The following is a 121896-nucleotide window of genomic DNA, read 5'->3' as shown; positions in this document are numbered from 1 at the left end:
TTCTTAGTATCTTATGAAGATACTCTTTTTGCCTCTTGGTCCTAATTTTCCATATTTATATGAGGACTCATGAGTATAGGCAAGACAACCCCAAGGTTTGGGAAAGCTTAAATCAGGTTTTCGACCTGTCCACAATTCATATGGGGTAGAAGTGACTGATTTGGAAGGCACTCGGTTAAGTACATAGGCAGCAGTTAATAAAGCATCGCCCCAAAAGGCAATTGGTAAATTAGCTTGTGCCATCATGGACCTAACCATTTCAAGTAGGGTTCTGTTTCGTCTTTCGGCAACACCATTTTGTTGCGGAGTGTATGGAATAGATAACTGTCTATCTATTCCCTTTTCATCACATAGATTTCTGAACTCATTAGATAAATATTCTCGACCTCGATCGGATCTCAAAGCTTTTATTTTCTTATCTAACTGATTTTCCACTAAGGTCATAAATTTCTTGAAGCAACTAAATGCTTCTGATTTATGAGATATCAGATAGACATATCCATATCGAGTATAATCATCAATAAATGTGATGAAATAAACAGCACCGTGCCTTGCCCTAACATTCATCGGGCCACGGATGTCAGTATGGATTAATTGCAATGGGAATTCAGCTCTTGTCCCTTTTCCAAATGGCTTTCTAGTTGTTTTTCCCATTAGACAATGCTCACAGGTAGGCAATTCAACTTTCTCAATATTGCCTAATAAGCCATCTTTGGCTAATCTATTCATTCTTTGTTGGCCAATATGACCAAGTCTAGCATGCCATGTATTCACATCATTCTCATTGGAACTAGAAGATGCAAACAGGGAATAACACACATTCACACTAGTATGTTCAATATCTAATACAATAAAGCCATCCGTGAAATAACCAGAACCATAAAAAGTTGTTCCTAACAACAAATCTACACCATTATTGTGAAAATTCATACTAAAACCAAGTTTGACTAATACCAACACAGAGACAAGATTTTGACGAATCTCCGGAGCGTATGTAACATCATGTAGAAATAAAGTGCGTCCACCATGCATGATAAGTTGGCAAGTGCCAATTCCTTTCACTTCTGCTCTGGAATTGTTTCCTACATAAATCCATCTCGCTCCACTTGGAATTCGTCGAAATTCCACAAACGTATTTCGATCTCCGGCTACATGGTCTGTGGCTCCCGAGTCTATAGTCCACAAAGGATGGGATTCAGTTAAAAATACAGAACTTGATACATAACAAACACTTTTAAGTGTATTAAGGATTTCTACCTTCTTCGGCTCGCCACGATCGCGAGGGAAGTGACCCTTCTTGCCACGCTTGTAACATTTCATCCTCGAAATGTTCTTCTTCACGGGACGTTTCCCTTTTCCATGCTTCTCAAACTTTGGTTTCTTGCCAGATGGTTCAACTCTTTTGCCTGTCCACTTCTTGAACTTTCCAGGATGCTTGCGCTTGAAGCCCGAAGCTCCATGTGAGCTAGATCCAAGAACATATACATCGGATTGTATCTTAGCCGCCAGAAGGCGGTCCTCCTCTAGCTCTAAATGGCGCACAACATCCTCGAAGGTTGTAACGTTCACATTGTGGGTTAGGTTCACTTTCATGTGTTCCCAATTGTGAGGCAAAGAGCGAATTACAGCCTGCACTTGTTGTTCATCAGACAAAACATGTCCAGCATCCTTTAGCTCACTAATCATGTTCGACATCTTCCTCAAATGTTGCTTTATATTCTGCCCATGTGGCATCTTATAAGTGTCGAACCCGATTGTAAGCTGCCTCGCCTTGGTGACAGAAGTCCGACCAAATCTAGCCTTCAATGCATCCCACATGTCTTTAGCATTTTCATGCTGCTTGAACTCCCGCATGATGTCATTATCCATACTACTCAACAACGTAATGCGAGCAGTTGAGTTCTTTTTCTTCCAGGCGGTGAAGGCTTCTTTGTCTCTTCTGGGCCGCGCAAGATACCATCCTCTAGCTCGGTCATGGTCAGGTTAAGAGCTTCCAATGCCTCTAGTTCTTCAAGCACATACTGGATTTTCATGCTCCAGATTTCATAATTTTCGCCATTCAATTTCTCACCCTTGTTGAGCTCAAGAACAATATTCTTAGATGCCGTTGCCATAATATCTGAGTATAACATTTAGCACGTGTTTAAAGTCTATTTGTATGCAACAAATGCAATCATATTCATGCACCTTGATTATACCGGTATGTAGTTTAAAAAAAAAAGAAATTCTAAAATCAACAGTTCACTAAGTTCCCCATCATCATCCAGATTTTTTTTATCTCGAAACCAATACCAATACAATCATCACTTTGTGTTCATCATACGATTACTAAAACTTGTGAACACTCCCACTCGAAATATATGCACATAACATAATGCATATACATAAATCATCAATACAACAATCACAAGTCCCTTAAAAGTCTCCTAAGACATACATGAAAGGAACTAGCTAATAATTAAAGTCTAAATATAATAACGTGTGATCCTCCTAGCTCCGGTTACAACATGAGCATATGTAATTTCCTTGGTACAAGGAAAAGAATAATTAAGGTCTCGAGGAGGATTATGAATCAAATCGAGGGCCAAAATCAGCTCCTTTGGACAAAACCTTTGAGGACCCTTGCCTTTACGCCATGGCGCATTCTGTCCGCGCCAAGACACATTCATTGCAAGCGATGACGTCTTCATCGCTCCGATCCTTATAAAATCGTGTAAGAAAGTAGCACGGATTTCTTATATGTGGCAGCATCATTCCACCATGCGCTATTCATCAAACCATGCCATTCTACAGGTATAGTGTTCTGTAGTGCATAAAATACATCTACTGGGGTCATTTCTTGTCCAGCCCATACGATTTCTTGGATCATTTCGTTGACCTTAATAACATGGGTTATAATGTCAGAAGCATTATCCCATTTATAAAGACCCAATATTGTAATCTTTTCCCTTAGAGCTTGCTAAGCTTCAGCTCTCCTTGGCCTTTGAGGTGTTCTCGCATTTCGTCTTACCCATTGCATTGTTCCCGCAACGAATGCAGAACACAAATGGATTACGAAAAATCCAATTATTTTGTAACTATTATGAACATATCATATTAAATAAAATAATAGGTAAAACAAGATCCCTTAGTATTGACCAACAAGACCTTTTTTTTTTTCTTTTTTGGTCAATGGTCAACGGGTCAATAGTCAACGGGTCAATAGTCAACGGGTCAACGGTCGCGGGTCAAAGGTCAGACCGGGTCGGGTCAGTAACGGGTTACGGGCCGGATAAAAAAAAATAAATAAAATGGGCCGGCCCAATTTCCTCTCCCTTTTGTTTTTATTAAAAGGCTTGGGTTTATAATCAAATGGGCTGGACTGGGCCTTTTTCGCTTCTGGCCTGTTTATATAAAACAAAAGGATTTTAGTATTGGGCCCGTTATGGCCCAATGCGCCGCAGGCCTCCTCCATGTGCGCGGCCCGGCCTCCCCACGTGCGGCGCGTGGCTCGCCGCGCGCAGCGGCTTTGCTGGCGCGTGCTGGCGCGTGGCCGGCCGTCCGGCCTCCTCCGGCGACCAAATTTTCGCCAAAATTTTCGTATTTTCGAGACGAACACGATGGTATATTCATAACTCAAAAATGACGAACAAAAATGGCATAAAAAGGGACGAAACGCCACGGCCCCACGGGACTCCGCCCCGTCGCGGCGCGTGGCGCGCGTGCGGCGGCGTCCGGCGGACCCTCGGGGCCGGCGACCACTCAAAACGATCGTCTCGATGAGCCCGTTCTATTGTATGTTCAATTTACTATTTTGACGAACAAATTATAATCAAAAGGCTATGAACAATAACTTCGCGATTAGGGTTAAAAATCTTTAAAACGCGCCATATCAACACAAAACGATCAAGAATCAAGTAACACACGCTCTAATACCAATGAAGGATACATAATCCGATCTAATACATACTCAACAAACAGCGGAAACATGCCCAATAGATCACCGGATTCACCGATCGACGAAGATACATCACGAGAACGTACCTTATTGATCACCGATTAGATGCCCTTTGCGATCTCGGAGTTTTTCTCTGTCAAACGACAATTGACGATGGGAGGAGCGTTCTGCGTTTTCTATTTTCTTGAAGTGACAGAATGAAGTAACAGGGGGGAGAACGAAGGAGAGTGCGCCGATTATTGACGTAAAGCCAACCAATGTGATTCTTCACGTTTGAGCAAATAATCGCTCACCGAGGTGTGGTTGCCCGCATGGGCGCACACCGTATCTCTTGTAGACCCCACTTTAATAATTTAATCTAATATATATCTCGAAACACGAGGCGGTTTTTTGATATAAAGAGGAAAATTTTTGGAAATGATTACTGTAGAATTCTATTTTATATTTGCTAAAGTCAAGTTTCGATAAGTGCGGAAGCGGGGACCTAATTGGAGGTCCTACACAAGTACGAGGTTCGGACTCGAAGATTTTGACTCACTTGGTTTCGATAATCGCAAGCCTCTTTTTCGCATCACTTGGTAAATCAATTATGAAAAATGTAAAGATTTAGCTGAACTTCTTATTTGGGCCGTATAAACTATTTTTGTTTTTTTTGGGGGGTTGGGTAACGAGAAGAACAAGAATGCACTACCTTAAGGAAGCCCATACAAGAGACTATGTCCATTGTCCATAGACAGAGGCCGAGGACTTGGTTTGAAGTCAGGCACGGGCCGGACACACCGCATAAAGAAAGTCAAAAGAGAGGTGGCGGTTTCATCTAGGGGTGAGCATGGTTCCAGGGTAGAACCGAGAACCTGGAACCGGAACCCGTAGGATCCGGTATGGTTCCAGGTTCCAAGGTATGCAAGGTAGGTTCCAGGTTCCAAAAATTGAGGAACCTGTTCCAACGGGTAGGTTCCAGGTTCCACTATCTAGAACCCGGAACCCGGAACCCGGAACCTGGACCCTAGATTCCGAAATAAATTTTTATGTTTTTCTTAGTATATGTTTTTGCACAATCATATAATATTCTGTGGCATCCGATGATGAGTGTATAATTTGGAGCCAAACAAATTTTTAGGTTTCAAGTTCCAAAAAATGATAAACGTGTTCCAATGGATTGGTTTCAAGTTCTAAATGTAACCTGTACAGAGTCTAAAATTACTCGCCTCTACTTTCTCTTAGATGTTGTAGCATTCATTGTCATTTTGCTTAATTAAAAATGAAAAAAATAAAAGAAAATAACAGAAATTGATACGTTCTCGGGTACCCTGGAACCGACCTTAGAACCCGTGATAGGGTAGGTTCCAGGTTTCAAGGTATGACGGGTAGGTTCCAGGTTCCAAAAAATGAGGAACCTGTTCCGATGAGTAGGTTCCAGGTTCCAGGTGGAACTTGTAAGGAACCCGGAACCGCTCACCGCTAATTTCATCTGTAAATGCTCCGTCATGTCGCATTGTACAATCCCACCACCTTCGCTCCTCGAAGTAATTTAATCCTGATGTTCGTCGATCAATAATAGTTGAGCACGACATTTTCGGACCGGGATCAAGAAAACCTCGCGAATAAAATCGAAAAAATTACCAAGAAAAAAAAAACCCCGCCAAGGCCGGGCAAGACTCGGCCTCGCAAGCCTAGATTTGAGCAGGCGAGGCCGAGCCTCGCCATGGCCGCTTGAGGCTCGACCTCGCCGGCTCGGATCTAGGCTTGTGAGGCCGAGCCTTTTCCTGCTTCGGCGGGGCTCGATCTCGTCGTCATTATTATTAAATTAATGTCTCGAGTTTGAGCCGTTTATGAAATACATCGAATTTGTTAACTGACAGGAAATAAATCCAAGAATTCTAATTGGATTAGCATTGGACGTCTGTTTGCTGATGTGATTGGGGTCGCTCAACAAAGGAATTAATCCTTTGACTTCTTAAAGCCCACTAAGGTAATAAAAGAAGGGCAGCGGTATAAAGGAATTAATCCTTTGACTTCTTAAAGCCCACAAGAAAAGGCCGGATGCGAAGGAAAGATACAGAGGACGTTCTTGCTTGAGCCGTGCACGGAGCAAACAACAAAATATCAATTTCTCTCCGTGAGTTTTCTTAGCGAGATTTCTGTGAGAAATTGTAAGATTTTACTTGTGGGTTTGCATTGGGCTTAATTTAGGTGCGGAAAGCACTCGAGTGCATGAGGAATTGTAAATCTAATTCTCTAATTATAGTGGATTATATTGCCGGCTCTCCCCGTGGACGTAGGTATCGACATTCGGATCGAGTCATGTAAATATCTGGTATCCTTTATTGTTCTACGTAATCTCTCTAGCGATTTCTTATTGACTTATTTACAAGATATGTTAGCATTTTTTGCGTTATTATCTAAACATCTATCTCGCCTGGCCCAATCTCCATGCCCCGGACTTGCCATTTCGTCAAACTAGCGCATTGTTGCCGCCTCTTGATTGTCCACCACGGCGCGAAGCTCGGCAACACCTTACTAGACCGGTGCGCCGACCCGAAAGCTCATCGATTTCGGGTCGACGATCCGGGCTTGATCGCGAGTTGTCGTTATTCAGAATCAAATAGCATACTTCATCAAACGTCATGCTTCTAGACCCAAAGTAATCACTAATAGAAGTAACGATAGTATTTTAATTATCGAGCAGTGAGGAGAATAGAGTCCAAGCATATACATTATCATCAAAAGTCGTTTTCAATTGGGCTCAAGGTGACTAATGACGACATTGATTTAATTAATGTGTTCAATGACAGTCACGCATTCGCTTATGTTGAAATGAAACTGACATCACATCTAGACATTTTTAATGATAGAGGGGACTTCTCGTACCTATTCGACAGAGTATTCATCAATCCCGCAATGGTATTTAGCAATTAGGGCGCTTCCCTAATTGTTTGAACTGGTCAGAAATTTCACATTCTGCCCCATTTTGTCATACAGCATGTTTTCATAGTTTTTTTTGGTCCAAATAAAATCTCATTTGCCTTGGAAACCCATTAATTTATCTTGCACAGTGAAATCCATCCTCAATGATGAAGACTTCACAACTTAAGCATCTTTGTTTATGGTTTGGAAGATCATGTTATTGTGGTCCCATAATCATAATTTACTGGGAAAATTTCACAAGCATTCTTTATACTTTAGTCCCACTTAGAGATGTTAAATGGATAGGTCAAATCGAATTTAGATCAAATCGAATTTGATTCGACTCATATTGGCCCCTTTAACCCGTTTTGATGTATTTTCATGCAATACATATTTAACGACCCAACTCATACTCGACCCAATTCATATTACTTAAACACTTTTATATGTAATCAAATCATGGAATATTCTTTTCTTATACTTAGTTAAGAAAAATGATATTGGTAAAACACTCTCATGCAATATAAATCTAATTAATTTTTTTTAAAATTATTTTTTACAAGAACTTATCCAAAAACCAAACAGAATACCTTCTCCCGCGCCGTTGGCCCCTCCCCGTGTCCCCACGGTCTCGCCCCGTCCTATCGCTGCCTAAGCTTCCTGTTGCTGTTGCCTTGCGCGAAATGGCCGAACCTCTCGTGTTTTCTCTCTCGATTTATGTCCCGGCTCAACGATCCTAGCCACCCTAGCATCGCACGCAGCCTTAGGCAAGGCCGGGCTAGATGTCGCAACCCCCTGGCGGCCCGCCAAGCCTCAAGCGACGCCGTTGTGCCGGGGCTTGGCGATGTCGGATCTGTTGTCGCGAGCACCGATCGACTAGCGACAAAGAGGGGGAGCGCAGGGAAAGAGATAGTGCGGGGTGGATTCTCGGGGACAGGCCGGGCGTGAGGGATGCTTCGTCACCCGGCGAGGGTGTGGCTGTCGCCTGTCAGGTCCTCAAGATCCACAATTGCTAACAAATTATGTAATCAAAGTGCAAAAATGAAATTCGACAAAAAAAAAAAAAAAGTGCAAAATGAAATAGCATGGAAAGTAAAATATAGTTTCATTTATTTGTGCGAACTCTTCTTGAGTAGCTGTGAACTCAACCATTTAGTGACGTTTAACGACCCCGTGGCTAAGTGTGCCATTGGTTAACCGTCGGTCGCCGGCAGCAGACGGCGGTGGTCAAATTTGTGGAATAAAAATAAAATAAAAAGAAAAAATAAAAAAATATAAATTAATAAAATTTTGCAAGTTAAGTGAATTGTAAATGGTTTGAGTTTGTCTAGCCGTTTTAAATAGGTTCAAAGACAAATCCATTTATAACCCGCGTATAATTAGACTTAAAATTCATATCCATTGATAATCCATTTATCAAAAAAATTTATCGAACATTTATCAAAATTTTACTAACTCGTACTTCATCAATTTTTATTATATACGAGTTAAAATATCGATTTTTAGTCACACTCGACCAAACACCCAAATTTTTCGAAGCCACCTCTTCACCCTCCAGAAGTGGGAGGAGGGTTCTTCTTGTTTTTTAAAGAAATTTGACCCCATTTACATTAGGAATTTCAGATGGAGTCCTCAATTAAGCCTTTTCTAATTTCGAGAAATAGGGGAAATATGTTGGCGCCTATATTGAAAGACGTACAAAATTATGAAACGATCTTTTTCGAATCAATTGAAAGCGTGATTCAATTAGATTATTTGTATATTAAATTAATGGCCCCACAAAATTTTAGATGGATGAGAATAGAAAATCCCGAGTTTTAATCTTTTCAGATCCCTATAAATCTTTCTTATTATATATTTTCATGTTTTTGTCTCAGAGAAAAGTGTCGAATTTACGTAACAATCAAGTGCATTTCGATAGAAATCTTGCTTATTAATCTAATGTGTGTCGAATTGTTGTTTGTACATAAGTCAAAAGAGATGTGAAACCCACATGGTATGAATGACGGGCCTTGACGGGCTTGAGCCGGGTCCATGCTGGCCCACACAGTTGCATTGTCGTGCGGAAGCCCAAATTTGCTGGCCCAGTTGAGAGTCTAGGCCCGCCATATGGTCCGCTTTCTTAATCGTCAACCTTAGAAAGTCAGGCAAATAGGACCATTAACCTGGAAAAGCCAAGATAACCATACACAAATCTAAAGATAGATAAGCGACTTTTATTTAATCTTTACTTATTTTCAATCGTTTCAAGAGAAAGATGGAATCATGATCTCCCCTCCTGGACACAACCCAAGAACTGGCGGTTCGATCGACAAGTGGCATGCGGAGAACATAGTAGGTCGACCGGACAGGCTCCTTGAGCGGGACACCTTCGATCGAATCCCGATCAGACGGGTCGATGTTTCCACTCTAATCGAAAGGCCTGCAAACTAATCGGCACGATGGATGGCCGTCGTCTTACTCGGCCGAAGGACATGATTATAGGTGAAACTAGAGCTTAGGAGAATTTCAAGCTCGCGTGAAGAACATGGGAGGTTGAGAGCAGAGAGAGAAATCAGAAAATCTAGAATGGAGATTGATTTGGACATGGTAGTCAAGGAGTAGCACATGCACCGTGAGGCCTTATCAATACTAGCATTATTGTTTTCTGGTGGAAGTTCGATGGGAAGATGAAGGACCACAACCGTAGTACCGAATCAGCAACAACATTGAAGACCAAAGTAGGTGAAAGGTAATGCAAAGTACAATAGAAGTTGAAAACCTAGGGTAAAGCATAATTCAACGGATCCTTATGCGTAGACATAATCAAGATCCGACGAAGGCGACGTATACCTAATAGAAGATACTGTGTAGCGTGCTCCTCTCGATGTCGTGAAAACACCGGCTCGACGGAATGAAAACCTCGGTTTCGCATAAATACCACGGAGCTCTCCTTACACAAGCGACCAGAAAGCTTCGCACTTGCAGCCGGCATTGGTGCACACCGGCGGCCTTCCACCGTCACAACTATGCAGGGTCCATGACGAAGAGGCGTTTCCATTGTTGTTGCATCAATCGCAGCACCTCGAGTAAAGAGGTCTCTGGCATCAGCACTCGTGGGCCAGCCACCCACAACCATCACGGCACATCGGTGGCCTCCCACATCCACCGCCGCACATTGGCGGCCTCCTGCAGTGGCAGTTGCATGGACAGAACCAACAGCAACCTCGATTGTGACATGGGGGACAAACGTACACCAGCCCCATCACATACATCGGTGGGTAACCTAGTATCGGTGGAGGAGGACACTGGTTTCCGGGTGGTCCGTCCGGCGGAGGAGTTGTTTCTGGAGTTTGAGTGGATACATCCTTTGTACTGGTTCCTTAGTTTGGGTGGATTGATCCTTTGTAACTACTGGCTTGGGCAGTATAATGTCGATGCCTAAAATGATGTCTCTTCCCTTGCAACAAATCTTTTGCCGAACCTGCTTCCTTGCACAGGTTCGCCTGCTCTAAATAGCGAAACGTGAAGGGTTCCTACGTTAATTAGTTCTACTGTCATTTTCGTGTCGAATACGAGGAAGAGCATGCGTTGAGCTCATGACGTCCATAGCATTACATCACTAGGTCACTCGCATTATTGGGCTTTCACTTGGCGGCATCGGTGGATTTATGAGTGTTAGGGTGTGGTTCACACTACCCATTCGATAGAAAAGTACGGGATCCCGCTCCTCGGTGAGTGGGTGGGGTTTCGGAAGAGTCGCCCTTCAGGTCTTAAGAGAGCAATGCCTTCTTTCATGCTAGAGGTTTTTATAGATTGAGCATATATTTTATTAGTAATTTGAACTTTGTCTCATGAATAGCTACTATTTTTATATAACATACTTCGTTTATAAATTGAAAGTTGTAACAAAGAGATGAAATATGCTAATCATAGTAAAATCATCTTCTAAATGTAGCCCCGATTTAAGGATGAACCATGATAAATATTATATCTCGATTTCTCTTTCTCGCATTCACGCTCTGTTTCGCTATGGTTGTGTGCCGAATTTTTACAATAAATAGATGATCATGCACGGGTTTTGCCTTCCATCATCAAAAGAAATTACACCGGCTCATTGTCCGAACTACAAAGGGAACATGATATTACACTGCCTGTTTCCTTCAATTAACCAATATGGCAATTGGCTTTGAGATATCAACCAGCATTACTTCGGCAATTTTCTATATTTGTTTTCCAATCTCCCGAAATTGACTAACATGGCAATTCGCCTTGAGATATCGACCAGGATTTTAATTCAATAAATTGGCGGACGTCACCGATCGATATATTTGGCAATTTGCAGCGACATGCAAAACTTCTTTAGATGGTAACTACAATTATGAACTTTCTTATTGATTGTTGACTATTGCAACAGAGATAAGGATAATCATAAGCCTAAGATCTAAAGCAGAAACGCCATTGGAAACGCGTCCCCAATTGTCTTTAACAGTAGTTGGAGTCTTGAAGAGAGAGAGAGACATGAACAACCGGAACAGGATTTAACGCGGTTCGCTTGACCGAGAAGAGAATCCTAAGAGAAACCCTCGATTCATCGTATCACCTTGGGAGTTTTTTTTTATTATCCTTAAATAAGATGGAATGCATTTCCGGATATAAACATGAATATATATGTGGAAAAGGAAAACACGGTTGTTGTTTCCTTCTTTACTGAGTCGAGCCGGACTTCCAGTTTAATTTGGACTCTGCTGACTAGTTTTCCTTATCTTTTCAATACTTACAACGAGGATGAGCTGTGCCGTGACTTTGTATACCCAATATCTATAGAGTTATATGGTGATTCGTCATCGAATCATAAGAGTCAAAGCCAGCAGTGATGCGGAATTGGGGGAATAATGCTTTGCGAGCAAGGATGAGGGGTCACGTAACGATGTTGGTTTCGCGTTCATGCTTAGTCGTAAATTAAGCTGACATAACTAAATTGATCTCTCTCTACCTCTATGCAACCAACATATATTGGTAAGAGTTCATGTTGTGGTGTTGGGTCGAAATTTCCTTGCTCGCGAAGCCGACGAAACCTACTCCAATGAGATAAATTTGGCATTGAAAGGGGGTTGTACGCCACCTTTACAGAGCAATACTCATTCGTAAGTGCAAAGTTTTATCTTCACTCGAATGCGCACTCTAAATAGTCATGGAATCTAATTCCCCGTCCTAGTAGTCCACATCGACCGAAGGTTGTTGTCACTTAAAATTTGGTTCTAAGGACGAAAAAATGTTCTTTCTAACATGCGACCCGTGCACTTTGTGCGAGCATCTCGATCCCGACCTTTAGCTGGAGTCCGAAATACATCCGACGAATATCATGATCGCGAAGGTAGCCGAAGCCCGGGGTCCACCCGCACCAAAACAAAGGACGCCTTGTTGTAGCAACTACTAAAACAAAATGACCACATCAAGCGACCTTGAAGGATGATGTTAAATGCGGTTAGGAGCAATTTTAGTTAAAGTTTGACCTACAAAACCTAAGCGTTGCAACTAGATGAGTTACTATCACTTAATGAAAGTTGCACTTTCCATCACATGTGAAGAATCCTTTGCTATGAGGATGAGGTGTGCTATGACTTTACATACCAAGGGCGACTTCATCGGGAAGTTATTGAAGATAGCACCGCCTGCTCTAGAATCTTCAATAGCGTGACTCTTCGTACTCTTATGGTTGTCGATAGACTTTTCGATTTTTGATAGTCGTCTATCCGACGCGCGTGTTTAGTGTCATTATTGCTTTGTAGTTTTTTAAGAGTCATTATTTGTCGTATGTCTTGAGAGTTTTTTAGTATTCCGATGTGTAATTATTGCTATGTATCTAGACGTGTCTTTTCATGTACCTAGGGTATGTCAGGAGTCATGTTTCTAAGCCTATATAAAGGCAAGTCTTGTAATCGTTTTAGTAAGGTGAAAGTAACGTGAATATAGTAAATTATAGAGTCCATCCATCTCCTCCCTTGAAAACTTCTCTTGTGTGAAGAAAATCTTTTACCTTCGATTGTCTTCGATCATCTTGAGGATCGAGACGTGCTTCGCGACTTTGAGTTTCAACATTCGGTATCAGAGCACGGTTATCGGGGACCGTGAATCAAGTCTTCTGGAGCGTGGTTCGTGAAGACGGTGGCCAGCGACCATTATTCGTGTGCAAGCGGTCGAGGACCGGAGTACGTCAAAGTTCTGCCAAAGTACGGTCAAGGATCGTGATCAATTGATCGGGACCAAGCCAGGCATTTTTCTCCAATCGGATGGCAGATGTACCAAGTTCGACGAATGGTATTGAGAAGCTCAACAATTCCAATTATAATAATTGGAGTATCCGCATGCAGCTTTATTTGTAGGGTCAAGATTTGTGGGATATTGTTGGCGGCAAGAACACCATGGCACCTACAAACGATAGTGAGCCGAGGAGATGGAACATCAAAGCGGGTAAGGCTCTTTATGCTCTTGCTGTGACTGTTGAAGATGACTTGTTGCAGCATATAAAGAGTGCGCAGACTCCCAAGGAGGCATGGAATAACTTGGCAGTGTTGTTCGCGAGGTCGAATGATGCCAAGTTGCAAATGTTGGAGAACGAGCTGTTGTCGATGTCACAACAAAATATGACGGTGAGTCAGTATTTCTCCAAAGTTAAGTCTATTTGTGACGAAATTTTGAAACTAGATCCGAATAATGCCATCTCCCAAACGAGAATGAGAAGGATTATTATTCACGGGTTAAAGCCGGAGTATAATGGTATTGTTACGGCTACTCGTGGATGGGCAACTCAACCGACGTTGACCGAACTGGAAAATATTTTGGCCAACCAAGAAACTTTAGATAATCAAATGTCTAAGCTTTCGATTAAGGGAGACGAGAAAGCCCTTTTCAATGATAAAAGAGGGTTCAATGGCCAAAGGAGAATCGGTGTTGACAATAGAGATGACAAGTCGAAAAAAAGTCATGTCAAAAGGTAAAAGCAACCAGCTCGTGGAGAATGGAAAAAGCGTCCAGGAGAGATGAACTTTCGATCAGGGGGAGCTTGGCGGAATTGCTACGGCAATGACAAAAGACGATGTTACGCCCGTGGCAAAGAAGGGCATTTCGCCAAAGATTGTCGAGCAAAGAGAGTTGAAGGAAATGTCGCACCATCATCAAAGAGGAGTAATTTCGACGACAATGTGGAATGGGATTTTCATGCGTCTGTTGCAACGGAGGTGCAAGATGAGTTCGTTGCCTCGTCCATTGCCGAGTTGAACCATTCGATGGCTTTAATCACTATAAGTGATAAGTCGTTTAATTATGATGTTGACTGGATTGTTGATTCAAGGTGTTCGAATCATATGACCGGAGATCAAAGCAAGCTGTTGAATATACTTGATTATACGAGTGGACGTGTAGTTATTACTGCAGACGGCTCGAGGTTGCCAATTTCTCATATTGGTGAGACGGTGATAACTCCTCGATTCAATTCACAAAGGGTTGAATTGAAAAATGTGTATCACGTGCCGGGGATGAAGAAAAATTTATTGTCTGTGTCCCAGCTCACGGACTCGGGTAATTATGTTATATTCGGTCCATGAGATGTTAAGGTGTACCGAAGTGTGAAGCCCACTAGTCGACCAATCATGGAGGGACGTCGACCGGAGTCCGTTTACGTGATGTCCGCTCAAACGGCATACGTAAACAAAACCTGGAGGAATGATACACCTGATTTGTGGAATGCAAGGCTTGGGCATGTACGTTATCACAAGTTGAAAGTGATAATGCAGAAGAATATGCTGAAAGGCCTCCCCGAGTTAGAAGTTCAAGAAGATGTGGTTTGTGCCGGATGCCGGTATGGAAAGGCACATCAACTTCCTTACTAAGAATCATCATTCAAAGCTCGTACGCCTCTCGAGCTCATTCACTCGGATGTGTTTGGTCCAAGAAAGTAATCGTCTATTGGTGGATCAAAGTACATGATCACATTTATCGATGACTTCTCCAGGTATGTTTGGGTTGATTTTATGAAAGATAAATTTGAGGCATTTATCAAATTTAAGGAGTTTAAGGAGAAGGTAGAAAGTGAAGTGGGCAAGAAGATTCTTTGCCTTCGTGCTGATAGCGGAGGAGAATATACTTCTAATGAATTCACGAAGTATTTGCGAAAATACAAGATACGTCGACAGTTTACTTGTTCGTATACGCCACAGCAAAATGGAGTTGCCGAAAGGAAGAATCGGCATCTAGCAGAGATATGCAGGAGCATGCTACATGCGAAGAATGTTCCACCTAAATTTTGGGCTGAGTGTATGAAGACATCGGCGCATGTGATTAACGGACTACCTCAAGCAAGGCTTGGCTTCATTTCACCATACGAAAGATTATGGAATTGCAAGCCTGTGGTAAGTCATTTAAGAGTTTTTGGATGTGTATGCTATGCATTTGTGCCGAACACCTTCACAAAGAAATTCGATAAGAAGGCGGTTCGATGTATTTTCGTGGGCTATGATGATCAACGTAAAGGGTGGAAGTGCTGTGATCCTACAACAGGGAGGTGCTATATTTTGAGGAATGTGGTGTTCGACGAATTGTCGTCATGATGGTCATCTCAAGCTGTCGAATTGCCGGATTCACAGCATATCGAAGAAGAAGAGTTTCCGGAAAGGCTGAAAGAATTCGATGAGGATCAGCCTATCAAAAAAGATGTCGAAAAGGATGTTGAAGCACGGTTACAAGGTTCAACAAGTTCATCCGGTGAGCATCGAATAATAACAGAAGAATTTCGACCAAGTCGGGTAGAGGAACTCGAAGAAAAGGAGCCTTGACTTCGGAGATCACGGAGGCAGAGGAGGCCAAACCCCAAGTATGCCAATGCAGCTATTGATCAAGATGTTGGCGTAATGGAGCCGTCAACATATGAGGAAGCATCAAAGGATGCAGAGTGGAGGAAGGCCATGGAGGAAGAGATCCTCGCACTAAAGAAGAATGAGACGTGGGACTTGATGCCGAAACCCGAAGAGGTACATCCTATATCTTGCAAATGGGTTTATAAATTGAAAACTCGACCGGATGGGTCGATAGAGAGGTATAAAGCATGTATAGTCGCTCGAGGTTTGTCACAAAAGTATGGCATTGATTATGAAGAAACCTTTAGGCCGGTTGCCAAAGTTACTACTGTTCGAGTTCTATAGCACTTGCAACAAGCAAGTCGTGGAATCCGTGGCAAATGGATGTGAAGAATGCCTTTTTGCATGGAGAGCTTGATCGAGAAATATACATGGAGCAGCCGGATGGTTTCAAGAGTAAAAATCATTCAGAATATGTCCGTAAGCTAAAGAAAGCATTGTATGGCTTGAAGTAAGCCCCGAGAGCATGATATGGGAAGATCGTGGAATTCTTATTGAAAAGCGGTTATTCTGTAGTCCCAGCAGAGTCGAGCTTGTTCGTGAAGGCAAAAGATGGAAAGATAGCAGTTGTGCTAGTTTATGTGGATGATCTCATCATTACTGGAGATGATGAAGATGAGATATGTCGAATTAGAGCCAACCTCTCTGTCCATTTTCAGATGAAGGAGTTTGGAGAGCTAAAACACTTTTTGGGACTCGAGATTGATCGGACAAAGGAAGGGTTATTCCTATGTCAATAGAAGTATGCACAAGATCTCTTGGAGAAGTTCAGGATGCTTGATCGCAAGCCCATATCTACTCCGTTAGATGGGAATGCAAAGCTATGTGCTAATGAAGGTCGAGAGTTAGAAGATTCGACCATGTACAGGCAACCGGTAGGTAGTCTAATTTACTTTACCATAACTCGACCTGATATCGCTTTTGCGGTGGGAGTAGTAAGTCGATTTATGGAGAAGCCACAGTAGCCTCACTTGGATGCAGCCAAGAGTATCCCGAGGTATGTAAAGAAGACATTTGATTTTGGCCTTTTGTACAAGAAAGTCTCATCGGGTGAGTTGGTCGGTTATTGCGATGCCGACTTTGCTGGAGATCAATACACAAGGCACTTGACTACTGGATACTCGTTTAATCTTGGATCGGCAATAGTATCCTGGTGCAGAAAAAGACAGCCGATCGTGTCTCTATCGACGACGTAAGCTGAATATAGAGCAAGAGCAATGGCAGCTCGGGAGAGTACGTGGCTAGTACAGATATTGGATGATCTCCATCAATCGATAGATTATTCGACAACATGTTTTGGCAGAAAATCCAGTTTTTCATGCTAGAACAAAGCATGTGGAAGTACACTATCATTTTCTACGAGAGAAGGTCTTGCAAGGTGAGATCAAAATGGAATACACCAAAATAGGTGATCAAATTGCTGATATCTACACCAAAGGTCTTGGAGCAGCAAAGTTCGATGAGTTTAGAACTCAGCTTGGTATGGTCTCGAGATCCGTCCTAAGAGAGAGTAGTCGGTGAGGGGGAGTATTGAAGATATCACCGCCTACTCTAGAATCTTTAATAGTGTGACCCTTCGTATTCTTATGGTTGTTGATAGACTTTTCGATTTTCGATAGTTGTTTATTCAACGCGCGTGTTTAGTGTCATTATTGCTTTGTAGTTTTTTAAGAGTCATTATTTATCGTGTGTCTCGAGAGTCTTTTAGTATTCCGATGTGTAATTATTGCTATGTATCTAGACGTGTCTTTTCATGTACCTAGGGTATGTCGAGAGTCATGTTTCTAAGCCTATATAAAGGCAAGTCTTGTAATCGTTTTAGTAAGGTGAAAGTAAGGTGAATATAGTAAATTATAGAGTTCATCCATCTCCTCCCTTGAAAACTTCTCTTGTGTGAAGAGAATCTTTCACCTTCGATAGTCTTCGATCATCTTGAGGATCGCGACGTGCTTCGCGACTACGAGTTTCAACAGAAGTTACCTTCTTTAAGAAGAAAGTCACAAAAAGCATCTTCAAACTTTACTTCCCACTGTAAATATTCACTTGAGAGGCTTGCTCGGTCCCATGCACCCCACCACCATGTCTCCCCTCTCCACCGGACACACCGCCGTTGTTCCTTCGGAGGCCATCCCCAACCTCATATCCGTGGCAGGCGATGGTCACTACGCCGGCTCAAGGTCAGGTCGAGATCGTGGCCACCATGGTTGAGCTTTATGAAAGCGCTTGTCGGCGTCAACATCGACCAGTGATGTCGGCCCCGAGGTGGGTCCCAATAGTTGGTGGCAATAATTACCAAAAAAAAAAATCCTAAACCCATTTTATAAATGACAATTCAATCCTAAACCTTTTAATTTGCACAATTTAGTCCTAAATCTTTTTACGATTTGTTAATATAACCGTTCCGATCAATTTTAATCAAAAATTACTGATGTGGATGTCGATCGTTCTACATGGCACGGTCACACTAACGTGCATAATATTTGCAATTTTTTATTTTATTTTTCTAGGCTTTATTGCAATTTTCTCATTTTCCCTTTCCTTTTTTCTTGTTTTCTTCATTATGTCCCTACACCGGTCAACGAGCTCAGTGGTGATCACATAGGACGATCTTTCATCCATGCCAATTATTTCTAGCCTAAAGTGATCGGAATGGCTAACTGGGCAAATGGCTAAAATGTTAAGGACTATATAAACCAAATTGAAATGTCTAGAACTGAATTGACATCCCTAAAATAAGTTTAGGACTTTTTTTAGGTAATTTTCTCATCGTTGATGTGTTGTGCTGTTATTTGTGAGGAACAAGCAGAGAGCAGATGTAGAATATATGGCTATAACGGGGTACCAATAACCTCAGGCAATATGATAAAGTCACGATCATCTTTCTTTCATTTCACTTTGAGAAGGTCATTCAGTAGTGAATGAATCATCATGGAGGCGAGCAAGAGGCACGAATATGTGCTCAACGGGAGGATGAGAGGAGACACGAAAAGGACTAAGGTTTTTATTGAAATGATGAAATCAACAAGCAATTGACTGACGTTTCTTTCACCAAGTTACTAGATTGGCGATTGACACGAGAAATTTCAAAACTGCGATCACATGACGGTGCACGCGTTCGCATTTTCTTCACTGAAGTAATCACATCGGCACACGTAGTAGCCTCTATTCCCACAATAACATGGTCCCCCGCCATACCGTCCATAAAATGGCGGACAACAACACACCGGCACCATCGGATACACCGGCACCATCAGAAATGCTGGCACTGGAGGGGGCGGGGGCGGCTGCGGCTCGGGCGTCACCGGCTTCTCGGGTAGGATCTCGACGCTCTGCACTGTCTTGCCGCCCTTGCAGATGATGTTCTGCCGGATCTTCTCTGGGCTGCAGCACACAACGGTGATCAACACCTCGTTCTTCTTCTCATCGTATGTCTGGTCTCGGATTTCTCTCATTCACAAGTTAATTCATAAGCAAACTTAGTCGAATTAAACCAACACCAATGCAATAGTAATTACAAATCAAGAAATGACAACAATTTGAAATGAGAGAGAGAGAGAGAGAGACTCACGGGGAAATTCACAGAGAATTTTCTTGATCTTCTTGTAGCAGCGACAGCAATGCAGATCCACCTTTATCAACATTCTGGTCACCTGCAACAAACAAGAACAACGCAAAAATCAATAAAGCCAATGTGTATCAAATGAATGCGGAGAAGAAAAACGGAGGCAGCGGGTAGCGAGAGAGATGAGTTAGAGGAAAGAGGAGGAGGATCCACCTTCTTCACCATGGCTGTGGGAGAGACAAGGTCTGGAGAGCTCCAAGAAAATGAGTGAATGGGGAGAGCGGTGAAGAAAGGAACGAGAGATGATGGGGTGGATGAGAACAGGCTGGTTTGAGAAATAGAAAGCTTCCTCCCTATTCAATACCTTCATCTGCTTCCCTAAGTAATTTGAGAAAAGTTTCTGTATTTGACCTAGAGTCGCATGATGAGCAGGAGTCAACCAAAGAAGGGTAGGGCCACCCCGTAGTTTGGTGGAGACAAAGGAACATGGAACTTGCCCGTACGTATGGTAGTTCCATTGTCACTGTCACGTTGAATACTAGCAGAAGCAAGGCGTGGAACTCGTGACGTCCACGGGGATTACATCACCTCTGCGGCAATAATGGGGTTATGAGCAGAGATCGGTCAAGTGTTTTCACCTTTCCATCGTCGAAAGAATAAGGAGGGTAATGACACAAATTATCTCTAAACTTTGACATAATATGTAATATGATCTATGAGCTTTCAATTTCTTCAATGTGGTCCTTGAGTTTTAGCCCAAAGGCAATGTGGTCTCTAAATTTTTAATTTATTCAATATAGTCCTCGGACTTTTTGTACATGTTCAACGTAGTCCCCGAGTTATGTGAAATAGTCAATGTTTTCCTTCCATTAATTCATATTCGGGGCCGACAGTGAATATTTTCATATAATTTAGGGACCACGAAAAGCATGCACCAGAAGTCTAGAGACTACATCAAACAAATTAAAAAGTCCAAAGGCCACATAACACATTAGGCTAAAGTTATAGGGCCACATTGAATAAAAAGTGCAAGGACCACATATCAGTTTAGGGACCACATTACACATTAAACCAAAGTTCAAGAACCGCTCGCATCATTTTCTTAAAGCTGAAGAACAGGAACAGCACTTAGGTGATGGCTAGAGCAGTCCGCGTTGAGGTTTTTGTTCCTTAAAGCTGTCGTTTTGCTCATGTGATCTCGGTGCTCTGATTGTTCTTCTTGCATTGAATTTGGTTTCAACAATTCACTGCACATGTAGTTGGATTCCGAGGGAATTCAATAGGTGACTATGTCTGGGTGAACTGTATCGTTTTATGCGCAGTAATGCTTAGCTCAGTACATGGAGCTAAAATTGTATTGAATGATCGTCGACCATGTCGAGTGATCGAGTGCGATAACAAATAAAACAATGAAATAAATGAGACACCAGATTTATGTGGCTCGATCAATGCAATCTGCCTATTCTAGGAGTGAAGCACAAGATTCCACTAAAGATCGAATGATGCGTCGGAGAATACTAATTTTGAACTTTGGAAAGAAAAAAAAATTCTTATTTAGTTGTCTCCAACATTGGTTAAGTAATCGTCCGTGTTCTCTAAGCCCGTGGCATGATTTAATCACAGTACTACAAACTCCAAAAAAAAAAAAAAATCACGTTAGACCTTCCTTATATGATAAATCAATCACCGCAAAGAGTATATCATGAAATTAAAGAATTGTGGAAAGAAACAAAGAATGATTCTCCATGGACAATAAAACCAAATTATACGTACGCAAATTGGTTGGCAATGTGCATTAGATTTGTAAAATGACTGGGGACCCCGAATGTAGTAATGGAATGCCTATGTGTAAAAAGCAAGAAGCCATTGATTAGAAACAACAAGAAGCTTTGTTTATCAAGTCACTGTCCAGATAGTTAGGAAGTTGCCATTCACAGCGCAAGGTAAGATAGATTAATTCCGTGGACAAATTAAAAATCTAGACCTATGTCTCCCTCTTCGATAGGTGTGGACCACGGATTATTGCTAATTAGGTTATATTCAGCTTATAAATTAGGTTAGAACGAAGTTGAGAGCTTGAGAGAACCATGGATTTGATTAGGCAATTGTTTCTCCTTCTAATTTAGGATATTAAGCTTATAGTATGTCACCTATAGATGTAATTTGTGGTCGGCCTTTCAACTTGCAATTGTGTCGATGCTGATTATATCTAACTGCCGTGAAAGTATCGGGAAAGTTCGTGCATGTGGGAAAGTTCCCTCTAATTAAATATTAGTAGTGCTGAGCACGCGTTAAACGGGGAAAATAAAAATGAGAATTACCCAAAAAAAAGGGGTCGTTACTTTTAAAGTTGCGTAAAATGAGTGAGGATACTTGTTTTTTGAGTGGAGCAAGTGAAGCTTAGTGGGTGGATGAAAGTTGATGTTAATTTTCTTAAGAGTAATTTTGTAATGAATAAAAAGTTACTCGAATTGCTGTTTTGTTTTAAACATATAGCATTCTATTCGTTGTTGGGAAACATAACAAAAATATAATTTTGGCACTGTAGGCATCCACATCGGTGATTTCCGGCCAAAATTGATCGAATGATTAAATGGTACCAATGCAAAAAGATTTAGGACTAAGTTTGTCCAATGGAAAGGTTTATTACTAAATTGGTACCAACACAATAGGTTTATGACTTTTTTTATACTTTTCTCATTCTTTGTTTGCCCTAGGTAATATGCCTTAGTAGCCAAAATTTGTGGGCTCATGTCAGCACGAAAAAGTATATTATGTGACTGATATTAGACATATCAATGTGTTTATCTCTAAATCAATAAGCATGCACGTTTTAGGGCTGGTACATCGTTATTCTATTTTCTATAAATGGAGATGCTCGAATTTTTTGCTTATATATTGATTAGCCATTGATACCACATAAGTATCACGATATAAGTAGGTACATATTGGAGGTTTTATAATTTGAACCCATATTTTTTCATGGTAGTTTGAGCTTGGACTCATAAATAATCATTACTATATATACTTTTTTTCACATGTAATTGAGTGATGTAACGAGAGATGCATGTGTTAATTATAGTGAAATCCTCTTCTAGATGTAGGCTTAGTTTAAGAGTGAACCAAACTAAAACCTCGTGTCTTGATTTCTCTTTCTTGATTTCATGTTTTACTTTGTTGCGATTGTGCGCCGAATCCAAACAGTACATATCTAAAGCCTTTTAATAGAGATTAGATTTGAAAACGAAAACAAGAGAGAAGTTCATAAGATTTAATTTATTAGTCATGCAACAAGCTTTTTTAATCTTACAGGTAAATTTAAATAATTAATTAGGAATAATGGTCTCAAGTTTAATTTGGTCATTCAAAAGACTGAAACAAAATTACTCTTGAAGAACATTAAACGATAAGCAAATCCAGATGCAATTTTAGAAAAAACACTAAATTTTCGAAGGGAAAAAACTAAGAAGTCTTCTTTACAATAATAAATAAATAAATTGTTATAGGTGTATTCACTTGAACTTTGACTTTAAAATTTGGTATTTCCATACTCAAAAATGGAAAACAACCCTAAATAATACATAGGCAAATATCACCAACGCTAATAACAAGAAGAAACTAAGTACATGGGAAAATATCAGTGCAAGGCTCTTTTGCTTATGAGAATTGAGCGCAGCTTCCGCAAGAGCTCCTACGGCTTGTCACTCAAAAGCTAGCCACGGAAGACTTGATAGCCTTCCATGGAGTCCGGACTACATGGCGGTCCGCTGCCGCCGGGAGGCGAGCACGACGTGAGGAACAAGGCCGCTTTGGCTCATGACTCCTGGGGGCGACATACCCCAACGTGGGGAAAAGTACACTAGAAGTGCTATAACTTGTGTACGGCGTTCACTTAAGTGCCATAACTTTCAAAATGTTCACTTAAGTGCCATAACTTTTAAAAATCGTTCACTTGAGTGCTACATCGGAGCAAAATCGTTCACTTGAGTGCTACAGTAACTTTTCCGGCGTGTCACGTCATCTTTCCGGCATCTACAAGAACTTTTCCTGCGTCTACAGTAACTTTTCCGGTTGCTACGTCAACATGGCACTCCAATGAACGATTTTTAAAATTTATGGCACTTAAGTGAATGTTTTGAAAGTTATGGCACTCAAGTGAACGCCGTACAAAAGTTATGGCACTTCTAGTGTACTTTTCCCCCCCAACGTGAGTTCCGAGCCGGAGTCCGAGGTGATTTACACTCGATGCCCACCCTCCGGCATCAAACTCCCCATGTTGTAGTGGTCCCACGAATTGTAGTAAATCATTAGGAAATCATCCATATTACTCTTAAAGCATACTTCTCATTACTCTTAAAACATACTTCTCGCCATTAGCGAGATGAGCGTTTATATGTCGAGTGCAGCCTGTTTCTTTAATCTTTTTAATATAATTTATCTACTATGTGAGACATCATTAAAAAAAGTTCGAGGTATCACTTATTTGAATTGATAAAGAATGAATCTGATAAAGCTAGTTGAAAACCTATTTTTTATGAAAAGTGTTCATTCTTTTTCACGTTATAAGGTTAGAAGCATACATATGACTTGAAAGATGTGGGATTAAATAGAGGAAATTGTCTTGTTAAATCTATTGTACGTCTGTCAATTCAATCATAAACTCCTCAAATACAGTTCCAAAATTTTTAATGATTTTCCAAAGTAGTCCATTTGGTATTTTAGCCGGAAATCGCTGATGTGGTGGTCTATCGGCTATCCAACCAACGGTCACATGGACAATTTTTGTAAAATTTTAAAAAATATGTGAATCTTTGCCCTTATTCATTTCCGTTGCTTTTTTCCCTTTTTTCTTGTTTTTCCTATTCATCTTCCTCCCTATCGCCGAGGCCCAAGGAACTAGTGGAGGGAAATCAAATATAAATAAAAAGATGAAGTTAAGAAAAGAAAAAAGAAAGAAAAAATGTAGAAAATGCAAGAAATTTCTAAAAATGGGAAAAATACCAAAAATTCATATATCTATTGTATTGATACTAATTCAGTTATAACCCTTTCAATTGGACTAATTTAATCCTAAACTTTTTTGTACTTGTACCATTTTAGTCCACCCGTTCAATTTTAGCCGAAAATCGTTAACGTGGATGCCAACCATTCGACGTGGTGCGACCGGTAAGGCTAAGGTGGCCCCGGGAGAGGCCATCGCGGCGTCAAAGGCCCTCACCTAGGGAATTTGCGGCCGCGAACGAGACGGTCCTCACTATCGACCGTAGAGGGCCAGCCAACTCTCACCAGCAACCTTCGAGGTTTGGCTGGTCTTGCCTAGTGGCTAGCTAGGGTTGTCGACGATCCTCGTCGGCCACTATGAAAGAAAACATGAAAAAAAAATAACATTATTATTCATTGTTAATGTTAATAAACTCAATAAACGAAAATTGTTTTTAATCATTTTTGGTACTTCTTTTCCCCATAGAGATATTGAATGGTATTTAAAAATATTTTTTAAGAAAATAATGTTTCTTTTAGAAAAAATATCCACTCTAGCGCAAGCCACGCCATGTAACACGGCCGGCGTCCACATTAGCGAATTTCGGCCAAAATTGGTTGGATGGACTAAATTGGTCTAATTGAAAAGTTTATGACTAAATTGGTACCAATGCAACATATGCATGACTTTTTTGGTACTTTTCACTTGTAAAAATAGTCCATGTCAAAGCCGGTCATGCCACGTAGGATGATTGGCTATGACTAGACCGCTACATCAGCAATTTCTGGCTAAAATTAGCAAGAATGACTACATTGGCATATTGTCAAAAGGTTTAAAATTAAATTGGTCTAATTGAAAAGTTTAGGACTTTTCTAGTAATTATCCTCAATCTTGCGTTACCATCTTGTTTCTAGCATCATAATTGTTATTATTAAAAATATGTAGCATTTTCCAGATTCATGTCTTCTTCCAATTTCCATAAAAATCGACAACCATAGCAATTGATTTGGAGATATCAACCATAACTTTAGTGAAATGAATTGGTGGACGTTATTGATAATACATTTGGCAATTTGAGGTGCCGTGATAAGTTCTTCAGATGGCAATATGGATCGACGCCCTCCTTTCATTTTCACATAGTTAAATTCTATCTCTTTCTTACTAAATTGTGGTCGACCTGACTCACTTGCTCAAACAAGAGTTTAAGTTTCGGAACTAGTGCCTGCCCATGGTGCTTTTGATTACAAAGCATGCACTTAGGATAAACTTTCTTTGACAATTTCCACACATCTACCATTGTATAACTTGATGGATTGATAATCTTTATGTTAACAAAGCATGCACATAGGATGAAAATTACAATTAAGGTGGAAATAGGGCGTGGGACAAGGTGGGAGTAGCATTGGAAGCTGCTCTCCCCTGTGTTTTAGTCAACAAATACTCGACCCGCACGTTCTAATGTATTATAGGATTATAGGTTAGACGGAAGACATCCCGTCGAAGAACCTAATTACAATCAACTCCACCAAAATTTCGGGCATTCTCAAGGTGCTAGTAGAGAGGACCACGGACAAAGAATCTCGTGTTCCTATAATTACAATCAACTCTCTTCGGATCAAGGAAGGACAAATCTTAGGGTTTCCAAGAGAGCTGTGGTTCCGCTTGAGACGCCGAGATGACCCCCACGGATCGAGCAACTCCCTCCTTTATCTTTCGAGAGGAGTTACATGCAAGTATTTTGTCCTTTTTGTTCAATTAAATCATGTAAACCATTTTATTGGATCACTAGTGTGCAGAGATAGATTACCGACAGCTAAAATCGTCGCACAATGGCTACCTACAATTGATATCTAGTGTGATTTCTGCAGTGCTAGTATAAAGGACAGATCATATTTGTACAAGTAGCATATGGTGCTGTACCCTAACACTAGGGGTGAGCAACTTCCCGTCCGATTCGGTTCTCGAGGAGAACCGAGAATAGAACTAGTGGTCTTAGTTCCCAATTTTTGAAACCGTGGACCAGACCGATGATTCCGGGAACCGGATCAATAACTCGACCAACCGGTCCGGTTCGATCTCCGAGGGTGCAATGGGACCGGTAACCCATCACAGGAGAGATTTAAAGAAGAAAAAAAATAGGAGGAGACCGTGGAATAAGGAATTGTACAAGTCATAGGGATCTATGTATTTGAGAGATATTTTCCAGCATTACTCTCTCTCTCTCTCTCTCTCTCTCCTGTTGATGTATGTTTCGTCTATTTGTGACGGAAGAAGGAAAGAAGTCTCTGTCTCTCTCTCTTTGTTGTTTTTTTTTTTTTTTTGGTAAGGTCTCTCTCTCTTTGTTGTTGATGTATGTTTCGTCTATTTATGAAGGAGGAAAGAAAGGAGTGACATGGGAATGGGGTCATTGGCCTTTTACTTTTTGTAGAGGAGGAAAAATTTATTAACTCCATTCTGATATCATATTAATTCATCACTCCACGCATGCTTTGCAAAATTTAAAATCCGTGAATAAAATGAGTGAACCCAACAAATCAGAACATCCCCACGAATTTTTCACGACCTTGGTCCACCATTTTCTTTCTAGCTTCACAAATGTAATTATTAAGAGGATTTAGCATCTTTCGGATTTATGTCTCTTCCAATTTCCTTAAATTGACGAACATGGCAATGTGGTTTGAGATATCCACCATGATTATCGGGAAATAAATTGGTAGCCATAATTGATCAATATATGGGGCTATTTGTGGTGCCCCGAAAACTTCTTTATCTCTCTTCCAATTTCCTGAAATTGACCAACATGGCAATATGCTCTAAGATATTAACCAGATCTTTACTTAAATGAATTTGTGGACTTGATTGATCAGTACATTTGGCAATTTGCAAGGCCAAACTTGTTTAGATGGCATAAGTCGAAATTGAAAGCAGAAAAACTAGGAAAATTACCAAAAAAAGTCCCGAACCCGTTGTAATTGTGCCAATTTAGTCCTAAACCTTTTAATTGTGCCAATTTAGTCCTAAACATTTTGATAACTTGCTAATTTAGTCCTAAACCTTTCAATTATGCCAATTTAGTCGTAAACCTTTTGAAATTTTGTAAATTTAATCCTAAATCTTTTAAAGTTTTGCAATTTTAGTTATACACCTCTTATTTGAGTAATTTGCCGGAAGGATTAAATTGGTAATTCATGAAAAAGTTTAGGACTAGTTTGGCAAATCATTAAAAGGTTTAGGATCAAATCCACATAACTGAAAGATTTTGAACTGAATTGGCAAGTTGTCAAAAGGTTTAGGACCGAATTGGCATAAGTGCAATAGGTTTAAGACTTTTTGGACAATTTTCCCCCGAACAACCCAATGGAAAGTCATGACCAATGTCAATGTCTTTATAATCCTCATATCTGCCATTGTATAATTAGACAGCTTGATCATGTTTATGTTCCTAGCAAATTACAACTTTGGCCATATCATATAGTCGACAACAAACAAAAGTAAGAGAGCTCGTCATCCAAAAAATAATTCCACAAGGTCGGGTCATCTATTTTTAGTTTTTTAATTTTTTTCTTTTGCTCCATTTCCTTTTTTTATTTTTCTGCTTTCATCTTCCTCCTACCCTTCTTCATCCTTCCATTGCCGATGTGGTGACCAGGGCGAGACTAGGCCGGCGAGGTCAACCTTGCTAGCATTGGGTGAGGCTGGTCATGGCGAGGCGCCACCTCTCCTAAAACTTGCCCGGGCATGGCGATTGACATGAGCTTCGATTGCTCAAATTCGTGTTCGGTTGAGGGTGTGAGGATTTGGGAGAATGTGGTTTGGATTGAATCTTCATGGGGTTGTGTAATTTTGAGCAGGCTTCCCTTCATGGACGAGAGCGATGGAGACCGGAGGCTCCTTTACCATCACAGTCCCCTAGAGTTCGTCTCTTTGGAGTTTGAACGCATGCCCTCTCTCTCTCTCTCTCTCTCTCTCTCTCTCTCTCTCTCTCTCTCTCTCTCTCTCGCCCGAATCACCCAATCTCGAGGACGAAGCCATGAACTCAAATATTTGGGGGCACCCAATCCCTACTGTTTCCCTTGGCAAGCGCGAGCCTCGCCGTCCATGCCAAGGCTGCCATGGCTGGCCGACCTTGCCAGGCACCGGTGAGGTTGACCTCACCGTCCTAGCCTCTAGCCGGTCGCCACATCGATGATGAGAAGGATGAAGAAGAAAGGGCGGGAGGAAGATGAAAGCAGAAAAACAAAAAAGGAAATAGAAGAAAAGAAAAAAATTAAAATAAATAATTTTGAATATTAAAATATTAATAAAAATTATCCATGTCGGCGTCAGTGCCGGCCGTCATACACGGCACCGCCGGCCAGCGAAAATCATCGGATGGACCAAATTGGCACAAATGCAAAAGGTTTGTGACTGAATTGTCACAAAAAAAGTTTTAGGATTGAATTGGTAAAATTAAAAGGTTTAAGACTAAATTGATAAAAGTACAATAGCTTTAGGACTTTTTTGACAATTTTTACAGAGGTTCTAGGTGAAGGACGCTCGAAAAAGAGAAGAAAAGAAACAATATGGAAAAAGGGAAAATTAAAAAAGTAATTTGAAAAAAATATTATAATATTATTAAAAATTATCCATGTTAGCGCCCACATCCACGTCATCACCGGTCATCATCCATGTCGGCGTTGATAGGCCAAAGTTAGTCAGATAGACCGAATTGGAACAAATGCAAAAAGTTTAGATTAGGTCCGGTTGGGTGGTTCCCACATGAAATTGAGAACCTAACTGGTACCCATTGGTTCTAGCAAATTAGAACCGGGAATCGGACCGGTACCATGTGGGAAGCATCCAAAATCAACTGACTGGATACGGACCGGTCCAATTTGGGTGGATTCTGATTTTTTGCTCACCGCTGCTCTGGACAACCATAACCATATAGGCCCCTATTTCTCCGTCTTGATCTGGAACAAGGCATATCTATTGCTGGGTCAATTTATTTTGCAAGTTTCTTAAAATTAAAGTAATATAGATATGCATTGACAAGAGCTGTATACCATCTTTATAAAAAGCAAAATCCAATCGGAAGTGTAACTGTTCGTCACTGGAATACACACGTTCCAGAAAGCCCTGACCAAATGCGTGCTATTTCTTTCATGCAAGGGGTAGAATCTTCAATTGGACCTACCAATGGCCCATAAGAGCCATCGGAATTCACCTACGGACCAAAAAAAAAAAGAACGGCAGGCTAACGGTGGATTGGTGCCGAACTCCCGCAAGAGCTCCCACAACTCGTCACTTGACGGCTAACCATTGGAGACTTCATGGCCTTTGGTGGAGCGGGCACCTCATGGCAGTCCGCCGCGTCCAAGGAGGAGCATGGCATGACGAGCTCCGTGGCCAGTGATTGTTGAGCATTCTTGAGCCCAAGTTACCACAACCGGAGTTCTTCAGCTTATCTAGAGGAACAACCATACTTGCATGGGATAATGACACAATTAGTCTTTGAAAATTGGCCCAATGTGCAATGTGATCTCCGAACGATTAATCTTATTTAATGTAATCCTTGAACTTTAGTTTAATGTTCAATGTGGTCCCCGAGCTTTTAATTTGTTCAATGTGCTCCCCGAACTTTTGCTACATATGCAAGTAGTCCTTAAGCTATATGCAAATATTAAATGTTATTAATATGGACAATATTGAACGTCATAATATAGTCAATTGTCTATATTGAACATGTACCAAAAGTTCAAGTGCTGAACAAATTAAAAGTTGGAAAAAAATAGATGAATTAAAAGTTCAAGCACCACATTGCCCGATCATATTGCATATAGGGCTAAAGTTCAGGGATCGTATCGATCAAATTAAAAATTTAGAGATTATATTACATATTGAGCCTAAGTTTAAGTATCATTTGTGTCATTTTCTTTACTTTTATCATGCTAACTGTTGGTGTTGCTCTTGTATCAAGAGCTGGACATACTTCCACTTATGCTAGTTTTGGGAACCTCATCAAAGGCATAAAAACACCTCAAGTACTAATATTTATTTACGGCACTCATTTTGATGTCAATATATATATATATATATATATTTGGATCACTTAAGTATCTTTGATTAGAAACAACAAAAAGCTTAGTTTATCAAGTCATTGTCCAGATAATTAGGGAGTCGCCATCCACGACACAAGGTAAGATAGATTAATTCCATGGCCAAATTAAAAATTTAGACCTTCCCTCTATGATAGGTGTGGACCACGGATTGTCGCTAAGTAGGTTATTTTCAGCTTATAAATTAGGTTAGATCGAAGTCGAGAGCTTGAGAGAACCATGGATTTGATTAGGCAATTGTTTTTCTTCCTAATTTAAGATATTGAGCTAATAGTATGTGATCTCTAGGTGTAATTTGTGGTCGGCCTTTCAACTTGCAAGTGCGTGGATGCTGATTATATCTAGATGCCGTGAAAGTATCGGGAAAGTTCGTGCATATGGGAAAGTTCCCTCTAATTAAATATTTGTGGTGTTGAGCACGCATTAAAAGGGGAAAAATAAAAATGAGAATTACCTAAACAAAAAAAAAAAAAAAACACGGGTAGTAATTTTTAAAGTTGCGTAAATGAGTAGGGTACTTGTTTTCTGAGTGGAGCAAGTGAAACTGAGTGGGTGGATGAAAGTTGATGTTAATTTTCTTAAGGGTAATTTTGGAATGAATAAAAAGTTACTCGAATTGGTGTTTTGTTTTAAATATGTGGTATTCTATTCGTTGTTGGGAAACAAAACAAAAATATAATTTTGGCACCACTGGCTTCCACATCGGCGATTTTCTAGCAAAATTGATCAAATGGTCTGAAATGGTACAAGTACAAAAAGATTTAGGACTAACACAATAGGTTTAGTACTTTTTGGTACTTTTCTCATTCTTTATTTGCCCTAGGTAATATGCCTTAGTAGCCAAAATTGGTAGGCTCATATAAGCACGAAAAAGTATATTATGTGACTGTGATATTAGACATATCAACATGTTTATCTCTAAATCAATAAGCGTGCACATTTTAGGGCTTGTACATCGTTATTCTATTTTCTATAAATGGAAATGCTCGATTTTTCGCTTATATATTGATTAGCCAAACATACCACATAAGTGTCAAGATATAAGTAGGTACATAGTAGAGTTTTTATAATTTAAACCCATATTTTTTCATTGGTAGTTTGGGCTTGGATTCATGAATAACGACGACTATATATACTCTTTTTCACATGTAATTGAGTGATGTTACGAGAGATGCATTTGTTAATTATAGTGAAATCCCCTTTTAGATGTAGGCTTACTTTAAGAGTGAGCCAAAATAAAATCTCGTGTCTTGATTTCTCTTTCTCGCTTTCATGCTTTACTTTGTTGAGATTGTGTGCCAAATCCAAACAGTACATATCTAAAGTCTTTTAATAGATATTAGATTTGAAAAAGAAAACAAGAGAGAAGTTCATAAGATTTAATTTATTAATCATTCAACAAGCTTTTTTAATCTTACAGGTAAATTTAAATAATTAATTAGGAATAATGGTCTCAAGTTCAATTAGGTCATTCAAAAGACTGAAACAAAATGGCACTTGAAGAACATTTAATGGTAGGCAAATCCAGATACAATAAAAAAAACTAAATTTTCAAAGGGAAAAAACTGAAAAGTCTTCATCACAAAAAAAAAAAAGAAAAATTGTTATTGGTGTGTTCACTTAAACTTTGACTTTAAAATTTGGTATTTCCATACTCAAAAATGGAAAACAACCCTAAGTAATCCATAGGCAAATATCACCAACGCCAATAACAAGAAGAAACTAAGTACATGGGAAAGTATCGGTGCAAGGCACTTTTGCTTGCGAGAATTGAACGCAGCTCCCGCAAGAGCTCCAACGGCTCGTCGCTCAACAGCTAGCCATGGAAGTCTTGATAGCCTTCCATGGAGTTTGCACTTCATGGAGGTCCGCCACCGCCGGGAGGCGAGCACGACGTGAAGAAGAAGGCCCCTTTGGCAACATGAGTTACGAGCCGGATTACGGCGTGTTTTACGCTCGGTGCTCACCCTCTGGCGTCAAACTCCCCATGTTGTCACGGTTCCACGAACCGTAGTAAACCATTAGGAAATCATCCATATCACTCTTAAAACATATTTTTTGCCATTCACATATGAGTGTTTATATATCGAGTATAGCCTGTTCCTTAATCTTTTTAACGACATTTATCAACTATGTGAGACATCATTAAAAAAAGTTCGAGATACTACTTATCTAAATTGATAAAGAATGAATAGGATAAAGCTAGTTAAAAACCTAATTGTTATGAATAGTGTTCATGCTTTTTCACGTTATAAGGTTAGAAGTATACATCCGACTTGAAAGATGTGGGATCAAAATAGGGGAAATTGTCTTCTTAAATCTATTGTATAGCTGCTAATTCAGTCCTAAATTCCTCAATTTGGTTAATGCAGTCCTAAATTTTTAACGATTTTCCAATATAGTCCATGTGGTATTTTAGCTGGAAATCGCCGACGTTGCGGTCTATAGGCTGTTCAACCAACGATCACAATAGATGATTTTTGTAAATTTTTAAAAAGTTTCTCAATCTTTGCCCTTATTCATTTCCTTTTTTCCCCCTTTTTTTCTTTTTTTTACTATTCATCTTATTCCCTATGGCCGAGGCCCAAGAACTAGTGGAGGGAAATTATATATAAATAAAAAGAAGAAGTTAAGAAAAGAAAAAAGAAAGAAAAAAATGTGAAAAATGCAAGAGATTTATAAATATGGGAAAAATATAAAAAAAATTATATATCTATTGCATTGGTGCCAATTCAATCATAAACCTTTCAATTGGTCGAATTTAATCCTAAACCTTTTTGTACTAGTACCATTTTAGTCCTCCAACCAATTTTGACTGAAATTCACTAACGTCGACACCAGCTGTCCGACGTGGTACAACCGGTGAGGCTAGGGTGGCCCCGGGCAAGGCCATCGCGGCCTCAAAGGCCCTTACCTAGGGACTTCGCAACCACGGATGAGGCAGCCCTCACCATCGCCCATAGAGGGCCGGCCAACTCTTTCCAGCAGCCTTCCCAGTTTGGCTGGCCCTTGCCCAATAGCGGGTTGCCTACGATCCTCGTTGGCTACCGTGAAAGAAAACAGGAAAAAATAATTTTTAAGAAAATAATGTTTCTTTAAAAAAATATTGAAAAATATCCACGTTAGTGCAAGCCGCACCACGTAAGGCCGCCGGCATCCGCATCGCTGATTTTTGGTCAGAATTGTCCCGATAGACTAAATTGGTCCAATTGAAAGGTTTATGACTGAATTAGCACTAATGCAATAGATTTATGACTTTTTAAGTACTTGTCACTTGTGAAAACAGTCCATGTCCAAGCTGGTCATGCCAGGTAGGATGGATGGCTATGATTGGACCGTCATATCGGTGATTTCCAGCCAAAATTAGCCGGATGACTACATTGGCATATTGTCAAAAGGTTAAAAATTAAATTAGTCAAATTGAAAAGTTTAGGGCTGTAATTATCCTCAATCTTGGGTTACCATCTTTTTTTCTAGCATCATAATTGTTATTATTAAGAATATGTAGCATTTTCCAGGTTTATGTCATCTTCCAATTTCCATAAAAATCGACAGCTATATCAATTGGTTTGGAGATATCAACCATAACTTTAGTGAAATGAATTGGTGGACGCAATTGATAATACGTTCGGCAATTTGAGGTGCCGTGATAAGTTCTTCGGATGGCAACATGGATTGACGCCCTCCTTTAAATTCCACTTAGTTAATTTCTATCTCTTTCTTACGAAATTGTGGTCGACTCGACTCACTTGCTCAAACGAGAGATTAAGTTCCGGAACTAGTGCCTGCCCGCAGTGCTTTTGATTACAAAGCATGCACTTAGAATGAACTTTCTTTGACAATTTCCACACATCTACCATTGTATAACTTGATGGATTGATCATCTTTATGTTAACAAAGCAAGCACATAGGATGAATATTACAATTAAGGTGGAAAGAGGGATTAGGACAAGGTAGGAGTAGCATTGGAAGCTGCTCTCCCTTGTGTTTTAGTTAACAAATACTCAACCCACACATTCTAATGTATTATAAGATTATAGGTTGGCGGGAAGACATCCCGTCGAAGAACCTAATTACAATCAACTCCACCAAAATTTCGAGCATTCCCAAGGTGCGGGTAGAGAGGACCACAGAGAAAGATCTCGTTGTTCCTACAATTACAATCAACTCTCTTCAGATCGAGAAAGAACAAATCTTAGGGTTTCCAAGAGAGCTAGGGTTTCTGTTTTGGATGCTAAGATGGGCCCCACGAGTCGAGCAACTCCCTCCTTTATCTTTCGAGAGGAGTTACATGCAAGTATTTTTTCCTTTTTGTTCAATTAAATCATGTAAACTGGATGACTAGTTTACAAGGATAGATTACCGACAGCTGAAATCGTCATACAATGGCTACCTACGGTTGATATCCAGTGTAATTTCTACAATGCTAGTATGAAAGGCGGATCATATTTGTTCTTTAGTGTGAATGGACAAGTAGCATTTGGTGTCGTACCCTAACACTAGGGGTGAGTGACTCTCGGTTCGATTTGGTTCTCGAGGAAAATCGAGAATAGAACCAGTGGACTTAGTTCCCAATTTTCGAAACCGTGAACCGGACCAATGATCCCGAGAACCGAGCCAGGAACCCAACCAACTGGTCCGATCCGGTCTGGTTTACGAGGGTCCAATGGGACCAGTAATCTATCGCAGGAGAGATTTAAAGAAGAAGAAAATAGGAGGAGGCTGTGGAATAAGGAATTGTACATGTCATAGGGATCTATGATTAGAATTTTAAACGAATTATTATAATTTGAGAGATATTTTCCAGTATTACTTTTGAACAACATTCACAATCATGTAGTGATCCACTTCATCTCTCTCTCTCTCTCTCTCTCTCTCTCTCTCTCTCTCTCTCTCTCGTTGATGTATCTTTCGTCTATCTATGAAGTAAGAAAGAAAAAAGTAGCATGGGAATGGGGTCATTGGTCTTTTCCTTTTTGCAGAGGAGGAAGAGGTTAAGGCCATCACAATTCAAAATTAAAAAAAGATAAAAATCGATCGATCCAGTCTAGGCGGTCCAATCCGATTCTGTACCCCTGGAACTAGGAACCGAACCGAACCGAACCGAACCGCCTAGCCATTGGTTCCAATTTTAAGGAATGAAAACCAAACCACCACCTTTTGTTGAGGCGTCATCGTCTCACGTCGGTCTACTTCGTCCCGTTCGATGTTCTTCTGATCTGATATCATGGCCGACAAACAGCCAATTGTTCCAACCGACCAAGCGAATGCTAGTGCCCCTGCTACTGCCATTACGGCAGACCCGACTGTTGCGATGAAGCGGCTCTTGACCGACCAGGCTGCGCCGCCGCTCGTTGAACCTCCCGCTACACCGATTGCTATCAAGCTTGATGGCAAAAACTATGGCGTATAGTCCCAGGTTGTTGAGATGTATGTCTCGGGCAAAGACAAATTGGGCTATTTGAATGGTGGTTCTCCTAAGCCCCCTTCTACTCGATCCTTTTTTCGACAATGGAAGACCGATGATTCTACGGTAAAAGGTTGGCTTATCAATTCTATGGATCCAGCCTTGATACCAAACTTTATTCGGTTTCCTACTGCCAAAGCCGTATGGGATTCCGTGGCAACGACCTTTTTTTATGGATCCGACACCTCCCAAATCTATGATCTTAAGAGGCAAATTTCTCAATTGAAGCAAGGCGATGGACCCATCGAGAAATATTACAATGATCTTCAAGGGCTCTGGCGTGAGATTGATTTTCGACGTCCTAATCCTATGCAATTCTCGGCCGATATTCTAATGTACAATGCCATTGTCAATGAAGATCGAGTTTATACTTTTTTGGATGGTCTCGATGATCGCTTGGAAAATGTTTGTGCTGATGTTCTGAAGATGGATCCATTCCCCACTATTGAGCAAGCTTATGCCCGGGTCGGGTGAGAGGATATGCTCCATTCCGTCATGCTCTCCACTCTCGTCGGGGTCACCTCCGGTTCCGCCATGGTGTCACAGCAGGGCAAGGGTAATCCGCATCTCCAGTTAGTGCCTTCTACCCCGGGAGCTCGCCCTAGACCCGGTAAGCCAATTCAATCCGAGGGGTGCTCTCACCGTGGGAATCCTAAACATACAGCATCGTCTTGTTTTAAATTGCAACGTTATCCGGACTGGTGGGATGATTTTCAGACCAAGAAGAAGAAACAAGGCTCACAGAAGGGGCGAAATGGAGGATAAACCTCTTTAGTGACTAGCGGCTTGTCATTAATTCCCATGGAACCCGAATTTGCTAATGCCAAATCTCCCGAAGGTAAATATGGGTTTGTCTTTGCTAACGGACGTGGTGATGATCATCATGGGTGGATAATTGATTCTAGTGCCACTAATCACATGACTCCGGAATCGGGTGATCTTATTACATCTACTACACCACGTCGAGATCATATTTACAATGCCAATGGGCATAGCTTTCCAGTGACGGCTGGCGGGCGTGTGTGCATCACACCTTCTCTCCCTCTATCTCATACCTTACTTGTTTCTACATTGTCTAATCGTCTATTATCAATTGGACAGCTTACTAGTGAGTTAAACCGTGTTGTGCTTATGTATCCCGATTTTTGCCTGTTTCGGGACATTCTCACGAAGGAGATTATTGGGCATGGTACTAAGAGGGAGGGGCTGTATTTCATGGATGAAATTACTTTTGGAAGGACCTATCATTCTCGTGGACAGTTAGCTTAAGAGAAGGAACTTTGGTTATGGCATCGTCATTTAGGTCACCCATCCTTTGGGTATTTACGGCATTTATTTCCCAAGTTATTTCATGGTCTATCAAACTCTAGTTTTCAGTGTAATACATGTATTTTGGCAAAAAGCCATCGTACTTGCTTTCCTCCCGGTTCGAATATCGGTTCCACTCCTTTTTCCTTAATTCATTCCGATGTATGGGGTGCGTCTCCTATTATTACTGTATTTCGATGGTTTATTATCTTTATTGACGATTGCATACGTATGACTTGGCTATATTTGATGAAACATAAGAATGAGGCTGAAGCTATCTTTCGGACTTTTCACCGTATGATTCGGACTCGGTTTGGGGCCAAACTTCACGTTCTTTGATCAGATAATGGTGGCGAATACTTAAGTAAACCTCTTGCAGCTTATTTTCGGGAACATGGTTTGATACATGAAACTTCTTGCCCTCAGACTCCTCAGCAGAATGGTTTTGCTAAGCGTAAGAATCGCCATCTTCTTGAAACCACTCGAGCACTGTTGGAGGGTGGCCATGTTCCCCATCGTTTCTGTGATTCTGCCGTAGTCACACCTGCTTATTTATTGAATTGTATGCCTTCCCGCATTTTGAACTGTCGCATGCCAATGCAATCGCTTGCTGCCCATGTGTCTCTCCCTTCGATTCTTACATTGCCTCCTAAGGTGTTTGGGTGTGTCGCTTATGTCCATCTTCATAAAATTTAGTGGACCAAACTTGACCCTTGTGCGATTAAATGTGTGTTTCTTGGCTATGGCCCTTCTCCGAAAGGGTACCGGTGCTATGATCTTGCCGGGAAGTGCACATATGTCACCATAGATGTAACATTTATTGAGACGGAGTCCTTTTTCCTTCCCCCCCGGTGTCCTGTTCAGGGGGAGACTAGATGTAGAACCATACATTGGTGGGAGGTTAGGACCGCGGGAGTGACGGATGGGTGCGCGCGGCCGCACAATTCTAAGGCTGAAAATTTTGAACTACTACCTTACGATAGTGAGACAAGCGCACAGCCTAGGCGGCACGAAGCGGTGGTGTCGCAACCTAAAATTCAGGTTGAATTCCGGGTTAATGGATTACCAAATTAATTAAATGAATTAATTAACCTAGCCCGAGCTCTCCCAAGCTCTACCAATTCGCAACTTAAGTTCACATGACTTCAATCAAAAGATTTTCGAGTTTTGGAGCCGCCACTAATCTTTTTCGGAAGGTAGATTAGATACCTAAATAAAGTATGGGAGAATACTTTATTTTCTCGCTAACCGAGTTTTAGGTTCGGAGACTTGATTATGTTAATTTTTCAATTAACACCCTTTTTTTTTTTTTTTTGGTAAGGTAAGAATGTATTGAACTTTCCAAAAGGACTAGGTACAAGAAGAGAACCAGACACACAAAAACCATGAACCATAAATGGCGCCATCGGTGCCGGAGATGGTTCAACGGTGATCCGGTTGCAAGATACATGCGAATGTATTGGACGCAATACCCGTCAACAAGCGGACCGCAAGGGAGAGGGCAGCGGAATACAAGATTACAAAAAGGCGACACAAATAAAGAGAAAAGAACAGCAACAAAAGGCGTGGAAATACCGAAAGCGAGGAAAAACCAAACGCCCCAATACACCCGAACTAGCAAGATCCTGGAACCGAGGATGAGTAGCTCCAAAACCAAACTCCAAAAACTTGCAGTAGCTGCAGCAAGACAGCAGTGGACCAGCTGTACCGAGGCATTCAGCACCGATGGTACGTGGAGGAAGGGCTGTGAGTTGACACGGCATAAAGGCAATGATCCACAGCACCCATAAGCTTCATTTGGAACAAACCTCTGAGAAGACCATCCCTAGCGGGAGGGATATGCGCATTCCGTATCGTATACCCACGGATATATGAGTCGGTGGGAAGAAAATGCAACAAACGAGCTAGAGAATGCAGCCTAGCCTTGGTCCATGGAGGTGTAAATGCAAGCTCAGCTTTCTGCGAAAATGGTGGGAGAAAGGGTCCAATTCCTCTGTATGCTTCTATTTCGAGGGTTGTCACAGATGGGGGCCATAGACACGCCTTTGTCCTTCACCATTTTAGTGAGGTGCAACATCATGGCCGGTATAAAGAGGCCTTTGTTTCGGAAAATAATGTTATTTCTCTCAGTCTAAATGATATGGCATAACGCTCCAAAGGAGAATCTAGCAATGCGGTGCCAAAAAGATCGGGTACTGTCTGTTTGTTTGATCCACCGTATATGGCCCATCCATGATCGATTGCACCAGGTGAGGTTGCATTTAAGTGCCCACTCCTCTGCAAGGCCGCGAGTGATGGGACACCGAAAGTACAAGTGGTTGACTGAGTTTGGTGTGTTCCGGCAAAAAGCACATACCCCATCATCAATCCCGCGATCTTGGAGTAGTAGTACCTGCGTGGGAAGTCGGTTGTGGCAAGCAAGCCACATAAGGAATGCATGCCGCGGCACCAATGTTTTGTCCCATATCAGCGAGTGCCGGTGGGCACGTTGCCCTTGAATTCGGACGAAGTCCCAAGCCGAAGAGACCGTAAAAGTTCCCGAGGTGTGAGGTATCCACGAAAATTTATCTTCCTTATGATCTACAAGAGTAGGTGATGGGCCCAACCACCGTAGTAAGCCATCAAGTGTGGTGGATGGAGTCCAATCCGAATGGTAGAACTCCCGAACCGTGACCTCACGAGGAATTCTCGAACAATAAATGTCGCCAGCCGTAAACTGTTTGAAGAGTGGGCCCCAGTAGTGCCAATGATCAAACCAGAAAGATGTGGAGTGGCCATTGCCTATTTTCCATTTGAATTGCAAGTAGAAGTCGTACCAGAGATCTAGGATTTTCTTCCATGCCCAAGAACAGATGGTGGGTCTGCTGCAAGTCCAAAAGTTGGAGTTTTTCAAGAACGTAGAATGTATCCACTTGCACCATAACGATTCTTTGTCGGTAAAAAGAATCCAGATATGCTTTAGAGTAAGTGATGTATTGCAATCCAATAGCCTTCGAATACCGAGGCCCCCCTCATCCTTGGGGAAGCAAATGTTCTTCCAAGACACCTTAGCACCCCCCACCCCCAAGTCCGGGCCTTTCCATAAGAATTGCCTCAAGATAGTCTCAATGTTACTGAGGGTTGATTTTGGGAGGGTAAACACCGAGGCCCAATACACGTGGATAGAATGCAGCACCGATTTTACCAATTGCAGCCGCCAAAGATAAGACAAATACCTTTGGGTCCAAGCCCGTACTCTGCGCGTCACAACATTGACTAGTGCATGGCAATCAGTTTTAGAGATCCTTGATGCAATAACTGGAACTCCTAAGTACCGAAATGGTAGCTTGCCTTCTTGAAAGTGGAGGCAATCCCGAATCTGTTCCCGAAGGGTGTTGCTGCCTCTAGAAAGGTAGATTTCACTCTTGGAGTGATTCGGTTGCAGGCCGGACCAGCTGGAAAAGAGCTCAAGTCCATCTTTTAGAAGTTTGATGGTGCCGAGATTACCTTCGGCAAACAGAAGGACATCGTCGGCAAAGAAAAGGTGTGTCACCCTAGAAGATTTGCACCGCCAATAATATTTGAAGTCCGGTAAGGTAGTCTTGGTGTGGATGATGCCGGAAAAAACTTCCATGATCAATGTGAATAAATATGGAGATAAAGGATCACCTTGTCGGATACCACGCTTGCTTGGGAAAAATCCATGTAGCTCTCCATTGATGGCAACCGAAAACTTAGGTGTGGTGACGCATTCCATGATGAGCTTGATTATATAATCCGGGAACCGGAAAGCTTGAAGGACCAATCTTATGAAAATTTTCTTGATTGACAAATCCAATTGATTTCAATGAATGAATTAAGGAGCAATTTATTTTTGTTTGGATTTTTTTATTTAATGCATGTAATGAAAATGCAACTAGATGATATGCAATGTAACCATATGCAAAGTCTAGCTATGGGATGGTATGATAAAACGTTATATGATGAAAATAATTATGCATGATGACTAAAAAAAAATTTTAATGCAAAAAAAAATGTGAATTCTAATCTATGAAATCTAAACTATATGACATGTTATAATGATAGGGATACACACATTGAGTGAAACTTTGATGAAATGCTCTAGCCTAAATGTCGTGAAAAAAAATAAAATTGATGCAAAGACAAATATGAGCCAAATTTCATGATATGTAACCTATGTGGAATATGCTAATGACATAGAATACATGGATGGCAAGAAAATAATGCATGAAGAATTAAACTATATGGTATACAAATGAGACATCATCACTTTCCATGAATTTTTTTATTTTTTTTTAATGATTTTTATGATTTTTTTAATGAAAAATGAATCAAATAAGAATATAATAAACCTTGAGCATAATACACCTTATAATCCGAATTTTTCCGATGAGTTCGCTTCGTACCCGGGAGGTGGGGTCAGAAGGTAATTTATTCACGTTGTACCCCGGGGGTGGGGTTAGATAGTGAACTCATATATTATGAAATTTGTCAGTCCCGTCCCAAAGTTATGGGATAGGTTAGACAAATTCATGTGCGGATGACGTCGTACTTCGGGGGTAAAGTCGGATAGTCATCCACAATGCACATATTCCGAGGGACAAGGCACAAGGGAGCATGTATTATACTCAAGGTAGATTATAAAAATATTTGAATTAGACTAAGGTATAAAAAATTAATTTCTCGGCCAACTAGGGGTAGGTGCCAAAATTTTAAAGGGGATAAGCCCCTATCCGCAAAGGATTCACATATCTTTTAAACTTAGAAAAATTATCTTTTGAGATTTGGAAATTTGGTCGCGGATGATTTTCAAAGATTAGATAAGCACCCAATTCAATCAAATCTTATCTCTAATCAAACATTATCCACGGACCAATGAGGTGATGCTATCTAGTTAAACTCGTGATTAAAGATATCGTTAAGATAAAAAGAAAGATCATCGCGGCAAATCGAAAATTTATCCGTAGCATGTGTATAGCAATTCGGTCATGATAGGATACGAATGCCAGAAGCCCGATTTATTCAACAACACGTGAGAATCATCATACAACTACATGAAAAAATAAATCAACCAACCAGCTCGGGGTAATCTCAAGCATAACATGTAGACTTCGGCCAAGATGGTGCTTATGTGTTGAAAATCTCTTTAATTCATAAAAATTTCAATCCTTTCCAATCTGACTTAGACAGCAAAATGATGAATAATTTCTACTTCAAGAAAAGAGTTCTTCCAATTAAAGTCATTCAACTATCAAAGTGTTCCAAATAATTCCACGACCAAATCGAAGCACACATCAGAGATCAGACCTTTATGCACCAATAACCAATTTTCAGCTTCATCACGATAGTTAACAAAAGAGCTTAGTTTTTTTTTTAACCTTAATCGCCAATCATATGTGTTCATAAAGATTTTAGAACAACGATGCAAATTTTTGTGTAAATATGCATAGATTAGCAAGTAAAGGTTTAAAAAAATACCTCTTTCCGAGTCAAGATCCAGCAGACGCAGCTTTGAGATTATACCTTTTGGATGACAATAGAATCAAGGCTAATCGATCTTAACCAGGGGCTGATCAGGGGCTGATCAAGGGCTGGATAAGCGATGCCTTCACACTTGGCTTCGGCCTCTTGCTCAATGCGGCAGTGGAGGAGCGGCTGGATCGATGGAGCCCTGAACGATGGCAGCTAGTTGGGACGATGGCAAACAACCAGAGCTATATGAGAGAGCTGAGATGGTTGTCGAAAGGTTGAGCGCGCTGAGGACACCGGTCTGGTGATGATGTGCGCAGGTTTCGGACGCCGGAGAGATGCCTACGACTAGGGAACTGTCTCGACCACGGGGGAGACCATGGAACCCTCTATTTTTCTTGATCTGCTCTTCGAATCTTGCTCTTCAAAGTGCCAAAAATTTTTAGTGTTGCTGTTCAAAAAAATAGCTTGCTTCAAGGGTTGTATAAATAGAACTTTAGTCCGACAATCCTAGTAGGAGTAGGAATTAATCGAGACCATTGGATTGCAAATCCTAGCTAGAGTAGGACTTGTCATTAGCCATTGGATCGCAAGAGTCCACATCTACTACAACTCTAGCTAGATAGGTTCCCAGGATTGATCAAACTCTTAAATTTTTTAAGTTGGAAGAGATCTAATCCCCTAAGACTCCTAGGATCTTCGACTAAGAGAAGATAAGGGTGATGATGGCCGAATTTTTGGTCCTCCTCGTGGGTTTATGACTTCAATTGGACCTTAATTAGCAGACATGCCTAACTAGCTACGGCCCTCCCATAAACAAAATGGGCTGATTTTGAGATTAAATCAAAGTTCCATGCCCATATAAAATTCGGCACCTCCAAATCTTAGCTCATGGTCAAATTTTTAAATGAACGAGTGGGCTTGTTTCAAATTTTCATATTTAATCAAGGCCTTTTTCGAATGTTGACAGTTAATAAAAAGCATTTATTAAACAATTTGGCTCAAACGGACTGAAATGAGCTTTTGAAATAGATCCAATTGACCCATAAAAATTCGGCACACTCCCATGCCTTGGTCGTAATTTTTCAGACCAAGTTCAATTCAACCGCTTGTCAAAATTAAGCTCGGTTGACTCACCTCTGACCTTAAATGCAAATGACTTGTATAAATATGCAATGCATGAAAAGTCATTTTTTAGAGTATTATAACTAATTCTCATTTTATGCTTAAATAAATCATTTTCTAAAAATCAAAATTTAGGTGTCAACAAGTGGCAACCGAGCTACGACCGCACGATCACACACTCCGGACTATACAGCTGTCCAACAGCAGTGAATTATTGTATGGGTCTCAACAGGTGTCAACCGATTCATAGCCGTAGTAGCCTCCCCCGTCTTCACCCTCTTCGCCCTCTTCAGTACCACTCTAAGCTCCCGAGAATGTACCCGAGGTAAGTACTTCTACCGTACTTGATTCTTTTGAAAATACTGATGTGCTTACTGGTTATAAACTACCTAATAGGCATAACAGGGGTAAACCGCCGAATTGATATTCTCCGGATGTAGAGGACCGTTAGTCTCGATACCCTATTATAGACTATGTGTCTGCCAAGAGGCTATCCACACCACTACAAGTCTTCGTGTCCACGGTTTCCTTAGTTCAAGTTCCAAACAGGGTTAAAGAAGCCATGAAGGATCCGAAATGGCTTCAAGCGATGGAGGCAGAGATGGAGGCGTTGGAGAAAAATCGAACTTGGAAACTTGTTGAACTACCAAAGGATAAAAAGCCGGTTGGATGTAGGTGGGTGTTTACAATCAAACATAAGGCAGACGGCACTATTAAGAGGTATAAGGCACAACCGGCAGCTAAAGGGTATACACGGACTTATGGGGTGGATTATCAGGAAACATTCTCTCTAGTTGCGAAATTAAACACTATAAGAGTGTTGTTATCTCTGGCTGCAAACTTGGACTGGCCTTTGCATCAATTCGATGTGAAGAATGCATTTCTTCATGGAGATTTAGAGGAGGAGATCTATATGGAGCTTCCACCTGGATACAGATGCGCAGATTAGCCGAACATGGTTTGTAAGTCGGAAAGATCATTGTATGGGTTGAAGCAGTCCCCTTGTGCATGGTTCGGTCACTTTAGCTCGGCTATGAACAGGTATGGATACTCCCAAAGTAATTCAGATCATAATTTGTTCTTAAAAGGTGCTCAAGGAAGAATAATGGCTCTTATCATATATGTAGACGATATGATTATTACAGGCAATGATAGTGCAAAGATTATAAGACTGCAGGAATTATTATCTAGGGAGTTTGAGATGAAGAACTTGGGAGGTCTGAAATATTTCCTCGGAATCGAGGTTGCTAGATCGAAGGAAGGTATTTACTTGGCTCAGCGGAAGTATGTTCTTGATCTTTTGACCGAAGTTGGCATGCTTTATTGTAAGCCTGCAGATACTCCTATGGTACAAAACCGTAAGCTTGGAGAGTACCCCGATCGGATGCCTACTAATAAAGAGAAATATCAAAGGTTAGTAGACCGATTGATTTACTTATCACATACACGTCTTGATATAGCTCATGCGATAAGTGTGGTGAGACAGTTCATGCATACACCTAGTGAGGATCATATGAGTGATGTGCTGCGCATCATTCGATATTTGAAGTCGGCCCCAGGAAAGGGGTTGCTATTTGCAAAGAATGGCCACCTTGAAGTAGAGGGCTACACGGATGCGCATTGGGCTAGAAGTGTGACAGATAGGAGGTCTACATCAAGGTATCTTACATTTGTGGGAGGCAACCTTGTTACATGGAAAAGTAAGAAACAAAAAGTTGTAGCTCGATCTATTGCAGAAGTTGAATTCGGAGGTGTAGCAAATGGATTATGTGAACTTCTATGGCTTCGAAAGTCGCTAATCGAGCTCGGATATCCACCAGGTTTGGAAATCAAATTGTTCCGTGATAATAAAGCAGCCATAAACATTGCTCATAATCCAATTCAGCATGATAGAACCAAACATGTGGAGGTTGACAGATATTTCATCAAAGAAAATTTGGATGCAAAAGTGATTCAGTTACCATTTGTCAAGTCTCAAGACCAGTTAGCCGATATATTGACAAAGGCTGTGTCAAGTAGAGAATTTCATTGCTCATTTATCAAGTTGGATATCAAAGACATCTTTGCACCCACTTGAGGGGGAGTGTGGTCGTGAGCTATTTTAGCCTATTTGTTAGGAAGTTTTATTGTATAGTATACTTCCTAGTATAAAATCCTTCCTATTGTATATCTCCGAATTAGGGTTGTCACATATCCTATATATATATATATATATATATATATATATATATATATATATATATGATAGGATTGAGTATTGTAAATGTACAGAAAAAATATTCATTGAATGAAAGAAAAGTTTTTCTCTTCAAGCCGATGAGAGAAAATTTGAGATCGATCACATGACGGTGCACCCGGTCGGATTTTCTTCACTAAAGTAATCACATTGGCTCACATAGTAACCCCCGCTCCCACCTTGGCACTCGTAAGCCGGCCTTCCGCATCTGTCGTAGCACATCGCCGGCCTCCCATGCCCATGATAATAACATGGTGCCCCACCATACCCTTCATAGCATGGACACCAGCAGACCCCCACCATCGAATACATTGGCACCGGCGGGTAGCCCGGCATTGGCTCTGGCCCCTTCGGGGGTGGTGGCTATGGAGCCGGCTGTGTTTCTATAAACTTCATGAGGTATATAACTTGGCATGAAGCCCATTTTGACAAATCATATTTGGTCCAAATATTTTATATGCAAAATCATACTCCAAAATTCACGTAAATGCATGCTACATGTCATGCCACGTCGTATTTTACTATAATTGATTTTATTACTATATAAGCGAGTGGTTGTCTAGCAATTACGAAAACAACTTCTCAAGCATTACTGTGGTAATTGCTAAGGTATATAAGCGAGACGCTGACCATGTATTTCGCGTTCGATCATAAAACAAATCTACTTTAAACCTATTTCGACAAATCTTTAGTTCCCTTACGGAAGTCACGACCTCAAATTTCCATTTTTTTCTTCTTCTATTTTTTTTTTACTCCCCACAGCTCAATCCATTGGCCCCTACACCTCACGGCACAACCTCCAACTTTGTGCCCTCTATCACCTTTTCCTTTTCTTTTTTTTTTTTCTTTCTTCTTTTTCTCTTTTGACCTTTCCTCCTCCCTCAGCCACTTTCAATCAGAACATTCCTCAATCCTTCCCAAACAGAACCATATATCACTTTTACAGGAGCCAAGGACGCCAACCCGTTACCTTCCCCTATAGCTCGGCGACGACTCAACTCTGTCTCCACCCAAGGCACCCACGGTTCAACACTTGTTTACAGCAATTCGGGAACACTAGGCCTAAATCGGTAGCCGAGAGGGCTTGCGGCACCGCAAAAATTCAATGCAACTCCTTTGCCCGACCTCCCCTCCTCGTCCTTGCATCGTCTGTCATGTCCATTCCCCCTATCTTACCATTTTTTTTTTTCTGATTGAAACACGGAAAAGTTAGGCTCACAGTCGCCAATGGACACGAAACCAAGTCGCTCACCCTATATCCTCCATTTACCACCATCCAGCAACTACCCATCGCTTAACCACGAACTCGGTTCACCATTCTCAGTTTCACGCAACAGACCTTAAATACACTAAACTCACGGCTCTTTCCTCATCGCAACAGTAATCGAGTCCTCCAAGAACAACAAATACCCAAGCTTCTTCTACATGCAGACACACCTGACATCCATACGATGGCCACCTGAAATTCACCCACAAACCTACTCATCGTTACCATCACCCATTGCACGAACTAGCAAGCGGGTTAGGAAAATGACTTACCGGAATTTCGATTGCGCCTAAAACTGAGCTTGCTGGTTGCAGTCGAGCCGAAGCTTCTTTGTGTGCACGAACAGCCGAGGAGAAGAAGGCGTCGTTGGGGCTCCTCGGTGAAGACGACGAAGTGCAGCAACTCCAACAACTGGGTCTCCTTTTTGTCAATTTTAGTCATCAGACAGGCCAAACTTGCGGTTCCCCAGTCCACACTCAATTGGTACAGCTGGGAACTTGGGCCTTCCTCTTTCGCAGCCCAACCAGAAGAAAAAAAGAGGGTTTGTGGGCTGATCTACCATAGGTCCTCCTTTCCCCCTCAATCGGGCCCTCGCCCAGCTCACTTAGCCCGCACTTTTAAACTAGGCAACAACAGATCCGCTTGGTCCAAACCAATTGGTCTGAAAAAAAATCGGCCCACGGACCCTTCTTTCTCTTTTCCTTCTTTTATTAGTAAATATATATTTTTCCATTGGCCCAACGTTCCGCACCAACTCAAAATTAATTGGGGCCCTGATCCAAGTCGTGCGAGACTTAAACTCACCCAAATCAACTTTCCAATCCGTTTCGTCTGGTCCTCATTTATGAAGAACTATTTAAAATGGGGTGTTACAAACTCTCCCCCCCTAAATAATTTCGTCCTCGAAATTGTTCGTTTCCTTACATTGTTCAAGAAGAGACGGATATCGTTGTTTCATGATCACCTCACTTTCCCATGTCGCCTCCTCTTGATTATGGTGCTGCCACAACAATTTCACCAACGGAATTACTTTTGTCCGCAAGACTTGCTCTTTCCGATCCATAATCTTAATTGGGCTTTCTACATAGCGGACCCTCTCGTCGATCTCCACAAGATCGTGATCCAACACATGAGACGGATCCGCTCGATATTTTCTCAACATCGAGACATGAAAAACGTTATGTATGTTGGACATCCTTAGTGGTAATGCCAATTGATACGTTGCTTCCCCAATCTTTTCTAGAATTTCAAAGGGTCCAACATATCTTGGGCTTAGTTTTCCCTTTTTACCAAATCTGGATATCCCTCTCATTGGTGACACCTTTAAGAATACATGGGCACCCACCTGAAACCGCAATGGACGACGCCGATTAATCGCATAGCTTTTCCATCGCTTCTGCGCCGTCTGTAAACATTTGCGGATTACGATTACGGCATCCGAAGTAATCTGTACCAACTCGGGTCCTGTCAATTTCCTTTCGCCCACCTCGGACCAACATGCAGGCGTTCTACGGGCCCTTCCGTACAACGCCTCGAACGGTGCCATGCCAATGCTCTACTGATAACTATTATTGTATGCAAATTCCACTAAAGACAACTTTTCATCCCAATTTCCTTTAAAATCAATGGCGCATGCGCGAAGCGCATCCTCAAAAATCTGAATTACTCTTTCCTTCTGTCCATCTGTTTGAGGGTGAAAAGCAGTGCTAAACCGTAATTTAGTTCCCAACGCCTCCTGCAATCCTCTCCAAAATTTCGACGTAAATTTTGAATCTCTATTGGAGGTAATAGTAACTGGAACACCATGAAGTCGTATGATGTATCCGACATATAATTCTGCGTACCTTTCCATGGGATAGCCCACTTTCACCGCGATGCGGTGAGCTAACTTCGTTAGTCGATCAACCACTACCTAGATAGAGTCATAACCGCTTGACGTTCTAGGAAGTCCCCGAATAAAATCCATAGTAATATGTTCCCATTTTCATTCGAGAATGTCTAGCGGTTTTAACAAATCCGCAGGTTTTTAGTGTTCTGCCTTAACCTGTTGACATGTTAAGCACCTCGCCACATATTGGGCAATATCTCTCTTCATCCCATTCCACCGGTGGTTCCGTCGAAGGTTCCGATACATTTTTGTACCTCCAGGATGAATACTGTACTTGCTTCTATGAGCCTCATCCAGGACTTCTTCTTTCAACTCCTTGTTATCCGGTACGCAAATACGTCCTCGAAAACGAACTATTCCGTCCTCCGACAAACTAAAATCTGTTCGTTTTCCTTATAGTGCTTCACTCCGAATCTTTTTAATTTCTTCATCTACTTGCTGCAGGGTTTTAATCTTTTGTACCACTTCGGGTTCAATCCTGAGTGTTGTCAAAATACCCGTTATTTCATCAATTTCCAATTTAAACTCTAAATTTGGAATTTCTTCAAGTAAATTCCACGCTCATATCTGTAAGCTTGCTATTGACGCCGATTTCTGGCTTAAGGCGTACGCTACCCCGTTGGCCTTTCCGGGGTGATACAAGATATCACAATCGTAATCCTTCAATAACTCCAACCATCTCCGTTGCCTCATATTTAATTCTTTTTGAGAAAATAAGTACTTAAGGCTCTTGTGATCTGTGTAAATTTCAAATTTTTCCCCATACAGATAATGCCTCCATATTTTCGGTGCGAACACTATCGCTCCCCTAAGTCATGCGTAGGGTAATTTAATTCATACGGCTTTAGCTGCCTAGATGCATAGGCGATCACTTTACCATGTTGCATCGAGACACACCCAAAACCTTAATGGGAGGCATCATTGTAGATTACAAATCCTCCCGATTCTGACGGTATAGTCAATACCGGCATTGTTGTTAATTTCCTCTTCAATTCTTGGAAACTCCTTTCACATTCTGCATTCCATTCAAATTTCACATTCTTCCTAGTTAATCGAGTCAAAGGACCGGCAATTCTCAAGAATCCCTCCACGAATCTCCGATAATATCCCGCCGGTCCCAAAAAACTACGAATCTCCGTCACCGTGGTCGGTCTTGGCCAATTAAGAACCGCTTCTATCTTTGCCGGGTCCACTAACACCCCTTCTCCAAGAACGACATGTCCCAGGAAAACCACTCGATCTAGCCAAAATTCACATTTGCTAAATTTAGCATACAACCGATGATCTCTCAAAGTCCGTAGCACTAACTTCAGATGCTGCCCATGTTCCTCCTTATTCTTGGAATAAACCAATATATCATCAATAAACACGATTACAAACTTGTCCAAGAATGGTTTAAATACCCGATTCATTAAATCCAAATGGCATTACCAGAAATTCATAGTAACCATACCTCGTCCGAAATGCTGTCTTCGGAATATCCTCCTTTTTAACTTGTAGCTGGTGATATCCCGAACGAAGATCAATCTTGGAAAATGCGGATGCTCCACGAAGTTGATCAAACAGATCGTCAATCCTTGGGAGTGGATACCTATTCTTTATTGTCATCTTATTCAACTGTCTATAGTCGATACATAATCTCAAAGATCCATCTTTCTTCTTCACAAATAACACCGGTGCACCCCAAGGCGATGCACTGGGTCCGATAAACCCTTGATCCAACAGCTCCCAGAATCGTACCTTTAATTCTTTCAATTCTGCTGGAGCCATCCTATAAGGAGCTTTAGATATGGGCTCCGTTCCTGGTGCTAGTTCTATTGCAAATTCCACTTCCCGCTCCGGGGGTAGTCCAGGTAATTCTTCAGGAAATATATCCGGAAACTCTTTGACCACAAGTATTTCCTCGAACTTCTTTTTAGGCTTTTTCTTATCATTGACAATTGCCAGAAATCCGTAACATCCTTCATCTAGTAACTGGTAAGCCCCGACTGTCGAAATAAATGCCCTCGTAGCACTTGTCCCATTTCCTTGGAATTCAAAATTAGGCTCATTTGGTGGGCTGAAAGATATCGACTTTCCATGGCAATCCACCGTAGCTCGTTGCTTCTTCAGCCAATCCATACCAATAATGACATCAAAGTCATACATGACCAACACCATCGGATCAATCACCTGCTTCCTCCCTTCAATCTCAATCTCGCAATTTCTACATATTAGAGTAGACAGCACACTATCTCTCATAGGCGTTGAGACAACTAACGGTATTTCGACGTGACTACATTTCAATCCATGCAACTTCACAAACCAAGCGGATATAAAGGAATGTGTAGCACCCGTATCAAACAAAGTATAAGCATTATGGCCATGTATAGAGACGATACCCGAGATGACCCCCTTAGAAACCTTAGCTTCCTCTTGCGTCATGGTGAACACCTTTCCTTGAGCTGGCGGCCTCTGAGGATTTGGTCGTCCTCCTCCCATTTGAGATCCTTGAGACTGTTGAGGAGGGGCCAGCCGTATCTGCAGCTTGTTTCGTGGGTAATCTCTCACCAGGTGCCCCGCTTGTCCACATCCATAACATTTTCTTTCTGCTAGGCACCGAGAGGATCCATGAGATTTGCCACACCGGCGACACACCCCGGCAAAGTTGGACTTCCTTTCCAAAATCTGAACTCTACCTTGTTTACCAAGGTTTTCTCCATAACACTTCTTATTAGGATTAAACTGGAACCGACCTGAGTGCATCGGCCTCTTGCCACATCTATCATTGTCTCGGGTCACTGGAGTTGTCGACTCTATCTCATCTCCAATCATTTCTCGCTCCGCATACTGTGCCTTTCTATAAATTTCCTGATGGGTCAATGGTCCAAATGGTGCCAATTGCTTTCGTATTTCTGGCTTTAGGCCTTTCAAAAACCTCTTCGCCCTATCCTCGGCATGCTCAATGAGGCGAGAAGCAAACCTAAACAGTTTAGAGAACTTGGCTTCATATTCATCCACAGTTCTTTCACTTTGCTTTAGTTCCACAAATTCTGTTAACTTTCTGTCTCTAGCACAGCTGGAGAAGTACTTTTCATAGAATGCAGTGACAAATGTCTCCCAAACAATCTCAGTTCCTGTAGGGAACACAGTATTCTTCGTCGCCTGCCACCAGTACATGGTGTTCCCGTCCATTTGATACTCCGCCAGGATTATCTTATCCACATCAGTGCAATTTAGCAGCCTAAAAATTTTCTCCATCTCTTTAATCCATCGTTCCACTTCCTCGGGCCTTCCAATCCCAGTGAACTTGGAGGGCTTCAGTTTTAAGAACTGTTCCACTAGCTCTTGGGTACGGTGTTCTACTATTCCGGTGTTATTTGCAACTTGTTGTTGCGCTTGTTGAGGCATTAATGCACCCACTTGAGTCAATGCCTCTAATATGCCATCCACCCTTGGGTCATTAGGAACAGCTCTGGTCGGTGGTGCCTCAGCTCCACTCATATCCGCTTTCTGCAGACAACTATCTCTTAATAAGTAACAAGCTCAACTTGTCACTAACATCAAATAAGTAACGCAATGTTACTAAGACCTAACTCGTGGCGGGTTCTTTCGGAGGCTCTTTGGCCTTCTCTGGCTCCTTTGGCTTCTCGGGTTTCTTCTCGGGCTCCTTGGGCTTCTCCGGCTCCTTCGGCTTGTCGGGCTTCTTCTCCGGCTCCTTCGGCTTCTCTGGCTTCTTCTCCGGCTCCTTGGGCTTGTCAGGCAGGATCTCGACGCTCTGCACCGTCTCGCCACCCTTGCAGATGATCTTGTGCCGGATCTTCTCTGGGCTGTAGCACACGACGGTGATCAACACCGCGTTCTGCTTCTCATCTCGGATTTCTCTTGTTCACAAGTTAATTCATAGCAAGCTCAGCCAAATCAAACCAATCGAGTTCAACAGCAATCACTCATAAAGAAATGACAACAATTTGAAGCTAAAAAGAGGGCAAAAAAAGAAAAGAAAACAGAGAGAGAGAGATAGAGAGAGAGAGAGAGAGAGAGAGTCACGAGGAAATTTACAGAGTATTTTCTTGATCTTCTTGTAGCAGGGACAGCACTGCAGATCCACCTTCATCAACATTCTGGTCACCTGCAATAAACAAGACCAACGCAAAAATCAATAAAGCCACGCGAATCAAACGAATGCTTTTCCCAAACTTCTGCAGACGAAAGCATCAGGGGCGAAACGAAAAAAAAAAAAACAGAGGAATGAACAAAGATTGGACCCGGCTAAAGATTAACCAAAAACAGAGTGGCAATTGCTCTAAGGATGGAGGGAAGAGGGACGGAAGTGGTGGGCATCGAGAGAGATGAGATAGAAGGAAAGAGGAGGAAGAGAAGGATAGGGCTCACCTTCTCTGCCATGGCTGCGGGAAGAGACAAGATCTGGAGAGCTCGAGAACTAGTGGAATGGGGAGAGGGAAGTGGTGGAAGGAAGGAGCGAGTGATGATGGTGGGGAGGTGCTAGTGATGGATAAATATGAATGATAGAGAATGATAACAGTCGGGAAGATAGTGAAAGGTACCCCCTATAAAATTCAATAGCAATTTGAAGAAACACAATGACGTGAAATCGGAATCAATCAAGGCAAATTTATATTTCGGGTCTTTTGGGTTCAGATGAAACGAAACCTAAGTGGTTTTATCCAGTGGAGCAAGTACCAATAGGCATACGACCATGCTGATAAAGGGATTGGAGGGTTGGGGACCTTAGTATCATATGTGCGGGATTTGATTTCCGTGCTCTGCAAGTAGATAGAGCAAAAATCAGTAAGAAAAGAGTAATAGATAGGACAAACAAAAAGAAAAATCAAATTGAACGATTTTATGCATATTCAATTTTAAAAAAAAAAATACGTTTATATGCGATTTGCAATGATAAATACCAATCGGATGTGGACACGTGTGGACGACATTGAATTTCATGTGCTCGTGATGATTATCGTCTCAAATGGATGGAGGGCTCCGGTCCACAATTCTGTGGATTATCTCATCCTAATGGAATCATTTGGAATTTTGGTGAAAACTTGTCAAGCTATGGTGAATGTGCTTTGGAATTTTTGTATAAGTTTTTTCCTCATTGAGTTGTTCCGATTCCATATTGCATAGATTCGAGGGTTTCGTCAGTATACAAATCTCGCGGAGCTTTAAAACTAGCACAAAGTGTTAGTTTTAGGCCGCCTGGGGTCGTCAAGGAGAGGCAGCTCTCGACGGTCGCAAGGGACAACCTTGCCCTTTCCAGGCACAATGGGCGAGGGGAACCCTCACCCGGATCTAGCGAGGGCTCGTCTCGCGGCTGTTAAGGGGGGCCTCGCCTCGGTGCCACCACCCCCTCGACGACCATGAGGACGGCCTCGCCCTACCCAAGTGAGGTCGCCTCAATCGGGACTGTCGAGGCGAGGGCTCGCCTTGCCCACCGCGCCTATTACCTATCAAGGGCAACCAATGGCTATACCAATGAGGGTCAATAAGCTTTTGAGAGGACTTTCAAATGAATGAAATCACATCAAAACATCCATTCGAGAGACTTATTGCATAGTTAATCCTATGTTGAAATGCTGGTTTTTCCCATGTTGTTGTTGTTGTTCTTGAAATATTAAGTAGAATCAAGCCAAATGTCACCCCAAATAATTTATGCAGCAATCTAATAGGTATTTAGGCAATTTTACCTTCTTAAGCTCATTTCTACTTGATGAATTGTCGGAAACTCGTGCCTATTGCATAAATAATCCTCTGTTAAAGTACGTTCGCTACACTAGCAAACAACACCCCGCTAACGATGGGCTTCGGCCGAGTAGGGTCGTCTGTCATGAGTTGTACCAAAGCTAGGGTGGAAATGGCAAGTCTAGCATGTCTATTTCATCTCGCGTCGCTTAGATACAGGCCGATGCATCATGAAAGATAATTCTCGAGCAACCTTAAAAACAAGCCATATTAAATTAAGATTTTGCAAAATGAATGATTCGAAAATACTTTCAAAAGAATAATCAAGTACAATAATTCGTCAATGAAAATATTTTTTATTATCGAAACAAAATTTATTGTAATACATTTTCTTGGACAATAAAAATATTTTTCTTTCATTCATTTTTGTAACCGAAATAAGCTATTTTCTTAAAAAAAAAATATCTATTACGTCATTCAATTTTCGCAAAACAAACAAAGCATAAGGTGATTCATATAGAGCTTTGCCTTCTGAATTTAAGCTAGTGAATTTGTGGTTTTTGCACAAAATATGGTATTGATAATTAAAAAAAAAAACAACCCTCAACACCGACAAGCTCCTGGCCATATATCATAAACGAAAATACACGGATAAAAACAAACTGCAAAAGCAGACAAAAGAGGATCGGATCGGATTGGTTCGGGTCTTTGATGACCCGATCCGACCCGACTTGGAGAACGCCGGCATGCATGGAATTCAGCACCTCAAATTCTTCACCCTCTTTTTGAATCGCACGTTCGGAAATTTTTTTTTTTTTTGGTCCGAATACGTTCGGGATTGAATATTCATCATTTTTGCCCTTTTCTGATTGCTAACTTCTTAATCTTCGTTCACGTCCGCATGTGCTGGCCTGGAATTATTTTCTCGTTTATATTGCTACACCTCACCTAACAAAAATTGAAATTAAAGTCTCACTATTTAAAGCAGTAGATTGATTTAATTAACCCAATGCAGTCCTAAATCTTTACGTGAAATTTTAATGTAGTCGCTTCGGTCGATTATTGCCGAAACTCTTCGACATGCGTCCAACCATTGTCGGTTCATCTTACGTTGCATGCTGATATGGACAATTGACAGGTTACTACATTAGTAAATTCCGGCGACAATCAACTGAAAAAATTGCATAGAAATTTCGCACAAATTTTTTACTACATGGACAAAATTAAAAAGCTTATGACCGAATTAGTATCCTTAAGGTTTTGGATTGATTGGGTAATCCCAATACTAATTCTAGTTCAACCTTGAGAACAGTCCAAGGCTAGTTCAAGGAGAAGCACTTCAGTTTTCAAATTTGTTATCTAGAAGACTAGAACTCGCCTAGAACCCGATTCGAATCTTGACTCTAAGACGAGAATTAATCGGTGTTGGTTCTCAATTCCAAAGTATGGGAAGTCAAAAGTCACAATGTCGCTTCCTTCTTTAGGCCAAAGTCGATCTGTCCCGAAACCAATTACCTTATCTACGTTAGGTATCATCCCTTGTTTTGCAAATACTTATCTAGTTATCGGAACCCTAAATTTGAGTTCCAAGGTGTCATCTCTCGTTTGCAAAAGACTTGACTAGTTACCGAAACCCTAAATTTGAGTTTGAGTTCTTCAACGTAGTTTGGTCAGGAGTAATAATGGCCCATGCACCCCCCACATGGCGACCGTCCACGTGTCCGTAGACATCGTGCTGCGCATCTTGGATCAACACCCGTGCTTTGGTTGGCTCGTCCCAGTCGTTGCCCTAACCTTTTGCAGTGTGAGTGTCGGTGAGCAAATAAATAATTCATCAAAATAATAAATTGTCAATTTTGGTTTCCAGCGACGTAAGGAACGAGTGGGACAATAACAATTGAATTATGAGAGGCCCAATTTTGTCTTTACATGTACTTTTTCCTTTTTGGGTGTCTAGTAAAAGTAGGAAGCTTTTACACGTTTAGATTGTAGATTAGCGGTTGAAAAAGTTTGTTACTATTTGCGTAAAACAAATAAATAAAAAACCCTCGCCCGCAGTCTCCTTCCTCTCTCTCTCCCTCTCATCTTCACACGACTCTTTTTTCTTTATCTTTATGAAATTGAGGATTAGAACTAGATCTCTCCCTCCGCTCCCCTCTTCGTTAATTGATTCAGTTATTTAGTTCTTTTTCCTTGCTTTCTCTCCACATTTGTGGAGCCTTTTTATTCCGATATAGTCTAACTACGAAAGCCTCCTTCTCTTGTTTTCGGGAGCTTTTTTTAGTGTGTGTTTTTGGGGTTTCGTTCTTCTTGAATTTCGTTAACATACAAGTTCAATTTCAAAGGAGATAGGAGGAGTTTTGAAAGATTTGATGGGACTACAGCCAACCGCTCTAAAAGCTTAAGCTGCGATTTGAGCTCAAGACCTCCTGCTCCGATACCATTTCAAAAGATTACAATGTTTCACTTTGTTTTTTTCTTTTTTTGGTGATTCAGGATCCGACAGTCGTAATCGAACTTCGTCTTTTCCGACAAAGACTATACCCGGAGGGAGGCTAGTCTCGCAACCCACCAGCAAGGGCCCCCCACTTAAGTCCGAGAATTTTTTTTTTTTTTGGCGGATATGAGTGAAATGTTACTTTGACAAAAATAATGCAAAAACAGGATAGATGCTAAAATTAAGTTATTTTTATGTGGGGAGTAGTCATAGTCTCTTTTATTACATGCATTTGATCAGGCAAAAGCTCATAACTATGAATTTAGGGGACCTTGTGAAAGGTACTTTTATGACTCAGTGAATGCTCCCAACATTCCTCTCTCTTCCTCTCCCCCTCCCCGTCGCCCTCCCCAATCCTTAGGGTTTTCAGCCACCAGCAAATCCTGATTCTCTATCTCTTTGTCTCTCATCTTTAAGATTTCTATTTGATTTCGAGCGAATTCAAGTGCTCAACATTTAGAAATCTTTCATGAGAGTTCAACCCTTTTTTATTTGCTTGGGCTGCCTTTCCTTTTCTCTCCCACTCTATTTTGGGTGTTTGTGAGTTTGAATAATTTTCTGCAACTAATCTTGGGTGAATGTAGAGGCCAATTCGGCCATTCGTGCGATCAACAGCCACCACCGATGATGATGTTCATGACATGGCTCCATAAACTCTCCGGTAGTAGGCCACTCTTCTCTCTTAATTTGGATTTAGGTCTAGATTCAAGAATTTTACTCTTCCAAACTAAATATATATATGTATATCTAGGAGTTTTTTTACATGTATTTGATATGTGTTCTTTAAACATATTGATGTTGATGTTACTGCTTGGCAATGGTGATGATGACGTTAAACCTAGATGCGCACCTCAAGCAATTGCGAATGGTGTGGGAGTTCTCGGTATGTGCTCATATCGGAATCTGGTGATCGACCGCCAAACTTTTACGGTGATGCATCTATTCTTGAAAGATGAGAGTGTGCTTCTAGCTGCAGAATATCCTTTGTCATTTACTTTCCGGCATTTACTTTTTTCTGCAATTATTGGGAGTTGTTATGTTTGAAAGCATTCTATGTAACTCTCGAGTATTATCTTAATTAATGAATGTAATCTTTCTTTCGACCAAAAAAAGATAATACTCCCACACATTCAAAGTGGAAACTTCACCGAATATGAAATAACGGCGTCAAACAAAATCACCTAAACTGAACCGATGTGAAAAAAAATCGGGTCTTTCCGAGTCGGAGTATATGACAGTACTATGTTGTCCCAAGACACAATAATGGACTTATTTCAAAACCAAAACAGAGTAAGGTTCCATTTGTTTCGTGAAAAATGAAATGTTTGGAAAATATTCTCAAAACAAATGATCGCTTATATCGCTTATAAAAGTAAATAAAATAAAAATATTTTCATCCTTCACGGAAATGTTTAGACTTAAATAGTTGTCAATAATGAAAATTTTCTTATATACTAATTATTTCAAGAGACATAAGCAATTATTTTTATAAAATATTACTCATACCATTCATTTTTCACGAAACAAATGAAGCTTAAATAATATTTATTAAACACATTCATGAAAGAAAACCCGAAAACCCCACTCAACCCAAATGGTTTTTTTTTTTCAATTATTGGTCTATGGGAGTTGGGTCCTAGGTCGGGTCTCAAAAAACATATACTCTTTACGTCTTGGTCGAATTTGATCGGGCATCGGTCCGGACCCGAATCGAACCGACCTGGTGACACCCTCAAACTACAAATTCCCTCGGCCATGTTTTCTGTTCTCACTCATCCATCCCTTGTGAACTGAAAACTAAAAGTCAGCACTCAAGAATCTCATGTTATATAATTTGATTCGATCCATTCATTTCAGATTGGCCACATTATCTTGTTGCATTCACTTCTTCTTCTTCTTTTTTCGGACATTGTCAATCATATTCTTTAGCGAGATGTAATGGTATAATAGGCTAATCAAGACACATGATTAGACATTGAATTGAGCTTAAAGAGGGTGCAATCATGGTGGGTTTCATCTTCTATTAAAGTCATAAAAAAACTGGCACCATCGACAACGACCTAACGATGTTGGATCACCATCATTTTGCTTTCGAAAGTCCATGCCAGGACACAAGTGGCCTCCAAAGGAGGGCGGTTGCTTATGCAAACGTTGAGCTCATGGGGGAGTACGAATATGTATGAAGAGTGGGCCTTCCCTGTGATTCTTGGCTTGGTTTTATTTGAGGAAGGAATAAAAGGGGGTTCCCACCCACCTATACTAATTATCTCATCTCATCTTCATTCGCAAGCTAGTTTGCATGTGTGGCCAAATTTGGTGGGCTCAACTCAAACCTAGGGTTAGGTCAAAAGTTTTGCTCTGCTAATATATAAATACCCACATATGAATAGGGGAACTTATAAAAAAAAAGTCATAAACATATTGTATGGATATCAATTCAGTCATAAACTTTTCAATTTGGTGAATTTAATCCTGCATATTTCCACGATTTGCTAATATAGTCATTTTGGCTAATTTTTGGCCGGCATATCGCTGATGTGGACCTCGGATGGCCGCTCTATGTGGCACGACCAGCAGTGACATGGACATTATTTGTAATTTTTCATAAATTTTTTGAATTTTGTAAAGTTATTTTGTTATGTTTTCTTCTCTTTTCGTTTCCTTTTTTTCGCTGTGGGCCGGCGAGGATTGCCAGCCACTAGGTGAGGGCTGCAACCCTCACCTACAGTCGGGGCGTGGCACAGGCAAGGGACATTCAGCCGGCGATCGCTCTCTAGAGCGGGGAGGAGGATTCAATTTTCAGAGATTGTTAGCATTATTCGTTGAATAATGCTAACATAACCGTAGTACTGAATCAGCAACAACATTGAAGACCAAAGTAGGTGAAAGGTAATGCAAAGTACAATAAAAGTTGAAAACCTAGGGTAAAGCATTATTCAATGGATCCTTATGCGTAGACATAATCAAGATCCGACGACGGCGGCGGATATCTAATGGAAGATACTGTATAGCGTGCTCCTCTCGATCTCATGAAAACCCCGGCTCGAGGGAATGAAAACCTTGGTTTCGCATAAATACCACGGAGCTCTCCTTACACAAGCGACCAGAAAGCTTCGCACTTGCAGCCGGCATTTGGTGCACACCGGCGGCCTTCCACCGTCACAACTGTGCAGGGTCCATGACAAAGAGGCATTTCCATTGTCGTTGCATCAATCGCAGCACCTCGAGTAAAGAGGTCTCTGGCATCAGCACTCGTGGGCCGGCCACCCACAACCATGACGGCACATCGGTGGCCTCCCACATCCACCGTCGCACATTGGCGGCCTCCTGCAGTGGCAGTTGGATGGACAGAACCAATCACAACCTCGATTGTGACATGGGGGACAAACGTAAACCAGCCCCATCACAAACACCAACGGGTAACCTACTACCGGTGGAGGAGTTTGAGTGGATGCATCAATTGTATCTGGTTTCTCAGTTTGAGTGGATTGATCATTTGTAAGTGGCTTGAGCGGTATAATGTCGATGCGTAAAATGCTACATCCTCCCTTGCAACAAATCTTTTGCCGGACCTTCTCGAGACTGCAACACACCACTGTGGCGGTCACCGTGTTTTGTTTCTCGTCGAAGATTCGATCTTTCACTTCTGCGTTCGCAAAGCTCTATCAGCTCAACGTATTACGAACATTTCTTGTTACTCATCATGAATAACTTTTGAGAAAGAGAAAAGGGAAGAAAAAGAACAGACGCACACATCTGTGATTCATCGAGCGTTGAGAGTAATCGATAAGCACGCAGATTAATCAATTGAGGCAAAGGCGAGGGACTCACGAGGGATCTCGCACAGGATTTTCTTGATCTTCTTGTAGCAGCGACGGCACTGAAGATCCACTTTGATCACCATCTTCGTGTCCTACAGCATTGAAAGCAGGCGCAACAAAATGAGCTAAAACATTGGGAAAGTATGGTCAAGAAGCCAGTTTTGAAAATCCAGATGAGAAGAACAGGAAGAGGATCGAAACAGAAGAGATCGAGAAGAGAAGGTCGATGAGATGGAGAGGCGAACCGAAATGAACGCGGGTTTTGCACCTGCTCCTCCATGTTTCTTGAGCTCTGAGAAGATGAACTGCCGCTGCCTTGCACAGGTTCGCCTGCTCTAAATAGCGAAACGTGAAGGGTTCCTACGTTAGTTCTGCTCTCATTTTCGTGTTGAATACGAGAAAGAGCATGCGTTGAGCTCATGACGTCCATAGCATTACATCACTAGGTCACTCGCATTATTGGGCTTTCACTTGGCAGCATTGATGGGTTTATGAGTGCAAGGGTGTGGTTCACACTCTCCATTCGATAGGAAAGTAAAGATCCCGCTCCTTGTGAGAGGGTCGGGGTTCGGAAGAGTCGTCCTGAGGGTTTGAAGGGAGCAATGCACACTTCGACGCTAGAGGTTTTTTTTTTTTTTTTTTAATATTAAGCTTATATTTTATTTGTAATTTGAACTTTGTCTCACGAATATCTACTACTTTTATATAACATACTTCGTTTATAAATTGAAAGTTGTAATAGAGAGAGGGAATATGCTAATTATAGTGAAATCATCTCCTAGATGTAGTCCCGATTTAAGGATAAACTTTGATAAATATTACATATCGATTTCTCTTTCTCGAATTCACGCTCTGTTTCATTGTGATCGTGTGCCGAATTTTTACAATAAATAGATGATCATGCACGGGTTTTACCTTCCAATTACACCGGCTCATAGTCCGAACTACAACAGGAACATGAAATTACACTGCCTGTTTCCTTGAATCAACCAATATGGCAATTGGCTTTGAGATATCAACCAGCATTACTTCGGCAATTTTCTATATTTCTTTTCCAATCTCCTGAAATTGACTAACATGGCAATTCGCCTTGAGATATCCACCAGGATTTTAATTCAATAAATTGGCGGACGTCACCGATCGATATATTTGGCAATTTGCGGTGACATGCAAAACTTCTTTAGATGGTAACTACAATTATGAACTTTCTTATTGATTGTTGACTATTACAACAGAGATAAGGATAAGCATAAGCCTATGATCTAAAGCAGAAACCCCAATTGTCTTGAACACTAGTTGGAGTCTTGGAGAGAGAGAGACATGAACAACCGGAACAGGATTTAACGCGGTTTAGTTGACCAAGAAGAGAATCCTAAGAGAAACCCTTGATTCATCGTATCACCTTGGGAGTTTTTTTATTATCCTTAAATAGGATGGAATGCATTTCTGGATATAAACATGAATATATATGTGGAAAAGGAAAACACAATTGTTGTTTCCTTCTTTATCGATTCGAGCCCAACCTCCTGCTAGATTTGGACTCTACTGACTAGTTTTCCTTATCTTTCCAACACTTACAAGCAGGATGAGCTGTGCCGTGACTTTGTATACCTAATATCTAGAAAGTTATATGATGACTTGTCGTCGAATCATAAGAGTCAAGGCCAACAGCGAGATGAGATTCAGGCGATAATGCTCTGTGAGCAAGAATGAGGGGTCACGTAACGACGTTGGTTTCGCGTTCATGCTTAGTCATAAATTAAGCTGACATAACTAAATTGATCTCTCTCTGCCTCTATGCAACCAACATATATTGGTAAGAGATCATGTTGTGGTGTTGGGTCGAAATTTCCTTGCTGGCGAAGCTGACGGAACCTACTCCAATGAGATAAATTTGGCATTGAAAGGAGGTTGTACGCCCCCTTTACAGAGCAATACTCATTCGTAAGTGCAAAGTTTTATCTTCACTCTATAAAGAGGCATGGCATCTAATTCCCCATCCTAGTAGTCCACATCGACTGAAGATTGTCGTCACTTAAAATTTGCTTCTAAGGACGAAAAAATGTTCTTTCTAACATGCGACCCGAGCACTTTGTGCGAGCATCTCGATCCCGACCTTTTGCTGGAGTTCGAAATACATCTGACGAATATCACGATCGCGAAGGTAGCCGAAGCCCAGGGTCCACCCCGCACCAAAACGAAGGACGCCTTGTTGTAGCAACTACTAAGACAAAATGACCACATTAAGCGACCTTGAAGGATGATGTTAAATGCGGTTAGGAGCAATTTTAGTTAAAGTTTGACCTACCAAGCCTAAGCGTTGCAACTAAGATGAGTCACTATCACTCAATGAAAGTTGCACTTTCCATCACATGTGAAGAATCCTTTACAGTGAGGATGAGGTGTGCTATGACTTTTCATACTGAGGGCGACTTCATCAGGAAGTTACCTTGTTTAAGAAGAAAGTCACAAAAAGCATCTTCGGAGGCCGTCCCCTGTAAAATATTCACTTGAGAGGCTTGCTCGGTCCCATGCACCGCCGTTGTTCCTTCGGAGGCCATCCCCGACCTCATATCTGTGGCAGGCAATGGTCATCGCGCCGGCTCAAGGTCAGATCGAGATCGTGGCCACCATGGTCGAGCTTTACGAAAGCGTTTGTTGGCGTCAGCATCGAATTGTGATGTCGCCCCGGGGGGGGCTCCCAATAGTTGGTGGCGATAATTACCAAAAAAAAAAATTCCTAAACCCATTGTATAAATGACAAGTCAGTCCTAAACCTTTTAATTTGCACAATTTAGTCGTAAATCTTTTTACGATTTGTTAATATAACCGTTCCGATCAATTTTAATCGAAAATTGCTGATGTGGATGTCGATCGTTTTATATGGCATGGTCACACTAACGTGCACAATTTTTGCAATTTTTTTTTTTATTTTCCTAGGCCTTATTGCAATTTTTTAATTTTCCCTTTCCTTTTTTCTTGTTTTCTTCGTTATGTCCCTACACTGATCATCACGTAGGATGGTCTTGCATCCAAGTCAATGATTTCTAGCCAAAAGTGATCGGAATGACTAACTGGGCAAATGACTAAAATGTTAATGACTATAGAAGCCAAATTGAAATGTTTAGAACTGAATTGATATCCCTACAATAAGTTTAAGACTTTTTTTGGGTAATTTTCTCATCGTTGATGTGTTGTGCTGTTACTTGTGAGGAACAAGCAGAGAGCAGATGTAGAATATATGGCTATAACGGGTACCAATAACCACAGGCAATACGATAAAGTCACGATCATCTTTGTTTCATTTCACTTTGAGAAGGTCATTCAGTAGTGAATGAATCATCATGGAGGCGAGCAAGAGGCACGAATATGTGCTGAACCGGAGGATGAGAGGAGACACGAAAAGGACTAAGATTTTTATTGAAATGATGAAATCAACACGCAATTGACTGACGTATCTTTCACCAAGTTACTAGATTGGCAATTGACACGAGAAATTTGAAAACTCCGATCACATGACAGTGCACGCGTTGGCATTTTCTTCACTGAAGTTATCACATCGGCTCACATAGTAGCCTCTATTCCCACCTTGACACTCGCAAGCCAGTCTTCCGCACCCGTCGTCGCACAGCACTGGCCTCTCCAGCCCGGGATAGGAACCTCTATGACCGCCTTGACACTCACTGGCTGGTCTCCCGCATCCGTCGTCGCACATCACTGACCTCCCCAGCCCAGCACAGGAACCTCTATGACCGCCTTGACACTCATCGGCCGGTCTCCCGCATCCATCATAGCACATCCTTGGCCGCCTCCGCCCACAATAACATGGTCCCCTGCCATACCCTCCATAAAATGGAGGACAACAACACACCGGCACCATCGGATACACCGGCACCATCGGAAATGCCGGCACTAGCGGGAAGCCTGCCACTGGATTTGGCTTCTTCTCAGGCTCCTTGGGCTTCTCCGGCTTCTTCTCAGGCTCCTTCTCAGGGTCCTTGGGCTTCTCCGGCTTCTTCTCAGGCTCCTTGGGCTTCTCCGGTTTCTTCTCAGGCTCCTTGGGTTTGTCGAGCAGGATCTCGACGCCCTGCACTGTCTCGCCGCCCTTGCAGATGATCTTCTGCCGGATCTTCTCCGGGCTGCAGCACACGACGACGATCAACACCGCGTTCCGCTTCTCATCGTATATCTGGTCTTGGATTTCTCTCGTTCACAAGTTAATTCATAAGCAAACTCAGTCGAATTAAACCAACACCAATGCAATAGTAATTGCAAGTCAAGAAATGACAACAATTTGAAACTAGAGAGAGAGAGAGAGAGAGAGAGAGAGAGAGAGAGAGAGAGAGAGAGACTCACGGGGAAATTCACAGAGAATTTTCTTGATCTTCTTGTAGCAGCGACAGCACTGCAGATCCACCTTTATCAACATTCTGGTCACCTGCAATAAACAAGAACAACGCAAAAATCAATAAAGCCAATGTGTATCAAATGAATGCGGAGAAGAAAAACGGAGGCGGCGGGTATCGAGAGAGATGAGTTAGAGGAAAGAGGAGGAGGATCCACCTTCTCCACCATGGCTGTGGGAGAGACAAGGTCTGGAGAGCTCCAAGAAAATGAGTGAATGGGGAGAGCGGTGAAGAAAGGAGCGAGAGATGATGGGGTGGATGAGAAGAGGCTGGCTTAAGAAATAGAAAGCTTCCTCCCTATTCAATACCTTCATCTGCTTCCTTAAGTAATTTGAGAAAAGTTTCTGTATTTGACCCAGAGTCGTATGATGAGCAGGAGTCAACCAAAGAAGTGTAGGGCGACCCCGTAGTTTGGTGGAGACAAAGGAACATGGAACTTGCCCGTACGTACGGTAGTTCCATTGTCACTGTCACGTTGAATATTAGGAGAAGCAAGGCGTGGAACTCGTGACGTCCACGGGATTACATCACCTCTGCGGCAATAATGGGGTTACGAGCAGAGGTCGGTCAAGTGTTTTCACCTTTCCATTGTCGAAAGAACAAGGAGGGTAACGACACAAATTATCTCTGAACTTTGATATAACATGTAATGTGATCTATGAGCTTTCAATTTCTTCAATGTGGTCTCCGAGTTTTAGTCCAGTGGCGATGCGATCTCTAAATTTTTAATTTATTTAATATGATCTTGAGACTTTTTGTACATGTTCAACGTAGTACCCGAGCTATGTGAAATAGTCAATGTTTTTCTTCCATTAAATCAAGTTCGGGGACGACATTAAATATTTTCATATAATTCAGAGACCACGAAAAGCATGTACCAGAAGTCTAGGGACTACATTGAACAAATTAAAAAATCCAAGGACCACATAGCACATTAGGCTAAAGTTATGGGGCCACATTGAACAAATTATCAGTTTAGGGACCACATTACACATTAGACCAAAATTCAAGAACCATTCGCATCATTTTCTTAAAGCTGAAGAACAGGAACAACACTTAGGTGATGGCGAGAGCAGTCCGCGTTGAGGTTTTTGTTCCTTAAAGCTGTCGTTTTGCTCATGTGATCTCGGTGCTCTTATTGTTCTTCTTGCATTGAATTTGGTTTCAACAATTCACTGCACACGTAGTTGGATTCCGAGGGAATTCAATAGGTGACTGTGTCTGGGGGAACTACATCGTTTTATGCGCTGTAATGCTTAGCTCAGTACATGGAGCTAAAATTGTATTGAAAGATCGTCGACCATGTCGAGTGATCGAGCGCGATAACAAATAAAACAATGAAGTAAATGAGGCATCAGATTTACGTGGCTCGATCAATGCAATTTGCCTATTCTAGAAGGAGTGAAGCACAAGATTCCACTAAAGATCGAATGATGTGTCGGAGAATACTAATTTTGAACTTTGGAAAGAAAAAAAAAATTCTTATTTAGCTGTCTCCAACATTGGTTAAGTAATCGTCCGTGTTCTCTAAGCCCGTAACATAATTTAATCACAGTACTACAAACTCCCAAAAAAAATATATATATCACGTTAGACCTTCTTTCTAAGATAAATCAATCACCACAAAGAGTATATCATGAAATTAAAGAATTGTGGAAAGAAACAAAGAATGATTCTCCATGGACAATAAAACCAAATTACACGTACGCAAATTGGTTGGCAATGTGCATTAGATTTGTAAAATGACTGGGGACCCCGAATGTAGTGATGGATTCATCTGTGTAAAGAGCAAGAAGCCATTGATTAGAAACAACAAGAAGCTTTGTTTATCAAGTCACTGTCCAGATAGTTAGGAAGTCGCCATCCCCAGCGCAGGGTAAGATAGATTAATTCCGCGACAAATTAAAAATCTAGACCTATGTCTCCCTCTTCGATAGGTGTGGACCACGGATTATCGCTGATTAGGTTATATTCAGCTTATAAATTAGGTTAGATTGAAGTCGAGAGCTTGAAAGAACCATGGATTTGATTAGGCAACCGTTTCTCCTTCTAATTTAAGATATTAAGGGTTTGTATGGTAACGTTTCTGTTCCTGGGAACATATTTGGAATAGAAATATTTTTTTGTGTTTCTGTTCCCGGCTACGATTTTCGGGAACAGAAACGCATTTGGCAAGTACAAAAAAAAAATACTTTTTTCATCAAAAGGAAGGATCTACAACCAGTGGCCGGCAGCGGTCGGCGGCCGCCGCTTCAACTCCTTGCCGACAATGGTGAGCGATGGTGGCTTGCACAAGCTCGCCCTCAAGTTGTTTCTAAAAAGTGTTCCAAAACTTAGAAACAATTTTTTTTTTTTGTTTCTCATTTTTGCTCCAAAAGTGTTTTTGTTTCTCAAAAGTATTCTCGGAACACTTTTGGAATAATTTTTTACCACACACGTTTCTAGAGTGTTACCATACAGTCCCTAAGCTTATAGTATGTGACCTCTAGATGTCATATGTGGTCGGCCTTTCAACTTGCAAGTGCGTGGATGCTGATTATATCTAAATGCCGTGAAAGTATCGGGAAAGTTCGTGCATATGGGAAAGTTCCCTCTAATTAAATATTAGTAGTGTTGAGCACGCGTTAAAAGGGGAAAATAAAAATGAGAATTACCTAAACAAAAGAAAAAAAAACGGGTAGTTATTTTTAAAGTTGCGTAAATGAGTGAGGATACTTGTTTTTTGAGTGGAGCAAGTGAAGCTTAGTTGGTGGATGAAAGTTCATGTCAATTTTCTTAAGGGTAATTTTAGAATGAATAAAAAGTTACAGGAATTGGTGTTTTGTTTTAAATATGTAGTATACTATTCTTTTCTTTTTTTTTGTCCAAATAGTATTCTATTCATTGTTGGGAAATGTAACAAAAATATAATTTTGGCACCGTTGGCGTCCACATAGACGATTTTCGACCAAAATTAGTCGAATGGTCTGAAGTAGTACCAGTGCAAAAAAATTTAGGATTAAATTGGTTCAATTGAAATGTTTATAACTATATTGGTACCAACACAATAGGTTTATGACTTTTTTTATACTTTTCTCATTCTTTGTTTGCCCTAGGTAATATGCCTTAGTAGCCAAAATTTGTAGGCTCATGTAAGCACAAAAAAGTATATTATGTGACTGTGATATTAGACATATCAATATGTTTATATCTAAATCATTAAGCGTGCACATTTTAGGGCTTGTACATCGTTATTCTATTTTCTAGAAACGGAGATGCTCGAATTTTTGCTTATACATTGATTACCCATTGATACCACAAAGTGTCAAGATATAAGTAGGTACATATTGGAATTTTTATAATTTGAACCCATATTTTTTTCATTGGTAGTTTGGACTTGGACTCATGAATAACCACTACTATATATACTCTTTTTCACATGTAATTGAGTGATGTAATGAGGGATGCATGTGTTAATTATAGTGAAATCGTCTTATGGATGTAGGCTTAGTTTAAGAGTGAACCAAAATAAAATCTTGTGTCTTGATTTCTCTTTCTCGCTTTCATGCTTTACTTTGTTGTGATTGCGCGCTGAATCCAAACAGTACATATCTAAAGCCTTTTAAAAGAGATTAGATTTGAAAAAGAAAACAAGAGAGAAGTTCATAAGATTTAATTTATTAGTCGTTCAACAAGCTTTTTTAATCTAACTGGTAAATTTAAATAATTAATTAGGAATAATGGTCTCAAGTTTAATTAGGTCATTCAAAAGACTGAAACAAAATGACACTTGAAGAACAGTTAACCGTAAGCAAATCCAAATACAATTAAAAAAAAACTAAATTTTCGAAGGGAAGAAACTGAAAAGTCTTCTTTACAAAAAAAAAAATTGTTATAGGTGTATTCACTTAAACTTTGACTTTAAAATTTGGTATTTTCATACTCAAAAATGTAAAACAACCCTAAGTAATACATAGGCAAATACCACCAACGCTAATAACAAGAAGAAACTAAGTACATGGGAAAATATCGGTGCCGGGCTCTTTTGCTCGAGAGAATTGAGCACGGCTCCCGCAAGAGCTCCTACGGCTCGTCGCTCAACAGCTAGCCATGGAAGACTTGACAGCCTTCCATGGAGTCTGCACTTCATGGCGGTCTGCCGCCGCCGCCGGGAGGCAAGCACGATGTGAGAAAGAAGGGCCCTTTGGCTCATGACTCCTGGGGGCAACACACCCCAACGTGAGTTCTGAGCCGGAGTCCGAGGTGATTTACACTCAATGCCCACCCTCCGGCATCAAACTCCCCTTGTTGCATTGGTTCCACAAACTGTAGTAAATCATTAAGAAATCATCATACTTCTCATTACTCTTAAAACATACTTCTCGCCATTAGTGAGATGAGTATAGCCTGTTTCTTTAATCTTTTTAAAGAAATTTATCTACTAAGTGAGACATCATTAAAAAAAAAGTTTGAGGTATCACTTATTTGAATTGATAAAGAATCAATCGGATAAAGCTAGTTGAAAACCTAATTTTTATGAAAAGTGTTCAAGCTTTTTCACGTTATAAGGTTAGAAGCATACATATGACTTGAAAGATGTGGGATTAAATAGGGGAAATTGTGTTTTTAAATGTATTGTATGGCTGTCAATTCAATCCTAAACTCCTCAATTTGGTTAATACAGTTTCAAAATTTTTAACGATTTTTCAAAGTAGTCCATGTGGTATTTTAGCCGGAAATCGCTAATGTGGCGGTCTATCGGCTATCCAACTAGCGGTCATATGGACGATTTTTGTAAATTTGCAAACAAAATTCTGAATCTTTGCCCTTATTCATTTCCTTTGCCTTTTCCCCTTTTTTCTTGTTTTTCCTATTCATCTTCCTCCCTTTCGCCGAGGCCCAGGAACTAGTGGAGGGAAATCAGATATAAATAAAAAGATGAAGTTAAGAAAAGAAAAAAAGAAAGAAAAATGTAGAAAATGCCGGAAATTTCTAAAAATGGGAAAAGTACCAAAAATTCATATATCTATTGTATTGATACTAATTCAGTTATAAACCTTTCAATTGGACTACTTTTTTGTACTGGTACCATTTTAGTCCATCCCATTCAATTTTGGCCGAAAATCGCTAACTTGGATGCCAACCGTCCGACGTGACATGACCGATAAGGCCAAGGTGGCCCCGAGAGACACCATCGCGGCGTCAAAGGCCCTCGCCTAGGGAATTCGCGGCTACGGACGAGACGGCCCTCACTATCGACCGTAGAGGGCCAGCCAACTCTCACCAGCAACGTTCGAGGTTTGGCTAGTCTTGCCCAATGGCTAGCAAGGGTTGTCGACGATCCTCATCGGCCACTATGAAAGAAAACAGAAAAAAAAAATAACATTATTATTCATTGTTGATGTTAATAAACTTAATAAACAAAAATTATTTTTGATCATTTTTGGTACTTCTTTTTCCCATAGAGATATTGAATGGTATTTAAAAATATTTTTTAAGAAAATAATGTTTCTTTTAGAAAAAAAATATTAAAAAATATTAAAAAATATCCACGCCAGCACAAGCCGCACCACGTAAGACGGCTGGCGTCCACATCAGCGATTTTCGGCCAAAATTGGTTGGATAGACTAAATTGGTCTAATTGAAAAGCTTATGATTGAATTGGTATCAATGTAACGGATGCATGACTCTTTTGTAAAAATAGTTCATGTCAAAGCTAGTCATGCCACGTAGGATCGTTGACTATGACCGAACCGCCACATCGGTGATTTCTAGCCAAAATTAGCGGGAATGACTACATTAGCATATTGTCAGAAGGTTTAAAATTAAATTGGTCCAATTGAAAAGTTTAGGACTTTTATAGTAATTATCCCCAATCTTGGGTTACCATCTTGTTTCTAGCATCATAATTGTTATTATTAAAAATATGTAGCATTTTCCAGATTCATGTCTTCTTCCAATTTCCATAAAAATCGACAACCATAGCAATTGGTTTGGAGATATCAACCATAACTTTAGTGAAATGAATTGGTGGACGTTATTGATAATACATTCGGCAATTTGAGGTGCCGTGATAAGTTCTTCGGATGGCAATATGGATCGACGCCCTCCTTTCATTTCCACTTAGTTAAATTCTATCTCTTTCTTACGAAATTGTGGTCGACCTGACTCACTTGCTCAAAGGAAAGTTTAAGTTCCGGAACTAGTGCCCGCCCATAGTGCTTTTGATTACAAAGCATGCACTTAGGATGAACTTTCTTTGACAATTTCCACACATCTGCCATTGTATAACTTGATGGATTCATCATCTTTATGTTAACAAAGCATGCACATAGGATGAACATTACAATTAAGGTGGAAATAGGGAGTAGGGCAAGGTGGGAGTAGCATTGGAAGCTGCTCTCCCCTATGTTTTAGTCAACAAATTCTTGACCTGCACATTCTAATGTATTATAAGATTATAGGTTAGACGGAAGACATCTCGTTGAAGAACCTAATTACAATCAACTCCACCAAAATTTCGAGCATTCTCAAGGTGCTGGTAGAGAGGACCACAGACAAAGAATCTCGTGTTCCTATAATTACAATCAACTCTCTTCAGATCGAGGAAGAACAAATCTTAGGGTTTCCAAGAGAGCTGTGGTTTCTGCTTGAGACACCGAGATGACCCCCACGGATCAAGCAACTCCCTCCTTTATCTTTCGAGAGGAGTTCCATGCAAGTATTTTGTCCTTTTTGTTCAATTAAATCATGTAAACCATTTTATTGGTCTCTCTCTCTCTCTCTCTCTCTCTCTCTCTCTCTCTCTCTCTCTCTCTCTCTCTCTCTATGTTGTTAATGTATGTTTGTTAATGTATGTTTCGTCTATTTATGAAGGAAGGAGGAAAGAAGTCTCTCTCTCTCTCTTTGTTGTTGATGTATGTTTCCTCTATTATGAAGGAAGAAAGAAAGAAGTAACATGGGAATGGGGTCATTGTCCTTTTACTTTTTGTAGAGGAGGAAGATGTTAAGGCCATCACATTTCATAATTAAAAAAAAAAAAAAAAGATCGATCGGTCCGGTCTGGGTGGTCTGATCCGACCCTATATCCTTGAAATCGGGAATCGGATCGTCCGGCCATCGGTTTCAATTTTAAGGACAAAGAACCAAACCACCACCCTCTGGAACTAGGAATCGAAGCACCGGTTCGGTCCGGGCGGTTCTCATTCCAGTTGGTGCAATTCGCTCACCCTTACCAATCCAGGCAATTCTCGGTCCAATCGATGCAATTTGCTCAGGCAGTCCCAGATAAATGTTATATTGGCTACTATATCGAGACTTCCTACCTCCACTTTTCAATTATTAGTTCTTTTTGTAATGCTAGGGGATGCCCCTTAGCTGCTTTACTTCATCCGCTTTTCAATTAATAGTACTCACAATTTCCACACAGAAAAAATCACCTAAATCGTCACCTTTGAGCAATAAAATAATGCTTGCCGATACAGTACAGATGGATCCGGGGTATGGGGTGGCAGATAAGTCCATTTAATTCTTATCAAAGATCCTCTCATGCAGCTCCTGAACTGTGTGCAATGAAAACCTGAGCGATTGTGGAAAAGTCTATATACGAAGCGATCATATTGTTGTAACAATTGAAGATTGTGGAATTAGCCCTTTTCAACCATAAGCTCGTAAAATTTATTAACTCCATTCTGATATCATATTAATTCATCACTCCATGCATGCTTTGCAAAATTTAAAATCCGTGAACAAAATGAGTGAACCCAACAAATCGGAACATCTCCATGAATTTTTCACAACCTTGGTCCACCATTTTCTTTCTAGCTTCACAAATGTAATTATTAAGAGGATTTAGCATCTTTCAGATTTATGTCTCTTCCAATTTCCTTAAATTGACTAACATGGCAATTTGGTTTGAGATATCCACCATAATTATAGGGAAATAAATTGGTGGCCGTAATTGATCAATATATGGGGCTATTTGTGGTGCCCCGCAAACTTCTCTATCTCTCTTCAAATTTCCTGAAATTGACCGACATGGCAATACGCTCTAAGACATTAACTAGAACTTTACTGAAATGAATTTGTGGACTCGATTGATCAGTACGTTTAGCAATTTGCAAGGCCAAACTTGTTTAGATGGCATAACGTCGAAACCGAAAGCAGAAAAAGTAGGAAAATTACCAAAAAAAGTCATGAACCTGTTATCTTGGTGCCAATTTAGTCCTAAACCTTGCAATTGTGCCAATTCAGTCCTAAACCTTTTTACAACTTGCCAATTCAGTCCGAAACCTTTCAATTATGCCAATTTAGTTCTAAACCTTTTGAAAATTTGCCAATTTAATCCTAAATCTTTTAAAGTTTTGCAATTTTAGTCATGAACCTCTTATTTGAGTAATTTGCCAAAAGGATTAAATTGGTAATTGATGAAAAGTTTTAGGACTAGTTTGGCAAATCATTAAAAGGTTTAGGATCAAATCCACATAACCGAAAGATTTAGGAGTGAATTGACAAGTTGTCAAAAGGTTTATGACTGAATTGACACAAGTGCAATAGGTTTATGACTTTTTGGACAATTTTCCCTAGAAAAACCCAATGGAATGACCAATATCAATGTCTTTATAACCCTCATATCTGCCATTGTATAATTAGACAGCTTGATCATGTTTATGTTCCTAGCAAATTACAACTTTGGCCAATCATAGAGTCAACAACAAACAAAAGTAAGAGAGCTCGTCATCCAAAAAATAATTCCACACGGTCGGGCCATCTACGAGAGTTCCAACTCCTCGGCTCATCCGGTCCATGATATTAGTAGGGGAAAATTGTCAAAAAAAAAAAGTCCTAAACTTATTTCACTTTTTCCAGTTCAATCCTAAACCTTTTAATTTTGCAAATTTAGTCCTAAACCTTTTGCATTTATACCAATTTAGTCCTAAACTTTTTTTTGTGTCAATTCAGTCTTAAACCTTTTGCATTCATGCCAATTTAGTCCATCCGGTGATTTTTGGCGGGCCGATTGTGATGTGGATGCCGGTGGTAATGTCAACAATTTTGATTAATATTCTAATATTCAAAATAATTTATTTTTAATTTTGTAATTTTTTTCTTTCATTCCATTTCCTCTTTTTTTTTTTTTTTCTGCTTTCATCTTCCTCCCGCTCTTTCTTCTTCATCCTTCCATTGCCGATGTGGCGACCAGCTCGAGACTAGGCCGGTGAGGTCAACCTCGCCAAGATCGGGCGAGCCACCACCTCTCCTAAATCTTGCCCGGGCATGGCGATTGACGTGAGCTTCGATTGCTCAAATTCGTGTTCATTGAGGGCGCGAGGATTTGGGAGAATGTGATTTGGATTGAATCTTCGTGGGGGTGTGTAATTTTGAGCGGGTTTTCCTTCATGGATGAGAATGATGGAGACCAAAGGCTCCTTCACCATCACGATCCCCTAGAGTTCGTCTCCTTGGTGTTTGAACGCAGGCCGTCTCTCTCTCTTGCAACCTCGCCCGGATCGCCCAATCTCAAGGATGAAGCCTTGAACTCAAATCTTTGGGGACACCCAATCCTTGCTCTTTCCCTTGGCAAGGGCGAGCCTCGCCGTCCATGACAAGGCCACCATGGCTGGCCGACCTCGCCTAGGCCAGAAATGGGTGAGGTCGTGCCTCGCCATAGCCGGCCTCGCCAAGAAATGGGCGAGGTTGACCTCGTCGCCCTAAACTCTAGCTGGTCCCCACACCAACGACGGGAAGGATGAAGATGAAAGGGCGGGAGAAAGATGAAAGCAGAAAAATAGAAAAGGAAATAGAAGAAAAGAAAAAATTACAACTACATAATTTTGAGTATCAAAATATTAATAAAAATTATCCACATCGGTGCCAACCGTCATCCACGTCATTGCCGGCCGGCAAAAAATCACCAGATGGACTAAATTGGCACAAACGCACAAGGTTTAGGACTGAATTGGCACAAAAAAAAGGCTTATGACTGAATTGGCAAAATTAAAAATTTTAAGACTGAATTGGTAAAAGTGCAATAGGTTTAGGATTTTTTTGATAAATTTTCCAAAGGTTCCGGTTGAAGGACGCTCGAAGAACAGAAGAAAAGAAACAAAAAAAAAAAAAAAAGTAAATTAAAAAAGTAATTTGAAAAGATATTATAATTTTATTAAAAATTATCCATGTCAGCACCCACATCCACGTCATCACCGGTCAGCATCCATGTCGGTTTTGATAGGCCAAAGTTGGTCGGATGGACTGAATTGGAACAAATGCAAAAAGTTTAGGACTAAATTGGCACATAAAAAAAGTTTAGGACTGAATTGGCACAAATGTAAAAGGTTTAGGTATGAATTGACAAAATTAAAAGGTTTAGAACTGAATTGGTAAAAGTGCAATAGATTTAGTACTTTTTTGATAATTTTCCCATATTAGTGGGGTATTTCACAAGCTAGGGATTTACCTGTCTAAAGGACCTATGGTGAGCTTCCCTTGTCATTAAGAGAAACAAAAGCATAGGGAAGAAGGCTCTTCAACCCTACATCTCAAGAATGATGTTAAATGCAGTTTAGGGGCCTTGTCTTTAGAGTTAGACTTGCCAAACCCAAGTGTTCAATTAGATTAGTCAGTATGATTCGCTGACAGCTTTGCCTTCGTCTTGCGGATTATTGCCACTCAAAAGCAGAGCTTTTATGATTGCATTGAGGTCCATTACAGTGAGTCAAGAACAGCAGTGAGATAAAACTGGGGGTGTGATGCTTCGCGAGCAAGGGTCACTGGTCAAAGTAACGCCCTTGATGTCGCGCTTAAGCTTAGTCGTGAATTAAGCTGACATAGACATGCAACGAACGTGTTTTTTGCTAGAGATTATGTTGTCGTGTCGTGTCGAAAGTTTAGGCTACTTTCATGGATGACATTTAGTTAAAAGAAGAAGGTCCAGGACATTAGCTTTCTGCTCTAGATGCACCTGCCCAGCTATACTTAACCTGGAAGCTTCTCTTTCTGAATGGCAACCACAACCGGATCTTCTCCAGACTAGGGGTGATCGGTTCCAGGATGGGTGGTTCCCACCCTAGAACCAAAAACCACCCATTAGGGACCGTTCCGCAAAATGAATTCTGTGAATCACCCGCTTGGTCCATGGATCCCACCTGAGAACCGAACCACCGGTTCGGTCCGGTTCCGGGATGGACCCATAGAACCGGTCCTACCGAGCACCAACATTAATTGAGAAAGATATGCGAGTGAACTAGATATTCCTTTTTGGAAATTTTTTGAAGGAATCCTGTCGACTTTGGAAGTTCTCTAGTTGTCTGTACAGTTATGATATGTGAAGTTCATTTATCATTTAAGTAATTAACTCCATTGGATTAGGTACAAGACACAAATTCAATTCAGCACAATACAACAAACATTGGAACTGATTTTCATCTTCCAAAGTAGAATGTTGAACAATCTACATGAACTCGGGCTTCGGATTGATTGAAAAGAGGAAAACAAAAGAACATTAGTTAAGAAATAAAAAATTCAGCAGCTGTTATCTATTCTCGACTCACCAGAATTAGCTTCCCTTCCCCCCTCAACCAGAATTAGTGCCTGAGGACTGAACAGACTGAGCTGGACCACGTCAAGGTTTGGCGGGCCCTTACCTAGTGATGGGTTGCCGGCGATCCTCGCTGGCCACTGTTAAAGAAAACAGGAAAAAATAATTTAAAAATATATTTTAAGAAAATAATGTTTCTTTTAAAAAAATATTGAAAAATATCCACATCAACGCAAGCCGCGCCATGTAAGACGGCTGGCATTCGCATCAATGATTTCCAGCTAAAATTGGTTGGATGGACTAAATTGGTCCAATCGAAAAGTTTATGACTGAATTGGTACTAATGCAATAGATGTATGACTTTTGGTACTTTTCACTTGTGAAAGCAGTCCATGTCAAAGATGGTCATGCCACGTAGGACGGTTGGCTATGACTGGACCGCCACATCAATGATTTCTAGCAAAAATTAGCCGGAATAACTACATTGGCATATTGTCCGAAGGTTTAAAATTAAATTGGTCAAATTGAAAAGTTTAGGACTTTACTAGTAATTATCCCCAATCTAGGGTTACCATATTTTTTTCTAGCATCATAATTGTTATTATTAAGAATATGTAGCATTTTCCAGATTTATGTCATCTTCCAATTTCCATAAAAATCGACAACCATAGCAATTGGTTTGGAGATATCAACCATAACTTTAGTGAAATGAATTGGTGGACGTTATTGATAATACATTCGGCAATTTGAGGTGCCGTGATAAGTTCTTCAGATGGCAATATGGATCGACGCCCTCCTTTCATTTCCACTTAGTTAAATTCTATCTCTTTCTTACGAAATTGTGGTCTACCCGACTCACTTGCACAAATGAGAGTTTAAGTTCCGGAACTTGTGCCAGCCCATGGTGCTTTTGATTACAAAGCATGCACTTAGGATGAACTTTCTTTGACAATTTCCACACATCTGCCATTGTATAACTTGATGGATTCATCATCATTATGTTAACAAAGCATGCACATAGGATGAAAATTACAATTAAGTTGGAAATAGGGAGTAGGACAAGGTGGGAGTAGCATTGGAAGCTACTCTCCCCTGTGTTTTAGTCAACAAATACTCGACCTGCACGTTCTAATGAATTATAAGATTATAGGTTAGATGGAAGACATCCTGTTGAAGAACCTAATTACAATCAACTCCACCAAAATTTCAAGCATTCTCAAGGTGCGAGTAGAGAGGACCACAGACAAAGAATCTCGTGTTCCTATAATTACAATCAACTCTCTTCAAATCGAGGAAGAACAAATCTTAGGGTTTCCAAGAGAGCTGTGGTTTCTGCTTGAGACGCCGAGATGACCCCCACGGATCGAGCAACTCCCTCCTTTATCTTTCGAGAGGAGTTACATGCAAGTATTTTGTCCTTTTTGTTCAATTAAATCATGTAAACCATTTTATTGGATCACTAGTGTCCAGAGATAGATTACCGATGGCTGAAATCGTCGTACAATGGCTACCTACGGTTGATATCTAGTGTAATTTATGCAGTGCTAGTATAAAAGACAGATCATATTTGTTCTTCAGTGTGAATGGACAAGTAGCATATGGTGCTGTACCCTAACACTAGGGGTAAGCAACTTCCGGTCCGATCCGATTCTCAAGGAGAACAGGGAATAGAACCAGTGGTCTTAGTTCCCAATTTTCGAAACCGTGGACCAGACCGACGATTCCAAAAACCGGACCAATAACTCGACCAACCGGTCCGGTTCGATCTCCGAGGGTGCAATGGGACCGGTAACCTATCACAGGAGAGATTTAAAGAAGAAAAAAATAGGAGGAGACTGTGGAATAAGGAATTGTACAGGTCAAAACGATCTATGGTGTGAATTTTAAACGAATTATTATAATTTGAGAGATATTTTCCAATATTACTTTTGAACAACATTCACACTCCAATCACCAAATGGGGTGATCCACTGCATCCATCTCTCTCTCTCTCTCTCTCTCTCTCTCTCTCTCTCTCTCTCTCTTGTTGATGTATGTTTCATCTATTTATGAAGGAAGAAGGAAAGAAGTCTCTCTCTCTCTCTCTTTGTTGTTGATGTATGTTTCGTCTATTTATGAAGGAAGAAAGAAAGAAGTAACATGGGAATGGGGTCATTGTCCTTTTACTTTTTGTAGAGGATGAAGATGTTGAGGCCATCACATTTCAAAATTAAAAAAAAAAAAAAAAAAAAAAAGATCGATTGGTCTAGTTCGGGTGGTCCGATCCGATCCTGTACCCTTGAAATCGGGAATCGGATCGTCCGGCCATCGGTTTCAATTTTAAGGACAAAGAACCAAACCACCGTGCTCTGGAACCGGGAATCGAAGCACCGGTTCGGTGCAGGCGCTTCTCGGTCCGGTTGGTGCGATTTGCTCACCCTTACCGGTCCAAGCGGTTCCCGGTCCAATCGGTGCAATTTGCTCAGACCTTCCCAGATAAATGTTGTATTGGCTACTATATCAAGACTTACTACCTCCACTTTTCAATTATTAGTTCTTTTTGTAATCCTAGGGGATAGCCCTTAGCTGCTTTACTTCATCTGCTTTATAATACTCACAATTTCCACATAGAAAAAAATCACGTAAACCGCCACCTTTGAGCAATGAAATAATGCTTGCTGATACAGATCAGATGGATCTAGGGTACGGGGTGGCAGATAAGTTCATTTAATTCTTATCAAAGATCCTCTAATGCAGCTCTCGAACCGTGCGCAATGAAAACCTGAGCAGTTTTGGAAAAGTCTATGTACGAAGCGATCATATTGTTGTGACAATTGAAGATTGTGGAATTAGCCCTTTTCAACCATAAGCTCGTAAAATTTATTAACTCCATTCCGATATCATATTAATTCATCACTCCACGTATGTTTTGCAAAATTTAAAGTCCGTGCACAAAATGAGTGAACCCAACAAATCAGAACATCTCCACGAATTTTTCACAACCTTTGTCCACCATTTTCTTTCTAGCTTCACAAATGTAATTATTAAGATGATTTAGCATCTTTCAGATTTATGTCTCTTCCAATTTCCTTAAATTGACTAACATGCAATTTGGTTTGAGATATCCACCATAATTATAGGGAAATAAATTGGTGGCCATAATTGATCAATATATGGGGCTATTTGTGGTGCCCCGCAAACTTCTTTATCTCTCTTCCAATTTCCTGAAATTGACTGACATGGCAATATGCTTTAAGACATTAGCCAGATCTTTACGGAAATGAATTTATGGACTCAATTGATCAGTACGTTTGGCAATTTGCAAGGCCAAAGTTGTTTAGATGGCATAACGTCGAAACTGAAAGCAGAAAAACTGGGAAAATTACCAAAAAAAAGTCCTGTACCCGTTGTATTGAGTGAGAAAAACAAAGTAAAATGAGTGAGGATACTTGTTTTTTGAGTGGAGCAAGTGAAGCTCAGTTGGTGGATGAAAGTTGATGTTAATTTTCTTAAGGGTAATTTTGGAATGAATAAAAAGTTAGACGAATTGGTGTTTTGTTTTAACTATATAGTATTCTATTCTTTGTTGGGAAACGTACCAAAAATATAATTTTGGCACTGCTGATGTCCACATCGGCTATTTTCGGCCAAAATTGATCGAATGGTCTAAAATAATACCAGTACAAAAAGATTTAGCACTAAATTAATCCAATTGAAGGTCTATAACTAAATTGGTACCAACTCAATAGGTTTAGAACTTTTTCAATAGTTTTCCCATTCTTTGTTTGCCTTGGGTAATACGCCTTTGTAGCCAAAACTGGTAGGCTCATGTAAGCATGAAAAGGTATACTATGTGACTGTGATATTGGACATATCAACGTGTTTATCTCAAAATCATTAAGCGTGCATGTTTTAGGGCTTGTACATTGTTGTTCCATTTTCTATAAAGAGAGATGATCGATGTTTCGCTTATATATTGATTAGCCATTGATACCTCATAAATTGTCAAGACATAAGTAGGTACATATTGACACCATAAGGTTTTTATAATTTACGGCTATATTTTTTCATTGGTAGTTTGGGCTTGCACCTATGAATAACTACTACTATATATACTCTTTTTCACATGTAATTGAGTGATGTAACGAGAGGTGAAAGTTGTTAGTTATAGTGGAATCATTTCCTAGACGTAGCCCTAGTCTAAAGGTGAATCGGGACAAAACCTTATGTTTCGATTTCTCTTCCTAGCTTTTATGCTTTACATCATTGTGATTGTGTGCTGAATCCAAACAGTACATATCTAAAGCCTTTTAAAAGAGATTAGATTTGAAAAAGAAAACAAGAGAGAAGTTCATAAGATTTAATTTATTAGTCGTTCAACAAGCTTTTTTAATCTTACTGGTAAATTTAAATAATTAATTAGGAATAATGGTCTCAAGTTTAATTCGGTCATTCAAAAGACTAAAACAAAATGGCACTTGTAAAACATTTAATGGTAAGCAAATCCAGATACAATAAAAAAAAAAACTAAATTTTATAGGTGTATTCACTTAAACTTTGACTTTAAAATTTGGTATTTCCATACTCAAAAATGGAAAACAACCCTAAGTAATACATAGGCAAATACCACCAACGCTAATAACAAGAAGAAACTAAGTACATGGGAAAATATCAATGCCAGGCTCTTTTGCTCGTGAGAATTGAGCGCGGCTCCCGCAAGAGCTCGTAAGGCTCGTCGCTCAACAGCTAGCCATGGAAGACTTGACGAGCCTTCCACGAGTCTACACTTCATGGCGGTCCGCTGCCGCCGGGAGGCGAGCACGATGTGAGGAAGAAGGGCCCTTTGGCTCATGACTACTGGGGGCGACACACCCCAACGTGAGTTACGAGCCGGAGTCCGAGGTGATTTACACTCAATGCCCACCCTCCAGCATCAAACTCCCCATGTTGTAGTGGTTCCACAAACTGTAGTAAATCATTAAGAAAACATCCATATTACTCTTAAAACATACTTCTCATTACTCTTAAAAGATACTTCTCACCATTAGCGAGATGAGCGTTTATATGTCGAGTATAGCCTGTTTCTTTAATCTTTTTAACAAAATTTATCTACTATGTGAGACGTCATTAAAAAAAGTTCGAGGTATCACCTATTTGAATTGATAAAGAATGAATTGGATAAAGCTAGTTGAAAACCTAATTTTTATGAAAAGTGTCCATGCTTTTTCACGTTATAAGGTTAGAAGCATACATATGACTTGAAAGATGTGGGATTAAATAGGGGAAATTGTACTCTTAAATTTATTATACGGTTGGCAATTCAATCCTAAACTCCTCAATTTGGTTAATACAATTCCAAAATTTTTAACGATTTTTCAAAGTAATCCTTGTGGTATTTTAGCCGGAAATCGCTAATGTGGTGGTCTATCGGCTATCCAACCAGCGGTCACATGGACGATTTTTGTAAATTTGTAAAAAATTTCTGAATCTTTGCCCTTATTCATTTCCTTTGCTTTTTCCCCTTTTTTCTTGTTTTTCCTATTCATCTTCCTCCCTATCGCTGAGGCCCCAGGAACTAGTGGAGGCAAATCGGATATAAATAAAAAGATAAAGTTAAGAAAAGAAAAAAGAAAGAAAAAATGTAGAAAATGCAAGAAATTTCTAAAAATGGGAAAAGTACCAAAAATTCATATATCTATTGTATTGATACTAATTCAGTTATAAACCTTTCAATTGGACTACTTTTTTGTAGTGGTACCATTTTAGTTCACCCGTTCAATTTTGGTAGAAAATCGTTAACGTGAATGCCAACCGTCCGATGTGGCACGATCGGTAAGGCCAAGGTAGTCCTGGGAGAGGCCATCGCGGCGTCAAAGGCCCTCGCCTAGGGAATTCGCGGTCGTGGATGAGACAGCCCTCACTATCGGCCGTAGAGGGCTAGCCAACTCTCACCAGCAACCTTCGAGGTTTAGCTAGTCTTACCTAGTGGCTGGCAAGGGTTGTCGACGATCCTCGCCAGCCACTATGAAAGAAACAGAAAAAAAAAAAAAACATTAGTATTCATTGTTAATGTTAATAAACTTGATAAACAAAAAAAAATTTAATCATTTTTGGTACTTCTTTTCCCCATAGAGATATTGAATGGTATTTAAAAATATTTTTAAAGAAAATAATGTTTCTTTTAGAAAAAAAAATATTAAAAAATATCCACGCCAGTATAATCCACGCTACGTAAGGCGGCTGGCGTCCATATCAGCGATTTTCAGTCAAAATTGGTTGGATGGACTAAATTGGTCTAATTGAAAAGTTTATGACTGAATTGGTACCAATGCGGCATATGCATGACTTTTTTGGTACTTTCACTTGTAAAAATAGTCCATGTCAAAGCTGGTCATGCCACGTAGGACAGTTGGCAATGACTAGACCGCTACATCAATGATTTCTGGCCAAAATTAGCGGGAATGACTACATTGGCATATTGTCGGAAGGTTTAAAATTAAATTGGTCAAATTGAAAAGTTTAGGACTTTTCTAGTAATTATCCTCAATCTTGGGTTACCATCTTGTTTCTAGCATCATAATTGTTATTATTAAAAATATGTAGCATTTGACTGATTCATGTCTTCTTCCAATTTCCATAAAAATGGACAACCATAGCAACCGGTTTGGAGATATCAACTATAACTTTAGTGAAATGAATTGGTGGACGTTATTGATAATACATTCTGCAATTTGAGGTGCCGTGATAAGTTCTTCGGATGGCAATATGGATCGATGCCCTCCTTTGATTTCCACTTAGTTAAATTCTATATCTTTCTTACGAAATTGTGGTCGACCTAACTCACTTGCTCAAACGAGAGTTTAAGTTCCGGAACTAGTGCCTAGCCATGGTGCTTTTGATTACAAAGCATGCACTTAGGATGAACTTTCTTTGACAATTTCCACACATCTGCCATTGTATCACTTGATGGATTGATCATCTTTATGTTAACAAAGCATGCACATAGGATGAAAAGTACAATTAAGGTGGAAATGGGGAGTAGGACAAGGTGGGAGCAGCATTGGAAAGCTGCTCTCCCCTATGTTTTAGTCAACAAATACTCGACCCGCACGTTCTAATGTATTATAAGATTATAGGTTAGACGGATGACATCTCGTCGAAGAACCTAATTACAATCAACTCCACCAAAATTTCGAGCATTCTCAAGGTGCGGGTAGAGAGGACCGCAGACAAAGAATCTTGTGTTCCTATAATTACAATCAACTCTCTTCGGATCGAGGAAGAACAAATCTTAGGGTTTCCAAGAGAGCTGTGGTTCCCGCTTGAGATGCTGAGATGACCCCCCCGGATCAAGCAACTCCCTCCTTTATCTTTTGAGAGGAGTTACATGCAAGTATTTTGTCCTTTTTGTTCAATTAAATCATGTAAACCATTTTATTGTATCACTAGCGTGCAGATATAGATTACCGATAGCTGAAATTGTCGCACAATGGCTACCTACAGTTGATATCTAGTGTAATTTATGCAGTGCTAGTATAAAAGATAGATCATATTTGTTCTTCAGTGTGAATGGACAAGTAGCATATGGTGCTATACCCTAACACTAGGGGTGAGCAACTCCCGGTCCGATCCGGTTCTCGAGGAGAACAGGGAATAGAACCATTGGTCTTAGTTCCCAATTTTCGAAGCCGTGGACTAGACCGACGATTCCGAGGAACCGAACCAATAACTCGACCAACCGGTCCGGTTCGATCTTGGAGGGTGCAATGGGACCGGTAACCTATCACAGGAGAGATTTAAAGAAGAAAAAAAAATAGGAGGAGATTGTGGAATAAGGATCTATGGTGTGAATTTTAAACAAATTATTATAATTTGAGAGATATTTTCCAGTATTACTTTTGAACAACATTCACACTCCAATCACCAAATGGGGTGGTCCATTGCATCTCTCTCTCTCTCTCTCTCTCTCTCTCTCTCTCTCTCTCTCTCTCTCTCTCTCTCTCTCTCTCTCTCTTTGTTGTTGATGTATGTTTCATCCATTTATGAAGGAAGAAGGAAAGAAGGAAAAAAGTCATGAAACTGTTGTACTTGTCCCAATTCAGTCCTAAACCTTTCAGTTGTGTTAATTCAGTCCTAAACCTTTGACAACTTGCCAATTCAGTCCGAAACCTTTCAATTATGCCAATTTAGTCCTAAACCTTTTGAAAATTTGCCAATTTAATCCTAAATCTTTTAAAACAAAAGGAAGAGAGCTCATCATTGAAAAAAATAATTCCACGCCGTCGGGCCATCTACTAGGGTTTCGGCTCCCCGGCTAATCCCGTCCATGATATTAATAGGGTATTTCACAAGCTTGGGATTTACCTATCTAAAGGACCTACGGTGAGCTTCCCTTCGTCATTAAGAGAAACAAAAGGCAACATGAAGAAAGCTCTTCAACCCCACATTTCAAGTATGATTCGCTGACAGCTTTGCCTTCGTCTTGCGGATTATTGCCACTTAAAAGCAGAGCTTTTTGATTGCTTTGAGTTCCATTTCCCGTCATATATGGATCCCAATGCAGTGAGTCAAGAACAGCAGAGAGATAAAGCAGGGGGTGTCATGCTTCGCGAGCAAGGATGACAGGCCAAAGTAACGCCATTGATGTCGCATTTAAGCTTAGTCGTGAATTAAGCTGACATAGATATGCAATAAACACTTCTTTCGCGGGAGATTCTGTTGTCGTGTCGTGTCAAAAGTTTAGGTTACTTTCATGAACAAGATCTAGTTAAAAGGAGAAGGTCGAGGACATTAGCTTTCTGCTCTAGACCCACCTCCCCAGCCATACCTTAACCTGGAAGCTTCTCTTTCTGAATGGCAACCACAACTGGTTCCTCTCTGGACAACCATCACCATATAGGCCTCTATTTCTCCATCTTGTTCCGGATAGAAGGGCATATCTATTGCAGGCCCACCCTATTTTGCAAGTTTCTTATACCATAGTTTCCCTCCGGTCACTGGGAAAATACCAAAAGGGACCTAAACTTATTGCGTTTGTGCCAATTCAGTCATAAACATTTCGATTATGCCAATTTAGTCCTAAACTCTTTGTATTCGGGTCAATTGAGTCCATTCGGTCAATTTTGACTGAAAAATTGTGGACATGGACGTCGTTTGTCCTACGTGGCGGGACCCGCGCTGACGTAAACATTTTTTAATAATTTCTTTTACAATAATGGGTGAGGAGCGAGGAATGAAAGAAGAAAAAAGAAAGAAAAAAAATGAAAAAATTATTTAAAATTATTTAAAATTTCATTTTTTAAAAATTATTAAAATTTTCAGTGTTGGAACCAATCACACCATATAGGATGGCCTACATCCATGTCAATTATTTCTGACTAAAATTGGCCGAATTGCCTCAATTGGCACAAGTTCAAAACGTTTAGGACATAATTGACACAATTTTCAGGTTGATTGAATTAGCACCAATGCAATAGGTTTATGACTTTTTCGGCACTTTTTCCTCTAGTCAAGTATAGTGGTCATCTTTTTCAAAAAGCAAAACTCAATCAGAAGTGCAAAAGTTTCTTCACTGGAATGCTGCCCACTATACATAAAGGCATGACCAAAATGTGTGTTATTTCTTGCATAGAAGGGGTAGAATCTTCAGTTGGATCTATCAATGGCACTTCTCATCTGCCCAAGTCGTGGTTAACCTGTTGCGCATAAATATGTGTGAAATCATGGAGAACAATTCTTCACGTGCAAAGTTATTGATTTCACATCTGTCGGCGGCTTTGGGTAATTCTCCAAATTTCATCGCGATGGGACAATGTATTTTGTATTCTTGCTAGCTTTCAATTGAACAGACATAACCAATTTGATAAATCTGTTTCTATCCGCAACGCGATGAACATACATATCTCTGGGAGATCCTATTGTCTAGTTGTGCCGAAAGCTCCCGGTAGCCCTAATCGACATCATTCGGTTAAAAAGAGAATGTCAAAGACATCATCATTCTTCTCTAGATCCACCTGCCCAACCATCTGAACCAGAAGCTTCTCTTTTTGAATGGCACATCACAATTGGATCTTCTTTGAACAACCTTCTAGGCCTCCACCCACTTAATTAATGGATCATCGGTTCTGATACCAATTTGTTGGGGAGCATGCGTCCGAAACACGTTCTCCCAAGGAAATCACTAAGAGAGAGCTGAAGTCCGCGCCTATCAAAATATCCAATTAAATTTACGTTCGCTCAAAAACTTAAGCCATTGAATTATGAACTAACTAAAATAGATTAACTACTCTACACCACATTGACTCTCCGATCGCGCATCATAATAATTTTCCGAGCAGATTGATCACAAAGCCCAATTCACTTTTTCATTTCGTTTTGGTGGCCGAAATGAACCCTTTTTCAAGATCACGAATATGTGGCTAAAGAAATCATGATAGAATAAATTTGTCATTGATAAGACGTCATCATCATCTTTATTTCATTTCAATTTGTGAAGGCCATTCCATGGTGCGATCGACCTGTTCTATCACGGAATGAATCATCATCAGGGGGCGAGCCAAAGACACGAACGTGGGACGAGACATGAAAAGGACTGAGGTTTTTATTGGAATTGAGAAATCGACAAGTAACGAGTCATGTGTTGAACAATTATTTGACCACATATACGGCCACACACTATACCAGACCACCAACCTTAACAATCTTTCTATACCCACAAAGACAGAGACTCCAAAGATTAGCCCTCAAAAATTGACTTCTAATGTTATCTTTCACCGAATTGCCACATAAAATAGCCGACGCGAGAAAATTTGAGATCGATCAAATGACGGTGCACCCGGTCGGATTTTCTTCACTAAAGTAATCACATCGGCTCACGTAGTAACCCCTGCTCCCACCATGGCACTCGTAAGCCGGCCTTCCGCATCCATCGTAGCACATTGCCGGCCTCCCATGCCCGTGATAATAACATGGTCCCCCACCATACCCTTCATAGCATGGACACCAGCAGACCCCCACCATCGGATACATTGGCACCGGCGGGTAGCCCGCCACTGGCTCTGGCGCCTTCGGGGGCCGCGGCTGCGGAGCCGGCTGTGGAGGCTTCGATGGGGCCGGTTCGGGGGCTTTTGGGGGCGGTTCGGGTGCAGGTGCCGGGGCTGGACCCGGAGCCGGTGGCTTGGCGGGTTCTTTCGGGGGCGGTTCGGGTGCAGGTGCCGGGGCTGGAGCTGGAGCTGGAGCCGGAGCCGGAGCTGGTGGCTTGGCGGGTTCTTTCAGAGGCTCTTTGGGCTTCCCTGGCTCCTTTGGCTTCTCGGGTTTCTTCTCGGGTTCCTTGGGCTTCTCCGGCTCCTTCGGCTTGTCGGGCAGGATGTTGACGCTCAGGACCGTCTTGCCACCCTTGTAGATGATCTTCTACCGGATCTTCTCTGGGCTGCAGCACACGACGTGGATCAACACCGCGTTCTGCTTCTCATCGTATATCTGGTCTCGGATTTCTCTTGTTCACAAGTTAATTCATAGGAAGCTCAGCCGAATCAAATCAACCGAGTTCAACAGCAATCACTCATAAAGAAATGACAACAATTTGAAGCTAAAAAGAGGGCAAAAAAAAAACCGAAAACAGTGAGAGAGAGAGAGAGAGAGAGAGAGAGAGACTCACGAGGAATTTTACAGAGTATTTTCTTGATCTTCTTGTAGCAGCGACAGCACTGCAGATCCACCTTTATCAACATTTTGGTCTCCTGCAACAAACAAGAACAACGCAAAAATTAATAAAGCCACGCGAATCAAACGAATGCTTGAGGTTTTTTTTCCCTTTTCCCAAACGTCTGCAGACGAAAGCATCAGGGGCGAAACGAAAAGGAAAAAAACAGAGGAATGAACAAAGATTGGACCCGGCTAAAGATTAACCAAAAACAGAGTGGCAATTGCTCTGAGGATGGAGGCAAGAGGGACGGAAGTGGTGGGCATCGAGAGAGATGAGATAGAAGGAAAGAGGAGGAAGAGGAGGAGAGGGCTCACCTTCTCTGCCATGGCTGCGGGAAGAGACAAGATCTGGAGAGCGCGAGAACGAGGGGAATGGGGAGTGGGAAGTGGTGGAAGGAAGGAGCGAGTGATGATGGTGGGGAGGTGCTAGCGATGGATGAATATGAATGATGGAGAATGATAACAGTCCGGGGAAGATAGCGGAAGGTCCCCCTTATAAAATTCAACAGCAATTTGAAGAAATACAATGATGTGAAATCGGAATCAATCAAGGCAAATTATATTTCAGATCTTTTGGGTTCAGACGAAACAAAACCCGAGTAGTTTTATCCGTGGAGCGTGTACCATTAGGCATGCGACCATGCTGATAAAGGGATTGGAGGGTTGGGGACCTTAGTATCATAGGTGCAGGATTTGATTCCCGCGCTCTACAAGTAGATAGAGCAAAAGTCAGTAAGAAAAGAGTAACATATAGAACAGAAAAAAAAAAATTAATTGAATGATTTTATGCATATTCAATTTTTAAAAAAAACGTTTATATGCAATTTGCAATGCTAAATACCAATCGGATGTGGACACGTGTGGATGACATTGAATTTCATGTGCTCGTGATGATTGCCGTCTCAAATGGATGGAGGGCTCCGGTCCAATTCTGTGGATTATTCCATTCTAATCGAATCACTTGGAATTTTGGTGAAAACTTGTGAAGCTATGGTGAATGTGTTTTGGAATTTTCGTATAAGTTTTTTCCTCATTGAGTTGTTTCCGATTCCATATTGCATAGATTCGAGGGTTCCATCAGTATATAAATCTCGCGGAGCTTTAAAACTAGCATAGAGCGTTAGTTTTAGGCTGCCTGGGGCCGTCAAGGAAAGGCAGCCCTCGACGATCGTGAGGGACAACCTTGCCCTTCCCGGGCACAATAGGCGAGGGGAACCCTCACCTAGATCTAGTGAGGGCTCGCCTCTCGGCCGTCAAGGGGGGCCTCGCCTCGATGCCACCACCCCCTTGACGACCATGAGGATGGTCTCGCCTCGCCCAAGTGAGGTCGCCTCTCTTGGGACTGTCGAGGCGAGGGCTCGCCTTGCCCACCGCGCCTATCACCTATCAAGGGCAACCAATGGCTATACCAATGAAGGTCAATAAGCTTCTAAGAGGACTTTCAAAGGAATGAAATCACATCAAAACACCCATTCGAGAGACCTATTGCATAATTAATCCTCTGTTGAAATACGTTCGTTTTTCCTATGTTGTTGTTGTTCTTGAAATATTAAGTAGAATCAAGCCAAGTGTCACCCCAAAAAGTTTCCGCAGCGATCTAATAGGTGCTTAGGCAATTTTACCTTCTTAAGCTCATTTCTACCCGATGAATTTTTGGAAACTCGTGCCTATTGCATAGATAATCCTCTATTAAAGTACATTCGCTACATCAGCAAACAACACCTTGCTAACGATGGGCTTCGGCCAAGTGGGGCCGTCTGTCTTGAGTTGTACCAAAGCTAGGGTGGAAATGGCAGGTCTAGCATGTCTATTTCATCTTGCGTCACTTAGATATAGGCCGTTGCATTGTGAAAGATAAATCTCGAGCAACCTTAAAAACACGCCGTATTAAATTAAGATTTTGCCAAATGAATGATTCGAAAATATTTTGAAAAGAATAATCGAGTACAATAATTCGTCAATGAAAATATTTTTTATTATTGACAAAATTTCATGTCATACATTTTCTTGGAAAATAAAAATATTTTTCTTTCATTCATTTTTGTAAGCGAATTAAGCTATTTTCTTTAAAAAAAAATCTATTGCATCATTCGATTTTTGCAAAACAGACAAAGCATGAGGTGATTCTTATAGAGCTTTGCCTTCTAAATTTAAACTAGTGAATTTGTGGTTTTTGCACAAAATATGGTATTGATAATTAAAAAAAAAAAAAAAACTCCCTGCACACTAACAAGCTCCTGACCATATATCATAAACGAAAATACACGGATAAAAACAAACTCCAAAAGCTGGAATTACCTTACCAAAAAAAAAAAAAACACAAACAAACAAACTCCAAAAGCAGACAAAAGAGGATTGGGTCGGGTCTTTGATGACCCGACCCGACTTGACTTGGAGAACGCCGGCATGCATGGAATTCAGCACCTCAAATTCTTCACCCTCTTGTTGAATCGCACGTTCGGGATTGAATATTCATCATTTTTGCCCTTTTCTGATTGCTGACTTCTTAATCTTCGTTCACGTCCGCATGTGCTGGCCTGGAATTATGTTCTCGATTTGATTGGTACACCTCACCTTCCAAAAATTGAAATTAAAGTCCCACAATTTAAAGCACTAGATTGATTTAATTAAATTAATGCACCTCTAAATCTTTGCGTGAAATTTTAATGTAGTCGCTTCGCTCGATTATTGCCGAAACTCTCTGACATGCGTCCAACCATCGTCGGCTCATTTTACGTCTCATGCTGACGTGGACAATTTACAAGTTACTACATCAGAAAATTCTGGCGGCAATCAACTGAAAAAATTGCATAGAAATTTCACACAAATTTTTTTAACTACATGGTCAAAATTAAAAGGTTTAGGACCGATTTTGCATCCTTAAGATTTTGGACTGATTGAGTAACTATCCCAATACTAATTCTAGCTCAACCCCAGGAACAGGTCAAGGCTAGTTCAAGGAGAACCACTTCGGTTTTCAAATTTGTAATCTGGAACTAGCCTAGAACCCGATTCAATTCTTGATTCTAAGATCAGAATCAATCGGTGTTGGTTCTTGATTCCAAGGTATGGGAAGTCGAAAGTCACAATGTCGCTTCCTTCTTTAGGCCGAAGTCAATCCGTCCCGAAACCAATTTACCTTATGTATGTTAGGTATCATCCCTCGTTTTGCAAAGACTTATCTAGTTATCGGAACCCTAAATTTGAGTTCCAAGGTGTCATCTCTCGTTTGCAAAAGACTTGACTGGTTACCGAAACCCTAAATTTGAGTTTTGAGATCTTCAACGTAGTTTGGTCAGGAGTAATTATGGCCATGCACCCCCACATGGTGACCGTCCACGTGTCCCTAGACATCGTGCTGCGCATCTTGGATCAACACCCGTGCCTTTGGTTGGTGGCGCCTCCTAGTTGTTGCCCTAACCTTTTGCAGTTTTGAGTGTCGGTGAGCAAATAAATAATTCATCAAAATAATAAATTGTCAATTTTGGTTTCCAGTGATGTAAGGAGCGAGTGGGACAATAACAATTGAATTATGATAGGCCCAATTTTGTCTTTACATGTACTTTTTTCTTTTTGGGGTGTCTAGTAAGAGTAGGAAGCTTTTACACGTTTAGATTGTAGATTAGCGGTTGAAAAAGTTTGTTACTATTTACGTAAAATAAATAAATAAATAAATAAAAACCCTAGCCACCGGTCTCCTTCCTCAGTCCCTCTCGTCTCCCCACAACTCGTTTTTCTTTATCTTTGTGGAGTTGAGGAATAAAACTAGATCTCTCCCTCCCCTCCTCTCCTCGTTAATTGATTCAGTTACTTATTTCTTTTTCCTTTGCTTTCTCTCCACATTTGTAGAGCCTTTTTATTCCGATCTGGTCTAACTTCAAAAGCTTCTTTCTCTCGTTTCCGGGAGCTTTTTTTAGTGTGTGTTTTCGGGATTTCGTTTTTCTCGAATTTCGTTAGCATACAAGTTCAATTTCAAAGGAGATCGGAGGAGTTTCATGAAGGTTTCACTTTTCCTATCATATTTGTACTCGATCAACATTTTTATTCTATACGGCAATGATATTGAGGACACCGAATCTAGACACGTACTGCAGAAAAGGTCAAGCTATAGCGACAGATGAAGATCTCGGAGTGTGCTCATTACTAAAGATGGATTCGATGAGCTTATTTTATTTTGAAATTGTAGCAATTGGATTGCGATGTTTCACTTTGTTGTTGTTGTTGTTTTTTTTTTTTTTTTTTTTTACGGATATGAGTGAAATGTTACTTTGACAAAAATAATGCTAATACGGGATAGATGCTAAAATTAAGTTATTGTTATGTGGGGAGTAGTCATAGTCTCTTTTATTACATGCATTTGATCAGGCAAAAGCTCATAACTATGAATTTAGGGGACCTTGTAAAAGTAACTTTTATGATTCAGTGAATACTCCCAACATTCCTCTCTCTCCCTCTCCCCCTCGCCCTCCCCAATCCTTAGGATTTTCGGGCGCCAACAAATCCCGATTCTCTATCTCTTTGTCTCTCATCTTTAAGATTCTATTTGAGGACTTTTTCTCAAATTACGCAAAAAAAAAATATTTACCAAATTAGGTACAAAAAAAAATTTACCGATCCGAGGTCTGCTCGGCGGTTTGGGTGCCGAGTAGGACCCATTCGACGATCAGGCTGCCGAGCCGGGCTCGCTCGATACCCAAACCGCTGAGCGGAACCCGGCTCGGCAGCCCAAATGCCGAGCGGGCCCCCGTTCGGCAGCCCAACTACCGAGTGGGCCTCCGCTCCACCCCCCCCACCGGCCTGCGAGCCAACCCTAACCCCGCCCCAGCCTTTTGTTCCCCTCGGGCTTTTTTGAAAAAAAAATCATAATTTTTTTTACGTTTTTATTAATAATTTTTTTTTCTTTTGAAGCTTATTTTATTAATGTAATTAATTAAGAATATTCATAAAATAAAAGTGCTGAGATATATAAAAAACATATAATTTTTATAATATATAACAATCGTTAATCGCAATTACATCTATTAACGATGTCGTCTTCTTACATAACCTCCTCGTTCGCAATCGGGTTCTCTTCGGCGTTCGGCGGATCGGTATTGTACCGACGAGGACGAGGTTGAGGAGGAGGATCCGACCGAGGACGATCCGGCTAAGGACGATGTGTAGATGATGAAGGCATATCTTGTGAATATATGCCCTACCTAGACAGTATATCCTACTGTAGAGAAGCCAGGATAAAAAGGAGGAAAATCGGATCCATATGAAGTAGGAGAAGGAGCTAGAGTCTACGGGTCATGAAATGCAAAAGTAGATCCCTCGGGAAATGGGCGGCAAAATGGGCGAATCCCGCATCGAAACCTGTCTGGCCTACTATTGGAGTGAAATCCGGAGCGAAATCTGTCGTATGATACTCGAAAGTGTAAAGGACAGCATCGCCAACTACATGAGCTCGAGGAGTCCTTCGGGTCGGCTGAATAGGCTCGGTGGATCGTAATGAGGGTCAACGGGTGTTCTTGTAGTTGCTGGTTGGGGTGGTGGCATCATTGTTAGCCGCCTCTCCTCATTCTGGGCATATAGCATTGCTCTAGCTATCCTCCACATATCTACCCAAGCCCGACGAGATGGACGTGAATTTATTATATGTAAGATTTGTTCCACCTTATCACACTAGTAATGATATCACAAGTAACAAATGTTATCAAATGCCAATAACTTATGTTATTAAAATATAATTAATGAATTAAATTGAAAATATTTGCACGAACCATCGAACTCATTGCAGCTCCCGTAATAGAAATTTACTCTAGTGTATGTGTACGGAACCACTCCATATATTCTGAATGAAAGTAAAATTCGTCCGTTGCAAGATCAGCATGGACTATATATTCGGTACGTCTGTCCCAAATTGTGATCCATCGTCCGTGCTTAGCTGTCCAATCCTTCCCAGGTGGCCTATTGTTAATATCATGCAAGGTTTTGTGATCGCCAAGAGGAGTAGGTATTGGCTACTGCATACCAAACCGGCAAAGTACTCGGTCTAGATATTGCCACTCAACTATCTAGAAACAGATGAGTGGGACACAAGCCCTCCAAATATCTTATCCCTACAGGCAGCGATACGGTAGAGTCTCTAGAATGTTGCCACCGTAGAACTCCCAAGTAATCTGTTATCGTAATAAAACATATCAAATTAAATGAAGAATTAATTTAAAAACTAACATTATATTAAACTCATTCGTTGCTATCATTACTTACATTTTCGGATGCCAATCTATCAAGTTGGTAGCGCAAATGTACCAACATATGCGTGGGGACCTCCATTGTGTTTCGACCTTGATTCCAACTGCATAAACAAAAAACATTCAATTTTCATATATTATACGCACTAGAAAGAATTAATGACGCACGAACTGAAAATGCAATAAATCACACATCGACTATCGAAAGGTGCATGTACTAAAGGAACATCAACCGTCGGGGATGGGAAGATACATCCGAAGCGCTCCCACGCCCAAATCTATAGTATACGTAAGGCACCGCCCATTTGCTTCGCTTCAGGGTTGGTTGCACGGTATAACTCCCGATACAATCATGCAAGTGCTGCTGAACCCCAACTATATTGCGTAGGAACGTTGAGGTTCGCCGATAATGGAAGAAACCGCAAACTAACTCGGGCACCTGATTTGTTCGTGAAAATAAATCCTCATAGTAGACGGAGAATGAAAGCCCGTGCATGCTGCATTATGGTGACGTCATCGGCTTCTGCCGGAAGATCTTCAAAGTGTTGTCTTAACCAGCTCAAATTTATTTGTGTGCCACGCAACTAGGCTGGGTGAGCACCAAGTAAATCATCACAAACAGTGGCCCAATTCACAATACGGGGGCTAGTAATCGCACGTCCATCTATAGAAAACCTTGTAAGTATTGCAATATCTTGCAGCGTGATAATGCATTCACTTTCCGTCATATGGAAGGTGTGGATCTCGGGCCTCCACCGCTTGACCACTGCAGTAATTAAATGCCAATCAAGCTGTACAAACCCATCAAATAAACGCCATAAAATCGCGAAGCTTGCGGATAGGGGACTATGCGTAGATCAAGTTCACCTATATGTAGCATCGCTCAATGAAATCGAAGGGCTTCTGTCGGATTTATCCGTGAAATGTAACATGAATAGTTAGTTGCAATTTTGATAATGATAATACAAAGGACAGATCAACTGAAAATTCTTCGATTACCTTCGCATTCCATATAGCCTGAGACCTATGTCGGGCTTGCCCGATAAGTAGTGAACCATCCTCTGGGCCCGGCTGAATGTAACTACTCTGTGCCATATCTACACAATTGTGATATTATAACATTATAACAAATTCTCATATGTATGGATAATATGGTACGGATGAACCGAATAAATATCGTGCAATTGTGATATTATATCATTACAAAAAATTCATATATGTAATGTAAAAACCCGGGAAAAATTAACTTCATAAATATCAATCCAATAATAATATTATAATATTACAAAAAATTCATGAAACTAATTTACATAATTAACACAAGTATGATCTACTCTCAGGCCGATCTGTGTATACAAATTTTCCTGTTGTGCCCTGATTTTTCGCAATATGTGTAATGATTTCGCAAAGTGCTACTACTCGGGCTTCTCCAGTCCATCTCATTCCGGATCCGTGATGCACGGGGCCTTCCTTTCTTCCGAATATGACTCGGGATTGGCACTAATGGCAGCTCGTCGGGTTCAAGTTGGTAATCAAGATGCCCCAACGGATTAAACATATACTGATAGAACTGAAGGGTTTTATCTAATGTATACCATTCATCTACTACGGTTCGTAATCAATGCCACAAGCTTGACATGCTGCAATTACGTGTGAACATGAGATTTTCAGTCCTTGAAATTTTCCACATGTGCACGTTCACAAGTCTAGGTGCACTATGTGTTTGTGGCCCCCGAACCCCCGGGACCTATCACGTGCGGTTTTCACTTCGAAAACCCCGCTATCGTAGTCGAAACATGTGACTACATGCCTATTTGCTTTTTGATTGTTGTGCTCGAGCGTGGCACCCGCAAATTGCATATATTTCCACCGATTGTCTTTCTACACCATGTTCATCGTTCTTCTCGTATCAAAATAGTGCACCAACCGATAGAATATCTTATCGACCATAGTTGCTATTAGCAAACCACAGAAACACTTCAACATCCCGTTGACCGATTCAACTAAATTTGTCATCATTGATCCATATCTCCTCCCTTCATCATAAGCTTTTGTCCATTTTTCTCTTGGAATCCGAACGCACCATGCGGTTGTGGCTGGATCAAACTCCCTAATTTGGCTCATGATTTGGTCGAACTTTCGCCGTTGGTTCGCGTAAGCTGTACATTATAACATTAATTAGTACTTCGTACTCAAATTTTTGCACACCTATTTTCCTGAAATTTACAAATTCGAGAATTTACCCGCCATCCGAACAAGTCTTTTGCCTTAGGCATTTTTGAATTGTTTATTGTAGTCGTTGGCAACGTATCAAATGCAATATCTATGGTGGCCATGTGGAGGACGCTACCGTGTGTCTCCATTGCTTGTTGAATCCCGATATGTCTGTCCGATATTACACAAATGTCATCTCTCCTAGTGGCATATCTCCGCAATAGATTCATAAACCAAGTCCAATTGTCAACATTTTCCCGATGGACTACAACAAATACCAATGGGAAATTATGATTAATGCCATCAAGTGAGGTCGCACAAAGGAGGGTTCCCCGGTATTTTCCTTACAAAAATGTACCATCAACAAATATCATAGGACGACAACTTGCGAAGCCTTCAATCGTCTGCTTGAAAGTCTAAAACATCCGATTGAAAATTGTGCAGCCTTGATCTAAGTTGATATGATCATCGATTACAAAATACGAACCTGGATCCTGGCTCTCCATTTTAATCATCCACGTCCTCAACCTCTTGTATGACTCATCCTAATCTCCAAATTGTCTGGCAATCGTCATTTGTTTGGCCTTCTAGGTTTTACGGTAAGTAGGTTCGAATTGCGGCTTGTCTTGAATCTCCGCCATCAGTAGCTTGATTTTGATATCTGGTTGGGCGGCGACCATTGTCTCTATCTGGCTGTAGAGGTACTTTTGGTCAAGGTGCCGATGATCCCGTGACATTTGCGAAGAATTGCATGTATGTGGGCCATTATACTTACTTATTTTCCAAAACATGCCACCCAATTTAGCAATCGCGCGGAGCCTCCAACCACACGATCCATTTGGATTGCTACACTTTATCACATATTCTATTTTCTTTGTCAAATAACTGCAAAAATTTTGATTTCTCATAAGGGAGTACTCTTTTGCAGCCAATTACACCGCGTCCCGTGATGGAAACAACATGCCAACATCAAATTCTTTTGATAAATCAAATAACATACGACCCCGCTTGGCTCTTGTATCGTCTTGTATCATGTCAAAGTCGATCTTTGAATAAGGCGGTGGATGTACCCACGGCAAAATGGGATTACTGCACCGGGTATTGTAGTAAGCCTCCATATTGTCACATCCGACATCTTCTTCATCATTGTCATCGGTGTCCATCCAAGGATCATCTTCTTCATCGCCACCATCATCATCATCATCATCATCATCATCATCATCATCATCATCAACAACATTATCATCATTATCATCGGACTGCACGTATTGATTATACGGACCATCATCATCTTCACCAACATTCGAACCTTCCTTGGGAAATCATCTCTCATTTGGTGTTCTACTACGGTTGCATAAAACCGTAAAAACTCCGTAGCACCAGCTTGAAGTGCAAATTGCTGGATCATCGTGAATGTAGTATCATCATGCACCTCCATAATGTCATATGTAACACAATTACGTGTCACAACCGGATATCTATACACCATTGTTTGAATATACTTGGTTTCTGTTATATACAACGCGCTCTCAATCAAAACACGTAACTCATCAAATATCGATATGTTTGCAATCCCGAACATGGTAAATTGCCCGCCTTCGTAATCAATTCCATATTCGGTTCGTACTATTGTACCTCCCGAGTGCACAATCGCAAAATATGTAGACGACATTCTGCTAAATAAATAAATTAGAAATTATTTCTAAACCACAATTTGGTAAATATTGTCCCATATACATTATCACTATCAATATATCAAATGAAATAAATGTCATAGTACGACCCTAATGGCTTAGATGACATTTTGGGATTTTTTACAATTTTTTTGGGAGACAATTTGCCGGAAGGACAAAATCATCATTTTTTAAAAGTCGTCCGCCAAAATATCCGGAATTGTCCATGGCCAGTTGATTGTGGCCATTTCCTAATTTTTGGGATTTTTTATAAATTTTTTTGGAGACAATTTTCCAGAAGGGCAAAATCGTCATTTCTTAAAAGTCGTCGGCCAAAATACCCTGAATTGTCATGGCCAGTTGATTATGGCTATTTCCTAATTTTTGAGATTTTTTACAATTTTTTGGGAGACAATTTGCCAAAAGGGCAAAATCGTCATATTTTAAAAGTCGTCGACCAAAATATCCCGAATCGTCTATGGCCAATTGATTGTGCCATTTCCTAATTTTTGAGTTTTTTATAATTTTTTTGGGAGACAATTTGCTAGAAGGACAAAATCGTCATTTCTTAAAAGTCGTTGGCCAAAATACCCCGAATCGTCCATAGCCGATTGATTGTGGCCATTTCCTAATTTTTGAGATTTTTTACAATTTTTTTGGAAGACAATTTGCTAGAAGGGCAAAATCGTCATTTTTTAAAAGTTGTCGGCCAAAATACCCCGATTGTCCATGGCCAGTTGATTGTGGTCATTTCCTAATTTTTGAGATTTTTTACAATTTTTTGGGGAGACAATTTGCTAAAAGGACAAAATCGTCATTTTTTTAAGTCGCCGGCCTAAATAGCCAAAATAGTCTATGGCAGTTGATTGTGGCTATTTCCTTTTTTTTAAAAAAAATTAATATTTTTCCTTCATTTTTTTGAAAGTTTCTATGATTTTTCTATATTTTTAATCAATTTTGTATTTTCTAATTTTCTATTATTAGAATTTTGAAATTATTAAAAACATATTTTTCGGACAGGGTCAAACCCCACCCCCGCTTCTCGAGCCATCCGATCAACTTTTTTTATTTTCCCAAAATTTCATTTTACACTCCTAAATTTCTTTTTCATATTTTGAAAATCGTCAAAATCAATATGGACATAGTTGCAAAAATGAGTCCCAAAAATTTATTTTTACGAGATTATGGTAATTTTTTTATTTACCTAAATTCGTAAACATTATAACTATTGATGGTACAAATAATAATCAAATAAATAAAAAAATACTTACGAAACCGCAAAAAATAACTATAACGAGGTTTACCTCAAACTATTGAGGGTAATCACGCGCCAAATGTAGAGTTCAAAGTATCAAGAGGAAGCACCGAGTAAGAAGGTCGGCTTTGCTTTTGTCTCAACTTCTGCAAAAATAAAAAAAGTCACAATTTAATTTTAACATGATGAAATATTAGCAATAAAATAAAAATACTAACATCAATAAAGGCACCCGAGGAGAGAGGGATCCGAGAAAATCTTCGTGACCTGTGTGAGGGAGAGTGCAAGAGGAGAGGGGGCTCTGAGAGTGCGAAAAAAGGAAGAGCTTCAGCGGAGGAGAGAAGAGCAGTACGAATAGAAGAAGAGCTTCGACAGAGGAGGGAAGAGCAGTGCGAAAAGAGGAAGAGCTTCTACGGAGGAGGAAAGAGCTTCTGCGGATGAGGGATAAGCTATCGCGGAGAGGAGAGATTTTACAAAAATAAGCTTTTGCGGAGAGGAGAGCCTTCGGCTTTGCTTTAAGCAGAGCCGAAGGCTCAGTAGTGCTCGTGAAAGGTGCTGCAGCCCCTACAGCACCTTTCACGTTGCCGCTGCCGGCGCCTGATTAAAGGCGCGGGCATGGGTTGAGGCCCTTACCCGCTCAACGGTTTAACTGCAGAGCGGGTGGGGCCCCAACACTGAGCAGAGCGAGCGAGGGGCTCGCTACGCCACTTGCTCGGCACAGATAGTGTCGAGCGCATACGCTCGGCACCAAAAGTGCTGAGCAGCGGTTCGCTCGCACCAAGATTGCCGAGCGGACCCTAAATTGGTAAATATGTTTTTTTTTAAACCTATTTTGATATTTTTTTTTTTGCCCAATTTGAAAAAAAGCTCTCTATATGATTTCAAGCGAGTTCAAGTGCTCAACACTTAAAAATCTTTCATGAGAGTTCAAGCCTTCTTTTTATTTGCTTGGGCTGCCTTTCCTTTTCTCTCCCACTCTATTTTGGGAGTTTGTGAGTTTGAATAATTTTCTGCAATTAATCTTGGGTGAATGTAGAGGCCAATTTGGCCATTCGTGCGATCGGCTGCCACCATCGATGGTGATGTTCATGACATGGCTCCATAAATTCTCCGATAGTATGCCACTCTCCTCTCTTAATTTGGATTTAGGTCTAGATTCAAGAATTTTACTCTTCCGAACTAAATCTAGATATATATCTGGGATTTTTTTTTTACATGTATTTGATATATGTTCTTTAAACATATTGATGTTGATGTTATTGCTTGGCGATGGTGATAGTGAAGTTAAACTTAGATGCACACCTCAAGCAATTGCGAATGGTGTGGGAGTTCTCGGTATGTGCTCATCTCTCGAATCGGTGATCAACCGCCAAACTTTTGTGGTGACAGATCTATTCTTGAAAGATGAAAGTGTGCTTCTAGTTGTAGAATATCCTTTGTTATTTTCTTTCCGACATTTAATTATTGGGAGTTGTTATGTTTGAAAGCATTCTATGTAACTCTCGAGTATTATCTTAATTAATGAATGTAATCTTTCTTTTGACGAAAAAAAAGAGAATACTCCCACACATTCGAAGTGGAGACTTCACCGAATATGAAATAACAGCGTCAAACAGAATTGCCTAAACCGAACAGATGCGAAAAAAAAAAAATTGGCTCTTTTGGAGTCGAAGTATATGACGGTACCATGTTGTCCCAAGACACAATAATGGACTTATTTCAAAACCAAAACAGAGTAAGGCTATATTTGTTTCGCGAAAAATGAAAGGTTTGGAAAATTTTCTAAAAAAAATGATCACTTATATTGCTTATAAAAATAAATAAAATAAAAATATTTTCATCCTTCACGGAAATGTTTAGACTTAAATAGTAGTCGATAATGAAAATTTTCTTATATGCTAATTATTTCAAGAGACATAGGAGATTATTTTTATAAAATATTCTTCATACCATTCATTTTTCACGAAACAAACGAAGCTTATATAATATTTATTAAACACATTCATGAAAGAAAACCTGAAAACCCCACTCAACCCAAATGTTTTTTTCTTCAATTATTGGTCTATGGGAGTTGGGTCCTAGGTCGGGTCTCGAAAAGCATATACTCTTTACGTATTGGTCGAAAATGATCGGGCATCGGTCCGGACCCGAATCGAACCGACCTGGTGACACCCTCAAACGACAAATTCCCTCGGCCATGTTTTCTATTCTCACTCATCCATCCCTTGTGAACTGAAAACTAAAAACCAGTACTCAAGAACCTCATCTTATATAATTTGATTCGATCCATTCATTTCAGATTGGCCCCATTATCTTGTTGCAATCACTTCTTCTTCTTTTTTCGGACATTGTCAATCATATTCTTTAGCGAGATGTAACAGCATAATAGGCTAATCAAGACACATGATTAGACATTGAATTGAGCTTAAGAGGGTGCAATCATGGTGGGTTTCATCTTCGATTAAAGTCATCAAAAAACTGGCACCATCGACAACGACCTAACGATGTTGGATCACCATCATTTTGCTTTCGTCGAAAGTCCATGCCAGGACACAAGTACCTTCCAAAGGAGGGCGGTTGCTTATGCAAACGTTGGGGTCATGGGGGAGTACGAATATGTCTGAAGACTGGGCCTTCCCTGTGATTCTTGGCTTGGTTTTACATGAGGAAGGAATAAAGGGGGGTTCCCACCCACCTATGCTCATTATCTCATCTTCATTCGCAAGCTAGTTTGCATGTGTGGCCAAATTTGGTGGGCTCAACTCAAGCCTAGGGTTAGGCCAAAAGTTTTGCTCTGCTAATACATAAATACCCACATATGAATAGGGGAACTTATAATTAAAAAAAAAAAGTCTTAAACATATTGTACGGATATCAATTCAGTCATAAACTTTTCAATTTGGTGAATTTAATCCCGAATATTTCCACGATTTGCTAATATAGTCATTTTGGCTAATTTTTGGCCGGCATATCGTTGATGTGGACCTCGGATGGCCGCTTTGTGTGGCACGACCGGCAGTGACATGGACATTATTTGTAATTTTTCATAAATTTTTTGAATTTTGTAAAGTTATTTTGTTATGTTTTCTTCTCTTTTCGTTTCCTTTTTTTCGCTGTGGGCCGGCGAGGATTGCCAGCCACTAGGTGAGGGCTGCAACCCTCACCTACAGTCAGGGCGTGGCACAGGCGAGCGACAGTCGGCCGGCGATCGCTCTCTAGAGCAGGGAGGAGGATTCGATTTTCAGAGATTGACTCCATTATTCGTTGAATAATGCTAACATAACTGTAGTACTGATCCCGACCTTTTGCTGGAGTCCGAAATACATCTGACGAATATCATGATCACGAAGGTAGCCGAAGCCCGGGGTCCACCCCGCACCAAAACGAAGGACGCCTTGTTGTAGCAACTACTAAAACAAAATGACCGCATTAAGCGACTTTGAAGGATGATGTTAAATGCGGTTAGGAGCAATTTTAGTTAAAGTTTGACCTACCAAACCTAAGCGTTGCAACTAAGATGAGTCACTATCACTCAATGAAAGTTGCACTTTCCATCACATGTGAAGAATTCTTTACAGTGAGGATGAGGTTGTGCCATGACTTTTCATACTGAGGGCGACTTCATGAAGAAGTTACCTCCTTTAAGAAGAAAGTCACAAAAAGCATCTTCGAACTCTACTTCCCACTGTAATATTCACTTCAGAGGCTTGCTCGGTCCCATGCGCCCCGCCACCACGTCTCCCCTCTCCACCGCACACACCGTCGTTGTTCTTTCGGAGGTCGTCCCCGACCTCATATCTGTGACAGGCGATGGTCACCACGCCGGCTCAAGGTCAGATCGAGATTGTGGCCACCATGGTCGAGCTTTACGAAAGCGCTTGTTGGCGTCAGCATCGAATTGTGATGTCGGCCCTAGGTGGGTTCCAATCGTTGGTGGCAATAATTATAAAAAAAAAAAACCTAAACTCATTGTATAAATGACAATTCAATCCTAAACCTTTTAATTTGCACAATTTAGTCCTAAATCTTTTTACGATTTGTTAATATAACCGTTCCGATCAATTTTAATCGAAAATTGCTGATGTAGATGTCGATCGTTCTACATGGCACGGTCACACTAAAGTGCGCAATTTTTGCAATTTTTTATTTTATTTTCCTAGTCCTTATTGCAATTTTCGAATTTTCCCTTTCCTTTATTCTTGTTTTCTTCGTTATGTCCCTACACCGGTCAACGAGCTCAGTGGTGATCACGTAGGACGGTCTTGCATCCCCGTCAATGATTTCTAGCCAAAAGTGATCGGAATGATTAATTGGGCAAATGGCTAAAATGTTAATGACTATATAAGCCAAATTGAAATGTCTAGAATTGAATTGACATCCCTACAATAAGTTTAGGACTTTTTTTCGCTAATTTTCTGATCGTTGATGTGTTGTGCTGTTACTTATGAGGAACAAGCAGAGAGCAGAAGTAGAATATATGGCTATAACGGGTACCAATAACCACAGGCAATATGATAAAGTCACGATCATCTTTGTTTCATTTCACTTTGAGAAGGTCATTCAGTAGTGAACGAATCATCATGGAGGCGAGCAAGAGGCACGAATATGTGCCAAACGGGAGGATGAGAGGAGACACGAAAAGGACTAAGGTTTTTATTGAAATGATGAAATCAACAAGCAATTGACTGACGTATCTTTCACCAAGTTACTAGATTGGCAATTGACACGAGAAATTTCGAAACTCCGATCACATGACGGTGCACGCGTTGGCATTTTCTTCGCTGAAGTAATCACATCGGCACACGTAGTAGCCTCTATTCCGACCTTGACACTCGCAAGCCTGTCTTCCGCACCCGTCATCGCACATCACTGGGCTCCTCAGCCCAGGACAGGAACCTCTATGACCGCCTTGACACTCATCGGCCGGTCTCCCGCATCCACAATAGCATATCACTCGCCGCCTCCGCCCACAATAACATGGTCCCCCGCCATACCGTCCATAAAATGGCGGACAACAACACACCGGCACTATCGGAAATCCCGGCACTGGCGGGGGCGGCGGTGGGGGCGGCGGCGGGGGCGGCGGTGGGGGCGGCGGTGGGGCGGCGGCGGGGGAGGGGGAGGGGGCGGGGGCGGGGGCGGGGGAGGCGGCTTGCGAGGCTCCAGGATATCGACCCTCTGCACTGTGTCGCCGCCCTTGCAGATGATCTTCTGCCGGATCTTCTCCGGGCTGCAGCACACGACGGTGATCAACACCTCGTTCTTCTTCTCATCGTATATCTGGTCTCGGATTTCTCTCGTTCACAAGTTAATTCATAAGCAAACTCAGTCGAATTAAACCAACACCAATGCAATAGTAATTACAAATCAAGAAATGACAACAATTCGAAACAAAAAAGCGAGAGAGAGAGAGAGAGAGAGAGAGAGAGAGAGAGAGAGACTCACGGGGAAATTCACAGAGAATTTTCTTGATCTTCTTGTAGCAGCGACAGCAATGCAGATCCACCTTTATCAACATTCTGGTCACCTGCAACAAACAAGAACAACGCAAAAATCAATAAAGCCAATGTGTATCAAATGAATGCGGAGAAGAAAAACGGAGGCAGCGGGTATCGAGAGAGATGAGTTAGAGGAAAGAGGAGGAGGATCCACCTTCTCCACCATGGCTGTGGGAGAGACAAGGTCTGGAGAGCTCCGAGAAAATGAGTGAATGGGGAGAGCGGTGAAGAAAGGAGCGAGAGATGATGGGGTGGATGAGAAGAGGCTGGTTTAAGAAATAGAAAGCTTCCTCCCTATTCAATACCTTCATCTGCGTCCTTAAGTAATTTGAGAAAAGTTTCTGTATTTGACCCAGAGTCGTATGATGAGCAGGAGTCAACGAAAGAAGTGTAGGACGACCCCGTAGTTTGGTGGAGACAAAGGAACATGGAACTTGCCCGTACGTATGGTAGTTCCATTGTCACTGTCACGTTGAATATTAGGAGAAGCAAGGCGTGGAACTCGTGACGTCCACGGGATTACATCACCTCTGCGGCAATAATGGGGTTACGAGCAGAGGTCGGTCAAGTGTTTTCACCTTTCCATTTGTCGAAAGAATAAGGAGGGTAACGACACAAATTATCTCCGAACTTTGACATAACATGTAATGTGATTTATGAGCTTTCAATTTCTTCAATGTGGTCTCCGAGTTTTAGTCCGGTGGCGATGCGGTCTCTAAATTTTTAATTTATTCACTATGATCTTGGGACTTTTTGTACATGTTCAACGTAGTACCTGAGCTATGTGAAATAGTCAATGTTTTTCTTCCATTAATTCAAGTTCGGGGACCACATTAAATATTTTCATATAATTCAGAGACCACGAAAAGCATGTACCAGAAGTCTAGGGACTACATTAAACAAATTAAAAAATCCAAGGACCACATAGCACATTGGGCTAAAGTTATGGGGCCACATTGAACAAATTATCAGTTTAGGGACCACATTACACATTAGACCAAAATTCAAGAACCATTCGTATCATTTTCTTAAAGCTGAAGAACAGGAACAGCACTTAGGTGATGGCGAGAGCAGTCCGCGTTGAGGTTTTTGTTCCTTAAAGCTGTCGTTTTGCTCATGTGATCTCGGTGCTCTGATTGTTCTTCTTGCATTGAATTTGGTTTCAACAATTCACTGCACATGTAGTTGGATTCCGGGGGAATTCAATAGGTGACTGTGTCTGGGGGAACTGTATCGTTTTATGCGCTGTAATGGTTAGCTCAGTACATGGAGCTAAAATTGTATTGAATGATCGTCGACCATGTCAAGTGATCGAGCGCGATAACAAATAAAACAATGAAGTAAATGAGGCATCAGATTTACGTGGCTTGATCAATGCAATCTGCCTATTCTAGAAGGAGTGAAGCACAAGATTCCACTAAAGATCGAATGATGTGTCGGAGAATACTAATTTTGAACTTTGGAAAGAAAAAAAAATTCTTATTTAGCTGTCTCCAACATTGGTTAAGTAATCGTCCGTGTTCTCTAAGCCCGTAACATAATTTAATCACAGTACTACAAACTCCCAAAAAAAAAAAATCACGTTAGACCTTCTTTCTAAGATAAATCAATCACCACAAAGAGTATATCATGAAATTAAAGAATTGTGGAAAGAAACAAAGAATGATTCTCCATGGACAATAAAACCAAATTACACGTACGCAAATTGGTTGGCAATGTGCATTAGATTTGTAAAATGACTGGGGACCCCGAATGTAGTGATGGAATTCATCAGTGTAAAGAGCAAGAAGCCATTGATTAGAAACAACAAGAATCTTTGTTTTATCAAGTCACTGGCCCGATAGTTAGGAAGTCGCCATCCACGGCACAAGGTAAGATAGATTAATTCCGTGGACAAATTAAAAATCTAGACCTGTGTCTCCCTCTTCGATAGGTGTGGACCACGGACTATCGCTAATTAGGTTATATTCAGTTTATTAATTAGGTTAGATCGAAGTCGAGAGCTTGAGAGAACCATGGATTTGATTAGGCAATTGTTTCTCCTTCTAATTTAAGATATTAAGCTAATAGTATGTGACCTCTAGATGTAATTTGTGGTCGGCCTTTCAACTTGCAAGTGCGTGGATGCTGATTATATCTAAATGCCGTGAAAGTATCGGGAAAGTTCGTGCATGTCACGACCCGAACCCCGCGAGCTTGTCGACATCCCACCTGGCCACACTTATGTACAGTTCTCCAGGATCCAAAGGCCAACAAATTCATGCGGAAGCAAAAACAAATCCCCGTACAGAAACAATTAACATCACGATGACTTGGGACGATAAAAACAAACTTATATGCATATCCACATGTTCTACACAATTTTCCAAACCTAGGGCTTCGGGGGCCACTGTACAAACCCGTGACCACCTATAGAAAAAAGGTATGTGGTCGAAGCCCGCTACACAACCAAAATACAACACTCTACAAAACTAAGAGGCCAACTATCCTATGCCTCGTCCTCGCTATTTCAAGCGGCTACTCAGCATCCGTAGGCTCCACAACTTCTCCATCTTCTCCTGGCACCATGACCTCGGGGAATACTGAACCTTTGAGGTGGGTCATTCATACTTGTGGCGGAGGGTCCGAAAAACAACGAACCCACGACGGGGTGAGATAAAATCTCAGTAAGCTAGCCCCTAATCCTATATTAGGGTTCTAGTGCCTCCGAGACACATTTTCAATGAACAATTTCCAACAACTCTTCTTTCTTACTAAAAATTCCACAATTTAATTCCAGAAAATTCCATTCTTTCTCCGAAAATTCCCACACCTTCTCAAATATTCTACGTTACTCCCGTTTCGGCGTTCCACGCCTCGGTCCGACAATAAAATATTCTACGTGCTCCAGGGCCCGTGTTTAACGCACCAGGCCATAATATAAATATCCACATTACTCCGAAAATTTCCACGCTACTCCAGAATATTCCACGTTACTCCAAAATATTCCACGTTACTCTAGAAATATTCCACACTACTCCAAAATATTCCACGTTACTCCAAAAATATTCCACGTCACTCCAGAATATTCCACGTTATTCCACCGCCATCATATATTCATAACGTTGAGCCTCGGACCTTTATGGAACACGGCTCTATATATATACTAGGGTCTCGGACACAAAGGAATACGACCCACAAATCTCGGTCTCGGACACATAGGAACACGACCGGATTAAGTCTCGGACAATTAGTCGAACACGACTCACTTTGGTCTCGGACGACTTAATTGAACACGCCTTTCATACTTTCTCGGTCTCGGACAATCGGACGAATACGGCTCACGTTGGCCTCGGACGACTTGATTGAATACGACCATCACATTTCCTCGGTCTCGGACAATCGAGCGAATACGGCTCACTTTGGCCTCGGACGACTTGATTGAATACGACCATCACATTTCCTCGGTCTCGCTCAATCGGACGAATACGGCTCACTTTGGCCTCAGACGACTTGATTGAATACGACCATCACATTTCCTCGGTCTCAGACAATCAGACAAATACAGCTCACTTTGGCCTCAGACGACTTGATTGAATATGACCATCACATTTCCTCGGTCTCAGACAATCAGACGAATACGGCTCACTTTGGCCTCGAACGACTTGATTGAATACGACCATCACATTTCCTCATAATCGTTCGGGATCACGTGATTCACTCACGTTAGAGAATTAATAATTCGGGATCACCCGATCAATTTATGCTACCATAGTATCCAATCCACGCCATGCGACCATATTATGCTAACGTAGCAATTTATAAATCATGTGCCATTAAAATTATACTAACGTGGAAATTTATCACGGCCAAACAATAATAATTTTCTAACATATAATTAATTTACAACCATAGTACTATACTATAATAATGTCACATTAATAAGCACCGTGGCATAACGACTTTATGTCACATAAAAGTAACTCTAGTTAATATATAAACTAACCATGGTTCAAAAATTAACTAGAGTCAAATACTAACCTAACCATGATTAAATACTAGCATAAAGTAACTATAGTTAGGCATAAAGTAACCATAGTTAAACTTTGACCACTATTATCTTCTTGACTTTACTATTCATGCAAGAACAAGCTTTCTCTCTCCTCCAAATATTCATTCTCGGCCAAGGCATAAAAATGGCCAAAAACAACCAATTTTTCACCCAAATCTACCAAATCTCAAGTCCATTAGCATCCTAGATACCTAATATAAGGTTAGGGACCAACTTACCACTATTTTAGCAAGTTTTCCGGCGAGAAACCGAGAAAAATTTTGACCCTAATCCGGCGGCTCCGGCAACTCCTCTTTACCAGCTTTAACCCACGAAAATCCGGCGACTCCGAGTAGCTTACGGCGATAGTCGAGCTCCGGCGGTTCAAGGCGACACCGGCGGTTGTTTGAAGAATTTTCAATGAGGGAGAGAATGAGCAAGGGTGAGTTTGGCCAAGAGAGGGAGTGAGCTAGAGAGAGAAAGGGTTCTTGAAAAATGAAGAAGAAGAAGGCCAAAATAATTAATATAGGTTAAAATAATTATTGGGTGGGATATTTTGGTGTCTTGAAAGTCAAGAGGTACAAATTGGTGATTTTCTCCACCAAAAATAGTCAAAATTCGGCCAAGGGGTAAAATGGCCAAAATACCCTTCGTTCCAAGTTTAAAATGGGGTATTTTTCGAGGGCAAATGGGTCCTTTCCCATATCCAGTCCAAATCTACTTTTCCCGAACCTCTTTGGGGTGAACTGCGAAGGAATTGCACTCGGGATGAGGAAACGTCCAAAATTTTTATCTATTGAAACCCCCGAAGGTCCGATGTCAAATTACGAAGCTCGATTCGCGATCAATCTCGATCAATAGAATTTTCAGCATATCTCAAACTAACGGGCGGCTTTTAGGAGTTACGTGTATCGACCCGTGATTAAAATCACGTTTAAGAATTACTCGAGCCATGACGACCTTGGTTGTCATTCAATTGCGAGGGTCAATCACTAGTCCCGATGGTCGCGATCGTTAGAAAATAATTCGGGGACGTTCGGAACCCATACGAGGTCGGACGGAATCACCCGTGCTCCAAGCGTAGGGTATTATCCAAATCGTTCCCTAATCATTCTAGGATCGGCCTATATTGGTCCAGAATATTCCCTCGACAATTTTCATGGCCAAAGAGTCAATCCAGGATCAAGTTCTTAGGTCCACGTACTTGATTTTCCTAGCTAGCCATTCCCATTTGGTTAGTCCGCTCGAGAGGGATCAACTCCGAGTGAGATTAGACTGAAATACATCAATGAGACCTTTCATTTATTCAAAGCTTCGAAAGTGGGTCGGAATTCAGAATGTCACAATTCTTCCCCCCTTACAAAAATTTCGTCCTCGAAATTTGCAATCCTCCAATCATCTCGTCTTATGGGGTGCCGACGCCTCATCGCTACCATGCTTCCCAAAGTAGTTCTTGTCGTCACTTGACACTTCGATAACGTCCTTAACAGCAACGGTTTTCATCCTTCAAAACTCGTTTTCTTTGGTCCTCCACCGTGTTCACCTTCCTCTTCCCTTTTGACATTCGCAAAATCTGTTGGTAGCATGCCCTCGAGTATTCAAATCACCTCTTCAATTGTCTATTGGTCCAAGAATAACATGCATACCTTACTACAATCCAGCTTTTCTAATTCGGGACTGAAGGTCTTTCCAAAGCATTGCATAAGACTCATGGCCTTTATCAACTTGCCATCTATTATCCAAATCGAGTCGTAACCTTCTTGACTCCTTAATCAAGTTCAAGATTACTTTCATAGTAATCTGCTCTTAATTCCATTTGAAAACCTTCAACGATCATAGTAATCTTTCGATTTTCAAGGTCATGCCTCTTCCTGGCCGGCATGTCTCATCCTTGACCACATGTAAGACTGATCCAACATTCAGTCCATTCCATTAGACACCGTAATTCTCCCCTCAAATTCCGATGAGGTCATATCTTTAAATTCCTCTCCACTATTGAACTCGTACGCTCGTCTATTGAACTTCAAGGTTTCTATCCGCAACTTCGAGGTTTCTTTTCCAAGTACTCAGAAGTCTAGATTTCCTCCTTATTCTACTTGTTTCCACGACCCTTAGAAGTCCGGGTCCATTCATCGCCACATCTTAATTCCTTTCTTACCTTCGGGCTTGATGCTTCAAGTAGCCATCAAACTAGTCAACTAGTAAACTTCCAATTTAGAAGTTGAATCTCTTATTCCTTGAGGTGAGGTTTGTCCCTTCGTTGCCAAATACAAGACGCTAAATTTTCAATTGTATGCCTCTGCTACCTAATTCACCATTCCTTAGCGATAAGGGCATCGTAATCATGACCTTTCCTTCAGTTCCCTTTGCGGCAGTCAATATTTCTAACTCTTGTAGTTTACATAATTGCGAGGTCATCACTTGCACAAGCAACACTCCCATCTCCATAAACAATTTCATCCATTCGCTCTATGTCTCGTCCTTAGTCCTTTTCATCAATAGAATAATTCTTGTGGAGAATCTTCCTACGATCCATCTATAATAATCCATCAATTCTAGGAAACTTCAAATTTCAATAACTTGCATCGACCTTAGTCGATCCATCATCACTTTCTATCCATAAAGGATTTATAGGGATCCCCTCTCTTGGACTTCACACGACCAACGAATTTCACCTCATCGGACCCAAAACTCGTACTCTTCACACTTAGCATACAATGATTGTTTCCTCGGGGTCATGCTTCTCGTGACTCCTTAAACGAGTCCAACCATCGTCTCTAAAGACGATAACAATTAATTCAATTATTCTTTGGATACACAATCCGACTATTGTTAGCTCTTGCGACCAGGTGTCGATTCGTTTAAACCGTCATTCGTACCATCCACTTGATAGCTTATACTTTGGCTCTCTTTCTTTATAGATTTCCAGTTAGACCATGCCACACTTTGTTCATTTTTTATCACTCTTTCCTCGGGAAGCATCGGTGCCTCAATCTCTTGGTTCCACAACCAACTAATGCAACCCTATCTTGATTTCATTCATTCAACTAGACATCCACATGTCCCGAGATTCAATGCCATCCACAAACAGTTTCTCGGACTTCACTTTTAGGAATCATCCAAGTTTTGTGTCCTCTTTCTCGGTTCTGACACTCGATCTTAATATTAAGACAGTTAGTATTTTCTCTTCCTTCCACACTAGATCTCTTTCCCCATGAAGGAAACTATACACTTCAGTGGCATTCTCTTACTCCGAATCCCCCTCATCTTTCCCATTCCATAGGACATCAATCTTAGAGTCTATGTCAACTGCAGAGTCTGCACTCCAGGATTTAAATGCCACCATATTCGACATTCTTCTTCCAGAGACTCGGTCACCTCGGGTGACATGGTTTCAAGGAATCGAGGTTCCTCCTTAATCACCATAAATCCACACTTGAACGTGCAATTTGACTTCCCCAAGTCACTTTATAATTACACTCTAGACACTCTTTTCGCTTACTCAACCATTCAATAGAATTACAAACAACCAGGACTATCAAGTCCATTCGCTTTCCTTTCCCTCAACGACCATTTTATGGTCCGATCGCCCTTTAAGAATGACATCCTACTCTTTAGGGGTAATAACACACAATGTCACTTCTAGTGGTCCCGATTCATCCTCAATCAATCCTATTTTATCTCGACAAGATCAAACAATTGACATAACTTCTTCCTTGATTTTCCTCACGACGGAAGAAACAAAACATCAATCTCTCATTATGAGTCTTACACCAAGGCAATAGCTGTTTCTCGCAGGCACGGTCCATGTTCCATAATGAACATTTATTTGCTCGAAATCCATGAGCAAGGGTTCTCTTATTCATATGTCTTCTAATCATCCGCTCCCTTCATTAAAATCCTTTACAATTCCTTAGACTCAAGAATAACAACTAGCCATAAGGCTTCCAAATTCAAATCTACTCGGGGACTTCATGTTTTATTCAAAGGATCCTTGACCACATTTAACATATGCTTAAACGACTTTGAGAACTCTGTCTCACACTGGTCGATCATCTGCAGATCCTTACAAGATTATTAGGATCTACACAATCTTTGCTCTCATGCAATCCCAGGAAAGTACTTCCATTAAACAACTCAATGAAGGCGGTCATCAACAGCCTCTTAAGGCTAATAACTGCTAGGGTCACTTTCTTTCTTTAGTGCACCCAAAACTTCTAAGGTTTTCTCACGAAACCCTCAATCCGGAGGGAGGCGGTTTCAAATTCACTTTCTCTATCGAACCTTAGTTGACCTCAGCCTCGTGATCCACCTCACAAGCTATTCAAAGCCCTCGTGGTTCTTCCCACACATTCAATTCAGAAATGAGTAACTCATAGTCACCTGTCTCGTGACTTCCATCACTTAGCTCATCAGCACTAATATTTGTCACCATAGTGACTTAGGCACAATGGCAGCTCCTCCTCGAGCTTGCCTACCCATCAATTTTTCTCATTTCCATTTAAAATTCTCACGACCCCTTATTACACTTGGGTCTCACATAATTAACAAATCGAGCCATACTCACTTATAGTACTTATACTCCAGTCGCTTATCTTTACTCAATTCTCATAATCCATCTCGGTTCTTGGATCTTTTCATATCTCACATAAACGAGCCAAGTGCTCCTCTAGCGACCGTACTTTGGTCGATCAACCTCATTAGGTTCTCATGTCACTTGAACCACTACAATTCCCTCTAGGAATTAAAGACTTAAGTCATCTACTCGAGTCTAGCAGTTTCAGGCTGCTCATCTCATTATCTATCACTAGCAATCAACCATCCAATGGTTCTTAGGCAACTCTCAACTAATTGCCCATTGTCTAACGATCCCAAATCATCCTCAAACATTAACCACATAACAAGCTAGCCTCAACTAGGTAGTTTCTCAATTAACAATCATATACGAGGCAAGCCTTAGCTTAGCCAATGCCAATCACAAGCATCAATTTTCTTCTCTAACGGCTCCCGCCGCCAAATACAAAACTCATAATCACGCCAATCACAGGCACCCTTACAAATGTCAAGCCACTACAAAATTCAATGTGAGGATCAACTCCGTACACTACATCTCTTAACCAAAATCAGACTCAACCCGATACCTAGAATCTCACTTTCAAATTATGACTTGGGTCATTCCGCGCTCCTTGCTATCTTAGAAGCCTCGCCGGGAGCCCTCTTTGTCCGGACCTTTTTGTCTCGGCGATCACTCCCCGCCCTCATCGGACCCGGTCGTTGCAGGTTGTCCTAAGCCATATTTCTATGGAGAGAGTCCCGTTCCACACGACCCATATCATGCTTCATTACGGTTTATAGGTATCCCGTCACTTGTCCCATACCAAGCGAGAGTTTATTAAGTCCAATCGTGATAAGCTCATGCATGCACATTCATCAACTTTCGTTTTAATGCCACAAACACATGTATTGCATGATTGTCCTCGTTACTCGACATACCATAGTCGCTTCCCGATCAATTCTTATCCACAAAAGATCTCTAATTCCACCAACGACTGTCACGTCTCAAAGATCAATTGCCTATGTTCTAGCATATTCTTCAAGTTGAGTCGTTGACAAACCATAATCATAGTCATATAATCCAACCGACCCTTCACTCAAAAGCAATCCTCTATTAGCCTCAACCACATGTACAACCTCAAAATCCATACTTATGGCTTCTCAATTTCCTGCTTGCTCACTTATAAACCTCAATAATATCATCACCCAAGTTTACCAATAAAACAAAACGATACTAGAACCATTAGAATACAATACAAGTTCAAGCCTATAATCCTCAAGATTCAGAAATCAATGCCTTATCCTAAGGGTCCCAGTATCTAATCGTCCCCCAAGTCATCACTCCTTATTACTCCAAGTCTCAATCTCATTTGATCGAGCTGACCTTGCTCTGATACCACTCCAAACGGGATGTCACGACCCGAACCCCGCGAGCTTGTCGACATCCCACCCGGCCACACTTATGTACGGTTCTCCAGGATCCAAAGGCCAACAAATTCATGCGGAAGCAAAAACAAATCCCCGTACAGAAACAATTAACATCACGATGACTTGGGACGATAAAAACAAACTTATATGCATATCCACATGTTCTACACAATTTTCCAAACCTAGGGCTTCGGGGGCCACTGTACAAACCCGTGACCACCTATAGAAAAAAGGTATGTGGTCGAAGCCCGCTACACAACCAAAATACAACACTCTACAAAACTAAGAGGCCAACTATCCTATGCCTCGTCCTCGCTATTTCAAGCGGCTACTCAGCATCCGTAGGCTCCACAACTTCTCCATCTTCTCCTGGCACCATGACCTCGGGGAATACTGAACCTTTGAGGTGGGTCATTCATACTTGTGGCGGAGGGTCCGAAAAACAACGAACCCACGACGGGGTGAGATAAAATCTCGATAAGCTAGCCCCTAATCCTATATTAGGGTTCTAGTGCCTCCAGACACATTTTCAATGAACAATTTCCAACAACTCTTCTTTCTTACTAAAAATTCCACAATTTAATTCCAGAAAATTCCATTCTTTCTCCGAAAATTCCCACACCTTCTCAAATATTCTACGTTACTCCCGTTTCGGCGTTCCACGCCTCGGTCCGACAATAAAATATTCTACGTGCTCCAGGGGCCCGTGTTTAACGCACCAGGCCATAATATAAATATCCACATTACTCCGAAAATTTCCACGCTACTCCAGAATATTCCACGTTACTCCAAAATATTCCACGTTACTCTAGAAATATTCCACACTACTCCAAAATATTCCACGTTACTCCAAAAATATTCCACGTCACTCCAGAATATTCCACGTTATTCCACCGCCATCATATATTCATAACGTTGAGCCTCGGACCTTTATGGAACACGGCTCTATATATATACTAGGGTCTCGAGACACAAAGGAATACGACCCACAAATCTCGGTCTCGGACACATAGGAACACGACCGGATTAAGTCTCGGACAATTAGTCGAACACGACTCACTTTGGTCTCGGACGACTTAATTGAACACGCCTTTCATACTTTCTCGGTCTCGGACAATCGGACGAATACGGCTCACGTTGGCCTCGAACGACTTGATTGAATACGACCATCACATTTCCTCGGTCTCGAGACAATCGAGACGAATACGGCTCACTTTGGCCTCGAACGACTTGATTGAATACGACCATCACATTTCCTCGGTCTCGGTCAATCAGACGAATACGGCTCACTTTGGCCTCAGACGACTTGATTGAATACGACCATCACATTTCCTCGGTCTCAGACAATCAGACAAATACAGCTCACTTTGGCCTCAGACGACTTGATTGAATATGACCATCACATTTCCTCGGTCTCGAGACAATCGACGAATACGGCTCACTTTGGCCTCGAACGACTTGATTGAATACGACCATCACATTTCCTCATAATCGTTCGGGATCACGTGATTCACTCACGTTAGAGAATTAATAATTCGGGATCACCCGATCAATTTATGCTACCATAGTATCCAATCCACGCCATGCGACCATATTATGCTAACGTAGCAATTTATAAATCATGTGCCATTAAAATTATACTAACGTGGAAATTTATCACGGCCAAACAATAATAATTTTCTAACATATAATTAATTTACAACCATAGTACTATACTATAATAATGTCACATTAATAAGCACCGTGGCATAACGACTTTATGTCACATAAAAGTAACTCTAGTTAATATATAAACTAACCATGGTTCAAAAATTAACTAGAGTCAAATACTAACCTAACCATGATTAAATACTAGCATAAAGTAACTATAGTTAGGCATAAAGTAACCATAGTTAAACTTTGACCACTATTATCTTCTTGACTTTACTATTCATGCAAGAACAAGCTTTCTCTCTCCTCCAAATATTCATTCTCGGCCAAGGCATAAAAATGGCCAAAAACAACCAATTTTTCACCCAAATCTACCAAATCTCAAGTCCATTAGCATCCTAGATACCTAATATAAGGTTAGGGACCAACTTACCACTATTTTAGCAAGTTTTCCGGCGAGAAACCGAGAAAAATTTTGACCCTAATCCGGCGGCTCCGGCAACTCCTCTTTACCAGCTTTAACCCACGAAAATCCGGCGACTCCGAGTAGCTTACGGCGATAGTCGAGCTCCGGCGGTTCAAGGCGACACCGGCGGTTGTTTGAAGAATTTTCAATGAGGGAGAGAATGAGCAAGGGTGAGTTTGGCCAAGAGAGGGAGTGAGCTAGAGAGAGAAAGGGTTCTTGAAAAATGAAGAAGAAGAAGGCCAAAATAATTAATATAGGTTAAAATAATTATTGGGTGGGATATTTTGGTGTCTTGAAAGTCAAGAGGTACAAATTGGTGATTTTCTCCACCAAAAATAGTCAAAATTCGGCCAAGGGGTAAAATGGCCAAAATACCCTTCGTTCCAAGTTTAAAATGGGGTATTTTTCGAGGGCAAATGGGTCCTTTCCCATATCCAGTCCAAATCTACTTTTCCCGAACCTCTTTGGGGTGAACTGCTGAAGGAATTGCACTCGGGATGAGGAAACGTCCAAAATTTTTATCTATTGAAACCCCCGAAGGTCCGATGTCAAATTCTCAAGCTCGATTCGCGATCAATCTCGATCAATAGAATTTTCAGCATATCTCAAACTAACGGGCGGCTTTTAGGAGTTACGCGTATCGACCCGTGATTAAAATCACGTTTAAGAATTACTCGAGCCATGACGACCTTGGTTGTCATTCAATTGCGAGGGTCAATCACTAGTCCCGATGGTCGCGATCGTTAGAAAATAATTCAGGGACGTTCGGAACCCATACGAGGTCGGACGGAATCACCCGTGCTCCAAGCGTAGGGTATTATCCAAATCGTTCCCTAATCATTCTAGGATCGGCCTATATTGGTCCAGAATATTCCCTCGACAATTTTCATGGCCAAAGAGTCAATCCAGGATCAAGTTCTTAGGTCCACGTACTTGATTTTCCTAGCTAGCCATTCCCATTTGGTTAGTCCGCTCGAGAGGGATCAACTCCGAGTGAGATTAGACTGAAATACATCAATGAGACCTTTCATTTATTCAAAGCTTCGAAAGTGGGTCGAATTCAGAATGTCACAAGTGCATATGGGAAAGTTCCCTCTAATTAAATATTAGTGGTGTTGAGCTCGCGTTAAAAGGGGAAAAATAAAAATGAGAATTACCTTAAAAAAAAAAAAACACGGGTAGTAATTTTTAAAGTTGTGTAAATGAGTTAGGATACTTGTTTTCTGATTGGAGCAAGTGAAGCTTAGTTGGTGGATGAAAGTTGATGTTAATTTTCTTCAGGGTAATTTTGGAATGAATAAAAAGTTACACGAATTGGTGTTTTGTTTTAAATATGTAGTATTCTATTTGTTGTTGGGAAACATAACAAAAATATAATTTTGGCACACTCGCGTCTACATCGGTGATTTGCTGTTAAAATTGGTCGAATGGTCTGAAATGTTACCAGTGCAAAAAGATTTAGGACTAAATTGATTCAATTAAAAGGTTTATAACTAAATTGGTACCGACACAATAGGTTTATGACTTTTTTTGGTACTTTTCTGATTCTTTATTTGCCCTAGGTAATATACCTTAATAGCCAAAATAAGTACGAAAAAGTATATTATGTGACTGTTATATTAGACATATCAATGTGTTTATCTCTAAATCAATAAGCATGCATGTTTTAGGGCTTGTACATCGTTATTTTATTTTCCATAAACGAAGATGCTCGATTTTTTGCTTATATATTGATTAGCCATTGATACCACATAAATGTCAAGATATAAGTAGGTACATATTGGAATTTTTATGATTTGAACCTTTATTTTTTTATTGGTAGTTTGGGTTTGGACTCATGAATAACTACTGCTATATATACTCTTTTTCACATGTAATTGAGTGATGTAACGAGAGATGCATGTGTTAATTATAGTGAAATCCTCTTCCGGATGTAGGCTTAGTTTAAGAGTGAACCAAAATAAAACCTCGTGTCTTGATTTTTCTTTCTCGCTTTCATGCTTTACTTTGTTGTGATTGTACAACTAATCCCAACAGTATATATCAAAAGCCTTTTAATAAAGACTAGATTTGAAAAAGAAAACAAGAGAGAAGTTCATAAGATTTAATTTATTAGTCGTTCAATCCTTACCAAAAAAAAATTTATTAGTCGTTCAACAAGCTTTTTAAACCTTATAGGTAAATTTAAATAATTAATTAGGAATAATGGTCTCAAGTTTAATTCGGTCATTCAAAAGGCTGAAACAAAATGACACTTGAAGAACATTTAACGGTAGGCAAATCCAGATACAATTTAAAAAAAAACTAAATTTCGAAGGGAAGAAACTAAAAAGTCTTCTTTACAAAAAAATTAAATAAATTATTATTGGTGTATTCACCTAAACTTTGACTTTAAAATTTGGTATTTCCATACTCAAAAATGGAAAACAACCCTAAATAATACATAGGCAAATATCACCAACGTTAATAACAAGAAGAAACTAAGTACATGGGAAAATATCGGTGCCGGGCTCTTTTGCTAGTGAGAATTGAGCGCAGCTCCCGCAAGAGCCCCTAAGGCTCGTCGCTCAACAGCTAGCCATGGAAGACTTGACAGCCTTCCATGGAGTCTACACTTCATGGTGGTCCGCCGCCGCCGGGAGGCGAGCACGATGTGAAGAAGAACGGCCCTTTGGCTCATGACTATTGGGGGCGACACACCCCAACGTGAGTTCTGAGCCGGAGCCCGAGGTGATTTACACTCAATGCCCACCCACCGGCATCAAACTCCCCATGTTGTAGTGGTTCCACAAACTGTAGTAAATCATTAAGAAATCATCCATATTACTCTTAAAACATACTTCTCATTACTCTTAAAATATACTTCTCGCCATTAGCAAGATGAGCGTTTATATGTCGAGTATAGCCTGTTTCTTTAATCTTTTTAACAAAATTTATCTACTATGAGAGACATCATTAAAAAAATTTTGAGGTATCACTTATTTGAATTGATAAAGAATGAATCGGATAAAGCTAGTTGAAAACCTAATTTTTATGAAAAGTGTTCATGCTTTTTCACGTTATAAGGTTAGAAGCATACATATGACTTGAAAGATGTGGGATTAAATAGGGCAAATTGTGCTCTTAAATTTATTGTACGGCTGCCAATTCAATCCTAAACTCCTCAATTTGGTTAATACAATTCCAAAATTTTTAACGATTTTTCAAAGTAATCCATGTGGTATTTTAGCCGGAAATCGCTAATGTGGCATTCTATCGGCTATCCAACCAGCGGTCACATGGACGAATTTTGTAAATTTGTAAAAAAAATGTGAATCTTTGCCCTTATTCATTTCCTTTGCTTTTTCCCCTTTTTTCTTGTTTTTCCTATTCATCTTCCTCCCTATCGCCGAGGCCCCAGGAACTAGTGGAGGGAAATCAGATATAAATAAAAAGATGAAGTTAAGAAAAGAAAAAAGAAAGAAAAAATGTAGAAAATGCAAGAAATTTCTAAAAATGGGAAAAGTACCAAAAATTCATATATCTATTGTATTGATACTAATTCAGTTATAAACCTTTCAATTAGACTACTTTTTTGTACTGGTACCATTTTAGTCCACTCGTTCAATTTTGGTCGAACATCGCTAACGTGGATGCCAACCGTCCTACGTGGCACGACCGGTAAGGCCAAGGTAGTCCTGGGAGAGGCCATTGTGGCATCAAAGGCCCTCGCCTAGGGAATTCGCGGCCGTGGACGAGACGGCCCTCACTATCGACTATGGAGGGCTAGCCAACTCTCACCCGCACCCTTCGAGGTTTTGCTGGTCTTGCCCGGTGGCTAGCAAGGGTTGTCAACGATCCTCGCCAGCCATTATGAAAGAAAACAGAAAAAAAAAAACATTATTATTCATTGTTAATGTTAATAAACTTAATAAATGAAAATTATTTTTAATCATTTTTGGTACTTCTTTTCCCCATAGAGATATTGAATGCTATTTAAAAATATTTTTTAAGAAAATAATGTTCTTTTAGACAAAAATATATTAAAAAATATCCACGCCCGCGCAAGCCGCGCTACGCAAGACGACCGGCGTCCACATCAGCGATTTTCGGCCAAAATTGGTTGGATGGACTAAATTGGTCTAATTGAAAAGTTTATGACTGAATT

The 121896-nt window shown here is 40.8% G+C and overlaps 1 protein-coding gene and 4 pseudogenes across 1 annotated transcript; all 5 read right to left on the bottom strand.

Annotated features, from left to right (window-relative positions):
• Nucleotides 1-9538: 9538 nt before the first annotated feature.
• On the bottom strand, nucleotides 9539-53761 carry LOC115730771 (annotated as a pseudogene).
• On the bottom strand, nucleotides 18798-65914 carry LOC115734079 (protein PYRICULARIA ORYZAE RESISTANCE 21-like). Its single transcript, XM_048276330.1, has 4 exons — nucleotides 65706-65914; nucleotides 65499-65580; nucleotides 64649-65345; nucleotides 18798-18827 (listed from the first exon to the last, which is right to left on the bottom strand). Exons 1-3 carry the CDS (start codon nucleotides 65715-65717, stop codon nucleotides 64654-64656), a joined length of 786 nt encoding a protein of 261 aa, XP_048132287.1. The 5' UTR covers nucleotides 65718-65914; the 3' UTR covers nucleotides 18798-18827; nucleotides 64649-64653.
• LOC125314323 lies at nucleotides 60176-61646 on the bottom strand (annotated as a pseudogene).
• A 21707-nt stretch (nucleotides 65915-87621) lies between the features above and the next one.
• On the bottom strand, nucleotides 87622-105937 carry LOC125314325 (annotated as a pseudogene).
• On the bottom strand, nucleotides 87813-89222 carry LOC115731291 (annotated as a pseudogene).
• Nucleotides 105938-121896: the final 15959 nt, after the last annotated feature.

This window comes from Rhodamnia argentea, chromosome 3 (assembly GCF_020921035.1).
Source record: "Rhodamnia argentea isolate NSW1041297 chromosome 3, ASM2092103v1, whole genome shotgun sequence".
Lineage (NCBI taxonomy): Eukaryota > Viridiplantae > Streptophyta > Magnoliopsida > Myrtales > Myrtaceae > Rhodamnia > Rhodamnia argentea.
Note: the sequence above shows the minus strand (reverse complement) of the source record. Positions and strands in the feature narration are given on the sequence as shown.

What these genes read in the sequence shown, in the direction of transcription:
- LOC115734079 (XM_048276330.1), bottom strand. An exon ending in AATTCTCTGTGAATTTCCCC is followed by an intron (nt 65,346 to 65,498) that starts GTGAGTCTCTCT and finishes TGTGAACGAGAG; the next exon opens with AAATCCAAGACCAGATATAC.